At 42.6% G+C, this 144,179-nt stretch overlaps 7 protein-coding genes across 11 annotated transcripts in view; 1 reads left to right on the top strand and 6 right to left on the bottom strand.

The window, feature by feature from the left end:
• Positions 1–16,962, bottom strand: part of vaspa (vasodilator stimulated phosphoprotein a) — a 19,160-nt gene extending 2,198 nt beyond the window's left edge. Inside the window, exons 1-11 of the mRNA XM_063202374.1 lie at positions 16,858–16,962; positions 9,650–9,821; positions 7,776–7,950; positions 7,255–7,306; positions 5,980–6,295; positions 3,763–3,881; positions 3,225–3,273; positions 2,826–2,877; positions 2,436–2,478; positions 2,294–2,329; positions 1,173–1,242 (exon numbers count right to left, since the gene is read on the bottom strand). Coding sequence (XP_063058444.1) covers positions 1,173–1,242; positions 2,294–2,329; positions 2,436–2,478; positions 2,826–2,877; positions 3,225–3,273; positions 3,763–3,881; positions 5,980–6,295; positions 7,255–7,306; positions 7,776–7,950; positions 9,650–9,821; positions 16,858–16,862 — 1,089 coding nt within the window. The 5' untranslated portion in view covers positions 16,863–16,962. The remainder of the gene's footprint in view (positions 1–1,172; positions 1,243–2,293; positions 2,330–2,435; positions 2,479–2,825; positions 2,878–3,224; positions 3,274–3,762; positions 3,882–5,979; positions 6,296–7,254; positions 7,307–7,775; positions 7,951–9,649; positions 9,822–16,857) is intronic.
• A 7,627-nt stretch (positions 16,963–24,589) lies between these two features.
• zgc:171929 (uncharacterized protein LOC100124596 homolog) lies at positions 24,590–27,014 on the top strand. The gene is made up of 2 exons (XM_063204245.1): positions 24,590–24,758; positions 26,692–27,014. The coding sequence occupies exons 1-2, from the start codon at positions 24,644–24,646 to the stop codon at positions 27,012–27,014; spliced, it is 438 nt and encodes a 145-aa protein (XP_063060315.1). The 5' UTR covers positions 24,590–24,643.
• An 881-nt stretch (positions 27,015–27,895) lies between these two features.
• acat1 (acetyl-CoA acetyltransferase 1) lies at positions 27,896–36,777 on the bottom strand. Its single transcript, XM_063202901.1, has 12 exons — positions 36,597–36,777; positions 35,768–35,818; positions 35,320–35,437; positions 35,033–35,128; positions 34,146–34,246; positions 33,268–33,411; positions 32,066–32,216; positions 31,446–31,541; positions 30,878–30,991; positions 30,404–30,468; positions 29,253–29,410; positions 27,896–28,936 (listed from the first exon to the last, which is right to left on the bottom strand). Exons 1-12 carry the CDS (start codon positions 36,645–36,647, stop codon positions 28,816–28,818), a joined length of 1,266 nt encoding a protein of 421 aa, XP_063058971.1. The 5' UTR covers positions 36,648–36,777; the 3' UTR covers positions 27,896–28,815.
• A 13,194-nt stretch (positions 36,778–49,971) lies between these two features.
• zdhhc22 (zinc finger DHHC-type palmitoyltransferase 22) lies at positions 49,972–52,337 on the bottom strand. Its single transcript, XM_063204243.1, has 3 exons — positions 51,800–52,337; positions 50,262–50,536; positions 49,972–50,031 (listed from the first exon to the last, which is right to left on the bottom strand). Exons 1-3 carry the CDS (start codon positions 52,335–52,337, stop codon positions 49,972–49,974), a joined length of 873 nt encoding a protein of 290 aa, XP_063060313.1.
• A 3,857-nt stretch (positions 52,338–56,194) lies between these two features.
• LOC134452491 (60 kDa lysophospholipase-like) lies at positions 56,195–90,417 on the bottom strand. 2 transcript variants are annotated; one of them, XM_063202899.1, is made up of 17 exons: positions 90,083–90,417; positions 87,601–87,730; positions 79,981–80,092; positions 79,032–79,157; positions 78,228–78,311; positions 76,518–76,644; positions 75,768–75,880; positions 74,270–74,455; positions 71,338–71,451; positions 69,291–69,410; positions 65,548–65,643; positions 61,228–61,391; positions 59,923–60,009; positions 59,190–59,289; positions 58,189–58,254; positions 58,044–58,067; positions 56,195–57,127 (listed from the first exon to the last, which is right to left on the bottom strand). In XM_063202899.1, exons 1-17 carry the CDS (start codon positions 90,366–90,368, stop codon positions 57,083–57,085), a joined length of 1,980 nt encoding a protein of 659 aa, XP_063058969.1. In that variant the 5' UTR covers positions 90,369–90,417; the 3' UTR covers positions 56,195–57,082. The 2 variants fall into 2 exon arrangements, with proteins under 2 accessions (XP_063058969.1, XP_063058970.1); XM_063202900.1 differs by lacking the exon at positions 58,044–58,067.
• A 9,373-nt stretch (positions 90,418–99,790) lies between these two features.
• On the bottom strand, positions 99,791–121,346 carry LOC134451984 (60 kDa lysophospholipase-like). The gene is made up of 16 exons (XM_063202372.1): positions 121,165–121,346; positions 119,104–119,233; positions 115,405–115,516; positions 114,693–114,818; positions 113,041–113,124; positions 112,257–112,383; positions 111,910–112,022; positions 111,103–111,288; positions 110,478–110,588; positions 109,837–109,950; positions 109,159–109,254; positions 107,697–107,860; positions 105,737–105,823; positions 105,414–105,513; positions 100,732–100,797; positions 99,791–100,070 (listed from the first exon to the last, which is right to left on the bottom strand). Exons 1-15 carry the CDS (start codon positions 121,319–121,321, stop codon positions 100,732–100,734), a joined length of 1,773 nt encoding a protein of 590 aa, XP_063058442.1. The 5' UTR covers positions 121,322–121,346; the 3' UTR covers positions 99,791–100,070.
• A 13,158-nt stretch (positions 121,347–134,504) lies between these two features.
• The window catches only part of LOC134452490 (sodium/calcium exchanger 2-like), a 55,763-nt gene continuing 46,088 nt past the window's right edge, over positions 134,505–144,179 (bottom strand). For all 4 annotated transcript variants that reach the window (XM_063202897.1, XM_063202896.1, XM_063202895.1 and 1 more), the window contains 4 exons: positions 143,761–143,873; positions 142,197–142,296; positions 139,180–139,449; positions 134,505–135,002 (listed from right to left, as the gene is read on the bottom strand). In XM_063202897.1, the coding sequence (XP_063058967.1) occupies positions 134,626–135,002; positions 139,180–139,449; positions 142,197–142,296; positions 143,761–143,873 (860 nt within the window). In that variant the 3' untranslated portion in view covers positions 134,505–134,625. The remainder of the gene's footprint in view (positions 135,003–139,179; positions 139,450–142,196; positions 142,297–143,760; positions 143,874–144,179) is intronic.

Raw genomic sequence — 144,179 nt, 5'->3', positions numbered from 1 at the left:
TTGACATTAACTTTTCACCCACCAGCCACTGTGGCTAGTGGTTTTACCAAGTCACTAGCCATTCCGGTATTCATCTAGCCACAGATTTTATATATATTTTTTTGTCTTTGTCATGATAGTGTACGTCGAACCACAAAAGATGAGGTGCTAAAGCAGGATGATTGCATAGCTTTCTACATGGAAGAATATCAAGCAAATAGAAACTGAGTTCCTGAGCTTTTTCTTGAACTGAAATAAAAACAATTGATACACAACAGGCAAACAACAGAATATAGGCAAAGATGCGCATGTCATACCTAGGAGTAAGCTGGCAGCCAAATTGGCTAGTGACACTAAAAGTATTACTAGCCACAGCCAAGTTTTACCAGCATTTGGCCGGTTGGCAGGTGCCAGTGTCAAGCCCTGCTAGGGTAGTGAAGTAAAATGTTTGCGCGAGCATCAAAGAGATTGCCACAGAGCACAGCATTGAATGTGGCAGACCGGATGTGGCCCATTTGACTGGTTTCAACCACAGTGCACTGTAATGCAAGTATGTTGCATAAATGGCATGGGAAACAATCAATCAGGTTTAGTGTAGCAGGTGTTTTGAGTCATCAAATGTAAAGGTTTGTTCACTCCAGAAACAAACTGTAACTGTACAATTGTCAAAGAGTAAAGATTATTTGATCACAAATGTAGATCATCATCATGTTAGAAATGGAGACCAAAGATGAATACGAAAGTATGACATTGTAGTTATAGGATAAATTAAATGTTTAATTTTATAATTAATTATATTTAATTATATATAAATTAAATGTTTAATTTTATAAATGATAAAGTGTGCATGTACTGTATGTATACCATCATGTAATTAACCCATTGATGCCTGATGCAACATTCAGAATCAAAAGATTTGAGACAAATTTATTAAAAGTCTCTGTTTGTTTGAGATGAATGAACACATTCTAATGACAGACGAGGGTCTTGAAGTTTCAATGCAACTTAGTGCATATTTTTATGTGCTTCAGAAGCTGAGATATCTAGGTTTTTAATAGGCTGAGGGCAGCTTTTCTTAAAAAGGGCTCAGGTATTCAGCACCCTTTTTTGCAGGTGCCTTAGGCGTCAATGGGTTAAAGCCACAACATCGTCTCCAAATATAAAGTTGCACACAGTATATGCAAGTGACTCACCTCTTTAAACTTCTCCAATGATGCCTCGCTGCATGCGCTTGCTTCTTTAGTGCTGTTTGCAGGTTTGAGCCTGTGTTGGTGGAGGCACAGCCATGCATCAAAACACAAAGATGACTGTGGTCAGACAAGTGCAGATCCATGCACGACACATACCGCACAACCATGTGTGATGACATAGCAACATACTGCATGTACAACACCTGTTGTTCGGAAATATAGTACAACAAACGATACATTTTTGTCAGAAACAAGCTACTTCTGTTCATCTAAACAAACTCTCATATGCTTCAAATACAGCAGGGGTATTCAATTAAATGTCAATGAGGGCCAGTTTTGCAAATTCCTCACACTAAAGGGGGCGAATTTTCCATATGTATTGTGGTTGCCGACTGTCAATGAAACAAAATACGGGACACTTCATTGAGGTGGGGGGTCTGGGGGTCCTCTCCCAGAAAGTTTTGCATCCCTAGATGTAATTTCCTGCATTTTAATGTTCCGTGTGCCGTTTCAACTCGATACGGAACCCATACTTTTTATCTCTAAATTCTGAAAAACAATTCCATATTTCAAGGGACTTGTGGGGGGCCAGAGCCTTGCTGTCTAAGGGCCGCATCTGGCCCCAAGGCCGCCATTTGAATAGCCCTGAAATACAGTCTAATGATTAGGAGGTTAGGAGTTTGCTGTTCAGAAGTGCCCTTGAGAAAGGCCCCCATAACCTCACATGGCTCCAGGGCATGTAACCAATACCCTGTACCTAAATAATCGTAAGTTGCTTTGGATAAAAACATCACATACTGTAAGTGTAATGTAATAATTTCATTTAATAATTTAACTTAATTTAAACAATGCTAAGGTAATCAGAATCATGAGAGCCTGTTTATTCCACAGTGACAGTGGTGTAGTCTACTTTTTTATGGTGGGTATACTGTATATTTGAGCATTTTTTGAAGTGGGTATACTGTATATATTTGTGCTATTCAAAGCAATGGATCAATCAATTTTAAGTGGGTCTACTGAAATCCATGAAATTTAGAAGTGGGTATACTCCGTATACCCACGTTCTACGTAGACTACACCACTGCACAGTGAAGACTGCACATGTGGAGTCTGATGAACATTACCTGGATGCAGAGCTGGCCTGGGCGTTAGACATACTCCTGTGGGAGAAATAAAACGAGTTTACCAAGTTTACCAAAGCCACACTCCTCCTAGACAGCATCGCATGAATGTAGTGTCGCTAACATGGCTGCCTGGTGGTCTTACCTGGGCAAAGTGGAGGATTTGTCACCCCAAGACTTCTTGACTTCTAAAATTGGAAGTTGAAATTATTATTATCAGTTACTGCTAAACTGCACAAATGTTGTTTGTTTTTGTTAAACAAAAATCATAGTACAAAATGCTTGGAATGATAAAAACACAATAGGAAAAGAAGATAGAGTTTGCACAGGTTGTGGAAAGTTTTTGGTAAAACGCACGCAATATGGCAATATGGCAATATGGGAAAATCTCCCTTTCCATCCATCATACCTCACTTCCTGTTGACCAGTCTGATGAATTAAAGTTATTTAAAGTAACACCGAGTGCCCATGCATGCAAATGTTGCAGATGCAAATGTGTGTGAAGAAACACATGGGTGCTGCTCGCTGAACTCACCGGTTTGTGCAGGAAATTTGGGAGCAGGTGACTCCTTAGGGCTCTCACCCCCCTTTGGCAGCACAAATAGAAGATAACTTTATTATGGTGTTGCCTTTTGATCTTTTTTCATGAATGTTTACTAACTAGAAGCTAACCAAATAATCAGGTACCATACATTACAGATATTATTTATCATAACCAATAAAACAAATAAATCATAACCAATAAAAAAAACACTGGAACTCTTGAATCCCTACTGAGTTTTAAAACTATAAAGCCCACCCACTCTATGTTAGATTCTGGTTGTATGCTATGTACAGGTAGGCTTAGGCCTACCGTAGGCATACAACAAGGATACAGGTTATAAATGTCAAAGGCTGTAAATTATTAAAAGGCTATAAATGCTCTGCAGCTTACATTGTGAGATTCCTCTTTTGGGGGCGCAGGGTTATCAGCAACTTTTCTCCTTCAAAACACAACAGGAAGAGAGGAACACACAGGAAAAAACGGCAGGTGACATTTGTTGGAATTAATCAGTATATCAGCATCTCCCAAAGGAGATGTGTCAATAAAAGTATAGAGACATTCAACACACATTATGCTTTTCTCTCTTCTCTCGTTTACTTCTTCTACGGCATTGCGATTCAAGCAGAAGTTATAAAGGTGGTAGGCATTTATGTCAACACAGGCTTTGAGGAACTAATTCAACCAGAGAGAGTAGAGAGAGAGAGGTTCCATTGGCCCATTGTTTCCGGGTTCTACTATTGCAAGGGGGAGAGGGGGGGAATCCCCCTTTAGGCAGACCTAGGCAGACCTAAGGACTGTTCTATTCAATGCTAGGAGTATTATGACACGCCCCTTTAGGCAGACCGGAACCTGGTCATGTTAGGTGCCCATAGCAGCCTATTACATTGGCATATCTCTATATACTTAAAGAATCTCTGGTTCAACTTACCGCCGAGCCAGCATTGCACTCATCTCTCCCATCAGTCCTCCTCCTCCTCCTCCTCCTCCTCCACCTCCTCCTCCACCACCTCCTCCACTCGAGGGGGGCTCTTTGGGTGCACTGTCATCCTGTCAAAAAACCCCACATTTACCAGAATCAATTTTACTGGCCAGGTACACATACAGTACATGTACAAGAAATTTGACGTGGGCAGAAATTAGCTCCAGGTCTGACAGTAGAAGAAAATCTTAAGCCTGAACCTTTAACACCGTTTGAAATAAAATAAAAATAAAAACCCTGCTATATATATAGGACCACCCAATCTCCAACTACTTACAGGAAAAAATCCACAACTCAAGACATTACTCAAGTTCCATCCTACAAATATCTGGGGTGTCATGATTGATCAAAATCTGAACGGACATGGACTGACCACATAGACCAAAAAAATACAGCAGTGCATCTATTTTCAGCAAAAATGGGAATGGGTCTGGTTCTGCTCTAGCCTAGAAATCTAGACGCCCCTAGAGACCACAACTTCCAGAGCAACAAGCACGTGGAGCAAATAGGCAAAACTGCAAGTGCGAGTCAGTCAAGAAAAACCTTGAGTTCCAAGCCATTTAATGACTATGAAAAAATTGCATAGTATCTCTTAAATGGACATAATCCAGTAGCCCCTTAATGCACGCCGTACCTCCTGAGGCACGCTGTAATAGACATTGAAAGGTAACTACTATAGTACTACACCACTATGACAGTGCACGGGGCCTTTAGTAATACATTACAACTTGGTAATTGCCATTCTGGTAACAGCTAATTTATAATGCCGTGTCTTAAGGGGTTAAGGTCAATAAGAGCCCAAGCCTCACAAAGCTCTGTAAGCATGTTCATGAAGGGCTACAATCTTGATTAAACGCGCTCAGAAACCAAAAGAAGTTTTGGTTCCCTTGTGATACTCCCGGTCACGTCAGGCTGATGAAGAGGTTTTTTGTTTTTTTATAATCTAAACTAGAAATGCACTCAGAGAGTGCAGACCCCCACCAAGGAAACTGTTTGATTAATCATTTGACTATGTTACATCAGTTATGCCTTCTTTTTGTGGAGTTAGAAACTGGAATGTCAAAATTCGCCCTGTCCAATTCAATTTGTGGTCACCAGAGGCGGCTAGATTTCTAGTCTAGCAATGATGAAGAATCTTTTTAAAAATACTCGTTCCGGAACGTGATCCTGATCACCACCAAAATGTAATTGCTTGTTCCTTTGGTTATTTCCAACAACTCCAGGAAGTTTCATCCAAATCAGTCCATAAAACTTTTTGAGTTATCCTGCTGACAGACAGACAAACAAACAAACAGACAGACATACAGATAGACAAACAGACAAACCAACGTGACCGAACACATAACCTCCTTGGGGGAGTTAATAACTAATCCCCTATAACACACATCTTCACTCTCAAACTGAACACACCCCAGGCCGTGGCCGTGGCTTAAACAGATAAGGCACATTAAGAGTTCTAAACCTGCTCGTGGTAATTTCCAAGTCCTCCCCCATCTGTCTTTCCTTTTTTTTAGGGGCTTTATATATATATATATTTTAGGGGCTTTTATACCTTTATTTTGACAAGACAGTCGAAGATGGTGACAGGAAGCGAATGGGACAGAGAGACAGGGGAGGATTGGAAAATGACCCTGGCCGGACTCGAACCGGGGTCCCCGTGGGCATGCAAGCCCAAATGTGGGGGGCTTAGCGCGCTGCGCCACAGCGCCCCCCTTTTTAGGGGCGTTTTAATGCTTTTATTTGACAGGACAGTCTAAGATGGTGACAGAGACAGAGAGACAGAGATGGGACAGAGAGACAGGGGAGGATTGGGAAATGACCCCGGCCAGACTCAAACTGGGGTCCCCGTGGGTGGACATGCAAGCCCAAATGTGAAAGCCCAACTCTCTTTCCGAACCGTTTCCTGTCATCTCTTCACCGTCGCTGTCAACTTAATGCATAAAAGGCCCAAAAAGTACTGTTGCCCCTTAATGCACGCTGTACCTCCAGTGCCACACGCTGTAATAGTCATTTAAAAGTTAAGTACCTTAGTACTACACTACTATGACATAACACAGGGCCTTCAGTAATGCACCACGACTTGATCATTGCCATTCTGGTAATAGCAAATTTATAACGCCATGTCTTAACGGGTTAAAATACATATACAACAAAACACACACGCACCCTGTTTGTTTTGCGTAGCTTGGCACCAGCCAGGGCATCAGCTAGTCCACCACCAAGTCCACCACCACCACCACCACCACCTCCAGAGGGTGGAGGAGGTGGGGCTGGGGGCCCTCCTCCCGAGGGTGGTGGCGGGGGCCCAGGGGGAGGTGGTGGTGCCGGGGCCGGGGGAGGTGGAGGCCCGGGGGGTGGAGGAGGACCAGGAGCTCCTGATGGAGGGGTAGGAGGCGCAGCAGGTGCAGCAGGAGGTGCGGCAGGTGGTGCAGCAGCGGCCTGCTTCTCTCTCTGCTGCTGCTCCTCACGCTGCCTCTCCAGTCTGGTGGAGGAGAGAGAGTCAACAACATGCTTATAATAGAATGTTTGATTTCAGTTCAGTTTTATTGGGAGGTAAGGGTATTGTTGTGCTCTAGATGTTACGAAAATGAACTAGGTGCGTGGAACCAAAAGAAGTAAGATATAAGGTAGGAGCAGGTTCGCACACTAAACAAGACTTGTGTCTTGTTAAGTGTGCGAACCTGCTCCTACTTTATCATTCAGTTTTATTAAAAAACAAATTTAAAAAATCCTCCTCCCATCCACCCATCCCATCCATTTTATTAGTTTTCGTCAATTATCATACTTATTAGTAATTGTAATAATGTGGGATCACATCACAGCACAGTGTACACAATGGCATTCCACCACCAGTCCATGATTGTCCCACATGTCACAAAGAGGGACACATTAGTATTGCATTTATCATCATGAAATTCATGATGATTACATTCCTAACCATGTACTGACATAGCCAGGCTGCGCCCTCCTAGTGACGCAACACCTTCGGCGAATCGCAATTGCAAGTCTATGATAATCAGGCAAGTACTGACATGTATTTTATTTACTAGTGAAGTCTGTGTTTAACCGGATCACACCGCACTCTCGATTAAAAGGTGCCAAACATAAACAAAAACTGTGTAAAATTGAAATAAAAATGTCTGCACACTTAAATCCAATTTGTGTTCTTTGTGAACACAAAGGGGATTTAAGTGTGCAGATATTTTTCTTTCAATTTACTAGTGAAGTCACTGTAGCATGTAGCCATTTGGATGGGATCACCACCGATTCGACTCATTGTTGGCTCAAAAATCATCACCAAAGGTCTCGAGTAATAGATACTTATTGGTCATTACCATTTTCTTAACTAGAAGCTAGGAGGCTATTCATGAAAGGTTAACATCGTACATCTTGTCTAGCACATTTTTTGTGAGACAATAAAGAATGCTTAGTACTCCGCACCTCCTCTGTCCCTCCTGCTCCTGTTGTGTTGGCCCAGGTGGAGGTGGTGGTGCTTCAAATGAAAACAACAATGCACTTCAGAACGCACGATGAATATACAGTACGTGCATTTAAATACAATTAGAGGCAAACACTGACAAGCTACTGGTGTAAAAGTGGTGTACTCTGGTGTAAAACGACTTGGTTAAGTGTGTGTACGTATAGATGGACCATCTTAAATAGCAGAGTGGTAGAGATGACAGCACTGGTGTAAAACGACTTGGTTAAGTGTACGTATAGATGGACCATCTTAAATAGCAGAGTAGTAGAGATGACAGCAACATACTGTGATACAAAAATCCACATCTCACATATATGCATCGTCTCATACACACAGCACACATTTGAAATACCTACATGCATAATCTTCACTTAACTGTCAGGGGAAGCAGATAAAAAGAACAGAATAAAAGAGTAGAAGGAAAACAGGAAAGACATTTAGAACAACCCGAGTCAAAAAGGATAAGAATAATAATACTCACCCGCGTTTCCATTTATGACATCTAAGGCCTGTGTCATGCCCTCGGCGAAAAGGGCAGCATCCTCTTTAGTGCTGAAGTTCAGGCCCCACACTTGGCGTGCGTCTCGCCACTGGTGGAAATTGGGGGTCGCCTGGTTATACTTCTGGCCTTTCGACAGGGGCACGTTAATCACCACCTGAGAAGATCACAAGGAAGTGTCCAAAACATTTTCAATTATTATTAGTATTATTACTATTAGTACTATTATTATTATTATTATTATTATTATTATTGAGCCTCTGAATATGAATATAAGTCCGCACACTTAGAATCCTTTTTGTTGTATTTTATTATTTCATGGCAGGATAACGTTTCGACCTCAACAGTTTTCTTCAGATTCTCTACAAACACCAGAGATTCTTTATATAGAGATATGCCAACATAATAGGTTTCTATGGGCACCTAACGCGACCAGGTTCCGGTCTGCCTAAAGGGCCGTGTCATAATGCTCCTACAATGAATATAACAGTCCTTAGGTCTGCCTAGGTCTGCCTAAGGGGGGCCATAATAGAACCAGGAAACAATGGGCCAATGGAACCTCTCTCTCTCTACTCTCTCTGCAAACACAGTCTGAGTGGTGATTAGAATTTGTAAAATAGCTTTTTGTTGTATTTTATTATTTCATGGCAGGATTACGTTTCGACCTCAACAGTCTTCATCAGATCAAACAGCTTTATCTTCTTGAAAAGAAACTTGTGTCGGCCTTGAGAGAATTTGAGAGAAGACAGCGGAACAGCACAGATGCAGTTCTTTTCTATTTTTATGGGTGTTTTCAAACCTGGTCCATTTCAGCCTTTTACCTGTGACTCAGCATTTTCTGTGCATATGTGAATGCTCCAAAGTGTACCCAGTCCCCTTGAAAGTGAACCGTACTACGATCTTTATTGACGTGGTCTCAGTGCGGTTCGCTAATGAGTCTTGACAAGTTACGCTTGTGACTAGGTGTAATCACTTAGGTAGAGCTCTAGAGGACTGGGTGTTCATTTTGTAATACACTCAAAATTTGAACAAAAACAGAACTGAGTCCTTTTTTTAGTCCACTTAAGGAGAACTGCGTTTGGTTCACGTAAAGGGGACTAGGTGTGAAAATGCCCCAAGTGCACAACATGGGGACTAATGTTTTTCGATGGATGTACCATCTTCATCAGAGTCCATGAGTAGAATGGAGAGAAGAGCCTAATTATCTGAAGGCCTGATTACAGACAGGTGAAGGCCGATGTGGCATGACATCAAGCTACTGGCCCTTCTTTCACAATCTCATGCTCACATTGTCACCACCCTAAACTATTTAGAAAGACAAAAACAATGCATGTGTCAAAAAGGGAAAAAAGTATAATAATAACAATAATAATAATAATAATAATAATAAGTAAGGCCGTTCCGGTAACGCTTTAGAATAAGGTTCTTCTAATAAGCGTTTATAGTCACCAGTAAGCAGGTAGTAATACCCTTACAAGTGCAAAATAACATGCTTATTAACTTTGTTAACATGCTTATTAACGTTGTTAACATCTGATGAGTAACTTTATTTGAGTAAAAGCATGAAAATCGGTACACATGGCAGCCATCTTGAAAATTTAGTTTTTTTCGCGACGCCTCCATATCTAGTATTAGTCAGCATATCAAGATGGATATGTGTACCGATGTAAATAATAGGACTAGAAAAATAAACCACTATAAACACATAATAAGCAGCTTATACGATGTTAACAAAGTTAATAAGCATGTTATTGGCCACTTGTATGGGTATTACTACCTGCTTACTAGTGACTATAAACGCTTATTAGAAGAACCTTATTCTATCTAAAGCGTTACCGTTGTTCCTACAAGCGCACCTGTTGGTCAGCCTGCATCTTGCGTCCCACCACCCTGTAGGAGTTGTTGGAGGCGTTGTGGTATATCTGCACCCGGCTGACACTCTGGGGGCCGGTGCCGGCCGGGGCCCAGCGCTTGCCGGCGTCGTCATACACCATGACGGTGGCCCGCCCCTGGCAGACGCTGGATTCACTGTGGCATCACACAGAGAGAGAGAGAGAGTCAGACAGTCAGTCAGACAGACAGACAGACAGACAGACAGACAGAAGAGATATACAGTAGGTCAGGGGTATTCAATATATTTAAACGAGGGCCATTTTTTTCAAATTCCTCCCAGTGAAGGGGCCGAACTATACGTAGGCCTATGTATTATGGTTGTCGACTGTCAATGAAAAAAATATGAATTGTAGTGGAGGGTCTGGGGGTCCTCCCCAGAACATTTTGCATTTCTTAGATGTAATTTCCTGCATTTTAACGTCCCGTGTCCCGTTTCAGCATGATAACGGAGCCTAAACTTTTATCTCTAAATTCCAAAAAAACGATTCTGTATTTGAAGGGTCTTGTGGGGGGCCAGAACCTTGCTGTCCAAGGGCGCATCTGGCCCCAGGGCCGCCATTTGAATAGCCCTGCAGTAGGTCAACATGAACTGCTACTGCAGGGCCCTGCCGTGGCCAACCGGTAGGGCACTTGCCTGCCATGCAGCTGACCCGGGTTTGATTCCGGGCCTGGGTCCTTTGCAGACCCCTCCCCGTCTCTCTCCCAATTCGCTTCCTGTCCACCACATCAAATAAAGTCCTTTTTTATTTTTTTTTAAAAGAAGTGCTACTGCAGAGTAAACACGTTCAGTCAGGGTATGGCAGAAACACTTCTTTTTTTTACCTTAGTGCCTTGTTGTTAAATGACTGTAAAGAAGGGTATTAGAGTTCAAGTCTTGGCAAAGGACGCGCTCAACTTCTTGGAAAAACGAAAGTCTTTGGGCCTTTGGTACCACGCACTGATGAAGGCTTGATAGCCGAAACGCGTTTGCTTTTTGGACATGGTGGTAATATAAATAAATAATGAGACGCAGTTTGTGAGTGTGGATTTTTCTTCCTTAAGGGTATTAGAGTTGCCCTGCCAGGACTTGAATGTGGGCATTTTGGCGTACCAAAGGGCTCCTTTGACTGTGAGAGCAAAGAGGAAAGCTGGCATGGCAGTCAAAGCGCAGTCACAACTCTAGTGATGATCACTCCATCACAATGACATTTTTGGAGTTTTTGGTATACGAATGCAATTACCCAGTATTTCCTCAAATACTGTAATAGCGGGGGGTACCATCAACAAATCATGTGCACCAGGCTTCAAATTGAAGGAGGCTTTTAATACAAAAAGGAGGGAAAAGCACAGCCATAGGCTCAAAGACAGTGACTGTGACACCGGTCAATAAAAGAGAAGGACTTCTATTTACTATACATTGTTTTAGAACAGGTTACTAAAATAGACGGCCTACTATTAGGGCTCAGGCTATACATTGGGGAAATTCCTCTATTGTGCGTCTTCCAATCACCACACAGTCAGACTCTCTCTCTCTCTCTCTCTCTCTCTCTCTCTCTCTCACTCTCTCTCTCTCTCTCACTCATACACACAGCTCAAGTTCAAGCAACCATGCAATGTGAAGGCTATAGTAGGCCTTATCTCAGCGTTGCGCTGTGTTATTTTGGTGTTATTTTGATGTTTCAGTAAGCACACTCTGTATGGTCTTTACCGGAAACAGTCTGTTATTCTAACACATTATTATTAATAGACAGCGCGATATGGTGACTGAATGACTTGTAGACACACTCTCTATCAGGCAGACGAGTGGTTCTCAAACTTTTTGTGTGAAGTACCCCCTGAGAAAATATTGAGCTCTCCCAGTACCACCTTGACAACCAACATTAGAATATCGCAGTGAAGGCCTTCCATATTCACTTTTGCCAGTCAGTACAGGAGAGGTTCATAATGGCATTCCAAGTACCACCAGAGATGTCTCCAGTACCACCAGTGGTACGCGTACCACAGTTTGAGCACCACCGAGGCAGACAATTCAGTCAGTCAGGCAGGCAGTATGTCTAGGTGTCTGGGCCTGACACAGGATGTGCACGCTCCACTGGTGGTTTCCTCTTTCCTCTCCCGTGTAGTGTAGACCCTGATTCTCTATGCTGTGATACTTCCTGTGACACGGTAATGACACGCAGACCGCCATCGGTTTCAGTCTCTACAGTTTCTCACAGTTCAGGCCGCCCGAGCCAAATAAGGACTGAGAGAGACAGAGACATTCACTGAAATTTGGGCTCAGTTCAGCTCGCTTTCGTTGTGAAACGAAATGAAGGTAATGCGGCTTCACCAAACTCTGTTGATGTTTTCGGTGTATAGTGTGGGAGCCGGTGAGTCTCAGTGACTTAACAGAGCGCCAGATGTGTTTTTCTGCAACAGGAAGTAGTGGTGGTGGTGTATTGCTTCATGCTTCGCTTTTTCAGATCTCTGCAGTAGTTCTCTATCTACAGTATACTGCACTATAAAATCAACCTGTTCCGTTCTGATCTTCCACCTTCAGCTGACTTTCTAGTGTCATTTTCTTGAATGGGTGGGTAGATGACAAAATCAGGGAAGCCAGATTTGAACGTCGATGATAATCAGGCTAGACAGGAGGGAAGTAAGGGGTCCCTTGTCCCGAGCCCAGATTCAGGTCCCCATTACATTGTACCTGTATGCATTGAGTGGGGGGCTCTTTCAGACGACTGTCTCTGGCCCAGACAAAGCCGACAGCGACCCTGTGCGAAATTGTTGCTTTGATCTGGTTAGAAATGTACTGATAAGGCCCTGCTGTGGCGCTGACGGTAGAGCACCTGTCTGCTATAGGGCTGACCCAGGTTCGATTTCGGCCCGGGTCCTTTGTCGACCCTTCCCTGTCTCTCTCTCCCCGCTGATTTCCTGTCACTCTTCACTGTCTCTGTCATAATAAAGGCATAAAATATATTTTTAAAGAACTGATGTACTGATAACTACACACAGGTCTCTAAATTAACTTTTTTCATCACTAGCCAATATGGCTCGTAGATGTTAATCTTACAAGCCAAACACTGAAGTTTCACCAGCATTTGCCCGTTTGGCTGGTGTTAATTCAGAGCCCTGACTACACATGATCAGGGCTCTGAATTAACACCAGCCAAACGGGCAAATGCAGGTGAAACTTCAGTTTGGCTGGTAGAAAATACCAACTTAATAGCCACTTTGTCCCATTAGTGAGTACAGTATGTGTTTGGCTTGTAAGATTAACATCTACGAGCCATTTTGGCTAGTGATGAAAAAAGTTAATTTAGAGCCCTGCATGATGTATAGGCTAGTGAAAGCTAGCTTCAAGTCTGCCCCTTTGTCAGGTGTATGCAATAGCTCTCAATCTAGCCTGCTCCACAAATCAACATGTCGTCATCATCATCACTTAGCTACAGTAACAATTTGATACGTAGCTGCAGTTTTATGTCCACATTCACACCCACTAAGCTAACAAAGTCAAAGTCAAGTCTGAGTCACACCTAGTCAGTCCCATTTTCAATCCACCCCCTGTGCTGTGATTGTTGTGCTGTCTTCCATAGATTTCGTAGAAAGGGATAGGGATAGGCACACTCCAATTCCAGGATGAAAGGTGAATTTGATTTTGATTTTGAAAAACTATCAAATGAAAAAAGATTCCACACTCTAAAGCTTATTCTCATTATGCAGGGTTTCCCCCCGGCACTTTCTTTTTAAGCCGGCCACCCTTAATGCCTACCACCTTGACTTGACTAGGTTCCTTGAAAAGATAGTTTTTGTGCTGTGAATGTAATGTGTCTAAAGCTGCTTCCCCCCCAAAAAAAACTTATTTCATATGAAGCAGCACAGCATAGCCTTTCTAAGCATGATAGTTATGCGCCTCTGATACTGACTAACCCGCCACCGCCTTGATTAACAGAACTTCAGTGGGAAACAGTGTTATGTATTACTTCATCATGCCCATTGCCAGAGCTGGATTAACGCACAGGCTAGATACAGCTTGTATGGCTGCAGCCTAGGGGCTCCCACCTGCCAGGGGGGCCCTGCTTGGTCAAAAGGGAATTGTGACAGGGTGCAATATTGAAAAATTCAAGTGTCGTGTTGAGTACAGTTGGTAGACACGATATCCCTTATCCCTAGCTCGTAATTATGTCATTTTGGAGGGGGTTGGGCGCACATCAACCTGTAGCCTAGAGGCCCCAGGTGATCTTAATCCGGCCCTGCCCATTGCAGACACCTTTATGCCTAAGCCATCATCAGCGTGCCTCTGCCTGTCTCTGCTTCTTCTGAGTCTCACCTCATCAGCTGGTATTGGCACACCATTGCACACCATTGCACACCACCTGGTCTCCTACCTTGTGCAATAAACTGCTATCTCTCACAATACGAGTAAGTAGTCCACCGCGCTAGCTCATGTCTGTCATAATGCAGAAGTTCAAATGCAGTACATAGTTGCAGTCCACTGCGGTAATCTTTGCTGTCCATCAGAGTTTACTGACAGCACGCTACACTACCTGGTGTAAATATGATTGGTTCCTTATTTTCTGATGGAATGACTAAAACGTTGTCTGCTGCTGAACCAGGTTAATAAAAAAAGTGTTACAGTGTTACAATAAAAGGGATACAAGTGTTATAGTGATACACAGTCCATAAAACATCTTGCCCATGTAACGGAGGCCAACTAGCAGAGTGTGGCGTGGAACGTTAGTAAAAACCTCCCTCCTGAAGCCTCAATACAGTACGGCAGCGTTGGGCTATCCTATCGGACCGGCCCTTTAGCTCAGCACGCTCGTACTGTGACTCCCATTGCCTAATCATTCTAGTTAACGAGGTGGCAGGTTCGTGCCCCGAGGGGGACCAACTGTGCAGGAACACCTCTGTCACACCCAGAAATTTGGCTCAAAAAGTTGCATCATCATCTTCTTTAGTCTTTAAAACCCGTTTTATTATTATTATACTTATAATTATTATTATTGTTATTATTATTATTATTATTCCTCGCCATGATGCAAGAGTTATTTTTCAGGTCACCACATCTTCACATTGATCTAGCTGTATACATCGAAGCCTTACAGATGGGGTCACCGGCGGGCCTATTCACTATTTGCCGAAAATGCTCAACATCATAACAACATTGTTATGACATTACCGAGAGCCTTAAGTAACATATTATTAAGACATAGCCTTTACAATTTCGGTGACAGTAAGGTTATAACACAGGCTCTGCGCTAAGGGGTTAAAGAGGATCTAGTGAATTTAGGGCCTATGAGCTAGAGACAGTGCATCTAGTAAGAGACACTCCGTAACCTAAATGGTTAGCCATTGGCTAATTGGTCCCACCCTGCACACCTGAGAACACTCATGATGTCTTTTAATTATGTCTGTTTGTCACAGAAGAAACTGCACACTTCCTGACGAAGGCTTCATGCCGAAACGCGTCGAAGTATTTTAATCATGCTATGCCCAACAAAATAAAGGCATTTTAATTACAAAGAAGATGAGTGCCTTGGTATTTCTCAAACTTTTTTGAAAACACTCTGTAACCTATTGGTTCTCTCCCTGTCATGCAGTTCAAGACTCCCATCAAGTCCCACTCCAGCAGTCAACAGTATGCAGAGTAGAATAGAGTAGAGTATTAATCCCAAGGAAAATTAAGATGCCTGACACTTTACACAATTACACAGATACAAAACACAAAGACATAATACACATTATCACACATTAGTAAACATATAGCACACACAATCAGCTATCAGGCAGATTGCTGTACTCAAGTGTGTGCAATACTGTATGTTAACTGCAATGCGCAATAATGTGATCAATGTGGAGATGTGGGCAACAATACTACAAGATGGTTTATGCAACTGTATGGTGTGTACAGTGCTTGCACTCAAAGACGACTCAAGGCTCAAAGTGGGGCCCCAAGCGAAAACTCAAAGGAATGAACATTTGAAATGAAATTGCCACCACTAGTTAAGTGTGAGATTATTCACAACCAAGGGGCTTGGGGTCCCCAAGAGGCTGCCTGCATAGCCTGGTGACAAGATACAGCTCAGCCTGCAGACCCAGCCTCTATTACGGGCAGGGCCGATGACAGCTTTGGCTGGGCCCAGGACAAAGACATTTGAAAGAGCCCCAAACCCCAATGCATACAATGTAATGAGGGTCCAGTTCTGGGGCCCCTCTCTCCCTGGGCCCGGCGGGACAAGTGACCCCTTTGTCCCCTCCTGTTGGCTTCCCTGTTTACAGTCATACCTAGTTCCTCACAAACACTTGAAAAAGTTGGGGTTAATATATTACTAGGGAAGTCCATCAATTGAAATAAAAGAGCATTCATAATGAGTGTGTGCAAATATTAGGCCTACATTATAATAAACTTTGTGACTGGGATATAATGACTTCACCAGAAGGCAATGTTAACAGTTCCCTTTCGCAAGAAAAAATAGTTCCCTTTCGGAAGTTTGAAGAGGAACAAGCCAAGATATGCACAACAGTGACTCTTGCGTTTACAGTCTAACTGCAATGTTAATCTACAATTGAATACAAGCAGACTGGAGGATATGTCTGCACTTATACTGATGAATTGTATTCTAAGCAGCCAAACTGATCTTTATTTTTACATTTATTCTAAATTAAGATCTCACAATTCGCTATAATGTTGACAAGGATTTTTATCTTAAGAATGTTAAAGCCAAAGTGCACTTAAACGGGATATTATCTTTCTTTTACTGTTAAGACAAAGTTCATGTTTTCTGGTTTATCTATTCCATTCGTGTCATATAACTGCTAAACCTCCCAACTACTCCTAACCCACGAGAAGCTTCTCTTGGATTTCCACAGCACAGAAAACACCACAGCAAGGTGTTTGTGTGGCTGTCAGAAGTTAAAAGCAGAATACCGCCAGTAGAACAAGTGACTTGCCCATGAACAAAGACGAGTAAAACCTCAGGTTCACTGTAGCTTTGTGTCTTATTGGACAAGTAGCCCAATACAAAGTAGCCCAAGTATATCAATGCATGATGCTGAATCTTAAAGCCTTCAACAGCTAACCTGCAAATTCATGTGCAGTCTGAAATAACATCAAGTCAAAAGGGACCGCTCTTTGAGCTTCTTTTCAAGTTTTGAATCAGCATAAGGGAGGTAACCTGTAGAAGACAAATGTCTATCTCTTGCTTACCTCATTATAGCGCAGGCACAAATCAAATATTACGTTTTTCTTCGCCTTACACTTTTGAAGATAAAGCACAACGGCGGCACAGCGTTGAGGCATGCAATCCTCGCAACCGTGTGAGCGAAAACGAGGTTAAGGTTCCGCAACTTGTTTCCTGTTCAGGGAAACTTTTATGTAGGTAGACAACCCCTGCGTACGGCACTGACATGACAGTATCCTACTAGACATCTGTATCAACTAGGCTATTGATGGTGAGAATAGTGGGATATTTGACATGAACACCACTTTAGAAGGAGACTAATCGCCACCGCGTCTTACAAGTTAACAAGAATAAAAATAACAAACTGTTGTTTGTTTTCACAATTTGTTGGCAACGATATTACGCATCTGTCATATATATTGATTCATATATAATTACAATTGCCTGCCCAGCCTTAAATGTGTAGCCTACGCCAACCCTTTCCAAAAATCTATCCTGGCACCGTGGCATCATTCTGTGCGCCTTTTGCGTTGCGTTGGTGAGGTGGTGTCGCGCACCGGCGTCCCCTGGAGGGCAGTGTCGAGAACCAATTGGAGCGAGCCGGATAGCAGATCACTCACTGCGTCTATTATGAAAAAGTAAACTGTAGTAAGTAGGCCTACTGTACAGTAGTACTTGTACTGTACTAAAACCCGTTTGCTTCCGTCACTAAATAAGTCAGTAAGCCTTAGTTAAAAATGGATGCAGATTTTCATCAAGCAACCTATCAGGCTGGCCGATCCAAATTCAGTTCAAGTTCAGATGCTCAGTCCTCAGTCCGAGATCCTGGGCAGGAGCGGATCTAACCATTTTGGGGCCCTAGGCAAAATATAAGCTTAGGCATGCTTGGAAAATAATTGAGGATCCATCACATGTTCTGTACCCAGAATATGAGCTGCTACCCTCTGGCAGGCGATTCAGAGTACCAGTTAAAAACAAGAAAAGGTTTTTGAATAGGTGTAGGTTTTCTTTTGTCCCTGTTTCTGTTAACCTACTGAACGCAGGTCATTAACAACTACCATCCTGTAATGCCATGTATGTGGGTGGTGGGCTGTGGTGGATATGCACTTGAGTGTTTCTATGTATGTGTGTGTTTATTGTTGTTTTCGTTTTTTGGCGTGATGTGTATGTTGTGTGTATGTGGCAGCTATGTATGTCCAAGACAAATTTCCTTCGGGACTATTAAAAGAATCTTGAATCTTGAATCTTGAATAGGGCCCTCAAAAGCATACTAAACATACAATTCTATGTTTGGTTGATATCAAAGAGTTTTGCCTCATAAATGTGTATACATCTTTGATTACTTTACATAGGCTACTGTAAGTTAGCCTACTTTTTGTGTGTTTACTCTTACTCATCATTTTTTGTAATGAACGTTTTTTTATTTTCCAAATTCAAAAATAAAAAACACATGGTTAAACAAATACAATTATGGTGTACCATCCAGTACACATACTCTTACTCATCATTGTAATGTTTAGGCCTATTTCCAAAAAAGAAGAATACTCAGTAGATAAGAGACTAATGTGCATAATTATAAAGGTGAACAGGGGAGCCATGGCTCAGTGGGCAAAGGAGCCGTACCATTACACCAGGGACCTGGATTGCTTCTCATGCAAGGGCATAGCCAAATCCCCCCCCCTCTCACACACACACACACACACACACAGTCACACAGTCGGTCACACACACAAACACACACACACACACACACACACACACACACACACACACACACACACACACACACACACACACACACACACACACACACACACAGTCTCTCTCTCTCTCCCTCCCTCTCTCACACACACACACACGCGCACAGTCACGCGCACGCACACACACACATGCACACACACACACGCATGCACACACACGCATGCACACACACACGCATGCACACACACACATGCACACACACACACACACACACAGCCTGCTTAGTTAAGGTGCAAAAAAATTATATGGAGTGCAGAAAGGGACTGCTAGTCTTAGAAAGGTTGCAGGTTTGAATCCAATATCTTCCATGGCTGAAGTGCCTTTCACCTGGCCGATTTACCTCATATTGCTCTGGGGATGAAATATCCTGTATCAAATAACTGTAAGTCATTTTGGATAAAAACATCAGCTAAGTGTAATGTAATGTAATGTAATGTAATATAATGCAATGTAATGTAATATAATGTAATGTAATGCAAAAACATCATATTAAAGGAGCTCTCCTGCCATTTCAATATGCTATTGTATTGCTCACGCTACCCTTGACTTGTCAGTAGGCTACCCGGTGATGCTGCATTTTTTGGCTCAGCCCTTTCCGAGATATGAGCTATTCTAATGGTTAAAAAATCTTAACATAGGCCTTATCCAAATATTTTCCCAAAAGGTATCGCTGTTTACTAGTTGTCTGCTGATGTAACCTTTTGCATGTTTTTGGGAATAAATAAAAATGTTTTTTGAAATGTAAACAAACACCTGCCCCCATTACAATGACCAGGATCTCGGAAAAGGCTGAAAAAAAAAATCTCAGGTACTGACAAGTCCAGGGTAGTGTGAGCATTACCGCACAAATACATCTAGCACGACAAGAGCGAGGAGAGCGACGGAAGTAATTGACTTTGTATTGAGTCGCGCAACAAAAGCGATTCTGGAGACTAGAGGTGATTTGCACGCCGGGAGTGACAGTTTGAAGTTGAAATCCTTTCAACTTTCTAAGACGCGGTTCGGCGACCAGCTGCGACAGTCAATGACTGTATAGAGGTCAGTGACCACAGCCAATGGGAATGTTTGAATGCTTTGCCTTCTGCTTACGGACATACTGTAGTCGCTTCAATCGTTCGTATCGCTCTTGCTGCACAGAAGCGATTCTCTGTCGCTTCAATCGCGTCGCGCTAGGTGTATTTGTGTGGTTGCAACTGCAGGTTGAAATTGGCATGAATTATCCTTTAAATAAAGGAAAAGCCTACAGGTGAGAGCTGTCCCTTGATGTTGGTCTTGGTAGTGAGACATCATCTAGACCAGGGATGGGCAACTGGAGGCCCGGGGGCCACATGCGGCCCGCCTCCTTACTAAGTGCGGCCCATAGATAAACCATACTTATAAATTATAATGAACAAACTTTTTTTAAACCACTACTGAGTCAATCTGTTAAAATTACACTGTTGGCTGACAGAGAACACTCATTGCTTCCAAACTTTTTCGGCGGCCACTGAGCAACCAACTGCACCTTGAATCTGCAAGCTGCAGTCAGATCCGCAGTCATCTGGCCCTCCAATGTTCACAATGAAAAAAATGTGGCCCTCCTTATCATGAAAGTTGCCCACCCCTGATCTAGACATTGTTCATACCAAAAAAGGCATTTCTAATTCTTTTCAGATACAGTATATAAATATTGAACATTAACATTAATATTAAATATTACTGCCCAGAATGGAATAAAACAAAACAAATATGATTTCCATTCTTGAGAATGAGATGATACTGATAATGTAACAATATAACGTATGTGCTAAGCAGTGGTGTGCACAGACAGGTGCTCGAGGGGGTGCGGGGGGCATGTGGAATTTTCAGCTGCCTTACTGGGCATAAGAAAGTATATGTTATATCCGGGCATCATTCTGACATGCTTTATTTTCATTGTGACAATGGAAAAAAAGAGGCAAAGGGGCAGGTGCTTTAGCACCACCTCACCCCTATCTGTGCACGCCTATGGTGCTAAGTGTAGTAACAGTTGGCTCTTCCTATTTGTAACTCACATAGTAACCCCCATATTCTGGGTATTGCTGTTCTGTATGTGGGTGATACTGTGTGGGATATAAACCAGAATCACAATTAAAGCTGAAGGTCGTACGGCTAGGGGCTCACATTACACTCGGGAGCATTTAACAGTCAAACGCTGTGCCTTTAGCTGGTCATAGCTCAAGTTACTATGCAAATCACATAACAATGGTGCATGTCCAAAGAAAGTCTCCCTCCGACTTTGTCTAGTAGTAGTAGAAGTATACTAGTTACTTTATCATAAGGGGAATTAAAGTGTTCAATAGTCATTATTATAAAACACATCTACAAAATATAATGATTTTAGTGTCTTAGTTTAAAGGGGGGGGGGGACTTTAATGAGGGTGACACACCTTGGTCTCATTAGCCGCGCGGCCATTTTTTGCCTGATCGGACTCATAGCTTAGCTATGACATCCCAAGTTTAAGTGTAGTGGTGCCCATGATGCCCTGATAACAACAAAAAAGTTATGTTGGCTAAATAACTTTAAAAACACAAACAGAAGTGCCAAGGTTGCATCTTATGAAATTATGCCATAAGAAAGCCAAACACCCCAAACTAATGCTTAACCATAATTTGCCCAGAATTTAGCGATAAGTCCCCCATGCAGCCACATTATTACACAGAGGTTGACCCCGCCTCCGAGCCTCGGCGGTGCTTGATGGCCCCGGATGGCCCATCGAATTCGACGGGCCAGGGAAAGCGGCCCTTAGCCCCACAACCTGGCCCGGCGGCCATCTTTAGCACCTAGCCCCCTTTTGATGAGATCACCGTCAGCCCCCTTTTGTCCGGGCCAGCCCGGGGCTGGCCCTGCAATGAGACTAAGGCTAATGAGATACATAGGCTCATCAGTTTCTAATAATATTACTGTAATATACTCACATATTCACTCACTGAACTGAACTAATCTTCTCTTTCCAATCTTAGTGTTATCGATTGCTATTCTGATTCTTTGATACATAACCTCTCTAATCTCTCAATGCCTTAGTGCGGTTTGATCTTTTGATGTACAAATACCATGTTCTTATCTAAATTATTATATCTAATATTTTCACTACAAACATTTTGGATGCAAACCATGGCCCAACAACAATCTTGGATATAGTTGAACAAACAGTCGACAAAGCCATTAAAAACAAATAAAAAGGGCTCTGATGTGACCTTGAAGGCATTTGCATAGCGAGTGGTGTGGGCCCTGTGTCCCGGCAAAGTCATTTGCCTCTCAGCTGCACTGAAAGAAATTAGCCCCATGGTCTGTTTACAGAGGTGGCTTTGAATAGTTGTGTCATGGTTTAGCCGAGGAGGAGACTCCTGAAATGCCAGCTTTCGCTGCTGCAGTGCTCCTGAAACTCAATTAGTAAGCTGTAGACTTGGTAGCAGTGGCTTACCTGGCCGCTCGGCAAGAACAAAACAGTTACCGACCAACCCAAAAGGGCTTTTGGAAAAGCAAGTAATCCCCACATTTGTACAGAGTCAACAGTCACTAAACCCATTTGAATGGCCTTTGTTTGAGAACCATTGTGCCCCCAAATCCCATCAGACAATTGACTCAAAACAGATATAAACATGCTTTTACTTGCACAAGAAGCTGTGCAAGCATCTGTTACTGTCTTGGGCTGGTACAGGTAGGTTTGTGCTGGGCTATAGGCAGACGAGCATTTGCATCGGGCCTAGCTGAATGGGGAGTCCAGAGTGGTCTTACCTGGCATGCAAAACGCGCGGGGGAACCGGTGGAAGCTGTGCAAATGCATATTCACACAGGTGTGTGCGTGAGGCAGTCGCTGCAGCGTCTAGAAAGAGTTATGGAAATGAGGAGGACAGTGATTTTCTCTATGTCATCGATGAAGAGGGGAGCAGAAGAGGAGACGGGGACGTTGAGGAGAGCAGAAGAGGAGACAGGGGACGTTGAGATTCGAGCGGCAGAAGAGGAGACGGGGACGTTGAGATTCGAGCGGCAGAAGAGATCGAGGTCTTCGGCAGAGATTTTCGTTTTAGAAAAAGAGTTTAAAGTTGAGAGGAGAATCAAAATGCCAAGATCCTTCTTGGTTAAACGCAAACAAGAAATTGATTTTGGATGGAGGGATCCCAGAGAATCAGGTATATTTCAAAATTATTCAAAATTATTTCAAAATGTGTTACATATTTTATTATTTATATCATATAGAATATCAAATCTTATTTCTATTAGTAAATACTCCACTAAACTGTTTTTAAAACTTGTTTACTTTCATTTTTGACATACTCTGCAGTATTGGATTGGAATAAGGCTACATATTTTGTAAGAAATTGTGAAGAGAAGAGAAGCGAAGAGAAAAGTGATTATAACATATGTGTGTGGTAATGTGATATATTGGATTAATCTTTTCAAATGTTTTCTTGACATGTGTGTAACACCTGTTATTGGAAAATATCACTAATAGACATACACGTACACATTAACAAGCCAAATTCTGGTATTCATCTCTTGCTCAGTGTGAAATTCAATGAGGATGCATGCTCAAATGAGCCTGAAATGGGAAATATAGAGGTGTTGCAATGTCCTTATCATAAAAGGGAAAATTGAGTTAATTGCCCCCTCCCCACCCAAAAGTTTGACACCAATTAAAGTAATGACATATTTATTGATTTGTTGATCAGAACATGTGGAAGACAGCTGCAGTGTTCTGACGGAACACTTCATCCCAGAGAGTCCTGAGGCGACGGAACCATCACAACACTCTCATGAAATCAAGAAGACTCACAGCACTACTGAACACTCACATGAAATCAAGAAGACTCACAACACTGCTCAACACTCAGATGAAATCAAGAAGACTCACAGCACTTCCCAACAGATGATTCAGGAAATGCCTCCAGCGATGACTCAGGACATGATGGTCAGCCTTCAGAAGAGTTACACGCTGGCTGTCCGACACCACCACACCGCTCCAAACCCCTTTTACAACAACCACTCCTCAGTACTGCCATCTATAAAGGTAAAAAAAAAAACTGTCCATTTTTTTATTGTAATCTATCAGTTATTGTGGCATAATTATCATAATAAGACAAGTTGCTATTGTATTTCTCCTTCAAATATTGTGTTTTAAAACACGCTTTTAATAATAAAGTTACTGTTGAATTCTATGTGGCTTTGCAACACAAAATCAGTTAAGAAGCATGATCAACTCAGCCTTAGAAATCAGTTGGAAATCCCTTTTTTATTTTAGTGGAACACTGAAAGAAAAATGTTTGTGTGGAATACCTCACCAACAAACATCTTTATTTAAACCCTGGGCATCAAGACAAACCACCTTCACGGCCACCTACAGCTTTAACCATTTCCCAGGATCTCTTATTACATTACATTTCATTACATTGCATTTGGCAGACGCTTTATAACCAAAGCGACTTTCAAAAGGACATAATCATAGCCCACAGCTCTAGCAAATACAAAGTGCACAGGACATATACAGAACAACAAGTGCAGATGCAAAGAAGGTTTTTTTAAAAAGAGTACACACACAACACACACACGCACCATGTCTTATCCTACCTTTGTAACCTAAGTAAAAAAAATGGTTTTGAACACAAGTTTTAGTACGTTAGAGTATGCGATACATTTTGTAGTTAATTTCCCGAATTTATTAGGCCACAGTTCATCATCTTCTTCATTAATATTTAACACAACCATCAATTTTCAAGATCAGCTTTATGAATGGGCAGCATAGAAAAATTTCCTGTGCACTTTGTATTTGCTATTGATGTTGGCAATGATTATGTTCTCTTTTGAAAGTCGCTTTGGTCATAAAGCGTCTGCCAAATGCAATGTAATGAAATGCAATGCATAGACTGTGAAAATGAATGACTACAATTACACATAAGGCCTTTAAGCGTTCGCTTGCTTACTAGTTCATGGCCTCCTGTTGTTGTCACTGCCCCCCCCTGCAGGCTCACGTCTCGTCCAGCTCCAGTGACTTCCTGTGTCCCGTGTGCAACAAGCTGTTCCCTCTGCAGCGGATGCTGACGCGCCACCTCAAGTGCCACAGCGTGGTGAAGAGGCACCCCTGCCGCTACTGTGGCAAAGGCTTCAACGACACCTTCGACCTCAAGAGGCACATGCGCACTCACACAGGTGAGACACAAGCACACAACACACACCTGCACTCACACAGGTGAGACACACAAGGTACACAACACATGCGCACCCACACAGGTGAGACACAGGTACACAACACATGCACACTCACACAGGTGAGACAAAGGCACACAACACATGCGCACTCACACAGGTGAGACACAGGTACACAACACATGCGCACCCACACAGGTGAGACACAGGCCCACCTGAGACAATGAGTGGATTCCAATATGCGACCTTGCGTCCTCCAGTTGGGCTTGTGGCCTCGCGTTTTTAGCTGATGCCCCGCTTCCGTGGAGAAAACAATTAAGTTTCCCCGCTGTCAGCCTAGCCAAAACAATTTTTGGGGGACTATTCTTCATTTGCCATCCTGTTTAAAAATGGGAAAATGACTTTACAATTGAGCTTTTACAAAATATTGAAATATAATGCTGTTGTCAGTGATGTCATCACGACATATTACTCCTGGTACGAGGCCACAAGCACAAGTGGAGGACGCAAGGTTGCATATGGCAACGTACACACAGGCACACAACACACACCTGCTGGACAGAGGTGGACTGTACATTAGGCTATTGCCTAGGGCCACCACCAAATCTACCTTCCATAGGGGCCCTCAATTGTCACACCAGTTGCAATGGACACACAAAAAAGTAGGCCTGCTCTTAATTTGTCACTTCTGTAAAGTAATTGAAGATATATACAAGACAAAACACTAAAACAGCACCCTCGCTCTTTCCATGTCAATTGGTGACATGTATAAAGAATGGTTTTTGAAGACCCCTGTTTATATTTTGAGCGCGTCTTAATATGCGACCTTGCCTCCTCCACTTGCTTCTCGTCATGATGACATCACTGGCAACAGCATTATATTTCAATATCTTGCAAAAGCTCAATTGTAGAGTCTTTTTCTCGTTTGCAATTGTTATGGTGAATGAAAAACTTTATCGTTTTCTCCACGGAGGAGGGGCCAGGAGGCGGGGCCAGGAGCATTAAGACGCACTCTTTATCTAGTGTCCCAAAATGGATCCGCTCCTGCTGCTAGAATGCACAAGATGGCAACCATGACTTCTGATCATATTTAATAACGAAAAAAAACGGGCATATCTGCATATAATTATGGACAATTTTGAAATATACCTGATTCTCTGGGATGCCTCCATCCAAAATCAATTTCTTGTTTGCGTTTAACCAAGAAGGATCTTGGCATTTTAATTTTCACCAAGTGACAAATTTGACACAAGTGACAAATTTGTACAGTGCGCCCTCTACCACTTACGTAGGTATATCACCCCCAATGTTTATGTGTGTGATATAAATCATTAATATAAAATACAAGCACAGGTTGCTGACTTGTTTCACTCAGGGGTGAGCTGTATGAGAAGGCCTTCACACAACACAATGTACTGATGTTTATTGAAGTGCATATTAAAAATATTACGCTTGGAATCCTGACTTGTGTCATATTCCTGGCTCCATTTAGGCATTCTGCCGTACAGGTGTGAGCAGGGTTTGAGTTGTAAGGGGATGAGGGTGGATGCCACCCCCCTACAATGACGGTCAAAAATCATCCCCCTCTAAAACAGGCATCCCTTCTTCACATATTGTGTTAAAATTGCACTTTTAACAGCTACTTTTTCAAAAGTTTCTCGGGTGAGAAACCCCCAATAATCACAATCCATCTCTGACATCCACCCTGGTTTGATTCTACAACTCGACCACTGGGTGTGAGGTTCGTAATAATATTTATTGATGTGTATTAAACATGTTATGCCTGTGATCCCTCCTGACTTGCGTCATGTTCCTGGCTTCCCTCAGGCATTCGACCGTACAGGTGTAAGCTGTGTAATAGTATTAATTGATGTGTATTAAACATGTTATGCTTGGGATCCCTCCTGACCTGTGTCATGTTCCTGGCTTCCCTCAGGCATTCGACCGTACAGGTGCGAGTTGTGCGAGAAGGCCTTCACCCAGCGCTGTTCGCTGGAGTCGCACCTGAGGAAGATCCACGGCGTGCGGCAGCAGTACGCCTACCGCCAGCGCCGCTCCAAGATCTTCGTCTGCGAGGACTGCGGCTTCACCTCCGGGCGGCCTGACGAGTACTTCATCCACGTCCGCGAGCGCCACCCCGGCAGCCCGGCGCTACGCAGATACTACCGCAAACACATACCCGACAGAGCCGCCCCCTCGGGCACCGAGCCCAACATCCATCCCTTTTTACTGTACCAACCAGCTGGGTTCTATATATGAAGTGCTTCTTTCCAAAATATCCATTTTGTAGAATGTTGGGAAATTGACATTTTTGTATTGGGCATTCCATTGAATTGCATTGCAAAATGCATTTTTTATACAGGTTAAAAGAGTATGTTCACAAAACATTTGAATGGCATGAAGTCACATAGATGATAGGACTTCTTAACAGTCAATTCCAATATTAACATGCAAAAAGTCAAAATGGTGGAGATCTCATTTTGGAAAAGAGCTCTTCATATAAAAATGCATCAACTGGGTTCTTTATATAAAAATACAGACAGACTAGTCTGGGTAACTTGTTGGAGCCTATCCTTGGACTTGCATATGTTGTCTACAGATTTGCATATAGCTCTGCGTGTTGTTTTTCATTTGGTTAACTAAGTTGAATCAAACAAAACGTGTATTGCAGTAGTAAAATTGCCTTTGATGTAGTTTTCCGATTCTACTAATTCACCACGAACAATAGATTAAGTTGTATATGATATGAAGGAGCTATTATTTTTTTTTAAACTTTCTACATGTTGGTTGTCAGTGGATTGTCAGCAATGAAGAAGCCTAGTTTGAATAAAGGCACTACCTGGTGGTTGCAGTATGAAGGTTATTTTCTCATCTCATTCTCAATAAAATAAATGTTTTTGACATCAGTAAGCTGTACGGATTTGTTTTTATCACACTTGAAAAGGCAAACCAAGATTTGAAAGAGCTGCAAATTAGTATCGAATCTACAGTACCTCTTATGGCCAAGGTGTTGAATGAGGTTGTTGAAGTCTATCTGCGGTCAACAGCCCAACCGCCCTCAAACAACCTCTTTGACAGAATAGAGTCTCTGGCCTTTAACACCTACAATGCGGAAGTTCAAATAAAAAGGCACAAAAAAATATCAGACATCTCATATTTATTTTTGCACTACAGAAAACGGAGTGTTTAAAAACTCGCAAGGAGCAAATGAAGACAGTACAAACTTGTCAACAGAGAAAACCTCAACCAAAGCCCAACACTAGAAGGGACTAGCTTTGCCCCAGATATGTATAAGACTCCCTCATATTTATCCTTTTTTCCTCACAACTGTTTTCTCATTACTGAAGACAAACACATTACCAGCTTCCCAGTGTGCTTGCCTTTCAATATGAATTGCACATCCAGAACACTTACACAGGTTCTGTTATTCCAATGATCAGTAGAGTTATGTTACGATGACGTAACATGACGTCACACACAAGTGCAAGTAATCCAAGTCTACAAACTGTAAGGCCTCCTGACTGTATTCCTATGGCAGTCTGTTTGATTATAAAAGATGGCGGTGAGTTAAGTGTTAAATGTGATACATCTGTTTTGAAAAGGTGAAAAGCGGATGTAAGGCCTCCTCCAAGTTCATTATGTCAAGGTCACGTTTAAAGGACACTCCACTTCTATTGAAAAATAAACTCACTTTACAACTCATGTGGAGTTTTACCATTTCGGAAATCTGACACAAACACTTCAGATGTTAGCTTAGCATAAGACCGGTATGGCATTAGATCAATAACATACAACTAATTTGATTCAAATATTTACGCTAAGCTATCAGCTAAAGTGCTACTGACAGATCTGGAAATCAGTTGAATGGATTAAAAAATAATAATCTGCAGGAAGTTGTTAAACTAAAACAATTTCCTCCTCAAAATGGAGTGTTTCTTTAAGGCTTCCTTTTTTTTGTACACAGTCGGCATGAGTGAGCTGCAATATTGTTAACAGACTGTATGCCCAAACATTCAAGAAACTCCAGGTCGTCAACGTAAAATACAGCAAGATGTCCTTCCTAACATTTCTGGATGACGATAGCCGATGCCCCGCCACCACCGTTGCAGATACCTGCGAGTCCATACTGCCCTGATTGGAGATTGTGCACCATGTGACCGACAATTCTTGCTCCAGACATGCTAAACACAACACACAAATACAGATGAAAGTCAGTCAGTGGATGTGTTAAGAGTAATCAATCCAATGGCAAAGCAATGTGAAACAATCCTGCTGAATTTTGATGCATAACTCCCAAGGCCCATATTTAGATAAAACATGATGCTGGACAATCTAAATAAGGGCCTTTGTCTTTGAATATAAGCGCTCAAATTTTGGATACAAAAGAAAATCACACATTATCGACACTATGACCAGGTCGTTTGAAATGTGAAACATGGCAGACATGATGGCATTTCAACACTGCAAAGACACAGTTTGCCTGTGTTACCAACTTACCCAATGGGATGTCCGAGAGACACGGCTCCTCCGTTCACGTTGACCTTGTCTGGGTCGATGCCCAGCATCTTGATATTGGCCAAGACCACCACGCTGAACGCCTCATTGATCTCCCACATGGAGATATCCTCTTTCTTCAAGCCAGCCATCTCAAGCACCTGCAGGACACCACAGAGCATAGTCACCATCTCTCATAATCCATAACAATCTACAAAGTAAACATTAAAAAGCTTTTAATTGTACTGGGCTGTGGTTACATTTAAAAAAAGCCAACATGTTTCGACCTCACACACAGGTCTTCATCAGGGCATGGTTTTTTTTTGTGATTGTCTTTTTATTAATTTTTTCAAAAATTATACATCAAAGAGGTATCAAAGAGGTACCTTATGGATAAGAGTACAAAATAAAATAAAATAAAAATACATAACACTCTGAACTCGTGCTGGCAGCAAACTCAAAGAGACCGTCTTCACAGAAGGTCTTTAAGGGCAGCAGCTATGCCCATCCAAGTGGGCTTGTTTTTTTTAATGTAACCACAGTACAATTAAAGGCTTTTTAATGTAACTTCCCGTTTGGACACTGTGCTTGGAGTGCCTGGATGAACTTTTCTCTTTTGATTCAACTTTCCCCCAATATCCAAGAGCACCCAAAACCTTTATGAACATTCTGACGACTGCTCGAGCTACCAGCCACCTGTGTGCCTTTCAAATCTACAAAGTACTTCATACCACGTTTATAACATCAGATATTGTAGACATCAAATACGGCCCGTAGAATGTCTCGTCCAATCAGATCGCAACATGTATTGACCGGATCTAACTAGTGTATAACATCAGATATTCTATGTCTTTAAAAAAGAAGTAAAGCTAACCAAGTGCTAGTAATAGTACGTTCATAACCGAGCTAATACAGTAGCCAAACATTTGAAGGATGGGTCACCATATAATTGCTACACTCTGGGAAGCTGACAGGTGGGGGCAAAGGGGTAAGTTGTCCCGGGCCCAGGGAGAAAGGTGGCCCAGAATTGGATCCTAACTACATTATATATATATTGTGAGGGGGGGCTTTCAGTTGATTTTGTCCCAGGCCTGGCCAATGCTGTCAGTGGCCCTGAGTACACTACATGGTGAGGACAAGACAAGTCTGCTTACTTTTGGAACAGCATACGCTGGTGCAATAGGGAAATCAATGGGATGAGTCGCAGCATCAGCAAACGCTGAAAAAAATACATAGAGAGAAAAGGTTAGAAACTCACAATGTAAAGAATTAATGCAAACATCATGCAGCATGCAAAACACGTTTACACCATATGGCATTGGACATTGGATACATGGAATGACTATATTTAAAATATATGTTCTATGTATGTTTGCTGTTGCGCAGTCTTGCACTTTATATGTCTGTATGAGTAATGTATAGGTACTCTAGGTGTAATGTGTACTGTCTATGTCTAATTGTCTACCGGTATGTCCACACCTAAAGTCTACGTCTATGTCTGCATCGGAAAATAAGAAACGTAATTTCAATTCTTTGTATGACCAGTGCATGTAAAGAAATTGACAATAAAGCCGACTTGACTTCTGTGATATTAGGATATTCAGTGTAAAAGATACTGTATATCCTACCGACGATTCTGGCGAGGGGGGTGGCGTTGAGGCTCTTGGCAGCGTCAGCAGTCATCAGGACCAGGGCGGCAGCTCCGTCGTTCAGAGTGCTGGCGTTGGCCGCCGTCACTGTACCTGCATTGCAATACACAGTACCGTACACTACATTACACAAACAATCAGCACACACCATCATCCAAACGACTTGCTATACATGGGTTCACCGTGTTTGTAAACATGATATTGTGAGGAGGGGCAAGACACTGGCTGCCAACCAAGTGAGCTATTTTTTTTGACCGACGGTGGTTTCCAACAATCAGAGGTTGAGTTGTGCGCAGCTAGTTTTGCACAGTCAGGGGAAAACAAAAATGTAGAACCCATGTATAAAGTCCACAAGACAAGCAACAGATATGGGGCAGAAACGCTGGAGGAATGTATACATGGGGGTAATTAATATGTCATGGTGGTGACACAGTTATATGTGAATGTTACCGGTCAAAAACGGTCATAATAATATTTAAGTGAAATTGTCATGGTAAAACTATATTATTTTAAACTTTTACAGCAGAATAAAATAACTCTACATCACCATTCTCCTTCTGAAACACTGCTTTTAGCTTTGGAACTTTGCTGAAGTCGACTCTGCGGTACTCTTCATCCTCCTTCACTACCAGGTCTGGTTTGCCTGGACAAGAAGAAAAATGAATGATCGTCAGATTTACTGTCATGAACTTGAGGCTGCATCTTCATAGCTTTACATCTTTCCAACAACAACAACATAATACACATTGTGTAATGTTATGACAATGATGATTATTATGACTATTTTGGATTTGCAGGCAGAGGCAGAACAAATGCACACAGGGCCCCAGGGAAAGGTCACAATAGGGCCCCCTCCACCAGTACAGGAGGGCCCTTGTCCCTCCCCCCCCTTTATAGCTCCATCCCTGAGTAACTGAGTGAGGAGCAGACCTCTTTGTAGCCAGGCTGTGCCCTCCTAGTGACGGGCTGCGTTGCAACTAGTCAGGTCAAGAGCAATGCAAGTACTTCCTGAAAATACGGGAACTCCTCCCACTTTGTCGGGAAGCAAACAACCATAAGCAAACCAAGGGAGACGGGTCAACCATGCCGTTTGGGAAATGTCAATTGTTATGCTCTTGGTCAGACAAGTCTTGAAGAGATTTGAACGTCAATGATAATCAGGCTAACCTCTTTGTGGAATGCTGACAGGGACGATCTCCTTGGCGATGAGCCCAGCCTCCCAGGCCTTCTGGCTCTGGCTGTAGGACTTGATGGCGTAGGCGTCCTGCTCTGCTCTGGAGATGCTTGAGTTCTTTGCCGTGTTCTCAGCACAGTTGCCCTGTCAATGGAAAAAACATTCAGTCAAATGATGTCGCTAAGCTAGTGAAAGTCAATGGATCACACGGATCCATTGACTTTCACTAGCTTAGCGACATGCTCCCTCTTTTAACTTGTCTTAAAGCAAGACAGCGCTTAACATGAAAAATAAGACACTTTACCACCTTTATAAACCCCAGCCAACGATTTTAACTGTATTAAGCCCCAAAATAGTGGCATACCCCATTAAAGGGGCACAAGGCAGGATGACGTCGTTTGCGCAGTGCCCGTGGCATGCCTGTCTCAAAATCTACACCGTAATGAAAAAATGCTGTTTAAATAAAAACTCGCTGTGAGACTGTTTTTCATCACGGAATGCCAGCAGTTGATACAAATCTGAATACGGTATGTAAAGCGATGTTTTCAAATGAAAAGTGTTTCCCACAACACTCGCTCGGACCGCACTGTCAAAAGCTGCATGTGGGGTTTTCTGACAGCGGACCGTGGAAGTGGTCGCCAGAGCCATCGTTCACTTACTAATGACTCGCATAAGCATCGGCTGACTCGGGACCGACCTGGAGCCCCTTTAAAACCTGTCTGAGAAGGTTGTTATTCATGTAGGTCATCGTAAAATGAACTAAATTACTTAGAGAACTAAGTTTTAAAAAGTCAGAGCTTTTGTATTAGGTTATGTTATTGGCTGTGTTCTCTGTCCAATTTGTTTGCTGGGCAATTAGTATGAACAAAAAGAACAGGAGTCCCGTCCTTTCTAGTTTATATTTGACCACTTCTGACTCAAACCAAAGGACTACATTGGTCTGACGGCAACGTATCTGTGGCTTATAATTCTCGACCGTTCTTTACACTGGAACAAAAGACTGCATTGGACTTAATGGTATATGTCATTCAAATGCATCCATTGAAATGCAGCTTTCATAAAGATTTATTGAGATTTCATTTCATTTCATTTCAAAAACATTTCATTTCATTCTTTTCATCTTTACATTACATTTGCAATACAATAAAACACCAATATGGAATAGAGTTGATAGGAGGAGGTGCTGTGAAAATACCATGTGGAATTTGTTGTAGACGTCCGTGAGGCCGTCTTTCACGATGAGGTCCTCCACGTGCACTCCTCCGTACGCGGGCGCCTGGCGGACCATCGTGTAGGGCACGTTGGACATGCTCTCCATGCCACCCGCCACCATCACGTCCTACACATGGACAACGATCAACCAATGAAATCAATTCATTCATCAATCAATCAATCAATCAAGTGGGACATGCTTTCCACCCCAACTGCCACATCACATAAGGAAAGTCAACCAATCAATTGATTAGTCAACAATGTACAGTACTACTGTATACATGCGCTCTATACTACGAACTACATCACATGCAATAGATACACAGTAAGCTTACTACACAGTCAGTCACAGTCTCACACACACACAGCGAATGACTGATGATCTGCACATGTAGTGGCTATTTTTAAAAAGCTCGATCAGCAAATGGTCCGCCTCAGCCATATGAGCCTTTGTGGGGTCTTGGCTATTAGAGTCAAGCAGACATTGTGCTGTCAGTAAGACATGGCCCCTGCTATAAATGAGCTGTTACCAGAATGGCGATGACCAAGTCATAATATATTACTAAAGGTCCTGTTCACCTGTGTCATAGTGGTGTAGTACTATGGTAGTTAAGTTTTTTCAGTCATTATTACAGCGTTCCATACATGTAGTCTTGACATACATGCAGTCTTATTGGGCAGGTAGGCTGTCTGTCATATCTGTCTGTGTCTTGTGCCAACGTTTGTACTGCTAACTCAATTGCCCCATGGGGACTATTAAGTTCTACTAGACACACACACAATGTCACGAGGTAGTTACTGTAAGCCCTGCAGATGTTAGCTCTGTATGCATTCAACATAGCGACAAGTTTCAGACAGTACCTGGTGTCCGCACATCAGACTCTGTGCTGCCATCATGATGGATTTCATACCAGAGGCACAGACTTTATTGACAGTGGTTGCTGGAGTGGAAATAGGCAGACCTACAAAAACAGACAACACAAAATATTAAATACTGGTATACTAGATTAGCTGTAAAAAAATAAAATAAAATAATAATAATAATAAAAAAAGCCCTGCCAAATACAACAGTGTTCATATAAATGTTCAATCATATCAATGGCTTATCACAGTGGTTTTTTACCACAGATTTTGGTATTTCCTATAGTATGAGATGAAGTGAAAAGCATGAAAGACCTTTAGTTTCCTGGATGGCAGTTGGGAACAGCAACCATCTAGTAGTAGTGTGGGTTTGGATTATTCAAATTCCATGGTGTGTTAGCACCAACTACACCGGGTGTCAATCTTACTCTGTGCAAATTACAAGCTTTTTGTGACCGTGATTTCGCGTCATGTGCAAAGTTTCAGCACTTGTGTCACTGGTCCAGATAAGACTGTTAACCCTCGATCTCCAAACAAAGGCCTGTGGGCCAAATCTGGCCGAGGCATGGCAAACATTTGGCCTGCCATGAGGTCAGAACAAATAAAAACGTAAATGTGTGTGATTTTCGATCACTAAAACTTCAGTGGGTCATATATCTCCCAACTGCATTCACAGAGAGTTAGATCTTGCTATCAATCTCAAAACAGACATTGACAAGAAGGGAAAACAGAAAAGCAAAAATCTCAGCAAAAATTGTGTTCAGACATCCAATTTGCTTCTTGTAGGGTTGGGGCGTTGGTTTGGCCGGCCGCCTCACTTGCTCTACATAATGTGGCCCTTGGAGAAAAATAATTGGAGACCACTGCTGCAAATTCTCATGCCGTACCTGCCCCAAGGAGGGCTTGTCTGGTTGGTGCTTGCCCTTCTCCGGCCTGGAGGACGTTGCCCATGTACACCTCTTTAACGGCATCGGCTGGAATACCTGTTAGATATCAACGAACAACAAATTGGCATCACATGGGCACAATGTGTAAACAAATATTAGGTATAGTAGTGTGCATCATGCAACTGGTATGAATCTCCAAACGATGATGCTGCAATCTATTTAATCTGGTGAAAACTATTGCAAAGCTGTTAAACATTGTGCGAGTGAGTGACGTCCGTTCTCCTCACCTGCCTGTTCCACGGCTGCCTTGATGGCGATGGAGCCCAGCTTGGTGGCGGGGAGGGCGGACAGGCTCCCTCGGAAGGACCCCATGGGCGTACGCACTGCACTCACGATCACCACCTCCTGATTCAAGATTCAAGATTAGTTTATTACGTCTTATTATAGGTTTGAAGCCTATAAAGAGTAAAAATTGTTGTGTTTTTGTGTCCTCAAAAAAAAGAGTGCAAAGAAAGTGCCTTTTGATGGCCCGGACAGCACAAACATTACATTACAGTTCAATTATATTTATACAATAGTGATAGCCTCTCACTGAAGTCAGGCAGATAGTCAGTTTCAATGCAAAATGACCAATATATTGGGAAAAAGTTGAAGCTCTTTGGACTGAATTTTGTTTGACGTGTGTGAGTGACACATACTTTTTAAAGCCATTGTGAAAGGATTGCAGTTACTCACATTGAGAGTGCGTGATGTGTAGGTCCTTGACGCACACTGTTGTAAAGACAGCTGCAAGGGAAACATCAGCAAGTGACTTTACAGTACTGTATGTTAAACATCCAGGTATTCTTAGAACAAGGTTACTCTACAAAGTGTACTTTTATGCATTTCACTGGAGATCAAATATGTCTGCGTTTTGGACTGAGGACATAATGGCCAATACTGTTACAGTTCATTCTGTTTCCCAGGGGTGGCTATTACCTTACTGTTTCTGTCAAAAAATGAATGAATTAAATGCATGCCGTTAAAAAATAAACTACTTGATTGGCTCTCAAGGAACAGGTCTGATTTGTTTGCTGCAATTACTGCAAATGATCCATAAGCGTCAGCTCATATACTCAAATCGATACACACTAACATTGAATTTTATCCATGAATATTTTTCCAGATCTTTTGATGGCGGTGGTACATATCTTAAATCTTGAAACTGCTCTGGAAAACGGCAAGTTGTCAGGCAGAGGCTTGAAACACGCTTTTTTATTGTGAATATACATACATAGCAAAGTGGGTCCTTTGTGTAATGGTGCTTTAGAATTTGTTTACGTGCAATGGAGCAACACTGCTTTTGCGCATGATTTGCCGTTCCATACTTTTAATTAGACGGGGAGTTTAACTTCAAGAGGTTTGCAAACGACTACTCACGTGTGTTTACTGTAAACAAACATACCAATTAACTAGCCAAGTTAGCAATGCTACCTGTGAAGGGCTGTTACAGTACAAATCGTCTTGGCAAGCTTTTGCTGCACGCACTGCAAAAATAGACTTTTCACCCAACGTCACAACTTACCAGCCGTTTGCACAGCTGTGTGTGTGCAGCAAAAAGTCCACTGGATGACATAATTGTGATACAAGGTTCACTTTAACCTTTTCACAGAGTTGGATCCCTTTCACCTTCACACAATCCACCGCTGAGCTCACACAAACAGCGCAAGAGACAGCGCACCGACCATGTGCGTGATGTAATCACTGCGTAATAGGATCCTCCCCCTCTTCTTCGTCGTGTGGTGTCCATATCAGGCAGCTTTACCGCCACCTACCGTTCTACTGGTTGTACAGCACTGCTCGACAGTCCATCACAAAACTAAGCTGTCAACTGCCTTTTCTGTTTTTTTTTTTAATGGTGTGTGGGCGATGTTTAACATCCCCAAAACTTGGAAACTGTCTATCCATCTTCCTTAAGAAAGTTGGAAGAATATCATATTATGTGCATGGGATTTGGCACGAAGAGGTCAAAGCTTGGAATGAATCCAGCCTGCTGTTAAGAATCTTGGCATCCTGGGTGACCTCTTGACCTCCAGAGTCTATCAGCCATGACGATGGCATAACTTCTTTATTCTATCTCATTCTCTGGAAACTACTGGCAGCTGGGTCTATGGTTTGTCTGAGTTGAAGGAAAAAAAATGTAAGTACTGCATATTGATATAGGAACAAATATGTGTGTAAATGTAAATTAGGGTGTTAAAGTGTGGTGTTGAATAGAATATGTTCTGTTGTGTGTTATGTTGTCGTAGCCCCTTAATGCATGCATGCCGTTCCACCAGTGGAATGCTGTAAAGGTCACTGAAAAAAAACGTAACCCGTTAAGAGACACAGCGTACATTTGTTGTTACCAGAATGCCAATGACCAAGTCGTAGTGCATTACTGAAGGCCCTGTGTTATGTCATAGTATTGTAGTATGGTAGTTAACTTTTCAATGACTACAGCGTGCCACCGGAGGTACGGTGTGCATTAAGGGGCTACCATAGTGCTACACCACCATGACAGTGCACAGGGCCTTAAATAATCAGGGGTGATAGTGAAAAAAAAATCCTGAGCCTGAACTTTTTCCCCTGCTCTAAGAACGACGACAAGATAGCCTACTGCATAGTGACGTAACGTAGGCCTATTTTGACACATTATTCAATAGTGGTGTGGATCGGCACTGCCCTCACGATCCGATTCCATCACGATTCGGGAGGTAGATTCGATTCGACCCGATTCTATGCGATCCGATCAGATCCGATTCAATTTTACAATGCATTGCAATGCATTACATTTCTACTGAAAGCAAAGCAAATGTTTAATCAGTGAGGCAATACAAGTAGTCAGATACTGAGCAACAATTTATTGGCTGTTTTCTGTATCAGTCTGTATCAGTCTTGCAATGTTTTGAAGTGCTTTTATTTAATTTAACATTCATTTGCTCCCGAAATATCCATGGAAGTAATTGAAACTTTAAAAAATTGCCGGATCAATTCTCGGACTTGCCGGATCGATTCTGGATCGTCCATGCCCCGCATCGTGTATGGCCATTATTCAAGCCTGATAGTAGAAGAAAACCCTGAACCTGTAACACTTTCTGAGATAAGAATAACCTAATGGCTAATTATTATCAATGTTTTTATTTTTGCAAACTCTGTCAAGCCTGAAATCAGGCATGGAGCCTGAATACTATCAGCCCTGAATAATACACTATGACTTGGTCATCGCCATTCTGGTAACAGCTCATTTATACCAGGGGCCATGTCTTACTGAGTTACGTAAATGACAGCACAATGTCTGCTTGACTCTAATAGCCAACACCCCACAAAGGCTCATATGGCTGAGGCGGGCCATTTGCTGATCAAGCTTTTTAAAAATAGCCACTACATGTGCAGATCATCAGTCATTCGCTCTGTGTGTGTGTGTGTGTGTGTGTGTGTGTGTGTGTGTGTGTGTGTGTGTGTGTGTGTGTGTACGTGCGTGTGTGTGTGCGTGCGTGTGTGTGTGTGTGTGTGTGTGTGTGTGTGTGTGTGTGTGTGTGACATACGTGAGACCATGAACAATGGCACAATGTGAAATTGATTATCCGTTTGAATTTTTTTTCCTCGCCTGAAATTATATGAATTTACTTGTGACGCCAATGACTGCTCCACGTGTTTCATTCAATTCACATTCTCGTTGTAGGATTCACAAAGAACCTCTTCCCAAATAGACCAATTGAACTGAGCATGCATCAATTGTTTTGTCAAAGTAATGTTGGGGCAGTCATGGGTAAGTGATTCAGGGCACCCAAAGGTTTCCGGTTCAACTCCCGACCCGTCAAGGGGTGGGGGGAATAATTAACCAGTGCTCTCCCCCATCCCCCTCCATAACTGAGGTACCCTGAGCATGGTACTGTCCCGCCAATTTGCTCCCTTTCGGGCGCCATTTGAGACTGCCCCCGTGCACAGGTGAGACATAAATGCAATTTTGTTGTGTGCTGTGTCACAATGACAATGGGAGTTAGTTGGAGTTTCCCAGTTGGGCTTTCACTTCACATGGAGAAAGGCAATGTCAGTTCAAATGCTACATTGTCAAGCCTCGGTGCAGGACTCATTTACAACCCGGTGATGAAACCACCACCACAGATTTTGTGAATGTCTTCGCATTTATCTGCAGGCATGTGAGACCATCCTCGCAGTCTCTGACTCACAAAGGCATTTAGTTCAAAAATGAAAACCATCACGTCTCCAGCAATTGCAGCCAGCCACACAGACCTCAATGTGTTTTGAAGGTGATGACAGTGTTAGTATGAGCGCCTACTCCTCGGCAGAGAGCCACTGCACATCTTTGAGATACACTTAGGCACTCCTGTGTTAGTCACACTATACAATTCTGTACAATACTGTAGCTTTGGCTCGTTACTAGAAAACAATATTTGTACTCATGTCGGCTACTTGATGTTGTGTCTTGCTTTTATATCTAATTTTCTACTTGTCCACTTTGTACTTACATTACATTGCACTTAGCTGACACTTTCATTTATTTAAAGCGACTTACAGTTATTATTTCTCAGGGTATTGGTTACAGTCCCTGGAGCAATGTGGGGTTAGGTGCCTGGTTTAAGGGCACTTCAGTCATGGATGGAGATGTAGCGAGAGGTCAGGGGGGATTTGAACCTTGTATGTATGTACCAGACCTATTTAGACAAAAAGTAATTCTAAAACACATTGTTATGGGGGTGAGCTCACTACATGCCTTGAGCAAGGCACCTACATCCACACTGCTCCAGGGACTATAACCAATACCCTGTAAATAACTATAAGTTGCTTTGGATAAAAGTGTCAGCTAAATGTAATGTAATGTCATATCATGTAATAATGCCAGAATCGATGACATGAGCAGTTGGTGGTGTTTACTACATCACTCGCCTATTACAATGCTACAATATTACTAGAGGACAAAGTGCAGTTTTAAGTGAGTTACCCCAAAGCTGTGCTGTTCCAAGATATATCCTTCAGTTGATATATTACCCTTGACTTGTTGACCTATGTCTCTCTCTCTCTCTCTCTCTCTCTCTCTCTCTCTCTCTCTCTCTCTCTCTCTCTCTGTGTGTGTGTGTGTGTGTGTGTGTGTGTGTGTGTGTGTGTGTGTGTGTGTGTGTGTGTGTGTGTGTGTGTGTGTGTGTGTGTGTGTGTGTGTGTGTGGCCCTCCCTGATTGTGTTAGTGTTTATGTTTCTGAGTATGTTATGTGGGTTGGCCTATGCAGGTGTGTATGAAAGTCAGTCTCTGTGTGTGTGTGTGTGTGTGTGTGTGTGTGTGTGTGTGTGCGTGCGTGCGTGCGTGCGTGCGTGCGTGCGTGCGTGCGTGCGTGCGTGCGTGCGTGCGTGCGTGCGTGCGTGTGTGTGTGTGCGTGTGTGTGTGTGTGCATACGGCCCTGATGGAATGTGCTGATGACCTACGTACATGTACAGTGCCCTCCATAATTATTGGCACCCCTGGTTGAGATGTGTTAAAAGCCTTAAAATAAATTCAGTGTTTATTGCAGAAGAATACTGTCACACTGAAAATTGTAGGAAAATGTAGCCTTCAACTCAAATGAATTGTAAGAAAATAAAAAAATCCCTGACTAAAAAATAATTATTTTTCATTAAATCACCTGTTCCACAATTACTGGCACCCTTAACAATTCCCAGGAAATAAATATAATTGAAGCATTTCTGTCATTTCTACAGTAGTTTACAAAGTTTACCAGAGTATGTAGGAACATTTAATTAGTAATTCATCACTTCCTGTTTCCCTGGGGTATAAATATGACGTGACACCGAGGCCATTTCTCTTATCCACTCTTAAACATGGGAAAGACAAAGGAACGTAGCATACAAGTGAGGCAGATGTGCGTCGACCTTCACAGGTCAGGCAGAGGCTACAAGAAGATTGCCACTCAACTGCAGCTGCCCATATCCACTGTGAGAGGAATAATTAAGAAGTTCAAAACAACTGGAACAGTGGTAAACAAGCCTGGACGAGGACCCAAGTTTATTTTGCCACCACGCACAGTGAGGAGGATGGTAAGAGAAATCAAAAGATCTCCAAAGCTCACTGTTACAGAATTACAACAAATGGTAGCATCCTGGGGTCACAAAGTCTCCAAATCAACCATCAGGCGCTGTCTACACGCCAACAAGCTGTTTGGGAGGCATGCACGGAGAAAACCTTTCCTCACTCACAATCATAAACGCAAGCGTCTGGAGTTCGCCAAGCGGTATTGGGGCTTCAACTGGGACCGTGTGCTTTGGTCAGATGAGACCAAGATTGAGCTTTTTGGCAACAAACACTCTAAGTGGGTCTGGCGTACCACGAAAGATGCGCATGCTGAAAAGCACCTCATACCCACTGTGAAGTATGGGGGTGGGTCAGTGATGCTGTGGGGCTGTTTCGCTTCCAAAGGCCCTGGGAACCTTGTTAGGGTGCATGGCATCATGAATGCTTTGAAATACCAGGACATTTTAAATCAAAATCTGTTGCCCTCTGCCCGAAAGCTGAAGCTGGGTCGTCACTGGGTCTTTCAGCAAGACAATGACCCTAAACATATGGCCAAATCTACACAGAAATGGTTCACCAGACACAAAATCAAGCTCCTCCCATGGCCATCTCAGTCCCCTGACCTCAACCCCATTGAGAACCTGTGGGGTGAGCTGAAGAGGAGAGTACAGAGAAGAGGACCCAGGTCTCTGGATGATTTAGAGAGATTCTGCAAAGAGGAATGGCTGAAGATCCCTCTTTCTGTCTTTTCCCATCTTGTGAAACATTATAGGAGAAGATTAGGTGCTGTTTTGTTGGCAAAAGGGGGTTGTACAAAATATTAACACCAGGGGTGCTAATAATTGTGACACACATTATTTGATGTCAAATAATTATTTCTTTATGTGGGATTTTTTCCCCACTGAATAAATGCACTTGTATTGAAGGTTGGATTTTTCTCTTTTTTTCCATTAAGGTCCCATATTATTTAGAAAAAAATAATAATAATTGGAAGCTAAAAAACACATCTCAACCAGGGGTGCCAATAATTATGGAGGGCACTGTATGTGAGTGCAGCAGTTCATGATTAGGGTAAAGTGTTCAGAAGGGGATGATCTGCAAATTGAATTGGTCAGCTGTTGAGAAGAGGTTGATGCTACAAGCAGAACTTTACTTGGCTCATAGTAGGCCTAGTGTTTCTCAACGGGGGCTCTACAGGCACCCAGGTGGTGTTAGGAAGCCCTGTGGGGGCGTTGAGAGGGCTACAGCTGAGTGGGTGGAGGGGGTGGTGCTTATTTGCCATTGGAGGGTTATTATTATTATTATTATTGGAGGCTATTTTATTTTTTAATACGGGGGGGGGGGGGGGGGTATGATGAGGTCCAGGAGGCATTCGTTCAAAAAAGGTTGAGAACCACTGCCTTATCGTGACCCAGTTGGACAGAAGTAAGGTTAACTGACGACTTGAACTTGGTCCATTTGTTGAACTGCCATTGTTGAAGTAATTTGTTAAAGCCCATTGCGAAGGTCATTAACTCACCGTGATCAAGGCTCTATTGTTTACCTTGTTTTTTCCTTGTTTTGCTCAGTATTTGTGTGACCTTAATGCAGCAAATGACGACAAATGCTTCAAATCTGTGCCCAGATATTTATCCACCCTGTTAAAATATCTGTTGTGTTTGTATGTGTGTATGCAGTTCCTCTAATTTCAAAGCATGATCCGTAAAATACAGAGAAGTGTGGTAAGGAGAACTGGGGGGTGGAGCGGTGGTACTGTTGGTGGGTCCCAGATCTTGAAGACTATACATGGCCAATGATATTGGACCCACATGTACCTTATTATTTCAGGTAGCATGTGCACAATAGCAGTGCCTCATAGTTTTTTGAAATATGTCTTGCAAAACATTCTGTCTGAAGAATGATGATGGTCTTTGTTTACCGGCCAAAAAAAAAAAAAAACCCTAATGACCTGCAGCACCGTGCATCGCGTGATAGCCGTCTCCCGTGAATCCCTGCTTTTGCAGAGCGGGACGCATTCCAAGTCTGTCATGTGGCCGGGAACAACTTGAGTGCTTGTAAGGGGACCCATAATCACATTTCAAGCTCAGCATCTTTAATTGGGAGTGCAGTGCGCCCATCACATTTCCTCCTCCCTTGGCTTCTAACATTACAGCTTGAAAAATACATCTCGACTACACCACCTCAGTCAGACTCTGGAGACTCTCTGCCATCCTCGCCTTGTTTCCTTGCAGACTTTTTTCCCACTTTTTTCACAATGATGATGAAGACGGTGCTTTTGCTGTGTTTTGTTATGCTGGTGATGTTCTCGGTTCAAGGTCAGTCTTATTTTGCTGTGTTTGCTGTGCAATGTGTGATATAGCCAGATGAGCAAAGTTTTTTGTCAGTGCCGAGTGAATTTGACTTGAAGTTCGCATTGCATGTCTTGTTTTGACATTTTTGGCTTTCAATCTGTCGTAGTTTCCATTGACAAAGCACATTTCTGTAAACTTGAGTAGACTTGAATGTATGCTGTATTATTATATAAAACAATGCTTGTACACAGTAAATTCTGCAGTGCTCATTTAACACTTAGAGAGTTGATTTGACATAATTTGGACTCAAATGAACTCTCTAAGTGTTGAAGTAACACCGCAATATTTACTGTGTATATTTGTCTGGCAAAACCTCTTTAAAAGTGGAGCACTTTATCTAAAATGTTTAATGTTGCGGAATAGGTGAAGCTGGTCGATTTCCATTTACCTGCAACACTTTAAGTGGAGCGTGTCGCCAAGGGGTGTGCCTGCCACATGAAATGTACTTCGGGCCCTTGGGATGTGGCAAAGGATTTGTGTGAGTAGTGAAAACTTTACTTCTCCGAAGAGTCTACTGTAACAGTCCGTGGCTGTATACAGGGGTGCTGACAGGGAGGACAAAGGGGACAGTTGTCCCGGGCCCAGGGAGAGAGGGGCCCCAGAATTGGGTCCTCATTACATTATATATATATTGGGCTGAGGGGCCCTTTCAGATGACTTTGTCCCAGGCCCAGCCAAAGCTGTCAGTAGCCCTGGCTGTATACAGTCATTGGTCACAATGATGTGAATGTCATGTAGAGACGGAAAGTTCTAAAGAATGTTGGGCTGCATCATGTGGAAATTTAGAGTGTGACATTGTTGTAGAACACAATATTTTAGGATGTTAAATTATAACATGCTGGGGGGCACATTGTACTAATATCATCCATCAGGGAAGCTGACAAGGAGGGACAAAGGGGTCAGTTGTCCCAGGCCCATGGAGAAGGGGGGCCCAGAATTGGGCCGTGATTACGTTGTATAGATTGGTTGAGGGGTCTCTTTCAGATGGTTTTGTCCCGGGCCCAGCCAAAGCTGTCGGCGGCCCTGTGTACCATCCATAATTGGGCTGTAAACCCATGGGATTGGGAACCCAGATTCAAATCTAGTCTGGGTCATATCTCAATCCACAATTTAGAGGGGGCAGCCTATTGGGTCATCTTCAAAATAGACAGTAAACTCCAGATGCAATGCAGGGGTGAATTTCTCGAAACCAAAGTTGCTTACTACATTAGCTACTTCGTTGCTTCAATGCATTATGCATTTTCCCATTGGCAACTACCGAAGTTGCTAACAGGCTAATGACTTCCCTTTGGAGAAACTCACCCCAGATAAAGTATGAAAGCGACCTCTGTGTGTGTGAGGGGCCCATCCAGGCAAAAATGCCCAAGCCAGTTCTCGATCTGCCCCCAGCTCTATTTCCTTCTCATTTTCTGTCAGTGCTTCACTATTCTGTCTATCATAAAAAGGCATATAAAGTCTAAATATATCTTTAAAGGTACACTATGTAATGTTTTTAGTCGTTCATTTATAGAATTCATGCTGTCCATTCACAAATGTTACCGTTTTAAGAAATTCTACCACCACCATCAAATTCTACGTTTTATGACAGGGAAAATTGCACTTTTCATCCATGACAAGGGGGGGTCTTCTCCATCGTCCGCCATTTTGAATTTCGAGAAATAGACATTTTTGCACTGTACTTTGGTCATTCTAGTAAATATTGGTTTATTATTTTGTAAATATTCATGAAAATATCAAATTTGGTAATAGGCAGCAGCACTGTTTCAATGAAGGCAGCATAGTTGCAATATCTACTCTGACCACCATCCTACACAATGCACCTTGACAGTAAAAAACCCAACATGCAAGGTCAAATGCATTAGCAGCTAGTGTCGTATCGTATGGAAGCTAAATTAGCTTAGCCTAATGATGACCATTGTCGCACTGCCGCACTGCTCCCCATGGGGCGCCACTGAGAGCTGCCCCCTTGCACGGGTGAGGCATAAATGCAATTTCGTTGTGTGCAGTGTGCAGTGTTCACTTGTGTGCTGTGGAGTGCTGTGTCACAATGACAATGGGAGTTGGAGTTTGCCAATGGGCTTTCACTTTTTCACTTTTCTTTCATTGTCTTTGCAGGTGCTGTGTTTCACACTTCCTCTGAAGCCTGGACAGGAAATGGCTCCGTTGAGCGTGCACCCTCAGGCACCTGATTAAGAATGTCTTTTTATATTTAACAGTATGCCGCCTTGTTGCCCATTAATGTGTTATCTTCAAAGCAAAAAAAAAAAAAACGTTGGTTGTGAAAGAGCAGTTAAAAGATGGACTGTTTGTGGCATGATGAGTTATGCTTGTTAACAGTTGTAAAGACAAACATTTTTACTCTGTGTGTGTCTGCCTCTGTGTTTACAGCCATATAAAGTGGTGTGGAAATATAAGCTGAATAAAGATCATGGACACTGGTCAGAATGTGGCAGCTGTGCATTCATTTACTCTGATCCTATATGAGCAGACTCATAGCCCCTTAGTGCAGTGGTTCCCAACCTTTTTCTTCAGGGACCCATGTTTTTACTATTGTAAGCTTTGGTGACCCAACCACGCGAGTGACCGCACGAGACGGAGTCACAAGATGCCCTCTGATTCCTGGGAAAACTAATTTTAATTATTTTATTCCTAAATTCGTCTTTGGTCAAATATAGAATAAATGTTTAATGTAGCGCTTACAATTTGCTGCTTCTATGCATTTATTAGTTAAATGCTTTATCATTTATTCAACATGGGCTATATATATTTCAAATGAAACCCCTTAAAATCAAGAGGGCTCCGCGACCCCCTGTGGATCTTTGGCGACCCATAAGTTGGGTCCCGACCCATAGGTTGGAAACCACTGCCTTAGTGCACGCCGTACCTCCAGTGGCACGCTGTAATAGTCATTGAAAAGTTAACTACCACTACAATACTATGACATAACACAGGGTCTTTAGTAATGCACTACGACTTGGTCATTGCCATTCTGCCTGGTAACAGCAAATGTATAACGCCGTGTCTCAATGGGTTAAAGCGCCATGCATGCACACATACAAAACAAGCAAGGTTAAAAGGCTAATTGCATATCCATCAGGTTTATCATTTTATTCACAGGTGATGCACTTCACAGGTCAAGTGAGGTCTGAATAGAAAATGACAGTTTAGAGAGTTTAAAGGGGTATGCCACTATTTTGGGGCTTAATACAGTTAAACTCGTTGGCCAGGGTTTATATAGGTGGTAAAGTGTCTTATTTTTCATGTAAGCCTTTGTCTTGTTTTAAGAAAAGTTAAAAGAGGGAGCATGTCGCTAAGCTAGTGAAAGTCAATGGATCCGTGTAGCATGCAATGCTACACGGATCCATTGACTTTCACTAGCTTAGCGACATACTCCCTCTTTTAACTTGTCTTAAAGCAACACGAAAAATAAGACACTTTACCATCTTTATAAACCCCGGCCAACGATTTTAACTGTATTAAGCCCCAAAATAGTGGCATACCCCTTTAACCTCACTCTTTTTATGTAACCATCTGACTTGTTATGCGATTAATTTGCAATCTCCCAAACAAAACAAACAAAAACATTTAATTTTGAAAGGGAAGTTAAAGATGGATTTGTAGTCTCCTAAAAAAAAACCCTGTGAAACAGCAGTTAAATATGGATCTGTCATGAGATGATGAGCTACAGTGTGCTTATTAACGGCTACATTTCACTCGTCATGTCGCCCTCTGTGTCCACTGCCATAATGTGGAAATAAGCTAGGCCTACAATAAAGATTATGGACACTGGTCAAAAGAAACTATGGTGTCTACAGTATGCAGTGTCTTTGTGCAGATGGAACAGCCGGTGGGCCCGTCACTCTTTACTGAAGACTCAACTACACCATAACAACATTGCTATGGCTTCTATTGCCTCGAGTAACCACTTAGCAACTTAGTACAGTAGGAAGCCAATGGGACATTGCATTGCAATCAAGTAAGTTGCTAACTTACAGTAGCAATGAGACTATCAAGAAACGCACCTCTGTAACGTTGGGATTTTAAAACAACACCAGTTTAGTGTTTCTCAGCGGGGGTTTACAGCTCCCTAGGGCAGTGTCTCCCAACCTTGTCTGTATTGCGTACCCCCTGAGCCTTTTTGTCATACAATAAGTACCCCCTAACTCATACTATATCCTCTATCCCAATGTGACTACTGTATTTCCCATACATTTGTTATCATTACACTTTCCCCACGTACCCCCTGTACTGAGCCTGCGTACCCCTAGTGGTACTCGTACCCCTGGTTGGGAAACACTGCCCTAGGGGGTATTAGCAAGCCAGACAGTTGAAATGGGGCGGTGCTTACATGCAATTGGGGCACAGTCAATTGTAGGCCTATTTTCTTAATACTAAGGGGGCGTTGGCAGGCTTATGACGACATCAAGGGGGCATTGGAAGGCCCATGATGAGGTCAAGGGGGCATTTGTTCAGGTTGAGAACCACTGAGGTAGTTGGTACTTTAGTCAGTTTAGTGCCCCCCCCATTTTGTCTTTTGTGTTATTCCCTTATTCCCATCCCCTGTCTTTTTGTTGTCATGTTATGAGAGTTGTGTCTGATATTTTAGCTAAATGGTGCTGTTGCACTTTTTGACTAGTAGATGGCAGTGACCAGATTCAGATCTGAGTAGACAGTAACAGGGGTCACAGGAGGGACCAACACGGAACCTATGAGACTGTAGAGGAAGTTAAGGCAAAAGTTGCAATGTGAAGCTGTATTTTGAGGAATGTAAATAGCCTAAACAACGAAGCCTTGACAGTCAGAACACTCGAGGACATTTTTCCTTTAAGTGTGCAAAATCAGCCTACAGGTTGGGAGGGATATTGTCTGAACTATGCCTACAGAAGAGAAGACGAGAGACAGCCCTCTTACAACTCAGTTCACAGAAAGGATTTTGCAAACATCACTTTATGGTTGTAGTACTTATGTTGCTTTTTTTTTTAAATACTAAAATCAGCCAACCCCTACAGGATGAGAAGCAGGGTGATTGCTTTTCTTCCACATTTTTATTCTTATGCAAATACTTTGTATTTTCTTTGTCACCGGAAATCAATACACACAGGAAAAAAAATGTAAAGAGAATTGCTTACAGACAAACTCTTACAAAAGTCTTGCTAACAAGATACTGTATAAATAGTTGTCAACTGAATGTGTTTTAAAAGGCAAAACAGATAAGTTGCAATACGGTGACAAAAGCTCATAATGTATTTGTAGAATTTAAAAAAAAAATTGTCTGCATTAAATTGGCGCAGGTAACAACTCTAGAAACTATGGGCCCCAATCTAAACAATATTACAGACTTCTGGGCCATGGAAGCTCAAGGAACCCCACACCTGTTCTGACCCCTGTTCCATCCTGCTTAACAAATGAAAAGTTTTGTTGCAAAATGGCATATCCACTTTTGCATTTTAGTATTGGAAATGACTGTTCAGTAGCCCCATCATCTAGGCTAGGTGTGAATTCAAATATTTTTATAACATACTTTTAAAAACCTATACAAAATGTATTTTGCGATGGAATGCCTAATTCAAAAATTTCAATTTCCCCAAAATGTTCCAAAATGGATATATGCCATTTTGCAACAAAGCTCCTCAAATATTGTTCAGATTGCTGATGAATTCTACAGGCCTACATGTATGTGAAAGAACAGTCAGTCTGAATGACTTAAGAGTGGCATGTCCATGGGCTAATTGAGCTGAGACGCCATAGCATTACGATCGCGACCAGGGTTCAAGGTCCTTTGACGATCCGTACCTTTTCTCTCTCTCTCCCACTCGCTTCTTGTCACACTCTAGCACTGTTCTATCCTAAACTAAAGGCATGAAAGGCCCAAAACTATCGTAATAAAAAGTGCCGTGTTCAATGTATAGACGTACTGCCATTGGGCCTGCTTCTACTGTAAGCCAAAGGAAAGAGTGGTGATTTATTGGTGATTTATTGTACCATCGACCTAGCCTGGTTATCACCAGCCTACACCACAGGAGAGATGGGGACCATCTATTCATTTTCTCGTAGGGTAGGTCAATCTAAACTAATCAAAATACAATCTATAGCTTGATGGAAAGTTAGGTTCACATTGACTGTCAACATGGTGGTTCTGTAAACAAAATATAAACCTGCCCTTGTTTAATAATATGTCTTGTCCTACCTCCCTGTTCAGTGGCTGGGATCCAGGATTTCTATTCTGTCCTTCTGAATGAGTACACAAGGCAGCATGGGAATTTTCCCAGGCTAGCTTCGACCAGTAGCACACCACACTGTACATAGAGCACTTGATAAACGCTACGACCAGTAGCATACAATACAGAGAGCACTTGATAAACGCAGGTAGCAAGAATGCCCTCTAAGAAGAATGACATATGACTGAAGCGTGGCCAGACTAGACGTTCGAATAAACTTCATAATCAGAATAGCCAGGGCCCTGCCGTGTCTCTAAGGGCACTGGGCTGCTATGCCGGCGACCCGGGTTTGAGTTCGGCTCAGGTCCTTTGCCGACCATTTCCCTATTATCTCACACAGTCAATCTTCTGGTTTTTGTCGTCTCCCGTGTTGATAGCAGCGCTGCCCTACAAAGGAACAGAGCAGTAACTACACATTTTGTCAAAATTTTGTTAAGACTCACTGCAAATGGTCTTCATACCACCTCTTTTATCTTTTGACAAGGATCTAGGGTCCAAATGTGTCTAGTTTTAGAGATACTGCTTTGTCAAACTTTGGTATTAACTACAATATCCAACCAAATACCAAGGCTCTGAAGGCATTTTTTCCAGTTTCATTGTTGCCGTAGTTACTGCACTTTGCCTTTGTCGGGCAGAGCAGCATCAGCAGCCTTGACCGTGTGCACGGGCAGCAACAGCCCCAGGGCCCACTGGGAGCCGAACACGTCTCTCAGGTTGTCGCGCCACTCGCCGCGGCTCTTGCCCAGGCGTCCCCTCTTCTGCAGGTGGCACCATGTCTGGCCGCGCGCCACCAGCAGAACCTGCTGGCAGCAGAAGCCGGCGCACACCAGCCCGATGCCCAGCCACACGTACAGCATCAGCACCAGCAGGAACTGCAGCCCGGGGATCAGGCCTAACCAGCACACGTATGGGGAAAAAAAGACAAAGCCAGCAGTATTTATTAGATCAGGCCTAACCAGCACACGTATGGGAAAAAAGACAAAGCCAGCAGTATTTATTACTAGAGATGCCCCGGATCCTGATTTTTAGGATCCTGCCGGATACCGGATCCACTGCTTAAGATCCTGCCGGATCCGGAACCGGATACCGGATCCTACGAAAGGGTTGAAACACATAGCTTACTCACACACGTGGGCCCTTTTTATCACGTTGTCTCAAACTATTTTGACTGAAAAGCCTCGGCTACCGGATCCTGGAACCGGATCCGGATCCTGTGAAAAATATATTATCCTGCCGGAACCGGATCTTGGATCCTGTGCATCTCTAGTTATTAGATCAGGCCTAACCAGCACACGTATGGGAAAAGAAGATAAAGTCAGCAGTATTTATTAAATCAGGCCTAACCAGTGAGCACATGTGGAGAAAAAGACAAAGCCAGGAGTATTTATAATTCATTCAGAGAGTCGTGTTCATGAGAAATTAATGACAAATATATTCGTGCACAGCTTTGTAAAAGGACCAGGTCACAAAATGTGCTTTGCCTGGAAGTATGATATATAAGTCAGGAACTGCAGGCTGGGGATCAGGCCTAACACGTGGGGGAAAAAGACAAAGCCAGGAATAGTTCTGTTAGGGACTCTACGTGTCTCAGCTTGCAGGTGCACCACAGTGGGACGAACATCAGTTCTTCTCAGTAGAGAATGGAGCACACTGCCACTTTGTTTTTCTAAGTTTTTATTATGTGCAAATACCCGACTAACGTTTCAGTGTTGCTACTGTACGTCTTCTTTGGACTCTGAAGAAGGTGTAGCAACACCAAAACGTTAGTCAGTGTTTGCACATAATAAAAACTTCAAAGCAATGCTGCCGTGAGCTCCAGCCTCTACTTTCAAAACCAGGAGTATTTATAATTAATTCAGAGAGTTGCGTTCATGAGAAATTAATGACATATATTCGTGCACAGCATTGTAAAAGGACCAGGCCACAAAATGTGCCTTGTCTGGAAGTATGATATATAAGCACTGTATACTGTATATAGGGACATATATAAGCAGAACATAAGTCAATATACGCACTGGAATTAGGTTTTGCCTGCACATCAGTTAACACTTAAGTGTTATTTAGCTAGCAACTGGTAAGATTACAGTTAGACTTCAGAAGGGAAAGCTGAAAGAGATTATTCCTGATAGAATGCCGCAAGCTCTCTCCAACTCACCTACGAAGAAGTATCCAGTGTAGAGGGGGAGCAGCGTAAGGAACGTCAGCGGGTTCTCAAAGGAGAGCGAGTACTCCATCGTGAGGTACGCCACCCCCAGAACCAGCGAGTACAAGCAGATGGAGGAGGTGTAAACGCAGAACATGATGAAGTAACGCATGTTGCTGTTGCCTATACAGTTCCCCGTGAAGAAACAGTGGTGATCCCGCCTCAGAATCACCTTCTTGCACAGCTTGCAGAAGTGGTGGTTGTTGTGGAGGTAGTAGGCGTCCATGCAGTCAAAGGTGCACAGTGTCTGCTGCACAGTTGTTTCGTCGTCGGTGGTCTCCGACGGGTACCATATAGTCATGACGTAGTTGCCCAGGGCGTTGAGCATCATGAAGAGGAAGAGGCATGTGTGTATGAGGACGCCGGGGGTGTGGAAGATGGCGGGGATGAATAGGGCCAGGTGAAGGCCGATAGTGATGGCGGTGGCTGCGTAGAAGTAGGCCGGAGCCACCACGTTCAGCAGCCGCAGCTGCAGCATACGCATCACCATACCTGCAGCATTCACAAACAAACAAACACATAATCATAATAATAATAAAACAAAGGAGATACGCACTTCACGCTTCTAAACTAAATTAACAATCCGGTGCAACCAGAGCAGGACTAAATTACATGTACAAAGGAAAAAGAATCTGGTGCCACAAGGATGTCTATTTTCTGTTTATTTTTTCAGTGCAGTAAGACTAACGTTTCAATATGCGTCTTCATCAGAGTCCTAATAATAATAATAATAATAATAATAATAATAATAATAATAATTTTGCACATTTTACACTACTGCTGTACTCTGTATTCAACCACACTTTGTATCTTTGTATGTGCGAATGTACGTACATACTGTATGCCCTCTTACAGCGTCGCTTTCAATAGATGTCACGGAATGTATAACGTAATATTACGTGTAAAGTGTGTGAAGGCAAAAACTTCAGATTACACTTAAGGCTCATATGTTAACTCCTAATACACGCCTAACTGTACGTATGTATGAGTGACATATAAGACATGTGTAAAGCAAATTTCACAAATTTCTTGTTCACAGTCAATCAAGTCATTATTAGTGATACAATCATAACAAGGACCTAGTAGACCCTTAACACATGTCTTATAAGTCACTTATAAAGGCAGTCATTAGGCATCTATTAGTGAACAAAGATGGCAGCTCACTGAGCCTTTGACACACAGATCGCCATTGACATAGTTCCAAAATAGTTCCAGGAAGTGACTGCAAAGTAAGGTAAAGGTAAATGTAATTCATTTCAATTAAAACCATCTTTGCTTGTTCCGTAGTGGTTTTCTGGTAGTCTCTAGCAAAGAGAAAGCCACCGCCTCGAATTATTTGAATCTACGTGAATCACCAACCGACTTCCTGTAGGCCTACCCCGGTTGTCACAACTCTGGGGTGAGTTTCTCAAAAGGGAAGTTGTTAGCCTGTTAGCAACTTCGGTAGTTGCCAATGGGAAAATGCATTGAAAGCAACGAAGTAGCTAATGTAGTAAGCAACTTTGGTTTTGAGAAATTCACCCCTGAATTCCATGGCTCTGGTGTGCCCTATAAGCCTGCTCCTGACCATCCCATAATACTACCATTTCATTTCGTATTCATGGTCTGGGGGTTGTTTCATCTGAAGCGATTACAGGAAGCAGGAAGTTGGCACTCAGTTCTGGTTTGAAATGATTGGATAGCTCTGACCTAATCGGCGACAGTTACTCAACAACAACATAGCGCAGGCGTTTACTGTATCGTCACGAGTGTCCTCCCCCTTTCGACCCCACCACCCTGTCTCTTCGCTTATTGGCTGTTTCCTGGGGAGGGTTGGCCGGCCAAATCCTAGTGCTCAACATCGCTCCACAGAAAACAGGGGCCAGACTAGTAGTGGAGCCAATCCTTTGGCGGAAGTATGTAGGATGGCGCGCAAGCCTAGTGCCCTATTGACCCCTTTAGAAGTTACGACATCACTGACTGCGCGCACATTGTTGACTCAAACACACACACACAAAAAAACACAGAAAAAAGTAAACTTGTTACGCTATTGAGAGGGGCAATAGGCTGTTCCAGAAGCATAGGAGATGGTTTGTGGTTACAAGAAATTAAACATACAGAGTGAACTGAGGACACCATCAGGAATGCCCGTGCCCGTGTCTTCATATCTTCAGTTATGGTGACCATCTATTTTCTTATTTCAGAAAAAAACACCTCGCTTGCTTCTTTACAAACATGCGGTACATGAAACAGTACAGGGGTCTACTGTATATGCTGCCATTGGAACAAGAAAGGCCTCAAGGCCAGAAGCTGAGGATGCTGCCATCTAGTGTGCCATTCAGTGTACTTCGGTTGGTGAGTAAGTACAGTAGGTCTACTCACCTGCAATATAAGAGGTTGGTCTAACTTCTCATGTGGGTATCCTCTGTGATCCATGTGTGTCCATTTGGTCTTCGTGCTGTCATTGGATACATGTTGTGTGTCATTCAAAGCTGTAGTTATGTCCGGAAAGTTCTGGAATGCCAGAACTTTTAGTTTTTCAATTATTTTTTTTTCAGCAGCGTCAATATGTACTGTATACAGGGCTCTAAATCAACATCACCAGCCAATATGGCTGCTAGATGTTACTCACTCTCACTAACCAAACACATACTCACAAATGGGTCAACAGAAATTCCATCAGCATTTGGCTGGTTGGCAGCTGATAATTTAGAGCCCTGACACTCTTTCTCTCTCTCTCTCTCTCTCTCTCTCTCTCTCTCTCTCTCTCTCTCTCTATATATATATATATAGAGAGAGAGAGAGAGAGAGAGAGAGAGAGAGAGAGAGATAGATATTTGTTCACATGAACTGTAATTATGTTTATCTTTTTTTATTTATCCATTGCTTGTCATCAATATCATTACCTGTAGCAATGCAGACCTTCCACTCCACATTATTTGTTCTCCGAGTTGTGAAATTTCACCTGGAGATGGCAGGTCCTCTGATTGGTTTAAACTCCTTCACAAATAAAAACACAAATCGTGAGCCCAGTTAAAGCTAATTACACTTTGCACACATGAGATCTGCCTCTCACTTCTACTGAGATCTGCCCATGGGGCTTGTCAAAAGATTTTTTTTTAAAAGAACCTTTGCTCATGAAAAATGGATAATACTAACATAGATGCATAAATACATGTGCAGGCCATTAATGTTTTAAACTCTGCTGAGCTTACTTTATTGGCTGGCATGCATAGAAAGTAGGCAATATGAAAGATACACATCTGGCAGTAGAACTCTAGGCTATTTAAAAGCAGAGCCTAAAACACTGGCTTTATGCACATGGCAGGTAATGAATTGACGTCTCAAAATCTCTAGACTTGCGTTAATAAGAATAATTTGGTTAACTGCACAAATAGGATTTTCTTCTGAAAGCCGATTGGTCGCCTGTAGACGCTCCAATCAATTAGTCTGGATATTTCCCTACCACTCATGATGAGACACCCTCGGTAAGCATCATAAGGCTGCCGTTCAAAATTTCATGAAAACACGAGTTTTCTTCTATTTCTTTTAACTTTGCTTGAAAAAGGTGACCTGCCTCAGTATGAAATGGGTCATTATGTTAGATCTGAGGTAACCTCAGACCAACAATAGAATCGTAATCTAATAGCCTGTTGATGCTGCCGACATTAGCATTAGAAACTGATAGTAACATAACCTTGCATAAGCCCGCTGTACCCTCTGAAACACATACCGCTCGTGGTGTCGCTCCGTCGACGTCCATCGCCGCATTGAAATCAGTTATTTGGAGCCCAAACGCAGGTCTTCGGCACGAGCGCACGGATGCTTTCTACATCAGCCGTCCACAATGGTACCCATACGTGTCATTGCATCTGCCTCCTCCTCCTCGCTCCTAGCACCCGTTGCTAAGAGACGGTGTGCTGAGAGTAGGCTACCGGCGCGCACCACCAGTGATGTGTAGGCCTACAGTTAGAGAGCTTTGCAAAGTCTAGTACTGAACATGGGACAGACTGAGATATTCCACTATTCGTGGACTATTTTTGACTCTGGGCGATAGGGAGCCCTTGGGGGGCATTGAGAAGAACATAGCTGGGTGGGGGTGGGGAGTCAGTTAGTTACAAATTATGTTTAAATACCAAGGGTGACCTTGGCAGGCTCATGAGGAGGCTCATCAAGGGGGTGTTGGGGTGCTTATGATGAGATCCAAGGGAGGTGTGTAATCTGAGGTCACGTCACAGTTTAAATGCCTTACCTTTTCCCTGCTTGATCACCCATGATGTAATACAGTTCAATGGGGTCATGTCACAGTTTTTAAAGTATAAGGTTAGGTATTGTATAAAAATTAGTTTCCACACACATTTATTTCCAAATATTTAACATTTTATTTATTTAGACTTTACTCAACCCCTCAGACAGGCTGTATTGCCTCACTGATGAAGAAAATGTTCTACAAATATACTAATACTGAACAAAAAAACGTTTGTTTTAAAACCAGTGTTTTTTTTGTTTTTTTTAACATAAAACCAATGTGGGTATGATACCCGCAAGTCACCAAAAAAAAAAAAAAACAGCATCCTAACACACCGACATCATATGTAACACAGCATCAATGGTTCCTACACAACAGATGGATACTTAAAAAGGTAAATCAAGTGCAGCAAGAGATGGATACATTTCACATTCAACCAAGAACCAAACTTGGCAGCTTCTCTGAGCATCAGATACGACGATTAAAAAACAATAACACTTTTGATAATTTAAATTTGCATTTCTGAAATATAATCAAGTCAGTGGCAAACATGACATCAACAAATGTTTGTGCAGAGCCACTAAGCATAGGACATGGAACATCATACCACCACCACATCTTTGAACCATTTTTGGACATACAAAAAACATAATGCAGGACGGCTGTTTTACATTTGTAGAATGATTATGTTTGACTGTTATGTACACACACACTTGCACACACAGCAAGTTGGTTGCTTATGCATACATATTTAGTGTTGCTACATTCATGTAACATCTTGTATTGAATGACCATAGCTGCTCACATTCTGCCTGCCTTTTGGATGGAGTAGAGTAGGATGACTTGGTGTAGATAACTAACATTGATCTCTAATATGGCAACATACTGTTTTAGACAATAAAGCTTTTTAAATCGGATTGTGCGGACAGCAGGCATTGGGACGGGAGGAAGACACCAGTGCTTTTGGACGGGGCGGTGAGAAGAGGACCAGAAGAGAGAAGGAGACCTCATGACCTGTCGGTCCTGGCGGTGAACTCAAGGCAGTCTTCATCCTGTGAATGCCAGAAACCACACCTTAATTCCATTGTCATTTGTCGACCAACACTGAATGCAACAATACCTGAATTCCCTGGAGCTTGTTGTGTGTGTGAGAGAGAGAGCACATGTGTAGTGGTACTCAAGAGTGTGCTATACTTTTACTGTAATGTTCATTTATGTGTATAATGTCTTTGTGTATGTTTTGTATTTGTGTATTTATGTAAACTGACAGACACCTTAATTTCCTTCGGGGTTAATAAAAGTACTCTACTCTACTCTACTCTACATTTTGAAAAGAACAGACAGGCAGGCAGACAGCACAGAAAGACAGACAAACAGACAGATAGACAGCATGAAACAGTCATTTCATCAATCCAAAGGCTGGTAAATTGAACATGTACAGTAACATGTAATGTGCCCTTTATTTAACATTCCACTTTCTGCTGTGGTGGGAAGTGGGACTGAACCAGAGATTCTTTAATTATATAGATATATGCCAATGTAATAGGTTACGGGCACCTAACATGACCAGGTTCCGGTCTGCCTAAAGGGACGTGTCATAATAGTCCTAGCATTGAATAGAACAGTCCTTAGGTCTGCCTAGGTCTGCCTAAAGGGGGATTTCACCCCCCTCCCCCTTGCAATAATAGAACCCGGAAACAATGGGCCAATGGAACCTCTCTCTCTCTACTCTCTCTGACTGAACTCTTGTGCCATCAATAAAGATGAAGGCAGCAGGCATGCGTTGCAGGCAACATAACATCCGACTGGAAAAAAGCTCTGACGCAGACACTGGCATCATCAGTACATTGGTACAACTGTTATGTTAGTCATGTGTCCAGGATACAGGGTTATTTCCCCATTGTCTTACAGGTTAATTTATCAAACTCATGTTAGTATAGCATTCAACCGTTTGCATGTCCATGTTACCTGATACTTGAGGTACTCAAGTAGCTGAAAAAGAAGCTCACAGTTACTTGTTGTCAAATGTTAACTTGGCATACTTTTGTTAGTGTAATGTGTATTAAATTAAAAAGGTAGTTATGATGTCTGCCTCAGTGCCTGGCCGTCTTACCTGAGGCGTGAGGTATTCAAGTTGACTGAAAAAATCAACGACTTCCTGGTTCCCAGCTGCTAATGCCTGACGAGAGAGAACATATGGAAAACAAAATGTTACTCTCTAGTGCGGCCCCCCCTTTTGTATGTTGTTTTATGTTGCAATGTCTTATTTTATTTATTTATTTTTATTAGCTTTACTCTTGTTGTTTTTATTATTATTATTACTGTATCATTTTGTCTTTGTCTGTTTGAGAATGTGTGCTGTTTTATGTAATTGTGTACCTTGTATGTTTTACAAAATTGAAATGAATAAAAATGTTAATCACAAAAAAGAAAACAAAATGTTACATCCATTTAGCCTAGTAAACCAGCGCAACCCGCTGGTCGCCAATTTTTTTTTTTTGCTCGAGTGGGTCTGGCCTCGTATCGTTTTAGTGGTCTGCCAGGCTTGCCAAGAATCTGGCAAACCAATCACAACGCAGAGATTTCTTTTGAATCAAAGCGGGCAGGGTTTTGAGGGAATGATGATGAAGCTCGCAACGTTGGGAAAGCACATCAACGAGAAAGATTGTGCTGATTGGTTAGAGCGCCGGCCTATAGGCACAGGTACGGTTTGAAAGACAACGAGTTGTTCTCATCAACAATCGGATGTACTATTCATTGGGGCCAGACTAAATTACACATCCAATCTCACATTTAGGCTGGCTTATCAGGGTAACATCCATTACTATTCTCAATGTCATCCCGAAAAAGCTGTGAGATCTGTAGCAGGAACAGGCTTCATTTCTTACTGCTCCTACAGAGGACTGCATGGTAAGAGATTTTATCTCAGAAGGCGGTATGGCGACTGACTTAGCAAATTGGACGAAAACAGGGATTTCTTTGGTGGGTCGGGAGTCGAACAGGCAACCCTCAAGGTACAAACCTGACACCCTAACCCACCACTGACCCATGACTGAAATGTCCCTCAAGGCTTTGATTAAATTATTCTTTTTAATCAAAGTCTGATAAACGTACCACTTCAAGAGGGGTCTTATCATCGTAGCCTGGCAGGTTGAGGTCCACACCAGCCAGAGCCCATATCTCCAGCCCCTCAATGTCCGATTGGGCTGCATAACTGTAGAGGGAAAAACACAGACGGAAAGGTACAGTAATAAGCCATTCGTGTCTACTGTGTTATTATATTGCATTACACATTACAAATGTATGTGTGCAAATGGTCCCACTTTGGTCCCACACACAGCACCTATGGAGCTGCACCATGTGACTGCACCTTACCTGCAACTGGGAGCATTAAAGGGGTATGCCACTATTTTGATAAGCCGTTGTCTTGCTTTAAGACAAGTTAAAAGAGGGAGTATGTAGCTAAGCTAGTGAAAGTCAATGGCTCACTGTAGCATGTAGCATGCTACACGGATGCATTGACTTTCACTAGCTTAGCGACATGCTCCCTCTTAACTTGTCTTAAAGCAAGAGAACGGCTTACATGAAAAATAAAACACTTTACCACTTTATAAACCCTGGCCAACGATTTTAACTGTATTAAGCCCCAAAATAGTGGCATACCCCTTTAACAGTGTTGCGGACATGTATCATTTACTTCAGTTATTTTGTTTTGTCCAGGACCTGTGCCACTGATGTACCGTATGCATTCTCTGCTTTCTTCTAACACACAACTTCCCCTGAAATAAAATAGGGTCAATAGTTTTTGAGTATCATTGCATTATATATGGTTTAATGCTTTACAAACCTGCACATCTCTGTTCCTGCGTCCTCAATCTCACTAGGGGACAGATGCGCGCCAGTTTTCCTCAGAAGTTTCACAACATCTTTGCGTCTGAGGAGTACAGAAGAGAGGATGGGAGTGGCTGTTAATTAGTAGCCTGACACACCAGGCCACACCATTTAACATTACCATACAACAATTAAACTATAATTCACCACAACACACACAGAAATGGGAGAATTCAACTAGCTATCCCAACTAGCTGTCTTGTTGGTCTCCTCAGGTGAGCAACCAGCTCATGTAAGATAGCTCGACAGTTCAGTTCAGAAATGACCGTCATTAAAAGTCCCAATGTCCCTGGGTGAGGCAGGCTGCTCCAGTGGGGGTCCGAGGGGTCGAGAGCACCCTGGCTGCACTACGCAAGTCAATAAGGAGGGGGCATTTCTCAAAACTCTACTGCGCACACTTCCAAGTGTATCAGCCTAATTAGTCACGCCCAGTGATTGGATACTCTTTACTAGTCACGCCCAGTGATTGGATACTCCGCAGATTTCACCAAAGAGTATTCAAACACAAATTAGACTGATACACTTGGAGGTGCGCGCACTAGAGTTTTGAGAAATGCCCAGGCTCTCAACTGTATCAGTCTCCCCAACGAGAACCCGCTGCTCCCAGCTCGCTCAAGAGTCAGCAGGCTGACAATGTCACACCTCTCTGTAAAACCTCAACAGCTCCACGGGCCTTCAAAGTAAGAGTCCCTATCAGCAGGGTCCCAATAACTTTGAAGAAACCTTATTAAGATGGTTGAGTGAAATGAAATTGACCGGAGCCAGTAGATGGCACCAGTCGACTCGCCAGGCTAATTATAAGTAAGTAGGTACAAATCGTACCACTGTACTGACTGTACCACTTGGTTTTATTATGGCCCTTCTTTAATTGTAAAGCCTACAGCATACGTCAAGTGAATGTTGGCAGATGCCCAAATGGCAACTAATTTACAAAACTAAAGAAGGTTTAACCAAAGAAGGTGGATCTAACAAGAAGCGTCATTTTGTTTCTTTTCCGGTATCCACTTTATGTTGGGTGAACGCCCCTTTAGGAGACCTTCGGTTAGGAGACCTTCGGAGTCCTGAGGTTGAGAATCAATGAAGTCCCCTTAGCACTGTAGATGGCGGTAGCATACGTCTTGCGCAAACACCTCAAGAAGAGAAGAAGTAGGGGACAACGCCCCCTTAGGAGACCCAACTCACGCTTTTGCATTGAGTGGCCGTGTTTTGCGATATCTTGCTCGGATTCAGTATTTTTGGTTTAACTGTGTCGAAAAATTACCTGAAGCGCACAGCATTGCGCAATGGCGTGTCGCCATAGCGGTCTTTGGCGTAGACGGTGGCCCCTTGACTCAGCAGATACTCCACCACCTTCAGGTGACCCTCGCACGAGGCGATGTGCAGCGGGGTCCGCCCGTCATAGTCCTCCATGCTCAAACTGCTGCCCTGTAACAGGCAGGCAAACACAAAGCAAAATCTGATGATACAAAAGGAAGATAGTAGAGAGAGTAGAGTTGAGTGTCTTTTATTGATCCCAGGGGGAAATTAAGGTATCAAGTAGCATACATACGTACATACATAAATACAGAAGACATTACACACAGGTATTACACACATCCTTAAACATACGCATATTAACCATATATAGCACACTCTTACATACATTCAGCCCAAGGCAGGCATCTTACTCTCTCTCGCTCACACCCCACCCAACCCAACCCAACCCAAATATCCCAAGAGGTTAAAAAAAGGTCTGTTAGGGGTCAAAGGTCAAGGTCATTTTAAAATGTACAGCTCCTCATTTTATTACAAATATTACATGTGAATATGGGAATGACAAAAATAAACAAATTAAGAAGATGAAGGCCTAAAAAGAAGTGCACCCATCTCTCTCAAACTGCAAAACCAGTTTACCTACGGGCACTAATCAAGTAAATGTAACTGAACTGAACTTTAACACAAAATGCTTATTTCATTTCGTGCACAAATGCAATACATTGAATTGAAAACTTTATTACAGACTCCATAAAACACATAAAAAACACATGAAATGCTGAACAGCTCCACAAGAAACATCTAATAATAATAATAATAATTAGGGCTGGGACATTAACGCGTTGATTTCGATTAATTAATCACACGATTAAAAAAAACAATCGCAGTATAATATAGCTACATAGTTCTGGATTAGGCTAGTGGAGGGCAGTATTACGCTTGATGGTGAACAGCCAACTGAAATTGAGAAGAGTTCTCCCTTCTTTTAAAAATGAATAATATTTTTAGAGGAAGCTTATTTATTGTAATTATTCAAAATCCATGTTAAAAAATATATTTTTCACTGTTCTCAAGTCAGATATTTAAATGAGATTTCAGTTTTTCTCGATTGCTCACACACAATTCTCAAATTCTCAAAACTCTACACACAAATCTCCATCATCAGTTCTCAAATTCTCAAAACTCTACACACAAATCTCCATACCTCACACACAGTGGGCAAAACTTCTCACTACAGTACCTCTGAAAAATGCACGTCTTGTCTCAAAACAATGTACTCTCTTCTAATTAATTTCGTTCTCAAATGAAACACACAAGCAGTCATTTTAATACACTCTTATGTGAACCATTGAACACTAATATGCACAAGGTAAAACTCTATACTCAACTTGACACACAGTAGAAACTTATTTTCTTCACGGTTCTACTTACTAAAGAGGGTATTTTTCTGTAGTAAAATACTGAAATATTGTTTTTAGACTCAGAGTACACAGATGTGTGGCAAAAAATATATTTTACATATTTTTCTGACATTTAAAAAAAATGCACTAATTTATTGTAAAATATTGGGCAACCACATAAAAGTGATCTCTTGTATAACAAATGTGTTTTCTCACTGCATCACATGCAATGCGTGTCCTTATGGGGTGATGATTTCAGATTGTAAACCGGTATGAAGAGAGTTTGCCCATGTGATGAGGAAGTGAACATAGTATGGCAGTTGATTTTAGTATTTTGAATGGCAGTGTGTTCCATGCGACAAGCAGGGATTTTCTTCATGAAAATTGTGTGTAATCCAGAGAATTGTGTGTAGTGGTTTGAAAAGAGTGTGTTTTAAAACTGAAACGTGAGTGTAAAGAAGGAATTGTGCTTAGTGTTCAGAGACATTGGTTAGGGGAGTTGGGAAATTGGTGAGATGTTCCGAGAATTGTGTGTGAAGTACCAGAACTTGTGTGGAGGCAAATCGAGAAAAACTGTAATTCGATTAACTAATTCCAAAGCCTATAGATTAATTTGATTAAAAATTTGAATCGAGTCCCAGTCCAATAATAATAATGTAATGGAAACTAAACATGCATTTGCATTCTCTGAGCATGAGGGAGATGTTGATGAAGTGAACAGAAAATCTGAAGTGCTCAGGGAATTGTTGAGAAAAAATCTTGAAGGTGCTCTTTGGTGTTGGGGAAAAAACAATATCTTTTTAAATAGGGAGTCCGAGCCACTTTTCTTGTGCAAAAATATTAAAAAGCCTTTATTGATTATTTGGCTATTAGGTTATTATTCCAATATGCAATATGCGACCTTGCGTCCTCCACTTGAGCTTGTGGCCTCGTATCAGGAAGTAATACATCATGATGACATCACTGACAACAGCATTATATTTCAATATCTCGCAAAAGCTCAATTCTAAAGCCATTTTCTCATTTGCAAACGGTGATGGTGAATGAAAAACAGTCCCCCAAAAGTTGTTGTGGCTAGGCTGACAGCTGGGAAACATTATTGTTTTCTCCACGGAGGAGGGGCCGGGAGGCGGGGCGAGGACACAAACACAAGTGGCGGACGCAAGGCTGCATATTGGAATGCAAACAAGGTCTCTGTTAGGGGTCAAAGGTCAAGGTCATTTCAAAATATAACAGCTACTCATTTTATTTAAAACACATAACACATGCACATAAGACATATAACACATGTGAATGACAAAAAAATAATATGTCAATGAACATGGATCAACAAGAAGGCCAGTTTCAACTTGGACACCTCAGAAGCAACAATAGTACACATCTTAGTTGAGGGCATCAAGAAGAAAAAATTCTGAAAGCTTTATGCTTCTTTCATTTTGTGCACAAAAGCTTATGCTTAACACAGCTCCACTAGAAATGTGTAACAATAATAATAATTACATAATGCGGTACATAGATTTTGTGTAGTGCTTTTCTAGACACCCAAAGACACTTGACAGCATAATAACAAAACAGACACATTTTACAAAGACATCCTAGTTCACCCACAGCGAGGCATTAGTGACAAGTTGTTCATCCATCAAGAAAGGTGAAAAATAGTCAGAAGTTATAGTGGGTTTAAGCAAGTGGAAGAGAGTGAGCAGCAGCAGCCAAAATGCGCCAGCGTCCGTCCACACGCCCTCATTCCGGAACTTAATTGTGCAAATACAACACACGACCTGTGTCTCAAGTAAATACAAAGATTTAGACCTTTGTTTTTTCAACCCTATAAACCCTTTGACCTTGAAATAGAATTTGCCCAAAAGTACTAAGGCAACATGCATGCATGTGTATGTGTTGGAATGCATCAGAGGTTAAAACATTGCCCCTTAAAAACAATTCACTTAAAACAACATTGTAAGATTTTAGTTCTCTGGTGGTATTTGAAGAGGCATTGGCACTATCATTTCCCTGATGGCCAGTGTATTACAGGAAAGGTGTCAAATCAAAATCTTCATTCAATTCACTTACACCAGGGGTCCCCAAACATTTTTCTCTGGGGGCCACATTATTGTTCCTGGCTGTGATCAGGGGCCGGGATCAATCATGTGGGCTGTATACTATGCCACTGCCTGTTATAGCCATAATCTCTAGCACAAAATAGTTCATCATTACAAGTGATTTGCAAAAGAAGAGAGTACTTCACATGTTTGAAATACCACCGGTATTGCTTTTCATTTCTAATAATCATGTAAAAATAGCAAGGAAAGGTTAGAAAAATATGGTGATTGACAGTTTATGAGTGATCCAATAGAAATGGCAGGCCTGTTTACAGTGAGATGAGAAACTATCAAGACAAGAAACTTCTCGTTATTCACACTAGGTTAGTGAAAAATAAACTCTAGGAAGGCCTGTCGATAAACAGAATAAAATATTTTATCTTTTTTTCTCTGTGAGGATTGCTTCTTTGGGCCAGTTCAAATGGTGAGGTGCAGAGAGATGGAGGGCCGGTCGAAGGGGCATGGCGGGCCGCATCCGGCCCCCCGGCCTTAGTTTGGGGACCCCTGACTTACACCAATATTGTAAGATTCACTTACCCCATTTTAGCCTAAGCCCTTTTTGGGAAAGGGTGCTCTCTGTCTATTAAATCCTTAATATCTCAACCTCAAAAGCACATACAAACATGAAATAAGTTGCATTTAAAAGCTAGGACACTCATTGTGCAGTAGAATGGGTTCATTCTCAAGCATACCCCCATTTTTTAACAGAAAACCCTCAAATCTCAAGAAACTGAATGCAGCGTTTATGTGTTTCCAGGCTACAATGGGTTAAACCAACATTCTAAGATGGTAGTCATCTGGTGATATTTGAGGATAGGAGGCACTAACCATTTCCCGGATAGCGTCCAGGGCCTCGGTATCACCGATCTTAGCAGCAGCACAGGCCAACGTCGGGGTCAGAGCATCCCGGATAGCCTCCAGCTCCTGTGGTGATGGACACAACAAAAATCAGAACAGACACTGTGGAGAAGACGATCATTTCAAACTGGGTGTTCAGAGTGGAGAGAGAGGCTTAGAGGGCTGGGCAGGTGAAGTTAAACATGAAACAATCTATAGCTCTAAGTCCAGAATTTTGAAGAACGAGAGATAGGAGAGCAATGCCTTGGGTCTCAAACAAATGTACTGCGGGTGCTCTCCAAGGGAAAAGGGCATCAAAACTTCAAGGGAGTAAAGGAGGGTCCCGAGGTAACATTATATTTGCTTTTTACTTTTTCCACAGGCACATTTCCACACGCGCATTTCAACTTGTGCATTCTCAACTTGTCTTTTTCAAGGTGAAAAAGGTATTTCATAACCCCCACGCAATCCCACAGGCTAATATCCACAATGCCACAGTACATTGAGCCAATGATTAAGGCAAAGGGATTCCCTCCTGACCCAGTATTCAATATTGACATGTCGTTTCAAAAGTACCACATTGAGTGATTTGATGGGATCCTAATTTTTCTCTTTCTTTTTCCTTTAAAAACTTAAAAGTAAATGGTGATGTATTCACGGTATTCAAATATTTTGAATTCATATTTCCATATTTTTTTCAGATGCGCCCCCCTATAAATATATGTAAAAAGGAATAAGCAAATACAGTAAATACCTGAAAATCACTTAAATTGTGGGCCCTGAATCTTTAATCTATGAAAGACTATGACTACGAAAGACTTCAACAGAATGATGGAAATTAATAAACTTTACCATGATAATAGTTTCTTTGTAAATGGCCTGTATGTGCAGGGCCCCTGGCCAAGACAATGTGTGTGCAGGGTGGGTGAATGGGCTGGAGTAGTGTGGAGTGTGGAGTAGAGGTGTTGAAGGCCACAGCTGAGAGGGGGGGTGCTCAATTGCCATTAGGGGGCATTAACCCATTTTATGTTTTAAAGTACTAAGGGGGGCACTCTTATGATGAGGTCAAAAGGTAGGGAACCGCTGGGCTAGAGGTATGAGGCATGACTGACCAGTGCCCTCTGCCCAGCAGTAGGGGTGGGTATCGCCAACCACCTCCCAATACGAAGCACATCCCGATTCAAGGGTCACGATACAATACAATGTGTATCCTGATACAGTGATGCGTATCGCAATATTTAGACCTACACTTTAAAAAAAAAAAAAATCTTTTTAAACCTTTTTAAGATAGACATGAATGACCAAATATTACTTTTTTCTGTAGAGCAGCAGTTACACTGTAGTGAATGTCAAAGGCATGACTGACCAGTGCCCTCTGCTCAGAACAGCAGTGAACCTGACACTGGTGCCACACTACACTACATGCCAACTGTGCCATCGTGAGCCCCATCACTCATCGGCTATTTCCGGAGTCGTTTAGATTGCAGATATGGCAAATAAACATCCTCCCAGATCTCAGTCATTACTGAAAAGGGATTGAAGCAATGTGGAGAACTTACATTTGAAAAAAAAATATATATGACCAGTGTTTCCCATATATTGAGGAAACTATGGCGGCCCGCCATAGTTTAAATTTGGCCGCCATAGTTTCCGAAAATGTAAAAAAAAAAAAAAAAAAAATTTTTTTTTTTTTTTTTACGATTTCCGTTTTTGTTAAACACGATTTGAATTACGATTTCCTTCGCATTTTCCTCCTGGAGTAAATACATCCAATAGAGAAAACTACAAGTTCTTGAAAGACAGAGGGATCAAAAGCCTAGTCAAGTTGTTGTAGTTAACTTGGGTTTGGGAGCAATAAAAAAAAACCTTCAGAGAAGGGACAGTTGGGATGAGTTTACTAACACTCCCCAGGCTTTGTTTTACAGTTGTAATGAGTTAGGTGACAGGCCTTCATTGACACGGCAGAGGAGACATTGAGCTGTATATAGAAATGAATGTGAATATAGACATAAATGTGTAATATGTTGTTCAGCCCTCTCAATGGGAGGAATTTTGAAAAACTGGCCCTGTGACCAGCACCCCTCATGTAGAATGTGTACGCCTGTGTGTGTGTGGGGAAAAGGCATAGCCTACCCTCTTAGACCCTTTTTGTCTATGTGTTAACAATTTCACAGTACTCTTAAATTCTTATCTCTGCTCCTATTTTGTTTTATTATTTTTTTCATTACATAGACCCCTGCATGAGGGACGAATGAAACTGTGTTGTAAACAGAAATTATTCACTGTACTGCATTTAAAAAAAAATATATATAAATGTACTACACCCCCCCGCACACACCCCCCCCCCCCGTGAAAAAAAGGCCCGCGTGAAAAGACCCCCCCCCCCGCGAAAAAAAAAAAACCCCGGCTGCCCCCATAGTTTCCAAAATTTCTGTGGGAAACACTGATGACCATCAATTTTATTTCTCATTATTTCTACATTTACATGTTGTTATCTTAATATAATGTATGTGTTGTAGTAGGGGCTGGTTTGGTGTATTGTGAATATCAGTGAGCTGACTTGTAAGTTATATACAGTAGAGTACAGTAGAGTACAGTCGGTGTACCACAGTGACAAACCCAGAGGAGCTTTCAATTCAAATACATGGTTAACCTCTCAGCTGTTGAACCTGCCATTTATATCTACCAGCGCTCCTCTGTGGCATAATCAATGGGCTGAAACCATGGAGGTAGTATAAGAACTGGAGAGATGAATAAGTCCCGCCTCTAATCATTTCAATGGGAAATGCTAGGCTAGTGAATTCAGTCAAAATTGAACGAATTTTTCAGCTTCAAAGATGGAGTCGTTTCCGCCGCCAGTTTACTCAGCCATTTACGTGCCACGTTAATGACACTTACGATTGACTAGAAAGATATATGGAAGATGGGCATTGGATGCATGGAGGTGCCCAATCACACACCTGTATAGGTATGTGTGCCCAACACTAAACTCGCGCACCCACCAATCGTGTCATCCCTCTTTGAGCGAAGTGGCGGCGGAATTGCGTCGAGGAAGTGCCTTGCTAATCGCCGAAGCTAATCAGCCAAATCCTGACCCCCTGGCTGAAATGGCCTTATAAAGGCATCCAACCCCTCATTGTTTTAGGGGGACTACCCAGGGGTAAGGGGGAAGTGGAGAGCAGTCGGGAGGAGGAGAAGAGCGTGGAGGAATGAAGAGAGGAAAGTGAGGGGAAGGAGTGGGAGAGCAGACGGAGTGATGAGGGAGGGATGGGCGGAAAAAGAAGAGGAGTGCATCAGACAAGACAGAAGGGGTGCCACTGTGAACAGGAGAGGATTTGGGAGGAGAGGAGAAGAGTGTGGAGTGTAGAGGAAGGAAGGAGAGAGGAAAATAGTGCAACGCCACACAAGAGTGGATTTAGGAGAGGAAGGGGCAGAGAGAAAGGGATAGGAGCAGGAGTGGAGAGGAAGCGAGGAGACAGGTGTGGAAGAGAGAAGAAGTGATGTAAATGGAGGTCTGTCAAGTCAAGGATGAGAGAGAGAGAGAGAGAGAGAGAGAGAGAGAGAGAGAGAGAGAGAGAGAGAGAGAGAGAGAGAGAGAGAGAGATTGTAACATCCAAAGTGAGCTAGAACTGGATCGGCCCAAAGAAGACACAAGAAGCTTGTTTAGCCACAGCGACTGTATTTAGTGTCGTCGAAGGTGTTGGGATGGGAAAACATAAGGCGTCTCTCCCTACCTCCTTGCAGCTGATGTTGAGGGACTTGGCGATGACCTGTATGAAGCGGCTGTCACTCAGGGTCAGCTTGGCTCCCTGGATGTCAGCGGTCAGCTCACCGCGCAGATTACGACTCAGCAGCTGCACACACACAATTACAATCAGATCATCATTATATTACATTACATTACACCTAGCCCAGTGGTTCCCAACCTATGGGTCGGGACCCACCTTATGGGTCGCCAAAGATCATCAGATAGCCCATTTTGACTAAATGACAAAGCATTTAACTAATATATGCATAGAAGCAACACATCAAACATTTGCTACATCAAATATGTTTTCTATATTTGACCAAAGACAAATTGAGGAATAAAATAAATAAAATGAGGGCATATTGTGTCATTCCTTCTCGTGTGGGCGCTCGCGTGGTTGGGTCACCAAAGCTTACAATGGTAAAAACATGGGTGCCTGACTAAAAAGGTTGGGAACCACTGACCTAGCTGACGTTTTCATTTATTCAAAGCGACTTAGTTATTATTTTTCAGGGTATTGATTACAGTCCCTGGAGCAATGTGGGGGTTAGGTGCCTTGCTCAAGGGCACTTCAGCCATGGATGAAGATGTAGGGAGAGGTCAGGGGAGATTCGAACCGGCAACCCCTAGATTGAAAGATCAACTCTACAACCACTAGGCCACGGCTGCCCCAGTACACGTAATCATCATCATAGTCATCATCATCATCATCCATGTTATTCGTTATAGGGTGCCTTTCAAGACACCCAAGGTGACCTTGCAACCAAAAAATAAATTCAAATATTCACTGGATTTTAAATTATTAACCTATGTAATAATTCTGTAATAATTATGTTGATTATTCAGTTTACAGTCAAGAATTAAGACACAGTTTGGAGTGAATGTGGAAAAAGTGCAAAACATAATGCAGCAAAGAAAGTCAACAGAATAAATACGTCGTGCATAGAATACACATAAGCTACATAATGGATTCTCATTAATTTCGCATGGACCGTTTCCAACTTTGGGAATTCCCACCAGGGTTTTCGATAGCCTGGTTCACACCAGACGGTGGGTGTGTAGCTTCGGTGCCCCCTGGCTGAGCAGAGCTACACACACCACCGTCTGGTACACCATAGAGCACATTCCATCTCCAGCCAGAAAATAGACGGAGCATTAATTGCTCCTGCGCGGCCTCATCAACAACAAATTCCTTCAAAAACCTTCCTGTTAATCTCTGAAGAGTCGATATAGTCTATAATCTTTTTTTTTTCTGATAATCTTTTTTTTAAAAATTTTTTTTACAATTTTTTACAGCCCTGAAGAAGGCCATTGTCGGCCAAAACATGTTGGCAATTTTTAACCGTTCCACTATGAACTAGCTGTTTATTAAAAGCTTTTTAACCAAGAAGAAGAGTGCCTTGGATATTTTTCATTGACAGCGATAGTCTATAATCTGTCCTGTGACTCCTCAATGCGAGCTACCGTTGACATTGAAGCAATAAATGCTCCATCTATATTCTGGCTGGAGACGGAGCATGCTCTATGGTACCAGACGGTAGTGTGTGTAGCTCTGCTCTGCCAGGGGGCACCGAAGCTTCTCACCCACCGTCTGGTGTGAACCAGGCTAGGTTTTGGAGGTCCAGGGCAGGACTAGCCTGGTCCTGACCATCCCATAATACTACCATTTCATTTCCTATTCATGGTCTGGCATTTGTTTGCTCTGAAGCGTTTGTAGGAAGCAGGAAGTTTGCACTCAGTTATAGTTTGAAATTATTGGACACCTCTCACCCAATCGCTGGCAGTTACTCAACAACAACATAGCGCAGACCAATGGCTCTGCGCAGATGTGTACGTCATTGTCACGAGCATTCTCCGCCTTTCGTCCCCACGTGGGGGGCGTATTCGATTATTGGCTGTTTTCTGGGGGGGGCGTTGCAATCAAAATTCTACTGCTCCAAGCACTCCACAGAGAAGCACGGCCAGACTACAGTAGTGGAGCCAATCCTTTGGCGGAAGTACGTAGGATGGCTCGCGAGGCTAGGACAGCTCACCTTCTTCTTGTCCTGTAGGGAAAGGTCCTTCCTAGCTAACACATACGACAGCTTAGACAGCGCCGCCTCGGGAGTCATATCACTGCCGGGGATGAGACCAGCATCACAGAGGGCCTGCGGAAAGACATTCATTAATTAGTAAGTACATTAGTGAACATGTGCTGAATATTAAAACAAAAACATTTCAAATGCTTAAAGTGATACTGTCCTATTTTTGGAAAGAAGCTCCTATTACACCTCCCCTTGAGTTACATAATGAAGGTAAAATTTGCACTGCCATACACAGAGAACGGTTGAACGTACAGGAGAAAGGTGAAACTCACAACATTTCACTCAAGGGGAGGTGTAATATGAGCTTGTTTCAAAATGGGACAATATCCCTTTAAGACTGGTCAAAATGTCAGAACTCAAGAACTTAGTCCAGTTATTTTTAACTGGTTGGCCTCATTATTCTCCCTGTGTTGCATCAGATTTTCCATCCCTTTTCCATTTCCTCACAGTCACTTCCCTTTTTAAGTGAACTCCATGAGCTTGACCTTGGGTTATAGTAATTCATTCACACGTCAAACGGCTCTGGCTACACAGGGCCGGTTCTAGTCAATTTGGAGCCCTAGGCAAACATCCCCTTCCCTGTTTGTGCATTTGGAAATTGTCAACTGTAAACATGCAAAGCTTAGCCCATCTGATCGAGCACAGCTGATCTAATACCTACGTACAGTATATACTGAGTGCCCATGAATAATCATTGTCGATGTGAAGTTTAAGGTTTTAAATAGATAGTTGTAATCCTGTGGGTCTTTCCGGCATTACTGGTGCCCCCAAGACATTTGGCACCCTAGGAAACCACTTTGTCTACCTACAGTTGAGGACGATATTATTAGCCCCCCTCCTGAAATTAGACATTTGTCTTGATTTCTCAGTGAGAATGACCATTATTTACCATTTCTGTTATTCTGGACACAAATACACTGATGGAGATAATGTCGAATGAGTTGAATTTAGATTTTTCTATTGTTACAATGAGTTTAAACAAAAAAGGCCAAAAAAGACAAGGACAAAATTATTAGCCCCCTGATCATTAATAGTCAATATGGCGCCATTTATGAACCAAAACTGACAACAGGCTCTGATAAGTTGTTACCTAGGTTGACACATGCCCCACTAGGGATTTTGGCCCATTTCGTCACTGCAAAGTCTTTCTAGCTGGTTCAAATTGCATGGATGCTGAGCATAGACATTTGCCATAGACTCTCAGTGGGATAGAGGACTGGACTATGAGCGGGTCATTCCAGTATCATGGTTTTATTGTCCTTGAAGAACCTTTGAAGTAATTGAAATGTAAGTCTTATGCTTTGGGTTACAATGTTGGTGGAAGACCCTGCATTCCAGAACTAGACCAAGACTCCCTGTGTCTGAGGCTGAATAACAGACTAAATACTTGATGCCCCCTCCACTATGTGTAACTGTGAAAACTGCTTAGTCTCATTAGACCAAGGAAGCATTGGACACCTGCCTAGATGATTGTTATTGACCTGGCCTCACCTGGAGTTTTATTTCAAGAATGACAGCTGTTAGGGCTTGTCATCATATTGGGCTTTGGGGCCATCATCACAGAAGAACCTCTTTGCTAAAGGCGGTGCATATCAGAGTGTTATTGAGCTTTGTCTGTGAACATCTGAAAGTCAAAAATTAGTTTTGAAAGTCTCTGCTTTCATCTGATGAGATTCAATTGCACCTGCTTTGATGCATGAATTCTGCTTCTGTAAGGCGAAGAAAGGGATAGGCCTTAAACCTTTATAACATGGTTTCCACAATTAAACTTGGTGGTGGAAGCATCATTCTGTGGCAGTCTCAGCCAAAGAAAACCTTGTTTGGGTGTACGGCACCATAAAAACACAAGATTATGATGGAATGTGGAAGGTGACCATGCACAAATATGCTCATAGAGGAAGCTCAGCTCTTCACTGGATCTTTCAATAAGATAATAACCCAAATCTTACATCAAAAATAGTTCAAAAGTTATTCAAGGATACTAAAACCATGGTCAAGGAGTGGTTCAGACCTTAATCCTTTAGGTAGTCCTAGAGGAGTGCTAAAAATGAATGTCCATCCTCAACATCCATGCAATTTGGACCGGCTTAACTATTTGCAATGGAAAAAATGGGCAAACATCCATGGTAGGACATGTGCCAACGTAGTTAACAACTAGTCAAAGTGCCTGGTGTCAATTTTGGTAAATAAAAGGCACTGTATTGACTATTAATGATAAGGGGGGTAATAATTTTGTCCTTGCCATTTTTACCCTTTTTTGTTTAAATTGTAAAAATGGAAAAGTCCAAATTCAACTTATTGGATACCATCTCCATGGTGTATTAGTTTCCAGGATGACATAGATTCATTAATAATAGTCATTCTCACACAGAAATCGAGAAATGTCTAATTTCAGGAGGGAGGCTAATAATATCGTCCTCAGCTGTATGCCCTGCTACTGCACAACACACAGTACACATTAGTGGTGTCAACAATGATCGATTCGGCGATCCAATCCAATGCGGGGCATGGACGATCCAGAATCGATCCGGCAATTTCCAGAATCGATCCTGCAATTTTTTTCAGTTTCAATTACTTCCATGTATATTTCGGGAGCAAATGAATGTTAAATTAAATAAAAGCACTTCAAAACATTGCAAGACTGATACAGACTGATACAGAAAACAGCCAATAAATTGTTGCTCAGTATCTGACTACTTGTATTGCCTCATCATGACTGATTAAACATTTGCTTAGCTTTCAGTAGAAATGTAATGCATTGCAATGCATTGTAGAATTGAATCGGATCGGATCGCATAGAATCGAATCGAAACTTCCTGAATCGTGATTGAATCGGATCGTGAGGGCAGTGCCGATCCACACCACTGGTACAGGTACACACCTTCCCAGTGGCATATGACATGACCACAGAGCCCCTGAGACACTGAGTGCAGTTGATGATGACGACGCCCCTGTCCGTGGCTTTCTTAATCTCTGCCAGGAGGTCGGTGCGACAGTCTGGCGCGTTACCGCTACCATAGGTCTCCAAAACGATCCCCTCCATTGGTGGTTGCAGGAAAGCCCTCACCTGTGGAATACAAAGACAGGACAGAGGTCATGCCAGTCTGTAGAATACGGGATGCAATAAAATGACCTGGGTGAAATTTTAGGCCCGTAGCTTTTGCGTCAGGTTACGAACGTATGCCTAGTACTCATTAATTGCATTTATTTTATAATGTGTTAATTACCGGTGTAATTAATTAATCTAATTAACGTGTTACAGTGACAGCCAATGATACCACATAATGATATAACAAAAAGCAAACTTACAATAATACAGAGAACAATAAACTGACAAAATTATTAAGTATTTGGGAGCTAGATTCAGACACCTGAATCCATTTACATTACAGAGAATGTGGACAAAACTGTTAATGCTCCCAAGTGAAATGTATATAAAATATTGAACATTACACACATGGTCATTGTATGACACCCACCTACCGAAGTGGTACAGTGACTTTTGGACTAGTTTATCCAAAAAAATGATAATCTGAGAATGCTGTAGTTTACAGCATCCAGTCATTTTTAAAACAACATTCCATAAATGCGCACAAGATTCCATGCATTAGGGCCTCCGCACATCGATTCCGCCAAAGAGCGGAACACTGCTCTGCCAACGTTCCATTACACTGCTTTCAATACAACCCCGCACACCACCGCAGATGTCCCAGGATGTCCACAGGTGTCGGCTCTCAATTACGGCCGAGTTCTATTTTGTATGTCCACCCATTGACTATCCATGCTCTACTGCAGGGGTCAGGAACCTATGGCTCTAGAGCCACATGTGGCTCTTTTGGGAACTGTATCTGGCTCTTATTTATCTACGGTTGCCAACCATCCCTTGAAATACGGAATCGTCCTGTATTTAAAGATAAAAGTACAGGTTCCATATTGAGTTGAAACAGAACATGGGAGGTTTAAAATGCGTTAAATGTAGAAAATCTAAGAAATAATTTTTTTTCAGGGGGAAGACCCCCAGACCCTTGCCATAATGAAGTCGACAGTTGGCAACCCCATACTTACCTGTTATCAATAAAACTAATAACTTGACAGTACACTCTAAAAGCATGTTTTTCAATTGAGCCCAACAATTTTAATTGTATTCAGTGTTTTTAAAATGGTATGGCTCTCATGAAAATTATATTTTTCAAAATTGGCGTTTATGGCTCTCTCCACCAAAAAGGTTCCTGACCCCTGCTCTACTGTGATGAAATTGCCCATTCCTTGTTATATCACGTCCGTCTGCACCACAGTGCGGGGGTAACAGAAGCTGTTGGAACAGAGAGTGATCCGCTGTGCTGTCGGAACCGGTGTGTGGAGGCTCTTACTCTATGTACCGTCTCTGTGGTGATGCCAGGAAACAATCGCAGGAGGCCGACGTTGCGGTTCATCTCAGTGTTCACTCTAAACTTGGCAGTGGTGTTAGCTCTCCACACAGTGTCCCAGTTGACTGGAGTTGTGGAGGGGGAGAAAAAGAAAACTCAGTGTTAAATGAATACATTGTATAAAGATTATGCTTCAGAACAGAACTGCAGTTCGATAAATAGCTCTGGATCATTGAATGAGATTAGTGTGATAAATACACACACACACACCATTAGATACACAGTAAACAACAAAAATAACAGCAAGCAGCACTGTGTTTAGTAGTGGTGTCAACAATGATCGATCTGGCGATCCAATCCAATGCGGGGCATGGACGATCCAGAATCGATCCGGCAAGTTCCAGAATCGATTCAGTAATTTTTTTAAGTTTCAATTACTTCCATGGATATTTCGGGAGAAAATGAATGTTACATTAAATAAAAGCACTTCAAAACATTGCGAGACTGATACAGACTGATACAGAAAACAGCCAATAAATTGTTGCTCAGTATCTGACTACTTGTATTGCCTCATCATGACTGATGAAACATTTGCTTTGCTTTCAGTAGAAATGTAATGCATTGCAATGCATTGTAGAATTGAATCGGATCGGATCGGATCGCATAGAATCGAATCGAAACCTCCTGAATCGTGATTGAATCGGATCGTGAGGGCAGTGCCAATCCACACCACTAGTGTTTAGTGTTGCTTCAAATTATTACTTTTGATGTCCACTTCAGCGTTGGCCAATGGGTCAAGGTTTGGGGAGTTAAAGGCGTTAAAACTTCCTGCATCCACTTTCGTGACCCGGTTCCCTCGGTACAGCTTGTAATGGAAGTATAAACAAACCTGACAAACAGAGAAGAACATGTTAATAGAGGAGAACATGTTAGTAAGTACACAGTGTGCCCTCCAAAATAATCAAATAGTCAACTTCCACCTGCAATAAATACACAAAATCTGGAGGCATGAGTTTCTCAGAAAAGGAATTTTCAATGGCGCCCTTTCCAAATGTTGTTTGCCCAACATGTCTAGCACACCAAATCACAGGACACTCAGTACACCCATGTTTCCCAACCAGGCGTAGGAGTACACCTGCGTGAAGCTGGCCCCCCCTCAGACCAAAAATGCTGAAATAACACTGCAGATTGTTTGTGCCGGATTGTGCTATAAAATTGTTCATTTGTGCTATTGAGGCTTTTGAGTAATTTACATAGTAATTTACAAAGATTTCCTCGTCTTGGGCGACGTTCTAAGATAGAACTTTAGCAGCTCAAAGAGTCGCCGATCGCAAGTCATAGATATCAGTGATGCGCGGGCTGACCCGAAAGCAGCGGGCGCTTGCAATTAACTGCGGTCGACCGCAGGCACGGGTTATGAAATATTATTTTTAATGAAATTCGGGTCGGGTGCGGTCGGTCAGGACCTTTGAAATGATGCCGAATTTTAAAGTAGGCTATAGGCTAGCCAATAGGCTATAGTTTACTTTAGCAGACAGGGACATTTTTTGCGAAATAGATCAAAGTTTATATGGCTGAATACCTACGATGGTGCCACGCGCTCTGCAGGAAACTTAATGAGGCTCCTGCGTCGGCCGAATATCTTCTGCGCGCAACTGGTGCAGCAGGTGCAACCATTGAGTGCATTTTGAAGAACACAGAGGGTGCTCTCTAAACAGTGCAGTGATGGATATAGCCTACATATTTTCTTATACAATTGTAATGGTTTCGCGCTCATGGGTTGCTTACAGAGTTTGTTTTCATTTCCTGTGTCGTAGCCTACCATGACTATGAGGCAATCGACGGCTGGCTCCGTCTGCTCACCAACCTACAGATTAATTTTCTCCATGTAGGCTATCCAAACGACGATGTTACCGAAATAAACAGGTGACAGTCGGCAGTCCTCATTGCATGGCCTGGGTTCAAAAATCCAACATGTCCTGTTGAAATGCACAGCTGTCTTGTTCTTGACGCAAATTCCTTTTTTAAGACCTTTATTGACGTGATTGTGCTTTGCCAATGACGCTAGGGTGTTCATAAAGACGCACGGCTACTATTTTCAAAGGCGGGTCGGGAAGCGGGCCGGGTCAATATTTTTTCATGAATATTTCTTGCGGGCAGGGCAAGCGGGCGGACTAGTGAAAAAAGCGGTCGGGTGTGTCTTGTTTTTTCGTCGACCCGCGCATCACTGATAGATATCAAACACTGACAGGAAATAGAACGTCGGGCATTGTCTCGGGGGCTGCGAGCAGCTATAAGATTGACAGTTGCGATTCTCTTCTAGTGTGCGGTGCACCCCACCGCCAAAATCGGACACACAATTGCTAGTCGTGTAGTTTGAGCCTGGCTTTAGGGGGTACACAAGATGTTGGGAAACAAAACACTACACTACAGGCACTCACCTCTGGGAAACACTACACTACAGGGACTCACCTCTGGGATCACAAATTGTCCAGCAACTAGAAGGGCTCCAAGCAGGTTGGCTCTGCCATCGTTTCTCATCTCATAGATGGGGACCTAAAATGACAAAATGTTACAGATCACAATTAATAATAATTATAGAACCAATAATAAAAGATATGAATGACATTTTGCTGTAGATTGCTTGTTTATTTGCAACATATTGTAGACATGGAAAGCATAATTTAAATGTGTTTGCATTCCTTTTGCAACAGAAATAAAAATCGCTTTTTAGAAATGTAAACACAAAGTGATTTAAAAATTGGGTATCAAAGCGAAAGTTGGGTATCAAAGCATGAAACACTGTCCACAGCCTCTCAAGTGATGAAGAGAAGCTGATAAAAGAATGCTTTAAAATTATGCTAATCTAAATAAAGCACTCGAGAATAATAACACCTCTTTCTGTGTTTTCAGGAACCACTCTAGAGCAGGAGTGGCTCAAAACGAGATTAGATTGAGATGAGTTGAACACCCCTGTTCTAGAATGAAAATATAATGCCTCGTTCAGACCAAGAGCCAACTACGCTGCCTGGTTAGCGGAGGTAACAGAAGAAGTATCGCCTTGAATTCGCTGTATTCACTCAGTCTGGACGCGGCTGACTTTTTATCGTTAAAATTCGCTCTGGCCACTCAGGAAGCTTCGGTCGCGCACCCTCAATAGAGAAATAATGACTTCCGTCGCTCCGTTTGCGTTGGTCGCTCCTGGTCTGAACAAGGCATAACACTGTATAAATCAACCGGTATGGTTTGTAGGATGGAGGCATAACACGAGCTCACCTGTGATCCAGTGAGGATGACTGGCTTTCCCAGGTGCTCACACATGAAGGAGAGAGCGGAGGCCGTGTAGGCCATAGTGTCCGTGCCGTGCAGGATCACAAAGCCATCGTACTTCTCATAGTATTTCTGTCATTCAGAGCACAAGTTCAAGTTCGGAGTTCAAGTGAGGTCGAAACGTTTTATGTGACACTTGTCAAGTTAAGTGGAAAATTATCAGAAAATGAGTACTTAAAAAATAGCTTCTAGGATGGTGGTGTGATGACACAAATGACTACAGGTAATACGCAGTGTTTCTACATATGATCCAGAGAAACCAACATAGTCACAAAACACACACAGTAGTCACCAACAAAGTTGCAAAACAGCCATTCTAAAACTGCATTCTGCGAATTGCAACACTATGACATTTCTCTGCCTAAAGTATCAATTTTCGAAGTTGGGAAAAAAGATTTGTTGTATTGTGAAAAATGAACAAATCACAATGTGCACATCACTCCACAAACAGGACTCATTGCTTTACGTTACATTACATTTCTACACAAATACTTTTACATTCCTGTTACACATTGTACCTCTGTTTAGAAACGTCTAGTCACTGAGAAGTAGCCCAGTTTGCCTTCACTATTAAATTTCTGATACACATTGTACCTCTGTTTTGAAACAGTGTAACCTTATGTAACCCAATGTTAAGCGTTGTCTTGCTTTAAGACAAGTTAAAAGAGGGAATATGTCGCTAAGCTAGTGAAAGTCAATGTATCCGTGTAGCATGCTACAATGCTACACGGATACATTGACTTTCACTAGCTTAGCGACATATTCCCTCTTTTAACTTGTCTTAAAGCAAGACAACGGCTTACATGAAAAATAAGACACTTTACCACCTTTATAAACCCCAGCCAACGATTTTAACTGTATTAAGCCCCAAAATAGTGGCATACCCCTTTAATACCTCAATGTCTTTGGCTATGGTTGCCCAGTCCTCAGTCGTCATGTTGCAGGAATCCAGTAAGGGGGAGTACTCATTCACAGTGTATACGATCCTCTTTTTCTGCTTGGAGAGCCTATGGACAACAGTGGACATTATAGCATTACATCATTACATTACACTACACTACACTTAGCTGACGCTTTTTTCCCCAAAGCGACTTACACTTATTTTAAGCACACGGCATTGGTTACAGTCCCTGGAGCAGTGTGGGGTTAGGTGCCTTGCTTAAGGGCACCTCAGACAAGAGTCTTATTTTACTAGGTATTTATCAAGCTAATTACTTCTCATCATGTGTTCTGTACTCCTTTTTATCATATATTTAACAATCTATTCTTATTTAGTACCCCTGTCACTTAGGTGACACCATGTCTCTTTGATAAGATGCACTAGGTCACTTTTGGTATTATCCATATGTTCATTGTGGGTTGCTTGTATGTTATGTGTGTCCTATGTCCTGAATGCTTTGTATGAGCGAAGCTCACTTTACTGCAAATCAAATCTACCCTTGGGTACCAATAAAGTAATCTAATCTAATCTAATCAGCCAAGGAGTGTGGTGGTGGGGAGTGATAAGGGTGGGATTTGAACCTGCATTTGACAAGTTAAAAGAGGGAATATGTCGCTAAGCTAGTGAAAGTCAATGGATCCGTGTACAATGCTACAATGCTACATGGATCCATTGACTTTCACTAGCTTAGCGACATGCTCCCTCTTTTAACTTGTCTTAAAGCAAGACAACGCTTAACATGAAAAATAAGACACTTTACCACCTTTATAAACCCCAGCCAACGATTTTAACTGCATTAAGCCCCAAAATAGTGGCATACCCCTTTAACCACTAGGCCACAGTTACCCTATATACTGTAGCCCCTATAGCACTATACAGACAGCATGGTTATAAATCACACAACAGCACAAAAATGTGGGTGGGAACATGCTTGCTGTGTGCAGATTGCTACACAAAATACTCATTCATATTTTCCATCATTGTTTGACTCTACCGTGACTTCAACATAGAAGATCGGCCCTTCCAGTTCTGTCAATATTGCTCTGTACTAGGGCTGTGGAATATGTTGAATTTTTATTGTGATATCAATACTGCTGTCAAACAATATAAAATTTCATAATATCGATTTGAAACAATATTTTTGTTATTGTCTATAATGCCAAAAGGTAAGTTTAAGTTATGCTAAGCACAATACATTCCCCTCCACTTCAGTCATTGTGAGCACAGAGTAGACTTGAAAAATGCTGGAAAAATCATAAGGCGACCCAAAAAGCAACTGGACAAGCTGTATTGGACTGCGGTTGATAGGAAAATCACGAACATTTTGGATGACAACACCCACCCCCTTAACCCTGAATTTGAGCTGCTCCCCTCAGGGAGGCGCTACAGAACACACATTACAAGGAAAAACATCTACAAGCATTCATTCATACCCAACGCAATCTCCATGGTTAATAAGCAATGGAAAAGCTAGGCTGGTGTAACAAAAACAAGGGACTGGATCTGTTTCCTGACCTGTACTGTATGTGGTGTGTGTGCTGGGAGTGGTGGCAGGAGGGAGGGGATATGTGCAATGTTTTTATGTGTATTTATGGTTTTTTGGGGGTTTTTTTTTAGAGTGCGAGTTTTTTTTAATGGAGTGAATGTACATTTATGTTTTTATGGTGAGACAAAAGATAAATGTCATGCTTGCATGACAAATAAAGTATATACAGTCCCAGGAAAAAGTTTGTACACCCTTTGACATTTCTTACATTTCTGTCAAAATTGATCATAAAACATGGTCTGATCTTCCCGGAAATCTCAAGAAGGAACAATCAGAGTCTGCTTTAATTAATTCCACCCAAACATTTACATGTTATCATATTTTTATTGGTCATAAGGCCTTAACATTCACATGAGAGCAGGGCATAAGTAAGTACACCCTTGCATTAAGTAGGTTTTAACCCTCAGTTAGTTGCAATATCATCAACCAGACTTGTCCTGTAGTTGCAGATCAGATTAACAAAACAATCTGTTTGCATCTTGTCTCCCTCTTCTTTAGAGAACTGCCTCTCGTCAGCAAGGTTTGTGGGATGTCTGGAGTGCACAGCTTTCTTGACTTCATGCTAGTGGTGTGGATCGGCACTGCCCTCACGATCCGATTCGATCACGATTCGGGAGGTAGTAGATCCGATTCGATTCGATTCTATTAGATCCAATCCGATTCGATTCAATTCTACAATGCATTGCAATGCATTACATTTCTACTGAACGCAAAGCAAATGTTCAGCCATGATGAGGAAATACAAGTAGTCAGATACTGAGCAACAATTTATTGGCTGTTTTCTGTATCAGTCTGTATCAGTCTTTCTATGTTTTGAAGTGTTTTTATTTAATTTAACATTCATTTGCTCCCGAAATATCCATGGAAGTAATTGAAACTTAAAAAAATTGCCGGATTGATTCTGGAACTTGCCGGATCTGGATCTGGATCGTCCATGCCCCGGATCGATTCGGATCGCCGAATCGATCATTGTTGACACCACTACTTCATGCCATATAATCTCAATTGTTTTTTGTCAGGGCTTTGACTGGGCTATTTCAGAATGTGTATTTCATTATTATGAAGCCATTCTAAAGTCGATTTGCTTCTTAAGTATGGGTTGTTGTCACATTTCAGGACCCATACTCTTGTGTGCTTCAACTGTGTGACAGACTTCTTCACGTTTTTTCTGTAAAATATCACAATAAAGTTGAGTTCATTGTTCCATTGATAATAGCAAACTGTCAAGGGCCTGAGGCAGCAAGGTAGCCGCATATAATGATGCTCCCGCCCCCATACTCAGAAGAGGAGATGTAAACAAGAATAGCTAAAAAGGGGATTCATTCTGCCAATCTAAAATTAATGGAGTTTCTGTCCAAAAAAATATTGCTGCACCTTTGAGGTTTGCGAAAAAGCATTTATATGCTTCATAGAATTACTGCAAAATATTCTGTAGACCAACGTTGAAACCAAAGTTGAATCGTTCAGGGGAACACACAATGTCATGTTTGGAGGAGAACTGGAGAACCACACCTTCACCAAAACATCATCTCCACCTTTGAGTATGGTGGCGGGAGCATCATTATATGCGCCTACCTTGCTGCCTCAGTTTGCTATTATCAGTGGAACAATGAACTCAGAAGTTTATCGAGATATTTTACAGGAAAAAAGTGAGGTAGTCTGTCACACAGTTGAAGCACACAAGAGGATGGGTGCTGAAATGTGACAACAACCCATACTTTAGAAGCAAATCGACTTTAGAATGGATTCATAATAATGAAATACACATTCTGGAATAGCCCAGTCAAAGCCCTGACAAAAAACAATTGAGATATGGCATGAAGTCAAGAAAGCTATGCACTCCAGACATCCCACAAACCTTGCTGACGAGAGGCAGTTTTCTAAAGAAGAGGGAGACCAGGTACATCCAGATTGTTTTGTTAATCTGATCTGCAACTACAGGAAACATCTGGTTGAGGTTATTGCGACTAACTGAGGGTTAAAATCTGTTGAATGCAAGGGTGTACTTACTTATGCCTTGCTGTCCTGAGAATGTTTACATCTTATGGCCAATGAAAATATGAAAACTTGTAAATGTTTGGGTTGAATTAGTTAAAGCAGACTCTGGTTGTTCCTTCTTGTGATTTCCGGGAAGATCAGACCATGTTTTATCACCAATTTTGACAGAAAGGTAAGAAATTTCAAAGGGTGTACAAACTTTTTCCTGGGACTGTATTCTATTCTATTCTTGCTACCCAACACTCATGCAAAACACCACTGTGTTCTCCATGGCCCTCCACTCACACCGCTGAAGGGAGGGAAGATAGTGAATTGTTTCGAACAATTATTTGTCTTTAAAATGAATATCGTCAAAAAAAATGTGGCATCAATATTAACTCAACGAATCGTGATATTGTTTTTTCTCATAATCGAGCAGCCCTACACTATACGCACACGTCTGCATACCTTGTGTCTGGTGCTCTAACTAACACTTGCAAAACGGACATACCGGTACTGTAAAATACTCATGTCAACATGTTTGAGCATGAAAACTGGATGTGCACGCATATCCTGCAGCAAGCAAGCATGTCCCCAGCCTTTTCATAAAGTAATACAGAGAACAACAAAGTTCTAGGGCAGACGTGGGCAAACTCAGGCGGGCCCGGGGGGGCACATGTGGCCCGTTGAGCCATTTCGTGCAGCCAGCTGAGCCTTTTCAATCCAAATTCATACGGTCACTCAACATTCTTAAAATGGCTACCTAAAACAGGGCTCTTGCCAATTAAAGATTAACTAAGTACTACATAGGCTACATCTAAATACACGTAATTACAATGGGCAGGAATGGCATAGCTGACATGTTTGCATGTACGCAATTTCTTATTATCGACACGGGCAAGTCTCCGACATCTCGGTCAATATTCTAAACCTTATGTGGCCCTCAGGCCAAAATAATTGCCCACCCCGTTCTAGGGCCACATTGAAGGCAAGCCCTAACTTGCACAGACATGTATAAAATGGGTCAGACTACAGCAGCAACTATTCAGCACATCACTGCCTGTGGGCTGTCACAAGGTGGCAAAGCAATACCAAGCACTACAATACCATACAATTATGGGCAGTCATGGGTAAGCGGTTAGAGGGTCGGACTTAAGGTTGCCAGTTCGACTCCCGACCCGCCAGGTTGATGGGGGGAGTAATTAACCAGTCTTCTCCCCCATCCTCCTCCATGACTGAGCTACCCTGAACATGGTACCGTACCGCCGCACTGCTCCCTTGGGGTGCAATTGGGGGCTGCCCCCCAGTTGAGGCATAAATGCAATTTAATTGTGTGCAGTGTGCACTTGTGTGCTGTGGAGTGCTGTCACATTGACAATGAGATTGGAGTTTCCCAGGTGGGCTTTCACAATACAATACAACATGTATATATTAGCGCAGTACAACAACTATGAAGTTGACTGAAAGCGCTTTCAAAATACACATACACATTCCCACACCAGCTCTGGAGGCTGATGTATGGTGCCAATTGTCACACTTCTCTAAGCTGTGCACACTACAGCTAGTACTGCTAATTCCAATGACACAACGTGCTCTGAGCACACTTGTGGGTCACTGAATCGAACAGCAAGTCAAGGAGCACAGAAGTTTCGGCAGTTTAAATCACACTCATGACCCGAAACATCAGAACTTTTGATCCAACTTTTTAACTTAGAGGTCAGTAATTCTACACATTCTCATAGGTTGAGGCTAAATTGCATCATAGGTCGTCGTTATCGTTAGGTTAACTGGATTTGACTTCTGCTCTGGTCACCCTATATACATTGAGGGACAGCCTGGCAGCTCTGCAAGAGGTTCAGTCACACCATGGAGGAGCTTCTGAAATACCTAATAGGCGACAGCAGTCCCATTTTGTAGAATTTGGCAAGACATGGAAAAAATGAGAAATTTCAGCAGTAGATCTCCGTAACATATGCATGCTTGAGGCTCATTTTTCACAGCACAAGTAACATTTTACATGTTCTATATGGCAGGGGTATTCAATTAAATGTCACCGAGGGTAAGTTTTTCAAATTCCTCCCAGTAAAGGATGCCGAACATAGAATACATTTGTATTGTGTAACCGCATGCAGCACGATGTCCAAGGTGAGGGTGCGAAACAAGCGGATAACTTTACAGACAGAACAGATATTCGCTTCTCTATTTCTTAGTAGCCTTGTGATGGCCTATTATGAGACTATTTCAGATGAGATTACACTTTCATGTGAATGCATAGGAGAAACATCCCTAACCTGAACTGCTGGTGATCGCAAATTACACACGAACAGTGGTAGCGCACATATTTGTTTTCATTTTGTTCTGACCACGTGGGGGGCCAGAACCTTGCCTTCCAAGGGCCGCATCTGGCCCCAGGGCCGCCATTTGAATAGCCATGTTCTATAGTACAGCCTACTGCCTTGGTCTCCAAACAAAAGCCCAGTGGCCAAATCCGGCCCGGGCATGGCAAACATTTGGCCCACCATGAGGTCAGAACAAATGAACACATAAATGTGTGTGATTTTCCATCACTATAAATTCAGTGGGTCGTATCGCTCCAAAGCATTCACAGACAGTTAGATCTTATGCCAACAGTCTCATAACAGACATCGACAAGAAGGGCAAACGGTAAAGCGAAAATCTGTTCTCTGTCCAGACATCTAACTTCTCATTGGGTTAGCGCATTGGTTTGGCCCACAGCTTCACTCACTCTACATAATTTTGCCCTTGGAGAAGAATAATTGGAGACCACTGGCCTGCTGTATGTACAGGTATTGTATACACAGTGAAGAAGTGAACTAGGCTGTGGGGCTGCACGATTATGGAAAAAATCATAATCACGATTATTTTGGTCAAAATCATAATCACGATTATTAATCACGATTATTGATTTTTGCAGATTTTTTTGAAAATTATAACAAGATGAAATATAACCAAGAATGAATTACATACAGGATGAGCAAAATAAAATGAATTGTAATAATTATGTAAAGGCAATAGCATGAAACTTTTTGGCCAGATTTCTGGCCAGAAACACCAGCCTGTCAGTATGTTCTGGCTTCAAGGATGCTCTGAAAAGTAGGTCACTATTGCCACGATTAAATCACGATTAAAATCATGAGTTCGATTTCAATATTTTATCACGATTTTGATTATTTTTCGATTAATTGTGCAGCCCTACTAGGCTGTACTATTTACTGTATCTTCCTGGGTCATTGAAGGTTTTTTTTAGTAGCAGACGTTAGGTGGTACAAGTTAACCACAGCTAATGCTCATAAATGTATTATAAATCACGATCTTGTCATATCATGCGATTGCTTTTTCTGGACTGAGGGTAACAGAACTTTAAAAGGGCACGTCACGGTACTGCCTTCTTGCACCGCACCTCAGTATTATCACTTGTATCGCGATTTCTTTATTTGATGCAATATAGTTACAGCCCTAATAATTACTAATTATTATGTAAGCAATGAGTATGCTTCTTCTTTTGCCTTTATTTGCTAGGACAGTGAAGACGTTGACAGGAAGCGAGTGGGGAGAGGGAGACGGGGACGGGTCGGCAAAGGACCCAGACCGGAATCGAACCCGGGTCAGCCGCGTATCAGACAAGTGCCCTGCCATTAGCACCACGGCAGGGCCATAATTATGCTTCTTAGATAATCCAGTAAAACCAAAACACATCACTTAATCCATATAATAGTAGCATTAGCTGCACTACCCTGAAACCATTTACTAAAAAAAGAGTCAATGACCCACATATTGACATCAATAATTAAACAAGCATGCGCGCACACACACACACACGCACGCACGCACGCACGCACACACGCGCACACGCGCACACACACACACGCACACACACACACGCACACACGCACACGCACACACGCACACGCACACACGCACACGCACACACGCACACACACACACGCACACGCACACGCACACACGCACACACACACGCACACACACACACACACACACACACACGCACACACACACACGCACACACTTACGGGAGCACCAGAGTGTTCTCCTCGGGGCCGTAGAAGTCGTAGAGCTTGGTGTTCTGTGCGTATTGCTCGTCGTGCATGATGGGCAGGGCCTTCAGGGCCTTCACAAGGGCATTGGGCTCTGGACTCAACACTGCAGAGGAACGACAGTGGGAGAAGGGCAGAGAATGTCAGTCCTGTGTATGTTGATGTCTTGGCATGGTATAGAGCAGGGGTCCCCAAACTAAGGCCTGGGGGCCGGATGCGGCCCGCCATGCCCCTTTGACCGGCCCTCCATCTCTCTGCACCTCACCATTTGAACTGGCCCAAAGAAGCAATCCTCACAGAGAAAAAAAAGATAAAATATATTTTTTTAAATATTCTATTTTGTTTATCGACAGGCCTTCCTAGAGTTTATTTTTCACTAACCTAGTGTGAATAACGAGAAGTTTCTTGTCTTGATACTTTGTAGTTTCTCATCTCACTGTAAACAGGCCTACCATTTCTACTCATAAACTGCCAATCACCATATCTTTCTAACCTTTCCTTGCTATTTTTACATGATTATTAGAAATAAAAAGCAATACCGGTGGCATTTCAAACATGTGAAGTACTCACTTCTTTTGAAAATCACTTGTAATGATGAACTATTTTGTGCTAGAGATTATTGCTATAACAGGCAGTGGCCTAGTATACAGCCCACATGATTGATCCCGGCCCCTAATCACAGCCAGGAACAATAATGTGGCCCCCAGAGAAAAAAAGTTTGGGGACCCCTGGTATAGAGAGAAACGTAATTTAATTTTCCTTGCATGACTTGCATATGCATATGCATATGAAGAAAGTGACAATAAAAGATGACTTGACTTGAGAAAGAGAGACAGGTTGATGAGGGGTAAAGACAGAGAAAAGGGAGAAACAAAGAGAGAGGGGGATGGATAGGGAACAGAGAGAAAGACAGACAGAAAGGGAGACATAGAGAGAGATGGTTACAGAGAGGGAGGGATATGGTGCAGAGAGAAAGAGGGTGGCGTTCAAACATACTGCACAGCACTCACAGCTTACAGGTGCACAATGACTGAGATCCTGCATGACATCACCTCTCTTGACATTCTACATGAATACCAACAAAACATTGCAAGCTCTGGCAACTTGCCAGGCCTCCTTGGATACAAATGGGGATAATAGACAGACAAACATGAAATCGCACAGAACCTCACACTGGACCAATGCATTATTCTATTTGTGCACAATATTTGGCGTTTCCCGCAGTACAGTACGTTCTTGGTGGTGTCCTTCACACTTCACCATTTATCACTTTGGCATAATATTCTATGTAAAAACATCAAAATTCTTGTGTGACATAACAATAAAGCAAGAAGGTTTGTAACATCTATGACCATCTCCTTCAGAAAAATGTAAACAACACAAGCTGTACACATGCCCTCATCATAAAATTATGCAATGGACACATGGCTTGAAAAATAATCAACTGCTCAGTAAATATTAACTTACTTTGTTAAACATATGAAATACAGACTAAAGTGTTATGGGGGTGGGGGCTTCCCTGAGTAAAATTGCACAAGTGGGAAGAGAGGAATATGTCAATAATAGCAAACAATCCCATTTCCCATGCCCTCTGTGATCACCTACCCGTCCTACAGTATAATGTTCTCGATACTCAAGGTCATACGCAAATGACAATACAAAATGACCCAAGTGGTTTGTTGAGGTCTCCTGGTGTTTTGACAGACTGGTGAATGTACCTCGCAAAGTGTATTCAAAAGTCAATCAAACAAAACGCCATCAATATAGTCTCGCTATCAAGTGTAGGCCTACTGTCTGTCAAAAAGGATGAAAATGAAATCCCTCCTTGGTTGGAAATTCAACAGCAGTCGGTGTCCGTGCGTCAAGCCTTTTCCTTTGCGCCCATCCCTGTTTTTATAGGCCCTCCGTTATGAAATTAAGTTGCATTGCATTCAAGCTGCACCACTGTGTCAAGCAATTAAATACCGGTAATGCGAAAAATATCTATCAGTTGAAAGCGAAGACTAACCCACCTGCCCAGCCCAGCTATTGGGTGAAACATCTGCCAAACATGCAAAAGCTGAGTTGCAGAGCGGCTGAACACCTCGCTCAAGCACTCAACAATTACGCAACACTTGTGACAGGTGGTGTACGGCGTTGAGTACCCCAGGCAGCTTCTGCTTACCTCGGGACATTTCTGACTAGAACTAAATTTCACTCCAATCTGCAAATTAGGGAGTCCACGTGAGTGCAAGTGGAACTTGTTTACAATATTATGAGCGCGTGTCTATAAAAAGGAGGTGGTGGCTAAGATCCATAGGCTACTGCAATCAAATCCACATGACATGCATGACCTTTTGTGCCTGGTAGACATGACATTTAGTGGCATCATTTTTATAGAAGACTCACAAATTCAAAATTCAGTACGTGTGCCATACTGCCTTGATTAAACTGTAATCATTCTCTGCTTGCATCTTACCATTATCATGGTACCTCATGCCAATTGTGCCCCCGGTGTTGATAACTAGGACCCTTGCTTCAGCGCTTGGAGTTGTTGCTGCCTCTGGAGAGTCAAAACTGGTGGAACTTGACATGCGTCTCCTGCGAGACAGGCCCAAGCTGGTCCGATTTAAAGACGTCTGGGAAGGGGAACTAAAAAGATCATGGTCGAGCGAATTTAACCGAGTCGTTGATAGAGCTCTAGCAAGGGACTTCATTTCGGCTGAAGACAAACAAGACACTGAGCGCTTGCACTCTGCTTCCATGGTTGCTGTCGATGCGATGGTGCTGGTGGTCAGTGGTGTTTATTTATATTTTCCGTTACTTCTTCCCTATGACCTAAGGAGGATTGTGTAAAAAACGGAATGGAGCGTTACCGCCCCCAACTGGAGTGGAGTTCTCTGGCCTGTGGCAATGGACTTGCTGCCTATCTGGTGGTATGGTGAACCAAGGAGGCAATTGAATATTGATTGGGATGGGGCTGCTTATTGCCAACAAGAGTGTTACAAGTTCTTAAAATCCAATATCTAATATTGTATTATCTAATATCTAATATAAGTATCACACTTTCTGTTGTTCGCCCTGTCATGAAGTGATATGGAATATTATAATTCAAAAATGTAAAGAAGAGAAAAAAGACACCCAACAGCAAACAAAACACTATTGATGTATTTCAGCGTTCAACCTTGAATGATCAAACAGGAAGGCAGGCTTGAGCCAAGGGTGGCTGACCGGCAGGTTGCTTTGTAATATACTGGCATAGGCCTATAAGGTGTAATGAACTCGAAAAGAAAACAAAAACAAAGCTGACGTCTGTGGGTCACTAGTGCCAAAAGGGCTACTGCATATTATCCTTAACTCTTCCTATCGGGGAGCAGGCCACTTTTTCGTGCCAGTGTTGCAGGGTTGTTGGTTCTCCCTATACGTAGTCGGGGGACAGATTAGACCAATCATGAGAAAGCTTTCAGGGTCACCCTCCCCTCTACAATAAACAAACCTAGGGTGCGTTCCAATATGCGACCTTGCTTCCTCCACTTGTGCTTGTGGCCTCGTACCAGGAATATGTCATGTTGACATCATTATCATAATATTTCAATGGCCTATCTTGCAAAAGCTCAATTGTAAAGTCTTCTTCTCATTTGCAATTGGGTTGGTGAATGAAAAACAGTCCCCCAAAAGTTGTTGTGGCAAGGCTGACAGCTGGGAAACTTTTTTGTTTTCTCCACGGAGCAGGAGCCAGGAGGCGGGGCAAGGCCACAAGCACAAGTGGAGGAAGCAAGGTCGCATATTGGAACACACCCCTACTCTAACTTAATCTTTATCCGAAATATATCTGTGGGCCTGCCTTACGTAACCACCATCACTGCAGCTTAAAAGGTGGATAATAAGTAAACCGAAGTGCCGTGACTTTCAGATAACAAGTCAGTATTTTAATCACAAAATATTGTAAATTGATGAGTACTGGAACTGAAAAATGTTTCCCTTTTTTATGAAGAAATTACATTATTTTAGAATTAATGGGGTTGTCAAACTACTTTGCAACCCACTGATGTTTGTCCAGAAAAGCCTCAAAGGTTAATATATTAGTGAGTGTGTTGCTACCCGAGGTTAAGTGTTTTTAATTTGACACATTATTATACATTGTACATTATATCAAATAATGTATTGCCAGTTCACACAATTGTAGTTTTCAGAGTGAGAAGTCCGAACACTTAGAATCCTTTTTTTTTGTATTTTATTTTTTCATGGCAGGATAATGTTTCGACCTCAACAGTCTTCGTTATCCTGCCATGACAAAATAAAATACAACAAAAAGGATTCTTAGTGTGCGGACTTCTCACTCTGAAAACGTTACAGTTGGCCTTCATCCTGCACCTTTGGGATGTGCACAATCCTCTCGTTCAACAGTTCACACAATTTCCATTAATATTTACCACAAAAATCAATTCCCATATTGGCTTGAAATGATACATTTCTGATTGCAGGGTTGAATCTGCCATAGCAGTAGTGTCACTGAGCATGGTCAACTGTCCTCCCCACATACTGCTCCCCTGGCTCCCTCGTTGTCATGGTTGCACCTTGCTTACAGCGCCGCTGACAGCCTTGACTGGGTCCGGGACAAAACCATCTGTAAGGGCCCCCCTTGCATAGGCATATACATACAGTGCTATGAGAACCCATTTCTCGCCCCCCTCTCCTCCTGGGCCCGGGACAACTGGCCCCTTTGCCCCTTGTCGACTTCCCTGCCTGCTCATGTGTATGATGGCTTAAATGAGGAGTCCATTCTGATGTGTACAGTGTGCACTGTGGCACATAATCGCCATGACAAATGGGTAGGCTACTGTTTGTTTGCTCAGTTGACTGTCGCACCTACACTGTCCACCACTCACCAGGACACTGGGGGAGTAAGAGGGGAGGCTGCCAGCCTGTTGTGCACCTATACCAGAGAGAGTAGAGAGAGAGAGGTTCCATTGGCCCATTGTTTCCGGGTTCTATTATTGCAAGGGAAAGGGGGGGAAATCCCCCTTTAGGCAGACCTAGGCAGACCTAAGGACTGTTCTATTCATTGTAGGAGTATTATGACACGCCCCTTTAGGCAGACCGGAACCTGGTCATGTTAGGTGCCCATAGCAACCTATTACATTGGCATATCTCTATATACTTAAAGAATCTCTGCCTATACTGTCCATTTACCAGGACACTGGGGGAGTAATGTCCATTTACCAGGACACTGGGACAGTAGGGGAGGCTGCCAGCCTGTTGTGCTAGTGCTGTAAGAGCACCCCCAGCAGGCTTCTGTTTTAGGCCAACGTTTCCTGTTCCTTGTGAATGAACATTTCTACAGGCTACTCCCAATGTTCACACATGCAGCACGTACAGCACAACCAAACTACCTCCTCCTCCTTTACCATGAGGCCACAGCTTCCCGGGACTCACTAATTCGACGCCCTTTCGGTACTTACCGCTTACGTCATACGACCCTAAACCTAACCTTAACCCGAACCTTAACCCTAACCTTAAATCGCTTGTTTGAAATGTTTGATTACCATGTGACGTACCACGTAAGTACCGAGAGGGCGTCAAACTAGTGGGTCCCACAGCTTCCCTGATGCCAATATGGTCAAAAGGTGCTGAAGGGACTAGAAAGAACAGCCAGTTATTTTCGTAATACAGTCACAATATGAACAAAAACAGAACCACAAGTCCTTTTACAGTCGGTTCACTTTTTGGTTTGTTTCACTTTGGTTTGTTTCAAGTTTGGCTCACTGATGTTTAAACACCTGCTCCCCTTTCAGCCATTTAAGTGAACTCAGACCTGTGACTCAGCATTTTCTGTATTATGTGAATGGTCCAAAGTGTACCCAGAACCCTCGGAAGTGACCCGTACTGACACCTTTATTGATGTGGTCTCAGTGGTGTCTGCTTATGAGTCCTGAGCTCTAGAGGGCCGGGAAGAATCAAAGAGAGGACTGACTGCACCATAAAAGACTAACAGAAGCAGAAAGAGCATTCCAGTTCTTTTCGTATTACACTCCCAACATGAACAAAAACAGAACTGAGTCCTTTTGCTGTCTGTTCACTTTTTGGTCCCCGTAGCCCCTTAAAGGGGTATGCCACTATTTTGGGGCTTAATACAGTTAAAATTGTTGGCTGGGGTTTATAAAGGTGGTAAAGTGTCTTATTTTCCATGTTAAGCGTTGTCTTGCTTTAAGACAAGTTAAAGAGGGAATATGTCGCTTAAAGCTAGTGAAAGTCAATGTATCCGTGTAGCATTGTAGCATGCTACACAGATCCATTGACTTTCACTAGCTTAGCAACATATTCCCTCTTTTAACTTGTCTTAAAGCAAGACAACGGCTTACATGAAAAATAAGACGCTTTACCACCTTTATAAACCCCAGCCAATGATTCTAACTGTATTAAGCCCCAAAATAGTGGCATACCCCTTTAATGCGCGCCATACCTCCAGTGGCACGCTGTAATAGTCATTGAAATGTAACTACCATAGCACTACAATACTATGACACAACACAGGCCCTTAAGTAATGCACCACGACTTGGTCATTACCATACTGGTAACAACAAATGTATAAAGCCGCGTCTTAAGGGGTTAAAGCGGACTGAGTTTGGTTCACTTAAAGGGGAAAAGGTGTGAAAATGCCCATACGTATATGCTTTGTAAATTAATTTATATTGTATCACTCCAATCACACGTGAGCAAAACGTTTAGGTGACCGACGGCAACTTCCAAACTATCAGAGGCTTCCTCCGATCCTGAAACACTGCCTTGTCAGCAGTGGATAACACTTTGCAACACAATAGCGTTATTTAGGAAGCATACCAAAGAATTCAGAGCGACATGACAATATGTTCTCCTAAACGGTGTCTTCGAGAGTACAAAGTGTGAACAAGTGGATAAAACTGTCAGCCAACAAGATAACAGGCTCTTGACAGTCTTATGCAGGCTCTTGTGCAGGGCTCCAATGCTGCCCTACAAAGCAAAAAGGCAGTAACTGCACAGAGCTCAAAACTGAGTCAGTTGACTTTAAAATGATGCTGCAATCCAGTATAAGTGGTTTTTACTGAAATGTGACAGTTTTGTTACTTTATATTTCCAGCCTTTTTTCCAAATCAATAATTTTATTTATCTGTAGACTTTGATATATATGGCATTACAGTTATAGTTTGTCATTTTAAACAGCAATGCAGTTACTGCCTTTTTGCTTTGTAGGGCAGAATGGTACTCCCAGTGATAAACACCTAGGTGCATAGCATTTTGGAATCCCTGTGCGCACGCAGTCACCTTTTGTAAACATTTGGAATCCATGTGTACAACTATTGTAGCTCTGGCACTGGCATGGCCAACCGGTAGGGCACTCGCCTGCCATGCGGCTGACCCGAGTTTGAGTTTCGGCCCTGGTCCTTTGCCGACCCCTCCCCGTTTGGGATTCCTGTCTGCGTGCGCATTCGGGTGTATTTGATAGCATTGGAAACCAATGTATACATGGGCGGTATGACAGGGAGGTCACACCTCCACACCAGAACATCACGTTATCAGCCCTGTGTTCAGCCTGCCAATGACCAAGGAATGACCGGTGGGATTCGGCCAATCAGATTTGTGAGAAAGTCAACTGAGGTTCAATAGGTCATGACTTTACCTAGTAGGCAGGGCCGGATTAAGATAGCCTGGGGCCCTTAGGCTACAGGTTGCTGTGGGGGCCCCTGGAAAGCAAATTTCATTACGAATTTACATAGACAGTGTCATAATTTCGAGCTAGGAATTAAGGATATAATTTCTACTAACTCGTAAGGTACTTGTTCAGTAAGGTATCTTATCATAATTCTGCAATTTTTCACTTTTTACCAATCTGGAGCCCCCTGGTAGGTGGGGGCCCCTAGGCTGCAGCCATATCTAGCCTGTGGGGGTCCCCTGGTAGGTGGGGGCCCCTAGGCTGCAGCCATATCTAGCCTGTGGGGGTCCCCTGGTAGGTGGGGGCCCTAGGCTGCAGCCATATCTAGCCTGTGCATTGATCCGGCCCTGCTAATAGGCTAGTAATTCCAGCAGTAGTAGAGTATGTGTATAATTTTCTGGGCTCAAACAGACTGAGGGCAGTTTCTTTGTATTACTATGAAGCACTGCACAGTGGAATAGCTTGATAGCCCAGTGCCACAGTACTTATATAAACTTCACTTTAAGAAAATACATAGGCCTACAGTAGGCCTATACCAAGTGTGGTTTTATCTTCAGTCTTTATGAAGGTTAGAAACAACATGGTCTCTTAGAGAGATACTTCACTCTTTCAAATGTCCTTTACGTTGTAATAACCAATGGAGAGTTGATGAAAAATCAGAAGTGAACTTTCAGTCACGGTAGGCCTACAACTGTTACTCAACAGTGGAGTAGCCAGACACTGAAGACAATGACAATCATTAACTGCCTTTCCATTGTGTCCATCTGATACAAACGAATTGTAACTCATCAACCAGTTTATGGCGATACATTGAGTTGAAGGTGAAGATTGTGTGCATCCCAGGAAAAGGTGCTGGAAAAAGGCTGACTCATTTTTGGAGTGAGAGGTCTGCATAGGCTACTTAATTCTGAAGGAATTTAAGGTGTCTATCAGCATACATAAATACACAAATACAAAACATACACAGAGACCTAATACACATTATTCAAAATGTCTGAAATTGAAAATTATTTAGTTAGCTATATCAGTGTTTCTCAACCTTTTTTTAGGCGAGGCACCCTTTCAATTCATGAAAAATATCAAGGCACCCCGAACCAATAAGCCGTAACATGGCATCGCATCCGATACCACACAGCTTAGAAAAGTAACACCTTTGGAGACGTCACACAACCTATGTTCGAAGTTGCAGCTGACTGGGGCGACCTATATTTACTTTATTGTGCGTAAATGGCAGATGAAAGGTTCCACTGACTAGCATGAACTTTTGAATTTAGACAAATATGTTTTCTATTACATACTTTATTTATCAGCCACGTCTCCGCGGCACCCCTGAGGGGGGCACGCGGCACCCCAGGGTGCCCCGGCACCCCTGTTGAGAAACACTGAGCTATATCATAATGGTCTTCCATAGCAGTTCCTGGGATATTCTGTGTTATGGCTATTACTACTGTACTCCGTATTCCACTTTGTATTTTTGTATGTGCGAATGTATGCATGCCTTCTTACTGCATCGCTTCAATACAGCTAAATGTAATTTAATGTAATTTGCTAATTGTAATGTAATGCATAGTGTAATAATACACGAGGAGTGTGTGAGGCAAGCAATTGAGGTCATGCTTTATTTCAAATGTCTCAAGGCAAGAAGCTGGGGGTGCTGCCTCCTAGTGTACCATTTAGTGTACTTCAGTTAGTGAGTAAGTACAGTAGGGATGTGTTCCAATATGCGACCTTGCTTCCTCCACTTGTGTTTGTAGCCCCGTACCAGGAAGTAATATGTCATGATGACATCACTGACAACAGCATTTTATTTCAATATCTTGCAAAAGCTCAATTGTAAAGTCTTCTTCTCATTTGCAATTGGGATAGTGAATGAAAAACAGACCCAAAAAGTTGTTGTGGTTAGGCTGACAGCTGGGAAACTTTATTGTTTTCTCCACGGAGGAAGGGCCAGGAGGCCGGGGCGAGGCCACTAGCACAAGTGGAGGAAGCAAGGTTGCATATTGGAACGAACACTAGGTCTACTCACCTGCAATATGATTAGAGGAAGGTATAACTTCTCATGAGGGGATCCCTTATGAATTAAAGAAAAAGCAGGACAGCACTCCAAGTTTATGTGGTTTATTGCCCGTCAGACGTTTCGGGGTCAACCTTCTTCAGTGTTGGGCAAAACCCGACAGTCTTTATTTCATATATTCTCGAGGAATGAGCACCCAGTTGTTTACTTTGTTTGAGTTGAACGCGTTGCAGTCCTTAGTTTAAGGGATCCCTTATGATCCATGTGTGTCCATGTGGTCTTCGTGCTGTCATTGGCAGGCCCACCAATAGGGGGGGACAAAGGGTTATGTTGTCCCGGGCCCAGGGAAATATGGGGCCGAAAATTGGGTCCCCATTACATTGCATGTATTGTATAGGGGGACCTTTCAGATGACTTTGTCCTGGGCCCAGCAAAAGCTGTCAGCGGCCCTGGTCATTGGTTACATGTTGTGTGTCATTTGAAGCTGTAGATTTTCCGGAAGTTTTTTTGGTTTTTTTTTAGCAGCGTCAATATTTTTTTTTGTTCACATGAACTCCTGTAATTTCAAGATTCAAGATTCTTTTTAATGGTCCCATACACACAACACATGACGCCAAATATTGCTTGGAGGGTGGGGTAGTCCCTCACCCCCACTACCTTCAGTGCAGAGCGGGTCAGTCAGTCTGTCTATTTGAGACTTCACTTTCACTGTCAGGTTTCCAAACCATACAGTGATTGCATAGCGTATTACACTCTCAACAACAGCACGGTAAAAAAGTAACATTATCCTCTGTTGAACACCAAACACCCTGAGTCTATGCAAAAAAATGTAGTCTCTGTTGGATCCTAGTACACACATTGTTAACATGAGCATTCCAGGACAGATTATTATCAAAGTACACTCCCAAATATTCGTAAGAGTCCACCTGAGTAATATTGGCATCACCAATGACTAATGGGGTGTGGTCCCCTATATTAGGGTCAAAGACCATTTCCTCGTTTTTCTTGGTGTTTATCTATGCACCTCCTGCCTATAAACGTAAGTGTTCAGGTCCGCATCCAACAGACAAAGGATGGCCGTGTCATCAGACAATTTAACAAATGAGACCGTAGGATGTGTGCTAGTACAGTCATTTGTATATACTGTGAACAAAGGGGGGGGGGGGGTCACAAATCCTTGGGGGACTCCGGTACCTATTGTTTTTAACTGAGATGTTGTTTGGTTGACTCTGACCTGTTGTGTTCTATTTGTCAAAAAGGAGTGGTACCATCTGATGATATATGGGTTAACAGACGTGTTGTAATTTGGTGAGAAGGATGTGTGGTTGCACGGTGTTGAAGGCCGAACTGAAATCAACAAACAGTAGTCTGGCATACGCCTTTTCAAGATGCTGTAGGATTGAGTATGTTATTGTTAATATTGCATCATCAGTGCCCCTGCTGTCTCTATAGGCAAACTGATATAGATCAAATTGACCAAATTGATGAAATTGGCTTAATTTCAGCTCCCACACCATCAACTTCTCCAAACATTTGACTACAATAGAGGTCAAGGCTACTGGTCTGTAATCGTTGTTCTCCAAAGGGACAGGTTTTTTGGGGAGGGGGATGACCGTCGCCCTCTTCCACAGAGATTAAACTGTATGTGAGTCCACTGACCTTTGGTAAACAGGAACCCAAGCTGGTGTCAGTTATTCTGCGCATGTCTTTAGTAGGAATGGCAAGACACCATCTGCTGCTTTGTTTGTCTTTTTAAACAGTTTTATCACAGCCAAGCAGTCGATGTCAATTATTGGAACACCCTCTATTGGTATAGTGCTGATGGCTTTATCACACTCTGAAGTATGGTCCTGCGTATCAAATCTAAGGTAGAAGTTATTCAAGTCATTTGCCATAGCACTTTCATCACTAGTGTACAATGGTTTCCTGGAAGGTGTCATATTAGTGATAGATTTCATTGTGTCCCACATTTTTTGGTGTTGTTTTCCTTAAAGTCCTTCTCAATGGTCTCCTTATAATGTTGCTTTGCTGTGGTTATTTTCTGGTTAAGTTCCTTTTGAATTATTCTTCGTTGTAGTAAGTCCTTGTTTTTGAAGGTAATCCTCTTTCATTTATCTTTTTCTTAGGCTTAGTTTTTAATTTCATCATTGTTTTTCAGTAATACAGTATCGTTACGCATAGCAATGTGTACCTTCCACTCCACACTTCACTTCCACATTATTTGTTCTCCGAGTAGTAATATTTCACCTGGAGATGGCAGGCCGATGATTGGTTTAAACGCTTTCACAAATAAAAACACAAAGTGTTTTTTTTTGTAGTATTGTGGACGTTAAATGTGTACAAATCAAACTTTCTAAATACAAGATTTTGGTTGTTGCTGCACGACTTCGCCACTGGGGGAATTGCACCTCCAGAATATTGATTAGTAACTAGGGCAACACAAGTTTGTACACTCAGAAGGCAGGAAACGTGAGTTACACATATGATTTATTTTCTCAGATCACAATATTTTCAAAAAGGATTCACTTTGCATTAAAACAATCCTTTTGACCGTTGTTCTGCCTGCCTTTTGGATGGAGTAGGATGACTTGTAGATAACTGATTGCGCTGACAGCAGGCATTGGGACGGGAGGAAGACACCTGCGCTTTTGGACGGGGCGGTGAGAAGAGGACCAGAAGAGAGACAGAGACATTATGGACTGTCTGTCTTGGCAGGGAACTCAATGAAGTCTCTAGTGACCCGAAATGGGGTCTCTCGCATCCTGTGAACGACAGAGACCACACCTTATAGTCATTACTGGAAGGCCAGCTCTGAACATAGCAATAGTGGAATTCTCCAGAGCTTGTTGCAATGATGAAGAATTTTAAAAAGGACACTTCAGCAGTCTGCGTTTTGTCAGACAGACAGACAGAAAGGCAGGCAACATAAAACATTTCATTAATCCTAAGATGGTAAATTTAACATGTTTTATGTGTTGTGTACTTTATTTCATATTTCCCTTTCTGCTGTGGTAGGAAGTGGGACTGTACTTTTGTGCTACCAATAAAGATTGAGGCATACATTGCAGAAAACACAACATCTGACTGGAAAAAAGCTCTGATGCAGACACTGGAATCATCAGTACAGGTACATTGGTACAATTGTGATGTCACATGTTCAGGATACAGGGTTATTTCCCCATAATTGTCTTACAGGTTCATTTATCAAACTCATGTTAGTACTGTATACAGTAGCATTCAACCGTTTTATTTTTTAATAACAACCGCCTGCATGTCCATGTTACCTGAGCCCTATGGTAATAAAGTAGCTGAAAAAGGAGCTCACAGTTACTTTTTGTCACATGTTAACTTGGCACACCTTTGTCAGCATGTATTACATTAAAAAGGCACTATGAATGTGTGAGTAGTACATGGCTGTCTTACCTAAACCACAAGGTCTTTAAGGTTCTGGAAAAAATCCATGACCCGCTGGTTCCCAGCTGCTGAAGCCTGACGAGAGAGAACACATGGAAAACAAAATGTTACGTCCATTACTATTCTCAATGTCATCCCGAAAAAGCTGTGAGATACTGTATGTAGCAGAGGCAGTCTTAGAGGTGCACTGTGTAATAGTTTTAGGACTTTATTTCCAGAATTCACGTTGCCCATTCACAAATGTTTCCTTTTCACTTACCACCGCCATCACATTCTAAGTATTCATTATGACTGGGAAAATTACACTTTTCATACATGAAAAGGGGGATCTGTCCGCCATTTTGAATTTCCAGAGATAGACATTTTTAGCTGCAAAACTTATTGAACTTTGGTTATTATTTAGTAAATATTCATGAAAAGATCAAATTTGGCAGTATACAGACAGCACAGTTTCAATGAGCAGCATAGTTGCAATACCTACTCTGGCCACCATCCTACACAGTGCACATTTATTTTCTTACTGCCCCTACAGAAGTCTGCATTGTGAGACATTTTTTTCTGAGAAGATGGTATGTGACTGATTTGGCACAATGAAAGCGGAAACAGGGATTTATTTTGCAGGTCAGGAGTTGAACAGGTGAACATCCTAACTACTGACCCATGACTGAAATAACCCTCAAGACTTTGATTAAAGCAGGGGTGGGGAACCTTTTTCATTCGAAGGGCCTCTTCAAATTCATCCGAGGGCCGTAAAAAGTCCTCCGAGGGTCGTACTATGAACACGAACTAGGATTTCCTCCTTCACTTTAGGCCTATATTGAAGGCAGCCACCTTATAAACAAACACCACCGTCTCTAGGTTCCCCGGATATAACTTACTTGTATTGCAAATGCATTTTCTAAGATTCCTTTACAAAATATGTCATATTTCATGTGAAGCTGAATAACATTAAAATTATATCGGGGACCGGATAAAACCTCGAGACATTGAGACATTGGTCCTCGAGACATAGGTTCCCCACCAGGGCTTGACATCAGGCTTGTACGAAATTCAGAATTTCTGAATTAAATTCAATTCAGGAAGTGGAATTGAATTTGAATTGAATTGACTCCACCCCTACAGGATGTTGAATTGAACTGAATTTGAATTACAGGAAACGGAATTCAAAATGGAATTGAAACTCACTGCAATTCAGGAAGTGGATGAACATGCAACTTTTGTGTTTTCAAAATAGTAAAATACAACAATAACAGTGTAACTAAGTACAATAGCATTAACAACTAGAAAAGTGCTCCGAGATCACATACCTCCGCCAGGGCATGGCATAATTAGATAATGGACAAAAATAATCACTTTGCCAATATGACCAACTATATTCCTGTCAGAACGTTCAAAATGATACACTCATGTCAGTTCAGTCATTTGCAAAATCTACCTGCTTTGAAAGCTTGTGATCACGCGCTGATAGAACTGTAGCCTAATTAATGAAGGGAATGTAGCCTAATGATTTTGACCAACAGAACTGAAACAACTACAGAAGGGTAAGGCCTTTTTTGCCTACGATGGTATAGGCTATGCATCATTCTCATGGGCCACTGGTTATTCTTGGCGCTGTCGGTTGAAGCGACATTTGCTTCCCCGCATTCCTCAAATCACTAGGCCTATTCACCGTTTCTATCTCGCAACTGGGCTTGGTTTTAAATTTAGTGAAGGGGGTGTTTGACCAGCATTGTGAACTTACACAGCCACAAATTCCATATTTTTGGCGATGGTATGGTACCCAATTAATTCATTCATTGTCAACCAAAATGATCTGCGGTGGTCACTGTCCATCTCGCAACAATTCACTTCCACGTCACACATATTTCAGGCAGCGGTAATTAATTAATTTACATGATTGTTTGTTAACTGCAATGAGGGTGTAGCCTAGGGCTAGGCTGCCCACTGATGAGCAACTTTTTAGGTTTATAGCACTCGTGTGGGAGCTGGCGTCAAAGGAGAAAGTCCCACCCTGTTCCTTACTGTTTAGAATGGCGCAGGCTCACCCGTGTGGAATATATGCCGGTGCTCGACCATTATGCATACTGTCGGGCTTTCTGATCCCTGTCCATCTCGCAAACAACTTGGGGTTATCTTTAAATGTAGCGAAGGGGATGTAATGAATTTTACCAGCACTGTGAACGTAGGTCTAGAGTCATAAATTATTTTGGCAACGGTAGCGTAATTAATTCGACAGGATTGTGAACGTAAGTCATAGTCCACAACAACATTGTGAACTTACACAATCACTTCCATGTTTTTTGACAACGTAATTAATTCGACAGCATTGTGAACCTAAACGATCTGCGGGGATGGTCAACTGTCCTTCTCGCACCAGCAATGATAACATAGCCTAGGCCACACATAACAAATTGAATATTTTTGGTAGCGGTGGTAATTCATTTGACAGGACTGGTTAGCCTACTGCCTGCGGATGAAGGCTGCCTGCAGATGAACAACTTTTTAGTTGAAATGCACTTGGTGTTGGAGCTGGCGGCGAAGGAGAGAGTCTCTCCCTGTTCCTTGCTGAGACACGCGCAGGCACGCCTCTGCTCAGTGCTCACCGTGCGCACCTTGTGGCAGGCAGTGGAATAGCAGCGAACTAACAAACAAACACAGACAACAAACACAGACAACAAACACAGAACACACACAAACCCAGGCGATCACATAACCTCCTGGCGGAGGTAAATATATATATTAAACCCAACAGGTGACCTAAGGGGGCTATAATTCACTCTTCCCACACACCTTGCAGTGCCGGGAATAGACACATGCTTATAAATATACAGCACCATCTAGTGTTCTTATTTTGTCATTACTTTGAGTTTCTTTTAATTTTACACCACCACCCAGGGATGGGCAAAGACACAACTAAATGTATTTCAAAATGCAATGCAAAATACCCAGCTCTAAGATGTTACAAATACGTTACAAAATACATAACAGTAAATATATCAATAATCAAAATACTGTATTTTGCATTTTCAAATACACAAAATACAACAGAAACTAGGTAGGCTATGTGGGTCTGCCCTGACTCAAGCTAATGAGTCCGGCTATTTGGTGTAGCGGCTAGAGCCCCAGTTTTGCATGCCAGAAGTTCAAGGTTCGAGTCTCAGCAAGGAAACTCAACTTCCCTTCGCTACTTAATGGCTTGTATGGCATAACAAAAAATAACAATTCAATTCACTTACAGTACACAATAAAAGGTAGGCCTACTTTAAACCACACAAACTCCTGTGTAGCCATCATTTCCAGTCATTGAACAAACAATAAAGTTCTTGTAATTATGGAGAAGGCAATATAAACAATGGGCTACTTGGCACAACTAGCATTTAAAAAAATGGTAAAGATATGTCAAGGTCGGTATGTGAGTTCAATAAACAAGAAAGTGTATCTTGTAAATTATGTCCACGCATCTTGCAAAGTAAAGCGTCACTAATGCACCATTTGTGGCCTTAGAGCGCCATCCTGTTGTGATGCATGGTGCAGCATTAGTAAGGATCACGGTTGCACCCTTGGTGCTTAGCATGGCAATTTCAATTATTGATATTTTATCAAGAGTGGTGTTTTTTGATCCAACAGTATATATTCAATAATTCAGAATTTTGAGGCTGGGTATTCGTTAGTAACTCGTGGTCAGGTAGTACATGTTACCTGGGAATTGAACTGTCAGTCTTTGGAGTCCTTCACCCCTTTCCCAGACAAACACTTTTACATTCCAAAATAGCTACTAGCATCACTTACATACTATTTGATCCGTGTTCCTACTATGTAATTGCATTGTTCAGGAGAAAGTAGGCTATTGTATTTTATCTTATTTTGAAAATTCAAAATACAGGGGAGAAAGTATTTTGATACAAACTTCAAATACTTGACTGACTTACTGACATGAAATACAAAATTCAAAATACTATGTTCTATTTCGAAATGTATTTTAATTATTTTAATTATTTAAGTATTCGAGATACTGACCATCCCTTCCACCACCTAATGTCAGTATTATGTCATTGCTTTGAATTTCTTAGAATTTTAATTCTGTGAAATTCAGTTTCCTGCCATTCCAATTCGAATTGCAATTCCATTTCCTGTTTGGAATTTCAATTCAATTCATATTGAAATTCAAGAATTGAATTTGAATTTTGGGGTCATTCTCAATTCATTTTGGAATTTCGTAAAAGCCTGCTTGACATTAACTTTTTTCATCCACTGGCCACTGTGGCTAGTGGTTTTCCCGAGTCACTAGTCATTCAGGTATTCAACTAGCCATTGATTTTCTATCGTTTTTTTTTCTTTATCATGATATGTGTACGTCTAATCTCAGAAGATGAGGTGCTAAAGCAAGATGAGTGTATACCTTTCTACATTGAAGTATATCAAGCAAATAGAAACTGAGTTACTTAGCTTTTTCTTTAACTGAAATACAAACAATTGATACACAATGGGCAAACAGCAGCGTAAAGGCTATGATGCGTATGTTACCAAGGAATAAGCTGCCAGCCAAATTGGCAAGTGACACTGAAAGTACTACTAGCCACAGCCAAATTTTACCAGCATTTGGCCGGTTGGCTAGTGCCAGTGTCAAGCCCTGTTCCCCACCCCTGGATTAAAGTAATATTTTTAATCAAAGTGTGATAAACGTAGGCTACCACTTCGAGAGGGGTCTTCCCATCATAGCCGGGCAGGTTGGGGTCCATACCAGCTAGAGCCCATATCTCCAGCCCCTCAATGTCCGATTGGGCTGCATAACTGTAGAGGGAGACACACACACATGCTGAAAGGTACAGTAGAAGACATTCATGTACACTGTGTAGTATTACATTACACATCATCACACAAGTGTATTGTGCTTTATAACACAACTGAAGTCTTTGGCTTGGAAAGTGAATTCCTGAATGTGAATGTATGGATTTAGGAGCAGATAAAACAGTAAAAGATGTTTGCGCACTATATGGTGTAATGCTATTCAAACCTGCACATCTCTGTTCCTACGCCCTGCACCTCAGATGGGGAGAGATGTGCACCAGTCTTCCTCAGAAGTCTCACAACATCTTTGCGCCTGAGGAGTACAGGAAGACAGGATGGGAGTGGGTGCTTAGTATTACATTACATTACATTACATTGCATTTGGCAGACGCTTTATAACCAAAGCGACTTACAGTACAAATAATCATAGCCAACATCATTTGATTACATTAGATTAGATTAGATGAGATTAGATTAGATAAAAATGTATTGTCTGTTACACATGGAACAGAAAATTGTCTCTGGCGTGGCTTCAGTGATTCTCACAGACATTAGACAAGACTTGACACAACAGGACAAAGACATGACAACACATGCATGCTGAGACTGGACAGCTCATCTTTTGTTCAGTATGGCCACAGCTGATGGGATGAAAGATTTCTTGAATCTGTTATTGTGCGCCAGTGAAACACTGAACCGTCGACCCGATGGCAGCAGTTGGAAGGAGTGGTGGAGGGGGTGAGAGGGGTCCTCTATGATCACCTCCATCCTGATCACTGCACTACTGTACAGCTCAGATAGGGAGGGTTGAGGTGAGCCAGTAATTTTGATAGCCTGGTTCACTATATGTGACAGTTAGTTCTTTTGTCTAATTCCAATTAAATTGTACCAGGAGGATATATTGAAGGTGAGGACTGATTCAATGAGGGAAAGGTATACTAGAATCATAATGTACTTGTAGATACAGATAGTAGTAGCCTGACACATCAGCCACTTCATTTCACCATTACCATAAATCCCTACACTATCATTTACCAAAACACACGCAGAGAAATTTGTGAATTCATCCAGCAGTCTAACAATTTTTTTTTCTTTCGTCTCCTCTGATGTCGAACGATCAGCTCATGTCCGATAGTTCGACAGTTCAGTTCGGTGATGACCAGAGCTCTAAATTAACACCCAACAACTGGCCAAATGCTGGTGAAATTTCAAATACAAATCTAAACATTAAATAGGTATACAAACATACAATTGTTTAAAATCTTGTGATTATTTAATTTGTTAAGAGACAAATGTGAGTTACAGTATATTTCACAGCTGCCCAAGTCTGTCTTACATCAGACCTTTCAAATCAAGAGATCATTTTAATAGAACCGGTTTGACAATGTGTGGTAGGTCATATCGAACCCATGAGGCTGTTCCAATCTTCGTACTTTTCTGTGTTTGGGTACGCAGTGCGTTCCATTTCTGATCGCGGCGGTGAAGTGTACTGTAAACTACCCGGATAACGCCCTCAACCCGGCCCTTTTTGAAGTGTGTAGTTACTGTAGGCTACAGTTTTCGCACTCAACGACCGTCATGTTTGTTACGTAGTTTCCTCTCTGGTTGAGTGTCAGATTGGTCAAACTGCAGAATCTCTGTGATGACAGCATAGCTTTGATTCCAAAGACAATAGCCATGTGTATAAGAGAAAGGGGTAACTTTTAAAAATTGTCAACATAAGGAACAGTGTCTTCCGTGATGAATTGTATATTGGCGGTTGGTAAACTCTGATGACACGCGACAACCGTCATTTCCGTGAAGTGTATCAGACAGAACGTGAATTGGACCTGCACTTCACCCTCAAATTTAGCCGTTAAGTTGAGGGTGGAAAGTGCACTGCATCACAGTACACAGTGCAGAGTGTGAAGAATGGAACATGCTACATGACATCACATTGCGATCCATGAACATTCAGGAGCAGATGATAATAAAAAATAAATTACATGTCTTGATTGTAAAATGTTACAAAGCCATTTCTAAATCACTGAAATGTCTGGAAACCATGGTGAGAGTCATTATCCACAAATGGAGAACACATGGTTTAGTGGTGAACATTTCTAAAAGTGGCTGTCACACTAAAGTGACTCCTACATGGTGGATCCAAAAATTCAGAAAGGAACAAAGAACATCTTGCACACAATTACCTGAAGCGCACAGCGCAACGCAATGGCGTGTCGCCGTAGCTGTCTTTGGCGTAGACGTTGGCCCCCTGACTCAGCAGATACTCCACCACCTTCAGGTGACCCTCGCACGTGGCGATGTGCAGCGGGGTCCGCCCGTCATTGCCCTCCATGCTCAAATTGCCGCCCTGAAACAGGCAAGCAAGCACAAAGCAAAATCTGATGATACAAAAGGAAGAATGTGAAAAAGCCTAGATCTATATTGGCGCGTGACCAACGTAGTCTTCCATACTCAGGCTGCTGCCCTGAAGCATACAGGCAAAAACCTAAAATAATCTGATAATACGAAGTGCGATAACACATTGTCAGCAATGTCGTGTCAGTCACTGTGCAGTTGTTGGGGTTGTTAGCGCTGACCATCATAAGAATAGTGCACAAAATGAAGGACGCATGACACTATCAGGGTTTGATGTTGAGGACATTAACAATGAGGAGGCGCTCTACGTTTGACCTCTGGGGTCAATTTGAGGTCACAAGCTCTGGAATATGACATTTGTGTGAAATGGCATTAGAAATGAATGCATAATTGGGTCAGAATATTATAAACATGGAAACTAAACATGCATTTGCATTCTATGAGCATGAGATAATTGTTGATGATTTCAATACCTCCAGAGGTCAATAGAGGTCACTGTTAGGGTTCAAAGGTCAAGATGATTTAAAAATGTACAACCCCTCAATTATTTTAAAATTATTACATGTGAATATGGGAATACCAAAAATAACATTAATATGAATAAACAAGAAGAAGGCCTAAAAAGAAGTACACCCATCTCTCTCAAACTGCAAAACCAGTTTAGCTATGGGTAGGCCTACTAATAAAGTAAACTGAACTGAACAGAACTCAAACTCATCAGAAACAACAGACCTGCATTAATCAAAAACACCAATAGCTGGATTAAATCCTGAGGGTTTCATGCTTCTTTCATTTTGTGCACAAATGCAATGCTTAACAGCTCCACTAGAAACATGAACGGTAATAATATTAATGCATACAGTAGGTTTTGTGAAGCGTTTTTCTAGACACTCCAAGACTCCAGCATAAAAACTAAAAACAAACATATACAAAGGCAGTGAGTGAGTAAATGGGTTTGAGTAAGTGGAGGAGAGCGAGCAGCGGCTGCTAAAACACACCAGCATCCACCCTCCCTCATTCCTGAAATAGAATTGTACACATAACACACAACCTGTGTCTCAAATAAAGACAAACATTAAGGCAAACATTTCCTTTTATCAACCGTATAACCCCCTGACCCTTTTTGGGCCATTTCAATTTCAAGGTCTAGGACTTCATAAAGGCAACATGCATGCATGTGTGTTGGGCAGCATGAAAGGTTAAAACATAGCCTCTTAAACACAATTCCTAATTTCACAATTCAATATTGTACGATTGCAGTCATCTGGTGGCATATGAAGAGGCACTAACCATTTCCCTGATGGCCTCCAAGGCCTTGATATCGCCGATCTTAGCGGCAGCGCAGGCCAACGTCGGGGTCAGAGCATTTCGGATAGCCTCCAGCTCCTGTGTGGATAAACATTACAACAATCAGAACAGACACTGTGGAGAAGACGATAATTTCAAACTAGGTGTTCAGATTGGCCCATACATCCCTGGAGAGGGGCATGGTGGTGGGCCAGGCGGATTAAAGGTGGGCTTGCAGGTATGACATCACGTTGGGGGAACTCCCCTAAGATTCTAAGGTTCTACATAGACTCATAGAGCCTGGGGAGACCCCAACGTGATGTCATAATAGTACATAATCTTAAAATGGTTAACCTGCAACCCCATCTTTAACCCCTTAGTGCAGAGCCTATGTTACGTACAACCTTACTGTCACCAAAATTGTAATGGCGATGTCTTAATCTGTTACTTAAGGCTCTGTGTAATGCCATGGCAATGTTTTTTTATGAGTTAGTTGAGTAATTTCAGCAAATAGAGAATAGGTCCGCCGGCGACCCCATCTGCACTAAGAGGCTACGTTTAGCATGAAACAATCCATAGCTCTGTTTGCTAGCTGTGTTTTAGCACAGACTATTGGAAGTATCAGACTGGAAATGCTGTGAGAGTTCGGAAAATGTTAAAGAGGGTAATAAAAGTTCCCACCTCCTTGCAGCTGATGCTGAGGAACTGGGCGATGAGTTGTATGAAGCGGCTGTCGCTCAGGCAGGCTCCCTGGATGTTAGCGGTCAGCTCACCGCGCAGATTAGATTTCAGCAGCTGAACACACAATTACAAACAGATCAGTAAGTAAGTTACACATACTCATCATCAACATACAGTACATTTCATTTGTTACATTGTGCTTTTTAGGACAACCGAGGTCACCTTGCAAACAAAAAATAAATAAAAATATATAATATACGTAAATATATTTTAAATATTACACATACATTATGTTCATTCTTTAGTTTGCATTCAAGAATTAGACACAAAGTGTGAACTATGGAAATACCCAAGCCCAGGGCCGGCTTAAGATGGCCCGGTGCCCCTAGGCTAAAGGTGTCTATGGCCACCTCCGGCAGGCAAATTTTGCTAAGTCAGTGCCATACTTACGAGCAAGAATAAAGGATAACATGTCTATTAACTGTACTCAACACAACAGATGAAATTTTCAATTTTGCATCTTGTCACAATGCTGCAATTTCTCACTTTTGGCCAATCAGCGGCACCTTGGCAGGTGTGGGCCCAAGGCTGCAGCCATATCTAGCCTGTGCATTAACCTGGCCCTGCCTAAGCCAGCTCACCTCTTTCTTGTCCTGTAGGGAAATGTCCTTGGCCAACACATATGACAGCTTAGACAGAGCCGCCTCGGGAGTCATATCACCGCCGGAAATTAGACCAGCGTCAACAAGGGCCTACAGACACACAAAGGGACATTCATTATTATACGTAAATATGCAATGATTTATTCTTTATAACCTATAAGCAAATTATCATTCAATAATAGTGTGATTTGAGAATGATGCCAAGACATCAGTAGAGGATTTTGAACAAAAGTAGCCCTCGGGTAGCCCTCAGTAGCCCTTGGGTAGCCCTTGGTAGCCCTCAGTAGCCCTGAGTAGCCCTCAGTAGCCCTCGGTAGCCCTCAGTAGCCCTTGGGTAGCCCTGAGTAGCCCTCAGTAGCCCTCGGTAGCCCTCGGTAGCCCTCGGTAGCCCTCAGTAGCCCTTGGTAGCCCTCAGTAGCCCTCGGGTAGCCCTCAGTAGCCCTTGGGTAGCCCTTGGTAGCCCTCAGTAGCCCTTGGGTAGCCCTCAGTAGTCCTCAGTAGCCCTTGGGTAGCCCTTGGTAGCCAGCCCTCAGTAGCCCTTGGGTAGCCCTTGGTAGCCCTCAGACCCAGAAAGGTTGGGGACCCCTGCAGTACAGGTACACACCTTCCCAGTGGCATATGTCATGACCACAGTCCCCGTGAGACACTGAGTGCAGTTGATGATGATGACGCCCCTGTCCGTGGCTTTCGTAAGCTCTGCCAGGAGGTCCGTGCGACTGTCTGGCGCGTTACCGCTACCATAGGTCTCCAAAACAACCCCTGCCATTGGTGGTTGCAGGAAAGCTCTCACCTGTGGAATACAAAGACATAAAATGACCACGACCAATATATAATACCCAAGAAAAGGAATGAAATGTCACTTCTGCCATAGTTCTTAACCGCATTAAGCACTATTGTCACTCCACTGCATCTTCGTATCTTGTGTGTATAAATGTTATATATGTTATTTATTTGTCAGCACTGTCCCTGTATTATTTATTTTTGTGAATAGCCTACCACAGTATACGTATGTACTCTTAGATTCCATGTTTGTATGTGTCATGTGTCTGGTACCCACCCTATATGTAAGGACACCCATCTTTCTTTTAAACTGAAAAAACAGTTTACCTACGGGTACTAATAAAGTAAACTGAACTGAACTGACTGAAGAATGATACCATACAGGGCTCTAAATTAACTTTTTTCCATCACCAGCCAAAATGGCTAGTAGATGATAATCTTACTAGTCAAACACACACTCACTAATGGGCCAAAGTGGCTAGTAAGTTGATCTTTTCTACCAGCCAAACTAAAGTTTCACCAGCATTTGATTTTAATTTAGAGCCCTAATACCATATAATAATATAACAAAAGGCGAGACCTCAAGCGTACTCGTCAGGAGAAGCAAGTGTGCTGGTGCTACTCTATGTACCGTCTCTGTGGTGATGCCAGGGAACAGTCGCAGGAGGCCGACATTGCGATTCAACTCCGAGTTCACTCTAAACTTGGCACAGGTGTCGGCTTTCAATACAGTATCCCAGTTGACTGGAGCAGTGGGAGGGAGAGAATAAGAAAACTCAGTGCCAATACATAATATAAAGATTATGTTTCAGAACAGAAATGCAGGTTGATAAATAGCTTTGGATCATTGAATGTGTAGTATATATATATACAGTATATACTGTATATACACACACACACACACAAAGTTAACAGAAATAACAGCAAGCAGTTAGAAATTAAGAGGGGTAGGCCCCTCCTTGTGAGTCAAATAATTACTTTTGATGTCCCCTTCAGCGTTGGCCAACGGTTCGAGGTTTGGGGAGGTGAAGGCGTTAAAACTTTCTGCATCCACTTTAGTGACCCTGTTCCCTCGGTACAGCTTGAAATGGAAGTATAAACAAACCTGACAAACAGAGAAGAGAGCAAAAACAACATGTTATAATGACCACAGTGTGCTGTGGCATGACTTCCTCAGAAAAGGAGATTTGAATTGTGCCCTTTCCAAAACTAGTTTGCCCAACATGTCTAGCACACTAATGTACAATACATTACACCAGTCTTTCCCAACCAGGGGTATGTGACCCAATAGGGGTGCACGAGCACAAACCCCCTGTACGTGGAACAAATGAATAATAAGAAATGTATGGAGCATATTCACATTGAGATAGAGCAGTGTTTCTCAAACTTTTTCAGATCGAGGACCACCTTGTCCCCCCAAAAATGTTCAGGGACCACCTGTCTACTGAATTGACAGTTGACGGGTGCTAATTTAGATGCTAATCACTTACTTCTTATTCACATTTACAAGCCTGGCTTATTGTGGTGAAAAGGAGACTATTACAAATATATCTGCTAGCTTGTCTTGGAAATTTAGAAATCCCCTTGCGGACCACCTGAGCTCTGTCGCGGACCACTAGTGGTCCCCGGACCATACTTTGAGAATTACTGAGATAGAGGGAAAGGGAGAGACATGGAACAGGGACAAGACAAGACAAAAAAGTTTGGGAGACAACACTTTACTACACAAAACTTCAACTACACTACAGGTACAGGGACTCACCTCTGGGATCATGTACTGTCCAGCAATGAGAAGGGCTCCAAGCAGGTTGGCTCTGCCATCGTTTCTCATCTCAAAGATCGGGATCTAAAACAAAAAGATGATTCAGATTTATAATTATTTCATAATTCAGAATAGTTAATTAATAAAACAAATTATGGTCAATTAATTGTTAGACAAATTATTAACTAATTACCAATTGTTACCAAATATTAAGTATAATTAATTAATAAATGCATTCATTCATTCATTCATTCATTCATTAGTTAAACCAATAATAAAGATCTGCCCAGATATTTTATTTCTTAGCTAAATGAAACACTAAGTAACTTAAAAATTGGGTATCAAAGCCAAAAGAAAGCACACAGCACAGACCACAGCCTCTCTCCTATGATGAAAAGAAGCTGATAAAAGAATGCTTTAAAATGATGTTAATGGTACCCCCCACACTTGGGCTTGCATGCCCATGGGGACCCCGGTTCGAGTCCGGACGGGGTCATTTCCCAGCCCTTCCCCATCTCTCTCCACACTCACTTCCTGTTGCACCTTCACAGTCCTATCTAAATTAAAGGCCCAAAAAGCCCATAAAAATATCTTTAAAAAAAAAAAGATGTTAATGGTAATAAAACACGCCAGCCAGATATCTGCCCCCAGACTTTGAGAGGAAAAAATAAGATTGTCAAAAAAGAAGTAAATCTCTAGCTCATTACAAAGCTGCTGCAGGTGTCTGAGATTTCCACCAATGCTTCTTAAACCACAGCCATGCACCTTGAGCAATTGGAATCCGCTATGAACATTGAGAGTAAATAGAATGGAGGCCAACATTCTATTTCATTGTTGAAGCCAAGTTGGAGCCAAGGTTGGACCCAAAAAGACCAAAAAATGGCCAAATCCCATTCATTCCTATGAGAGACATAAAACCCTGTATCTCCCTTAAATGCCACTCCAGGGGGATAATTTTTCGCTCAACTAGTAGGTCCCCTTGCTCTCCAACTTACCAGGGTGGTGATTTTTTGTGGTGATGTTTTGTTTTAGAGAGATATTAAAAGTTAAATTGACCAATGAGCACCAGAACATGGTTTGATTGACCGTTAGAAGTCTTGTTGTTGTCCAATCAGCACCTGCGTTTGGCGTTGCTAAGGTGGAATGTAAGTTGGAATGTTCCCAAATCTGGCTTCAAAGCGTTGAATGGCAAATAGCGTTGATTTGGCGTCCATTCTATTTACTGTCAATGGTTATGAAGCAGAAATCATTCATCTGGCCCTGCCCACGTAAGATCAAATTGTGGTCCCTGAACCGAACTGATTTTGACACCCCCCTGTTCTAGAATGAAAATATACTGTAACACCAGAGAGAGTAGAGAGAGAGAGGTTCCATTGGCCCATTGTTTCCGGGTTCTATTATTGCAAGGGGGAGGGGGGGGAAATCCCCCTTTAGGCAGACCTAAGCAGACCTAAGGACTGTTCTATTCAATGCTAGGAGTATTATGACACGCCCCTTTAGGCAGACCGGAACCTGGTCATGTTAGGTGCCCATAGCAACCTATTACATTGGCATATCTCTATATACTTAAAGAATCTCTGGTAACACTGTCCAAATCAACCTGTTGACTCGATTGGTATGGTTTGTAGGATGGAGGCATAACACAAGCTCACCTGAGATCCAGTGAGGATGACTGGCTTTCCCAGGTGCTCACACAAGAAGGAGAGAGCAGAGGCCGTGTAGGCCATAGTGTCCGTGCCGTGCAGGATCACAAAGCCATCGTACTCCTCATAGTATTCCTGTCATTCAGAGCACAAGTTCAGGTTTATGTACATGTAAGTTCGAGATCAAAACCTTGCATACGACACGTGCAGTCAAGTTCAGTAGAAAATGATCACAAAATGAGTCTAAAAACAATTAAGTCTTCTGTTCTGTTAGTCAAAGTTCTAAGATTAACAGAAAACCAAAAAACGCTTCACAAAAAAGCTGAAACATTAAAAAGATTTCATATAACATTCTGTTCAGTTTTGCCTTTCCAAAGTACATTTAAACTTGATGTGATTCTTTCATTTACAGCCTTATGTGTCTGTAAAGTACTAAACTCAGCTGACACAACCTAACTCCCAGATCTGATGAAAATTTGAAAATTCTATGGTAGTGGAGCTCATGAAGCTGCGCGGCCTATAGGTTGGGAAAGAGCCGGGCAAGAAATCTAGTACATCATCAATAACAAGTTTCAGTGCTTTACGTACACGGCATCTCATTTTTACACTAACACTTTTACATTTCTGTTTTGAAACAGTTCATCATAGTAACATTTTGGAAATTAATAGCCATTGTAAAATTTGTCAATATTTCACCAAGGTTATACTACCCTAATAATACCTCAATGTCTTCGGCTATTTTTGCCCAGTCCTTGGTGCTCATGTTGCTGGAGTCCAGCAAGGGGGAGTACTCAATCACAGTGTAAACAACCCGCTGTTCCTGCTTGGAGAGCCTATATGGACAACAGTGGACATATAGTAACAGACAGAGGGTATGGGTATAAATCAAAGATCACAAAGATTTGAGGCTGAGGATATGCTTCCTGTGTGACTTAACCCATTTTAACCTAAGCCCTTTTTGGGATAAGGTGCCTACAAAGCACATAAAAACCTCAAATAAGTTGCATTTAAAAGCTAGAACCTTAATTTTGTTTTTCCGCTCTAACTTACCCACATTTTTAATAAAACAGCTCAAATGTCAAGAACCTGAATGCAGCGTATATGTGTTTCCAGGACACAATGGGTTAAATTACGCATGCAACATAGTGGGTGGATGGCTGGGGCAGATGAGTGCAGGACTGTAGCTCTCCGTGGGACTGTAGCACTAACATGGCCGTAGCCACATATGAGGTAAGGGAGGTCCGGACCTCCCTTATTTTTAGAGAAAATAATGTTTTTCATACATGAAAAAGGGGATCTTCTCCATTGTCCGCCATTTTGAATTTCCAGAAATCTTTTCAGCTGCAAAACATACTGTAAACTGTGGTCATACTAGTAAACATTAGTTCATTATTTAGCGAATATTCATGAAAAGACCAAAATTGGCAAAAGACAGCATAGTTTCAATGAGCAACATAGTTACAATAGATACTCCGGGCAACATCCTACACAGTGCACCTTTAAAGAAATTCTGGCGCGCTGCGAGTGCACTATGGACCTCCCTTATTTCAAATTCCTGGCTACGGCCATGAGCACTAATGCATATAGTATGCATGGCCGTAGTCAGGAGTTTGAAATAAGGGAGGTCCACAATGCGTGCGCAGTGCGCTGAAATTTTTTAAAGGTGCACTGTGTAGGATGGCTGAAAATATCTATTTCTGGAAATTCAATCGAGAAGATCGCCTTTTTCATGTATGAAAAGTGCAATTTTCCCAGTCATAATGAACACTTAAAATGTGATGGTGGTGGTAAGTATTCATGAAAAAATAACTTTTGTGAATGGGCAACATCAATTCTGGAAATAAACTACTAAATACATGCAAAAACATATGTATGCAAAAATTGAGATTAAAAAAATATTTCATTTTCTCTAAAAATTAGGGAGGTCCGGACCTCCCTTACCTCATATGTGGCTACGGCCATGATAGTATGCTGGCCATACAGCTCATGATGCACTGTTTACGGGTCATTGAGGTTTTTATTTTAGTAGCAGACGTTAGGTGGTACAACCACAGCTAATGCCCGTACAGGGCCGGTTCTGGCTTATTTGGTGCCCTAGGCGAGTTTGAGTTCTGGCGCCCAACGCGCGCCCCCCCCCCCCCCAAAACTTTGAAAGAAAAACAAAACAATTTTTTATACCTTACAGAACACAAGAGTAATACCAGTAGTAAGCTTAACTAAATGGCATCAAGAACAATAACTGTCTTGCATCAAATGGATTTCTGGTTCTTTTAGACAGGCGACCAACACATCAGATTGAGTCGCATGAAAGTAGCTTCACCCCAGATGAGAGGGAGGTTATCAATGTGTTTGAATTGTAATATGGAATTGAAATGCCAGGAGAGTGATACAGTACATTTGCATGTAAAATGCATGTGTAGACAATAGGCCTCCCAAGGAGGTCTGCATTGATAGCCTATCTACACTACCTACAGCATCACAAAGCATGGCAGCATAACAATTTTAATAAGCTACACATTTGTGCTGTCTATGATTCCAAACCAATTTCATTTCTGGACTGGAAATAGTGGTGCATTTGTGAGTAGGAGAATGAGAAGGGGGCTATCTATGTGTTTGAACTGGAGGGACAGGGTGAGAGAAAGGGAGAAGAGCTGTCACGCTTTTGAATTTCATAATAAATTTCCCCTCTAATTCCAAATAGTAGCCTCATAACTATTAGGCTTTCCATAATCACAAACGGTTGCTGATTAAATCACATAGTTCCAAAACACCCTCTGCAACTCCTGCATCATGCAATGAGTGGTTTAATGAGAACATAACAATTTTCCACCCAGCAGAGCAACACTGCTGTTTGCGCTTGCCTTCTCTGTCTGGAGTGAATCTCCAAAATTCAAAACAGATTGCACGCTGTCACTCGTCCCGCCCCCTTTCTCAGAACTGTCTGTTTATTGGTTCACAGACTTCCCTGAGACAGTTGAAAGCGATATTACTATTGGCTGAGGGGCGTTTTGCCGTGAGGAGCGCTTTCGCCACGCTTTGTTGATTGCGACTTCATAAAAAAAATCTCCATATCGCAAAATTACGCATCGGAGAGCGCCATTTCGGCGCTCCTTCTTCACATTGCGCCCTAGGCGACCGCCTAGCCGGCCTATGCTTAAAACCGGCCCTGCCCGTACACTCAATAATTGGAGCTACACTCAACTCAGGATTCGATTAGCATCACGATTTTTGAACAACGGTTCGGTATACAACATGATTGTTTAAATGTATCGTTGTATCGTCATATCATGTGTTGTTTTCTGGACTGAAGAGTAACAGAACTTTGAAAGGAGTATCACTGCCCGTACAAAAACCGACCATGGTAATTTCATGGGTTTTTTCATGGTTTGACTAGGTTTAACTAAAATGAACCATGATTTTACTCTGAAAATGAACCATGGTTTTACCACGGTTGATAATTATTCATTAAATTACACTTAGCTGCCGCTTTTTTATCCAACGCACATATTGGTGACAGACAGTCCTTGGAGCAATATGGAGTTAATTAGGTGCCTTGCTCAAAGGCACTTCAGTCATGTATGGAGGAGTAGGGACAACTCTGTGATCTTCAGGCCAACTCCCTAACCATTACACCATAGCTGCGAACAAGTTATCACGTTTTTTTTGGGTGACCATGAAACCAACAATTAACCATGTTTTTTTGAGCATGGTTTGTGACCATGGTTACACCAACAGTCAACAGTCGGCTTTCGCCCCAAACTACTGTAGGCCTACTGCCTACATATACTGTATCACGACTCCGCATACCCCGATTTATTGGTTCGATACAATGTCGTGACAGCCCTAATAATTGGTGATTAATGTGCAAGCAATGAAGATGCTTCTTAGTTAATCCAGTAACAACAAAAACAAATCGCTTTATAATCCATAGCAGCTGTGGTTGCACTGCCCTGAAACCTACCTTACTAAAAAATTACCCACCGGGGCCGCTGACAGCTTTGGCTGGGCCCAGAACGAAGTCATCTGAAAGGGCTCCCACTCAATACATTCAATGTAATGTGGGACCAATTATGCCCCCCCACATCTCCCTGGGCCCGGGACAACTGACCCCTTTGTCTCCCCTTGTCGGCTTCCCTGTGGCCCACATATTGATGTAAATAATCAAACACATGCACACGCACCGACACAAATTCACATACAACTTACTCGAGCACCGGAGGCGCTGTGGCGCAGCGCGCAAAGCCCCCCACACTTGGGCTTGCATGCCCACGGAGACCCCGGTTCGAGTCCGGCCGGGGTCATTTCCCGATCCCACCCCATCTCTCTGTCCCACTCGCTTCCTGTCACCATCTCATCTCATCAAATAAAGGCATAAAAGCCCCTAAAAATATTTTTAAATTAAAAAATAAAAAAAACTTACGGGAGCACCATGGTGTTGTCAGCGGGGGCATACCGCTCATAGAGCTTGGTGTCCTGGGCATACTGCTCATCATGCATGATGGGCAGGGACTTCAAGAAGTTCACAAGGGCATTGGCCTCTGGACTCAACACTGCGGAGGAATGATGACAGTGGGAGAAGGGCAGAGAGAGAGAGAGAGAGAGAGAGGTCAGGAGAGAGACAGGTTGATGAGGGGTAAAGAAAACGAAAGGGAGAGACAAAGAGAGAGAGGGATGGATAGGGAACAGAGAGAAAGACCGACAGAAAGGGAGACATAGAGAGAGATGGTTACAGAGAGGGAGGGATAGGGTGCAGAGAGAAAGACAGACATGGATTACAGAAAGGGAGAGTAGGGTGCAGAGAAAGAGGGTGGTGTTCTAACATACAGCACTCACAGCTTACAGGTGCACAATGAGATTCTGCATGACATCACCTCCTTAGATTCAAATTGGGTTAATACATAGGTTTTCCATTTACAAGCATTGGCGATGTGAGGTCGGAGTGACAAGATGCTAAGCAGCCAACCACATGAGCGCATTTTTGAGTGACAGCAGTTTCCAACAATCAGAGTTTGAACAGGGCGCAGCCATGGTCGCGCTGCCGGGGATTGTTTACAAACTGTAAACCCATGTATAGGCCTACTGTGTAGAGCCCTACGCCATGAAAAGTGTATACAAAAGTCAATAAAAAGGCTGCAATTTAATTTTGCCATTAAACCTGAATTGAAGTGAAAGCCTATGTTTGGAGTCATGTCTGAAGTGAAATCCCTCCTCTATGAATTCAACAACCACCCGTGTACACAGTAAATTCTGCAGTGCTCATTTAACACTTAGAGAGTTGATTTGACATCAATTTTGGACTTTAACAAACTCTTTAAGTGTTGAATTAACACTGCAACATTTACTGTGTAGTCTTCGTGCATCCTGTCTTTTTCCCATCCAACTGTTAGACATGCAATTGAGTAACATCTCTAAGATGCACCAATGCATCAAACATTAAAATAAGGCGAAAAAGATGTATCAGTGAAAGGTAAAGGTTAGCCCACTAGCCCAACTATTGCTGAATTTGAAACATCTGCCAAAAATGCAAAAACTGAATTGCGGAGCCGGCTGAACACGCGCGAGCCTACACCTAAACGGTGTGCCCGGAGCTGTCCACGTGTGTGGTGCTGAAATATGCGTTTGCTCCGAGTGACGCAAGCTTACTAGCCTCGCGAGCCATCCTACGTACTTCCGCCAAATGTTTGGCTCCACCACTGTAGTCTGGCCGTGCTTCTCTGTGGAGTGCCTGGAGCAGTAGAATTTTGATCGCAACGCCCTCCCCAGAAAACAGCCAATAATCGAATACACCCCCCACGTGGGGACGAAAGGGGGAGGACGCTCGTGACAATGACGTACACATCTGCGCCAGAGCCATTGGTCTGCGCTATGTTGTTGTTGAGTAACTGCCAACGATTGGGTGAGAGGTGACCAATAATTTCAAACCATAACTGAGTGCTAACTTCCTGCTTCCTACAATCGCTTCAGAGCAAACAAATGCCAGACCATAAATACGAAACGAAATGGTAGTATTATGGGATGGTCAGGACCAGGCTACAAGCTTACACCTTCAACGGTGTGTCAGAACTGAAGCTGTCCACGTGCGTGGTGCTGAAATCTGCGTTTGCTCCGAGTGACGCACGGAGATTGTTGGAAACCGTTGTCGGTCCAAAAGTTAGCTCAAGTGGCTGGCTACCATGCGCCGTATCTTGACCCTCCTCACAATATCGTGTTTACAAACACCGCGAACCCATGTATAAACAAGTAGGGATGCTCGTGGTGGATCCAATTAGCGCATGCAAATAGGTTACACACTTTCGAAACATGACCTTTTGTGTTGCCTGGTAGACCGCATGGCATAGCCTACAGTTCTATGTACAGTTCTCATAATATAATAGGATTTCACTTCACACTGCTTGTGCCATTACCTGACTCCCGCCATCTGGTTGTGCCACTGTAACCTGTAACCTGTAAACTGTAAACGGCAAGATTATCTGTATCTTACCACCATCATGGATTTTCATTCCAATTGTGCCCCCGGTGTTGATAACCAGGACCCTTGCTTCTTTCCAAGCGCAACCTTTGCTGCTAGGAGTTGAAGGCGTTGGTAGAGTCGCTGAAAGAGCCCTCGCAAGGCAAGTTTTTTCAGACATTTCGGTCATTTCAAGACAAACAGGAGACTGAATGTTTGCACTCCGCTTCCATGGTGGCTGTTCGGTTGTCGTCTTTATTTATATTTTCCGTTACTTCCTCATTTGGTTAGGTATGAGTGCGTAAAAAGACTAACTTTACTTAATCTTTCTCAGAAATGTATTCGTAGGGCGTTTTCGGCCAACGTTTCCCGTTTCCTAAAAATGCAATGCTGACCACGGAGAAGATAGCCTTTCCGCCAGTCATGATGAACACTTCCAGAATCAGAATTTGTTGATGGTGGTAAGTAGGCCTATTCATGAAAAAGGTAACATTTGTGAATGGGATGGATGGTTTCTGGAAACAAACTACTAAACACTTTACACAGTGCACCTTTAAGATCACACAACAGAATAATATTTTTCTTGAAATCACATACACTCTAAATCCCATCGAAGAATAAACTTTCAACATCATGGCTAGTTTAATGGTAAATGATAACCTGCCTTTCACAAAGGGACTGGAAATAAGAAATAAGGAAAATAAGACAGTGTACGGTAAGCTTTTAATAAAGCCCATACATTTTTCCATACTGTAGGCCTACATGTGAGACTGTCATACTTCACATGACATAAGAAGTCCTCAGGCCTCTAAGCCTGATAAATATACATGACAACTACTTCAGCACTACAATCACGAAACATATGCGATGGGAACATTTAGAATTTGATGCAAAAGACTTTCTAACAATCTACAATTTTTGGAATAACATTCATGGTTCATCCTCATGGAGATTGCCTTGGTGACTAGACCTTAGTAATTGTATTTCTAATCTACAATCTTTGCATAGCTGTGTTACACCATTTAGTCTATTGTTCCTAATGGGATAGATAGACTGTGTTACGGAAAAACACCAAAAGCCTAACAAGGACCCACCACAAATTTGATCCAACCACTGCAGAGGTAGCTGATCACAAGACAAGTACAGAAGTCTACTGGTTACTCAACAAAGTTAGCCGTGTTGGAAGGAAAAACCTGTTTCTTTTTTTATTTTTCACTTTTTCCACCTCTGATAATGTCATGATTCATCATTCATCATGAACTTTTCTTGCCCTGAGTGCTTGTATTTCCAGTAGATCAGATCTATCATCCTTATGGTTGCCTTTGCTCAAATTTCCAGTAAACAAAAAAGGAAGTTGGCCATCTTGCACTTGAACAAATTATACAGCGTTCACAGTCTATTGCAGTTTTTGTTGCTGCATTGCCATATAGTAAAAGTACCAAAGAATGAAACTTGCATGAAACTTGAAAATGTGACTTGTTGTACCCCTTGATGATTAAACACACCACCAGCGCAGCAGCAGCCTGCGCGAGTAAATTGGGTGTAACGTGGGAGAGCGACAGCGCAATCAACACTGAGTTGGGACCACATTCTTTTTCACAGGCTATTCAAATGTGCCTGCTTGATCAAACCGTCTTCCAGCACCTGAATACAAAACCTATTGCATTTTTAAACCGAGTTACTCTCTACAAGCTTAAAACATGCTCACTGTTGGATTTTCTGCATTAGGCAGAGGCTTGTCAAATCCTATGTTAGATGAGATTGGACTTTATTGACTCTGTCGTTAGCCTTTAAGTACACCTGACAAAGACCGCATGAGGTTGAAACATTTTGTTAATTTATCGGTGAGAAGCAATGGTGTAGGCCTACTTTCTTCTTTTCCACACACAACACAATGCAAACAGTGCTTTAGGACAGCTTTTTCAAACCAGCGGTACGACTAACAATGTAGAATAGAATAGAATAGAATAGAAAGCCTTTATTGTCAGTATACAAAGTATACTGAGATTTTAGCTTCCCTACGAAGTGCACAGTCCTTTATAGATGAGTATTGTCCAGTAAGTGTTGTTGTAACAGCTTTGGGGAAGAAGCTGTTCTTCATCCTATTGGTTCTGGCTGGCAATGCCTTGTAGCGCCTGCCAGAGGGCAACAGTGTGAAGAGATGAAAGCCAGGATGTGTGGGATCTTTAATGATACTCCTGGCTCTACTTACGCAGCGTGAGTTGTAGATGGTGGGTATGGGAGGCAGGGGGCAGCCTATGATTTTTTGTGCTGTTTTGGTCACCCTCTGCAGTCTCTTCCTGTCAGCCTCAGTGCAACTTGAGTGCCACACTGACACTGCGTAGGTCAGCAGGCTCTCTATGGTGGAACGGTAAAAGGTCACCAGCAAGCTTGAGTCTAACTGTTCTTTCTTAAGTACTCTGAGGAAGTGCAATCGCTGCTGGGCCTTTTTTACCAGAGCCGAGGTGTTAGTCGACCAGGAGAGATCAGCGGAGATGTGTACACCTAGGAATTTAAATGAGCTCACTTGCTCTACACGTTCTCCATTGATGTAATGGGGGGCAGGAGCATCTTTGTTCCGCCGGAAGTCCAGGATGAGCTCCTTCGTCTTGGAGATGTTCAGGGCCAGGTTGTTGGATGCACACCACTCTCCAAGTTTCAGGACCTCATCCCTGTAGGCCTCCTCCTTTCCCTCGGTTATCAGCCCCACCACTGTTGTGTCATCTGCAAATTTGACAATGATGTTCTCTGGGTGGATGGGGCTACAGTCAAATGTGTAGAGGGAGTAGAGAAGTGGGCTCAACACACATCCTTGGGGCGAGCCGGTGCTGAGGGTGCGGGTGGTTGAGAGATGGTGACCTAGTTTCACCTGTTGGGGACGATTAACAAGGAAGTCTTTGATCCAGGAGCATGTGGATGGTGGAAGTCCTAGATGTCTCAGCTTGGGGATTAGGATGTCAGGAATGATGGTGTTAAAAGCTGAGCTATAATCGATGAAGAGCATCCTGACGTAGCTCCCTTGTCTTTCCAGGTGACTCAGTGCAGAGTGGAGAGCAATGGCTATTGCATCCTCAGTGGATCTATTTGCCCGGTATGCAAACTGATGAGGGTCTAGGGTTGGGGGGAGACAGGCTTTTATATGCCTCAGCACCAGTTTTTCAAAGCACTTGGTGATGACTGGAGTGAGTGCAACAGGGCGAAAGTCATTGAGGGTGGAAGTAGATGCCTTCTTTGGAACAGGCATGATGGTGGCAGATTTCAAGCAGGCTGGGATGGTGGCTTGTTTCAGTGACAGGTTGAAAATGTCAGTGAAGACTGGTGCTAGTTGGGCCGCACATGCCTTGAGCACCTTTCCTGGTACGCCATCCGGGCCTGTTGCTTTCCTCGGGTTCACAGCACGAAGCACTCGCTTCACGTCATCAGCCGCAACCTCCAGAGTGGGTGGGGGGGTGCTAAGGTGTGGAGTGGGTTGTTGCAGAGGCTGGAGTGGTACGCCTGAATGCTGCGCCTGAGCTTCAAAGCGGGCAAAGAAGCTGTTCAGCTCCTCCGCTAGTGCTGCATCTCCATCTCCATGAGACACAGACTGTCCCCTATAATTAGTGATGGACTGAATACTCTGCCACATCTGCCGGGGGTTGTTCAGCTGCTCCTCAATCCGCCTTTTGTGGTCAGCTTTGGCTGCCTTGATGCCTCTTCTTAGGTCGGCGCGAGCACTGCTGTATTGCACTCTGTCACCAGACCTGAAAGCTACATCACGGGCCCTAAGGAGTGTGCGCACTTGGCTGGTCATCCATGGTTTTTGGTTTGGGTAAACCTGGATAGTCTTTTCCACAGTGACCATGCCAATACAGTACTTGATGTAAGACAGTACAGTGTCGGTATATGTGCTCAGATCCTCATGATGGAAGGCTTCCCAGTGTGTCTGCTCAAAGCAGTCCTGCAGACGGGGGAGAGCATCGTCAGGCCAGGTGGTAATTGTACGGCGTGTGGGCCTTGATTGGCGGCTGAGGGGGGTGTATGCGGGGGTTAGGAATAGGGAGAGATGATCAGACTGGCCGAGGTGGGGTAGGGGTGTGGCTTTGTATGCATGCTTGATGTTAGAGTATACATGGTCCAAAGTTTTTTCTCCTCTTGTTGGGCATTTAACATGCTGATGGAATTTAGGCAATACCGTTTTTAAATTGGCCTTGTTAAAGTCGCCAGCCAGTAGATGTACTGCGTTTGGGTAGGTTCTCTGATGGTCATTAATGATGTTATGGAGCAGAGAGAGCGCTATTTTAACATTAGCGTCTGGGGGAATGTAAACAGCAGTGATCACAACAGCGGCTATCTCTCTTGGCAGATAGAATGGTCTACATCTCACTGACATGCACTCTAGGTCGGGAGAACAATGGCTATCCAAAACAGCACTGCTATTGCACCAACCTTCATGCACGTAGATGCAGAGCCCTCCTCCTCTTTTTTTTCCAGAGTTGTTATTCCGGTCCCACCTGTGTAGCGTGCGTCCTTCAAGCTGCACCGAAGCGTCGGGGATTTCTGCGTGAAGCCACGTCTCTGTGATGATAAGTGCACAACTATCTCGAACGCAGCGATTCCCAGCGAGCAGTAATTCCAACTCATCCGTTTTGTGTACCATGGACCTGACATTTGAGAGATAAAGGCTTGGTAGCGGAGGTTTGAGTGGCCGTTTCCTTAGTTTAGTCAAGAGTCCAGCCCTGCACCCCCTCTTTTGCTTCCTCTCTCTTCTCCGCCTGCGACGCTTGAAAGATGCGCAAACAATCCACGGTGATCCAAGCGGTCTCGCTATTTCGTCCGGAATGTTATGGAAGTTTTGAAACTCACGGCAGATCATCCTCTTTTGTTGAAAACCAATGTCAATTAATTCCACACGATTGTAGGTCACCTCCCAAATCGTAATCGAATCGAATCGTGAGGGCAGTGCCAATGCGCACCACTAGAAAATACCTCACCGCGTAAAGTAAAGTAATGTAATAAGTAACGAGTTCCTTTTTAAATTTTCAAACACACATGATATGGGCAAATTCAAACCTAAGCATAAAAAAGGAACTATCTACCTACATTTATAATATTAAATATTCATGAAAAGATCATATTTAGCAATAGGCAGCACAATTTCAATGAACAGCATAGTTGCAATATCTACTCTGGTCACCATCATAGGCTACAGTACACAGTGCACCTTTAAAGTGATCCCTCTGTACCCTGGCGGACCAACCAGTTCAACAAAAGGAAGTAAAACAGTTCATGATGAAATAACTTCTAAGAAAATTATCATAATCTTTCATAATCTTTCATAAGGCCCAACATTTCTGTGCCCCTGCTCAAGGACCAACCAGTTCAACAAAAGGAAGTAAAACAGTTCATGATGAAATAACTTCTAAGAAAATTTATATTTTTTTCACAGTGAAGAAAAAACAGCAGGGCCTCAGTGGAATGGCAGAGGTGACTATGGAATGGCGGAGGTGACTTATTTGCAAAGATTATGTTTTTATTTGTGAAGCACATTGAATTGCCCTGAATGTGTATGAAATGGGCTATTCTGTAAACAAACTTGCCTTGCCATTGAGATGTTGGAGATTCTCAAAATTGATTGGTCCTGTATCTCATTAATTATTGAAATGTTCTAGATAATGACAATGGCCTGACTAAATGAGAAGTGAAAGTTTGGGCAGCATCACAGTTAGTAATATGGATGGGCCCAGGCTGTACTGTACACATACAGGGTGGCCTGAAAAAAAGTGTTTATTAACATTCGTGTCATTTTCAAATCGTAATAAATAATTTTCATTGTTTTTTCACATCCTGTTCTCAAGCTGACAATCACTCTCTAGGTGTAATGGAGGCTAACTAGCAGAGTTGGGGTGGAACGTTAATAAACCTCCCTCCTGATAGCCTCATACAGTGTTGATGCCGTTGGGCTGGGGACTGTCCTTTAGTCCAGCAGTAGTCCTATCGTACTGTGCCTCCCATTGCCGGACCGATGTAGTTGACGAGGTTGCAGGTCCTTGAATGAAGTTTATAGGTTAAACAGTTCAGTCACAAATGGACCTCTTGTGGAACATGAACTGACCTCTTAAAAAAGGCACTTCAAGTCTCAATGGGAAAACCAGTGTAAAAGCCCTGTCGTTTTTACACACCTGCCATTTAAAAAGTAATGGGAGTTGGGAGATAAAACTTTGACGATTTGGAGACATCCCATGGAGCTCTCTAAAAACGTGTCAACTACACTTCTAGGTGAAAGTGTTGATGTTTTATGACCGAAAAAGCCTCCTACACTCTAATCTCTAGAGTGGCGGAACCTTGGTTCATGAAGGTTCTACCATTGTTTTCTGTGGGGACCCAAACTTGCACAAAATCGCCAAAAACGGGAAAACGACAAGAGACACGGACACGCTATAGCAGTACAAATGATCTCCAAGCCGAGCCGGTCGTTTTAGTGTTTGAACGGTGTCTCTATCTCGAAAGGCCTAGGAGGAGATCCATTTTCTATTTTTACTGCCTGCACAAGAGCAATATTAAACAGGACTTAGAGATTGCCCGCTTAATTAGAGGTGACAACCTGGTCCCCTAGCCAAAGCTGTGGGCAATGTTTTTATTTGTTTATTTTTTTAGGAGGATTTTTTAGAAATTTATTTAGGAGGAGTTTTATTTGTCGTATGTATAGGCTTACTAAAAGTAAAACATGCTGTGAAATAGAGTAGCCTCCCTGTACCGTGCATAGGTGTGTGTGTGTGTATGTGTGTGTGTGTGTGTGTGTGTGTGTGTGCGTGCGTGCGTGCGTGAAAGTACAGTATGTGAATGTATGGGTGAAAGTAACTCTATTGACATTTGCAACAATGTTGCGACATGAGCGGAAAGTGGAGAGAGTGACAGAGCAATTACAGGATCAGTGTATCATTTTGTCACGGTCCAAATGCCCTTAAAGGTAGGGTCTGAGATCTTTGAAAAACGGTTCCTGCAAGCTGGAAAAATGGTTCCTGCAATAAAACGTCAATGTCAGAATGGCGGTGGGTCGGAATGTCGGGGTGTAACCGTTACAATTCTAACTTACTGCTAGCTTGTCATGGTGAAATAGAAATCCCCTTGCGGACCACCTGCTCTGTCAGGGACCACTAGAGGTCCCCGGACCACTCTTTGAGAATCACTGCATTAAAGAAAGTTGTCTTGCTTTCTTTGTTTGCATTGATTTACAGTCAATCATTGCACCAAAACATGGTTGATTTCACTCACACCCGGGTGCAAATAGCAACAATGGCTATTCACACCCGGGTGCAAATAGCTACAATGGCTATTCACACCCGGGTGCAAATAGCTACAATGGCTATTAGCAAAAATGGGTACTCACACCCGGGTGCAAATAGCAACAATGGCTGTTCACATCCGGGTGCAAAAAGCAACAATGACTTTTCAGACCCGGGTGCAAATAGCAACAATGGGCTATTAGCAACAATGGCTATTCACACCCAGGGGCAAATAGCAACAATGGCTTTTCACATCCGGGTGCAAATATCCACAATGGCTATTCACACCCAGGTGCAAATAGCAACAATTTCTATTCACACCCGGGTGCAAATAGCAACAATGGCTATTAGCAACAATGGCTATTCACATCTGTGTACAAATATCAACAATGACTATTCACACCCGGGTGCAAATAGCAACAAAGGCTATTAGCAACAATGGCTATTCACACCCGGATGCAAATAGCAACAATGGCTATTCACACCCGGGTGCAAATAGCAATGGCTATTAACACCCATGGGGCAAATAGCAACAATGGCTTTTCACATCCGGGTGCAAATAGCCACAATGGCTATTCACACCCAGGTGCAAATAACAACAATTTCTATTCACAGCCGGGTGCAAATAGCAACAATGGCTATTAGCAACAATGGCTATTCACATATGGGTGCAAATAGCAGCAATGGCTATTCACACCCGGGTGCAAATAGCAATGGCTATTCACACCCATGGGGGGCAAATAGCAACAATGGCTTTTCACATCTGGGTGCAAATAGCAGCAATGGCTATTCACACCCAGGTGCAAATAGCAACAGTTTCTATTCACAGCCGGGTGCAAATAGCAACAATGGCTATTCACACCCAGGTGCAAACATCAACAATGACTATTCACCCCAGGGTGCAGGGTGCAGGTGCAAATAGCAATTGGTATTCACACAAAAGGGGGAAACAGCAAAAATGGCTATTCACATTCGGGTGCAAATTGCAACAATGGCTATTCACATCCGGTTGCAAATTGCAACGATGGCTATTGACACCCAGGTGCAAATAGAAACAATGGCTATTCACACCCGGGGCCAAATAGCAACAATGGCTATTCACGCCCAGGGGCAAATAGCGACAATGGCATTTCACATCCGGGTGATAATAGCAACAATGGCTATTAGCAAAAATGGCTATTCACACCAGGGTGCAAATAGCAACAATGGCTATTCACACACACACACACACACACACACACACACACACACACACACACACACACACACACGTCCTGCGCACCCTGAACAAGCAAACAGACAGACGAACAGACAGAGACAAGCCTACATACTGCTTGTTCACTCTGCCCCACACACTCACATAAATATCACATCAAAATATCATCATGCGAACACGCATACATACAGTGCCCTCCATAATTATTGGCACCCCTGGTTGAGATGTGTTTTTTAGCTTCCAATTATTTTATTTTTTTTCTAAATAATATGGGACCTTATTGGAAAAAAAGAGAAAAATCCAACCTTCAATACAAGTGCATTTATTCAGTGGGGAAAAAATCCCACATAAAGAAATATATATTTGGCATCAAATAATGTGTGTCACAATTATTAGCACCCCTGGTGTTAATATTTTGTACAACCCCCTTTTGCCAACAAAACAGCACCTAATCTTCTCATATAATGTTTCACAAGATGGGAAAAGACAGAAAGAGGGATCTTCAGCCATTCCTCTTTGCAGAATCTCTCTAAATCATCCAGAGCCCTGGGTCCTCTCCTTGGTACTCTCCTCTTCAGCTCACCCCACAGGTTCTCAATGGGGTTGAGGTCAGGGGACTGAGATGACCATGGGAGGAGCTTGATTTTGTGTCTGGTGAACCATTTCTGTGTAGATTTGGCCATATGTTTAGGGTCATTGTCTTGCTGAAAGACCCAGTGACGACCCAGCTTCAGCTTTCGGGCAGAGGGCAACAGATTTTGATTTAAAATGTCCTGGTATTTCAAAGCATTCATGATGCCATGCACCCTAACAAGGTTCCCAGGGCCTTTGGAAGCGAAACAGCCCCACAGCATCACTGACCCACCCCCATACTTCACAGTGGGTATGAGGTGCTTTTCAGCATCCGCATCTTCCGTGGTACGCCAGACCCACTTAGAGTGTTTGTTGCCAATAAGCTCAATCTTGGTCTCATCTGACCAAAGCACACGGTCCCAGTTGAAGCCCCAATACCCCCAATACGCTTGGCGAACTCCAGACGCTTGCGTTTATGATTGTGAGTGAGGAAAGGTTTTCTCCGTGCATGCCTCCCAAACAGCTTGTTGGCGTGTAGACAGCGCCTGATGGTTGATTTGGAGACTTTGTGACCCCAGGATGCTACCATTTGTTGTAATTCTGTAACAGTGAGCTTTGGAGATCTTTTGATTTCTCTTACCATCCTCCTCACTGTGCGTGGTGGCAAAATAAACTTGGGTCCTCGTCCAGGCTTGTTTACCACTGTTCCAGTTGTTTTGAACTTCTTAATTATTCCTCTCACAGTGGATATGGGCAGCTGCAGTTGAGTGGCAATCTTCTTGTAGCCTCTGCCTGACCTGTGAAGGTCGACGCACATCTGCCTCACTTGTATGCTGTGTTCCTTTGTATTTCCCATGTTTAAGAGTGGATAAGAGAAATGGCCTCGGTGTCACGTCATATTTATACCCCAGGGAAACAGGAAGTGATGAATTACTAATTAAATGTTCCTACATACTCTGGTAAACTTTGTAAACTACTGTAGAAATGACAGAAATGCTTCAATTATATTTATTTCCTGGGAATTGTTAAGGGTGCCAATAATTGTGGAACAGGTGATTTAATGAAAAATAATTATTTTTCAGTCAGGGATTTTTTTATTTTCTTAAAATTCATTTGAGTTGAAGGCTACATTTTCCTACAATTTTCAGTGTGACAGTATTCTTCTGCAATAAACACTGCATTTATTTTAAGGCTTTTAACACATCTCAACCAGGGGTGCCAATAATTATGGAGGGCACTGTATACATCACATAGCCTACTGTATAAAGACATACATGCTCATAACACAAACATACCTACATCAAACCTGCCCAAGTACATATGACAAAAGCCTGGTTCTAGCACAAAGTATTGGGATTTATCACACATTTAACACAGTTCTACCCATGTACACACAAAGACGTATGCAGACGTGGTTTATTTCATTTATTTTTTAAATATTTATAGTACAGGTATGTATTGTCCTCCAGGTGAAGTCTCACTAAGGTATGGAATCTGCCTTACAAAGGAGCCCTTGGATTACAATATCCAATAATATTTTCTAACTAATACATACATTCATACATACAGTGCATATCCATATACATATTCATACAGTCCATGCAGTACATCACATGAAACCTTATAATGCCTTCTGACCAAACAAATATACAGTAGTTATGTGTGTGAACATTGATTGATAGTGTGTTTATAATCCTCACAAATATGCAAAATATACATAGGGGCACACGCACAGGAGGTAGGTAACAGAAGGGTGAGACTACAATTGTTAATGTTTCTAATGTTTCTATTTGACCTCTACAGAGGATGTCTGAAGTGAGCAGCACATTACTCTGCCATGTTATCAGTGCTCAGCCTGCAATGATGAATTCTCCAACAGGAATGGCCAGTGGGATTCGGCAGTGATTCGGTCAGATTTGTGAGAAAGTCAACTGAGGTTCAGTAGATAATGGCAGTTACTTTGTATTACTATTAAGCACTGCACAGTGGAAAAACTTGATGCTTTAGTGATTCGTATACAAACTTCACTTGAAGAAAATGCATATACCAAGTGTGGTTTTATCTTTGGTCTTCATGAAGGTTAGAAAAAACATTGTCTCTCAAATAGATGCCCCTCTCTTCCAAATGTCCTTTGCGTTGCAATAACCAATGGAGAGTTGACGAAAAATCAGAAGTGAACTTTCAGTCAGTCACGATACAACTCTTACTCAACAGACACCTCTGGTCAGGTTGCCAGATACTGAAGACAATGACAATCATTAACTGCCTTTCCATTGTGTCGGTCTGATACAACCAATTGTAACTCATCAACCAGTTTATGGCGATACATTGGCCAGTATTATGCAAAGTTATTCTTTATGAAAATAAAGACACTTACTCAAAAGCCATTTGTTGACAGGTTGGTCATCTTCCATCATTCAATAATATCTGGTGGTCTAGATAGAGTTCCACAGCTCAAAGGCATAACTGGTGCATACAGATTAAGTATGTTGGCTAGAAAAAAATATCATTCATCATACTGTCCAATGTAAGACTGTGTACAGGTAAAGAGCAAAACATTTGAAATCGAAAATTATTTCTTCCTTTCAAATAAATTTGGATGGATGGATTGATTGATTGATTGATTGATAGATAGATACATGTAACCAAGTCAGCTGTTTCATAATGGTTTTCCATAGCAGTTTCTGCAATATTGTGTGTTATGACAACTTGAGCCGAGTGGTCAAACGATGTACTGAGAGATAAGGTCTGTACATGTAGTACATGTCTACTACGACTGCGTGTTTTAGCTGTCAGCTTTAGCATTAACTAGGCGTCATAAAGTGTGAAGTTTCACAGGTTTTTTTGCAGCCCTGCCTGACCTCTGGCCATGTCTTTAGAACCAAAGGGTTGTTGGGTCAGTACCCAACCCATGGAACATGCGGTATTAGCTGAAGGCAGATAGCCCACAGACCACTCTAGATTAGTACAGTGTGTGTTTCAGCAGCTTATCGTGGGCAGTGCACGCAACTAAATCAGGAATCATATTCAGATATTAGCATGCATAGTATAGAACCAGATTCCCTCAAGCAATCGAAGTATACGTTTAAACAAGGTGGATGCTTGAAACTCTACGTGTACTTCTACTCTGTGAGGCTGGTGTATTTTGTTATTGTGAAACCATGCTAGCCTTTGTGTGCACCATGTAAAGCAATCTGTTCATGTGTGATCGCTGTTCAAACGGTCGTTGTCCACTTCATTGAGAATCACAGGCTTTCGTTGATTTCCATTCCTCAACCATGTGATCCTCACTCATCTGTGGTAAAGCATTTGAGATCAGCTCGCAGTGGTCACTAGGGCGATGGACGCATCAGAAGTACACACACTTGCATACCCATGGATGTTTTCTTTTTTTGGTGGTCTTTTTCGACTTTTATTGAGGACAGTAGAGTAGGAGAGTTCGACACAGGAAGTGAATGAGGAGAGAGACAAGTAGGAGTCGGCAAATGACCCGGGCCGGAATCAAACCAGGGTTGGCGGCCTAGCAGCCCAATGCCCTACGGCAGAGCCACGGTAGGACCAGAGATTCTTTAAGTATATAGAGATATGCCAATGTAATAGGTTGCTATGGGCACCTAACATGAACAGGTTCCGGAAGAGATTCTTTAAGTATATAGAGATATGCCAATGTAATAGGTTGCTATGGGCACCTAACATGACCAGGTTGCGGTCTGCCTAAAGGGGCGTGTCATAATACTCCTAACATTGAATAGAACAGTCCTTAGGTCTGCCTAAAGGGGGATTCCCCCCCCTCCCCCTTGCAATAATAGAACCCAGAAACAATGGGCCAATGGAACCGCTCTCTCTCTACTCTCTCTGGTAGGACCTCCTGGATGCATCCTGAACGAAACGTACGGTATGACATAAAGCCTAGTCATAGTCAAGTGTGGAGAGCAGAGAAGTGTTTACATTAGCCATTAGCACACATACTCATTGTGTGTACTGTGGGTATATGTTTCCATTAGTTTGTCTTTCATATTCATGACAAATACACATAACTGTGCGTTAAGTGTAGGTAAGGGTCTATATTCGTTTGCCTTTTTTGCCTTTATGACAGCCACCCATAACTGTGCGTAGAGTGTAGATGCTGTATGTGTATGGGCAGCCGTGGCCTATGGGCCTTAGATCAGAGGGTTGCAGGTTTCAATCCCACCCTTCCACTCCCTAGCACACTCCTTGGCTGAGATGCTCTTGAGGCAAGGCACCTTACCCCACATTGCTGTAGAGCAATCTGTACCTAAATAATGGAAAAGTCGCTTTGAATAAGCAATATCTTTTTTTTTTCAATGTGTGCACATTAAGTTCATCTTTTGGTACCCTTCCTTCCGCTGTTTTTTTTTTGTCTTTGTCTTACTGCACCTCTTTCCCAAAAGCAACCCAGTTAGCAAGCAGCAGCTGAGAAGCTCAGAAGCCCTTGATGTGGCAGTACACCTCCAGGGAGCTGAAGAGGATGTAGAGGAACCACAGGCCGAAGAAGAGCATGGAGGTGAAGATCTTCCACCCCTTGGGACCGCCCAGCTCCCCGCCGATGGACGGCCTGCGGCGGAACATGAGCATGGCCACGCACACCAGGGCGAAGATGGTGTAGAGGGTGACGGAGAAGGCCAGGGAGCCCGGGTCCACGCGGAACACCTCGCCCTTCACCTCCCAGTAGACGGCGGCCACCGACCAGGCCACGCCGATGCCCAGGAAGACGTTGACGGCATTGCTGCCCGTCACGTTGCCCACCGACGCGTCCGCGTACTCGTCCTGCACCGCCGCCACCTTGCTGGCAAACGTGTCTGAGGGAGGGAGAGAGGGAGGGAGAGAGAGATGAAGAGGGAGAGATTAAACCAAAAACAAGTCGCTCATTTCTTGTATATGTTTTTGGGGCTTTTTGGCCTTTATTATGACAGGGCAATATGAGAGGAGACAGGAAACGGTTGTGAGAGAGAGATGGGGTAGGGCTGGGAAATGACCCCGGCCGGACTCGTCCCTTAACGTCTCTGAGGAGGGAGGGAGGGAGAGAGGGAGAGAGGGAGAGATGAAATTAACAAAAATAAGTTGCTCATTTTTTATATATATATACTGTATAGTCTTTTATGACTTTATTATATGACAGGACAGTGAAGGAGTGACAGGAAACGAATGGGAGATGTGTGGCAAGGACCAGCGTAGCACTCTATCCTATCGTTAGAACCACGGTAGGGCCAGGTACTAATTTCTTATCTTTTTTTGTTGTAGTAGGAAATGGATTGCAATTTTCTTCTTTCTTGTTGTTTTCTTTTTATCTTAACATTGCAGGGACTAACATAACAGACGTTTCGGCTGCACAGAGCCTTCTTCAGTGTCAGAGACAGTCTTCAGAGACGCACCAACAAGAAGGAAGAGCGTGGTGTGTGGAAGAATGTCTTTTTTTGTTAAAAATATCTTTAGGGCTTTTTTTGTCTTTACTTCTGACAGGATAGTGGAGGACTGAAGCACATTTTTACCGGCAGTGGCAAAACTGCATGAGTTTTGGTTTAGGCACAGTTCGACATCGACATGCAGAAGTGGCATCTGGCATGCTATTATTAAACACATTTTTCCACTGACAGGTTAGGTTTAGGAATGAGGTTTGGTTTAGGCACAGTTCTGTTGGTTTACACACATTTTTTCACTGACAGGTTAGGTTTAGGAAAAGTTTAGGGTTAGGCACAGTTTGACATGGTAGTAGACACTGTAACCATAGTAACCAACCGTGACGGCGCTTGACATGCCCTTTATCTGTTGTAATTACAGACCTAGAAAACATAAATAATGAAAAATAATACTTATTATCAATAAATATGATTACATTTATTAATAATAATTAGTATAGGTCTGTGATTAATATAAAATCAATGGACATGCCACTGCAGCACTTCCACATGTCACTGGCACATGCCACATGCGCCTTGCTCAAGAACACTTGGGCGAAACCTGCCAAATCACTGCCATCTGAATAGCAATGAGGTTGCTTTTACTGTAAATGAAAGCCTAACTACTACGAAGTATGAGGGAAGTAGTTTGAAGAAATAGTTGACTCATCCTTCCTGAAGCCGGAATGTTAGCGTCTGGTCAGAAATATGTGAAGAGTTCAGATGCAAAACCCCCTAACTCCATTTCTGAAGACCTGCACTTCTATATTTTTAGAGAACCCTGTTGTTGGTTTGGTTTACATTCATGTACTTGATAATGGATATAGTTATATTACATAAATAAATACAAAAAGTGCAATTTTGACAGCTTTGTATTAAATAACAATTAATTAAGATTATTTTCTGAAAAGGCACTTAGGGGGTTTTGCATCTGAACTCTTTATGTACAGTACTCCCTCTGGTATGGAGATGTTCACAACCAGGACTGTTGTTGTGTTTGTGGTGTAGTACTACTGCAGTGTTTCCAACCTATTTTGTCTTGTGTACCCCCTAAGCCTTTTTGTCATACCATGAGTACACCCTCACTCATGCTCTATATCCCACTGTGACTATGCTCCATCATTTTTTTCAGTTTTCCAAGTACCCCCTGCAGTGTGCTCGCGCCGCGTACCCTAGTGGTACACGTACCCCTGGTTGGGAAACACTGGTGTACTGTACTGTACTGTACTGTACTGTACTGGGTTGTGTTTCCCAAAAACCCTAAGTAGTGCTTAAGGCCGCCTAGGCAATATAGCACATCACTAAAAGCTTATGCATACAATGATTGTATATAGGTCTACATACAATGTTTTTTCTCGTACATGGAAATAAAATGGTTGCGCCAACCAAGTGGATGTGCAAGGTAAAATAGTGTGTGTATAAACTTTTAGTGATAATGTGAGACCTATTTCTGATATATTGCTAAAGGGGCACCTCATAATTAAGTACTACTTGGGCTTCAGTAGGCCTACTACATAAGAGTTTTTGGGACACACAGCCATGTACTGTGCCTACCTGGAAGTGTACTGTAGTGTACTGTGCCTACCTGGTAGCCTATGGAAGTGTAAGGTCAGATTAGACTTCTGCAACTGCGCTCGTCAAAACTCGCGTGGGAGTGGCCACGAACCAACATTGTATTCATGCATCTGCGAGTTCTGCGAGGTCCGAGGTCTCGTCGCGAGCCACATTTGAAATTGCGCGATTAGGCTACTTTCACTACATTGTAAGCACTGCGGTCATTATTAAGCAATGTTGCTTTCTTTCCCGGTGAGCTAGGTATTTTCACACAAATTGCAAAGGCAATGCACTGGTATCATTATTTGACATACCCAGTCTGTTTTCACGAGCAGAAAATGCAAGCATGTAAAGACAGTTGATTCTGCCGATGTGTGTTTACATTCGGTGGAGGAACGGTAGTAAAACCGCAGGCTTGTGCCACGAGTGTTCAACTGATGCATTGTTTGTTACTTAGCTTGTAGCTTCGTGTATTTACACAAATTTACACACAAGGCATTAATAACGTTTTTAACAGAATACAGCTCTGCTCTCGCAAACTACTGGCATTGCGCTGCCACAAGAACAGAACAAGGAAGTAGCGAGACGACCAATCATAGTGCCTTTTTGTCTGCGTACTCCGCGTCCGTCCGACGGATAGTTAGTATTTTTTCGAGGCGCTCGACGACGGGCGCAGAGCCTCTGAGAGGGGGGCGTGGACTCGCATAGACAGAAAACGGACGGACGCAGATTCTATGCGTCCGAAGCATAAATCTAGCTGTACCCTACTGTACTGTACTGTGCCTGCCTGGTATGGAAGTGTACTGTACTGTACTGTACTGTGCTGTACCTACCTGGTATGGAACTTTGTACTGTAGTGTAGTGTGCCTGCCTACTGTGGAAGTGTACTGTAGTGTACTGTACTGTAGTGTAGTGTACTGTGCCTATCTGGTATGGAAGTGTACTGTAGTGTAGTGTACTGTACTGTACTGTACTGTACTGTACTGTACTGTACTGTACTGTAGTGTACTGTAGTGTAGTGTAGTGTAGTGTAGTGTAGTGTAGTGTAGTGTAGTGTACTGTACTGTACTGTACTGTGCCTACCTGGTATGGAAGTGTACTGTACTGTACTGTAGTGTAGTGTACTGTACTGTACTGTACTGTAGTGTAGTGTAGTGTACTGTACTGTGCCAACCTGGTATGGAAGTGTACTGTACTGTACTGTAGTGTAGTGTAGTGTAGTGTAGTGTACTGTACTGTACTGTAGTGTATTGTACTGTGCCTACCTGGTATGGAAGTGTAGTGTAGTGTAGTGTAGTGTAGTGTAGTGTAGTGTAGTGTAGTGTACTGTACTGTACTGTACTGTACTGTGCCTACCTGGTATGGAAGTGTACTGTACTGTAGTGTAGTGTAGTGTAGTGTAGTGTAGTGTAGTGTAGTGTAGTGTAGTGTAGTGTACTGTACTGTACTGTACTGTACTGTAGTGTAGTGTAGTGTACTGCACTGTAGTGTAGTGTAGTGTAGTGTAGTGTAGTGTGCCTACCTGGTATGGAAGTGTACTGTACTGTACTGTACTGTACTGTAGTGTAGTGTAGTGTACTGCACTGTAGTGTAGTGTAGTGTAGTGTACTGCACTGTAGTGTAGTGTACTGCACTGTAGTGTAGTGTAGTGTACTGTACTGTGCCTACCTGGTATGGAAGTGTACTGTACTGTACTGTGCTTGCCTGGTATGGAAGTGTACTGTACTGTACTGTACTGTACTACAGTAGTGTAGTGTAGTGTACTGTACTGTACAGTAGTGTAGTGTACTGTACTGAATTGTAGTGTAGTGTACTGTGCCAACCTGGTATGGAAGTGTACTGTACTGTACTGTACTGTAGTGTAGTGTACTTAACTGTAGTGTAGTGTAGTGTAGTGTAGTGTAGTGTAGTGTAGTGTGCCAACCTGGTATGGAAGTGTACTGTACTGTACTGTGCTTGCCTGGTATGGAAGTGTACTGTACTGTACTGTACTGTACAGTAGTGTAGTGTAGTGTACTGTGCCTACCTGGTATGGAGGTGCCGAGAGCCACAAACACCAGAGCGGTGACGGAGTCCCTGAGGCCCACGGTGCAGCCGAAGTGGGAGGCCAAGTCTCCGATGACGGCCGTGAGCACGCCGATCAGGCTGATGGACACCACGAAGCAGGCCCAGCCGCTGCAGTAGCCCGTCGGCGGCACGAAGGCGAAGAGAACCTTCCAGAAGACCGTGAGGATGTGCATGCAGTAGTCACAGCCCGACGGCTGCCGCTGCTCGCCGTTCTCCTCGTCTTCGTCACCTGGACATAATAATAATAAAAAAAAAAATTGGTCTTTTTCGACTTTATTTGACAGGACAGTGCGAGATGCGGACAGGAAGCGAATTGGGAGAGAGACAGGCAGGGGTCGGCAAAGGACCCGGGCTAGGAATCGAACCCGGGTCAACCACGTGGCAGGCAAGTGCCCTACCGTTTGGCCACGTCAGGGCCGGAGATAAAAATTATAATAATAATTTACGGTACGTAACTAGAAATGCACTCAGAGAAGATAGATATAAGGAAGATAGGAAGACTTTCATTGCAAAATGGTGTACATCCATTTTGGAACATTTTGGCAAAGAATTCACAAATAGATGATACACCATTTTGCAACAAAACTCTTTATAGAGAACATTTGACAATGTTACACCCTAAAGTCTTTTTGCCTTGTTTTTTGTTAGAAACTGGAATGTCAAAATCCGCCCTATCTCGCAATGGTGAATCTTTTAACAAATTCCTGGATCCGGATCACCACAAAAATTTAACCACTTGTTCATTTTGTCATTTCCAACAACTCCACCAGGTTTCATAAAAATCAGTCCATACCTTTTTGAGCTACCCTGCTGACAGACAGACAGACAGGCAAACAGAAAGACAGACAAACCAACGAGACCAAAAACATAACCTCCTTGGCAAAGGTAACAAATGAACAGAGCAAGGGCGGAACAGAGGGGGGGTTGGGTGTGGTTGCATAGGGGCCAGGAACCCCCAGCCTCACCACTTGGGGGGGGGGGTGGCGGGGGGGGGGGGGGGGGGGTGGGCGCCTGCCAGTGGCTTTCGATTGCCAAACATCTTGTAGGGGCCCCATTCTAAGAAATTTCGTGGGCCCAATGCCTCTGACACCTCTCCTGCCCCCCCGTCCCAATACCAGTGCTCCGCCCCTGGAACAAAGAGATAATGAAGCGTTCTTCTGATTCCTTACAGCAAAGCTATTTTGATTGTTACACAGCAATTTCACTGTATCAATCAACCCAGTATAATAGCTATGCGTATGACAGTGAAAAATCCTTGTTCTGTGTCATTGAAACAGACAAAAACAAAAACTGCTCAATTAATAGTTTTAATAAAAATGTATGGACACATTCAGGCGAATAAAGAGATGTAAGGTGAATAGGGCAATTAAATTGTATTATTCTTTAGCTGACTTTGTGCTGTTAATTCATGAAAACTCAAGTCCGGTCTCAAGTCCGTTTTTTTATGGACTTGGACTTGTCTCGGACTCGGTATTGTTTGGACTCGGACTTGTCTTGGACTCGGACAATGGTCTTGCCCAATTAGGCTTTTGGACTCGCCGGATCTGTCATTAAGTTTTGCTTAGAACACTGGCCATCATAGATTGTAAAGTGGAGCTTGAAATCCAATAACAAACAAGTTTGTCTTCACATCCATGCCATATAGGTTATCTTCTAAGGTTCACACTATTGACATTCATCCTTTTCATTGTCAAACACTGACCGACATGTGACTCGGACTTGACTTGGACTCGAATCTTTTTGGACTCGGTCTTGTCTCGGACTCGAACCTCTTTGGACTCGGACTCGTCTCGGACTTGACTAGTACTGGTCTTGGACTTGTCTTGGACTCTACAAAGGTGGACTTGACTACAGCCCTGATTCATGATTTTATGAGCAATTGCTAGCTACAATGAAATAATAATAATAAAAAAGTATCCAAAGGAATTTTTGGTTAGGAACTTGGTTGTGGTTACAAGTACAACATTGACAAATTTGGACATCTACAATGACCAGTAGGACTATGGGCTGATACACTACATGTGCACAATACTGCCCTGCAGTGGCAAAGAGGAGTAGCTACATGAACACTGAAATAGACCATGCAGACAAGTCATATTGCAGGCATGCGTAAGTCTGAACGCAATTCAGTCTGAACGCATTTTTTGTCTTTTTTGTTGTTGTTGTTGTTGTTGTTGTTGTTGTCTTTTATGACTTTTTATGACTATTATATGACAGGACAGTGAAGGAGTGACAGGAAAAGAATGGGAGAGAGAAATGGGGAAGAATCAGCATAGGACCTAGCCTCGCGAGCCATCCTACGTACTTCCGCCAAAGGATTGGCTCCACTACTGTAGTCTGGCCGTGCTTCTCTGTGGAGTGCTTGCAGCAGTAGAATTTTGATTGCAACGCCCCCCCAGAAAAAAGCCAATAATCGAATACGCCCCCCACGTGGGGACGAAAGGGGGAGAACGCTCGTGACAATGACGTACACATCTGCGCCAGAGCCATTGGTCTGCGCTATGTTGTTGTTGAGTAACTGCCAGCGATTGGGTGAGAGGTGTCCAATAATTTCAAACTATAACTGAGTGCAAACTTCCTGCTTTCTACAATGCTTCAGAGCAAACAAATGCCAGACCATAAATACGAAATGAAATGGTAGTATTATGGGATGGTCAGGACCAGGCTACATAGGACCCGGCCTGGAATCGAACCCGGGTTACTGGCACAGACGGCAGCCCAGTGCCCTAACGTTAGAGCCACGGTAGTAGGGCCGTCTGAATGCAATTCTGACAATATCGGTAGGCTACCATACTTTGCACGGGTTCGAGTTCCACTTTGCCTGACCTCATCGATATGTCCTTGATCATGATACTTCAGCACAAATTATACCAGTTAATAATGAACTACTGATTAACAAAATTTCTGAACATTGTTTGAGGGTTGTCAAAAAATCTCTGTGCGGCTTATCAAGTGTATCCTTTGTGGTGGGCTGACCTGCGCTGACGGTGACTGCCTCGATGAACTGCTCCTTCCACGAGGTTGTGCCAATCACCTGCGCCATGTCTGTGTCCCTCAACAGCTCATCCACTGTGGACTGAGCACAGCAAATGAATTAAAAAACCATTAATTACGTACACTGCATTCTATTACACTGCATACAGTAGATACCATAGATTAACACAAAACTTAGGTTTTTATTGTACTTCAGACATGTAAAAGTTGTATCTTTTATCTGACATGTTTCGACGTCAGGTAAAAGATCAAACTTAAACATGTCTGAAGTTTTACTGTAACAGTTGGACATAAATAATGAACGTCATACATCGATACCACAGATTGCATTGAATTACATCACATTACATACAGAGCATAGGTTGCGTTGCATTACATCTAATAGTAGAGTTACATCAGAGATTCTTTAAGTATATAGAGATATGCCAACATAATAGGTTTCTATGGACACCTAACGCGACCAGGTTCCGGTCTGCCTAAAGGGGCGTGTCATAATGCTCCTACAATGAATAGAACAGTCCTTAGGTCTGCCTAGGTCTGCCTAAGGGGGGCCATAATAGAACCAGGAAACAATGGGCCAATGGAACCTCTCTCTCTCTACTTTCTCTGGTTACATTGTGTTACCTAACAACAACTGCAGTGTCTACAACATATTACTATAAAGGTCTTGGAAGTGGAATGCTAACGCCTGTGATGGCGGTGTGTCATTAGGTGCTGTTTCCACCTAGCAGGATATTTTTATATGTGGGTATACTATTTCTTTCTCCTGGTTAGGTGGAAACGCAACATGGGGATAAAAATAAATACTCCATTGTAACAAATGCGTTTTAGCCCCCTAAATAGGATATTTTTAAAGCCTGCTTTTTTATATCTGGATTTTTAAAAATCTTCTACGTGGAAACGGAAGGCCAAAACCAATGTAACCAGGAGAAAAAAAATGGCTCCTCATCAGCACATTGCATGTATTGGGTGAGGGGGCCCTTTCTGATGACTTTGTCCTGGGCCCAGCCAAAGCTGTCGGTGGCCCTAACCATGGCCGTAACTACCATTGAGGACACAGAGGTCGTGTCCTCTGTATTTTTCTCAGTAATGTAAAATGTATCTATGATGAAAATCGATTTATGATCAACAATGATAAATTCAGTCTGTATACGCCACCCTCATTTATCCTCAAGGCAGTGATTAATAAAAACAAACTTAAGAGTTTCACTGTTTGTTTGTTTGACACATTCTAAATGTACAGTATGCAGTACAGCGCGCAGTATTTGACCTCAGTATTTGAAAATGTCTGGTTACGGCCCTGGCCCTGACAGCGACCCACCAGTGTTGCCATGTGTCTGGCCAAATCCCGCCCAAAATGCTCTCAAAAACCGCCAAAATGCGCTAAATTCCGCCCAAATTCAACAAATTACATTGACTTCTATGGGCCCAAAACGGCTGAAAAAAACGCCAAATGGCCAATTTTTCCCGTTTTTACCCGCAGACGCTTGTCAAAAATAGCCCAATTGGGCGGGCACCCGCCCAATCTGGCAACACTGCGACCCACCTTGAGCTCCGTTGAGTCCTCGATGACCACCTTGAGGTGGCTATGCTCCCCCAGCACCGGCTTCCCCATCTCGGCTATCCTCCTGGCCTCCTCCTCCTCTGGACTAGGAGCGTCTAGGTGGAGCAGATGCACATCTTATCACACTTGGTGTCATGATACAATACAGTTCACCTGTTCTTTTTAGATTGGTTTAAAGTTAACTACACATACAGTGTGTACACATACACATTTCATGTTTCGTGGCTCAATGGTTAGAGCAGTGTTTCCCAACCAGGGGTACGTGTACCACTAGGGGTACGCGAGCACACTGCAGGGGGTACTTGGAAACATGTAATTTTAACAAATGCATGGAGCATAGTCACACTGCAATAGAAAAAGGGATGTAAAACATGAGTTAGGGGGTACTCATGGCACAATGA

Source organism: Engraulis encrasicolus, chromosome 7 (assembly GCF_034702125.1).
Source record: "Engraulis encrasicolus isolate BLACKSEA-1 chromosome 7, IST_EnEncr_1.0, whole genome shotgun sequence".
In the NCBI taxonomy this organism is placed as follows: domain Eukaryota; kingdom Metazoa; phylum Chordata; class Actinopteri; order Clupeiformes; family Engraulidae; genus Engraulis; species Engraulis encrasicolus.
This window is presented reverse-complemented; position numbering and strand designations above follow the sequence as displayed.

Coding starts and splice junctions, on each gene's coding strand:
- zgc:171929 (XM_063204245.1), top strand. CDS start 24,644: ATGCTGACGCGCCACCTCAAGTGCCACAGCGTGGTGAAGAGGCACCCC. Junction 24,759..26,691: donor GCACATGCGCACTCACACAG/GTGAGACACAAG, acceptor GGCTTCCCTCAG/GCATTCGACCGTACAGGTGC.
- acat1 (XM_063202901.1), bottom strand. CDS start 36,647: ATGTCATCCAGTGGACTTTTTGCTGCACACACACAGCTGTGCAAACGG. Junction 34,247..35,032: donor ACAAGCCCTCCTTGGGGCAG/GTACGGCATGAG, acceptor CTGTTTTTGTAG/GTCTGCCTATTTCCACTCCA. Junction 30,469..30,877: donor CCCCCTCGCCAGAATCGTCG/GTAGGATATACA, acceptor TATTTTTTTCAG/CGTTTGCTGATGCTGCGACT.
- zdhhc22 (XM_063204243.1), bottom strand. CDS start 52,337: ATGGTGATGCGTATGCTGCAGCTGCGGCTGCTGAACGTGGTGGCTCCG. Junction 50,537..51,799: donor CACTGGATACTTCTTCGTAG/GTGAGTTGGAGA, acceptor TGTGCTGGTTAG/GCCTGATCCCCGGGCTGCAG. Junction 50,032..50,261: donor CTCTGCCCGACAAAGGCAAA/GTGCAGTAACTA, acceptor GTTCCTTTGTAG/GGCAGCGCTGCTATCAACAC.
- LOC134452491 (XM_063202899.1), bottom strand. CDS start 90,368: ATGGAAGCAGAGTGCAAGCGCTCAGTGTCTTGTTTGTCTTCAGCCGAA. Junction 59,290..59,922: donor GCAGGAACAGAGATGTGCAG/GTTTGTAAAGCA, acceptor TTCCCTCTACAG/TTATGCAGCCCAATCGGACA. Junction 58,068..58,188: donor TTGAATACCTCACGCCTCAG/GTAAGACGGCCA, acceptor CTTCTTTTTCAG/CTACTTGAGTACCTCAAGTA.
- LOC134451984 (XM_063202372.1), bottom strand. CDS start 121,321: ATGACCGAAATGTCTGAAAAAACTTGCCTTGCGAGGGCTCTTTCAGCG. Junction 109,951..110,477: donor CCCTACAGGACAAGAAAGAG/GTGAGCTGGCTT, acceptor TTGTGTGTTCAG/CTGCTGAAATCTAATCTGCG. Junction 105,514..105,736: donor GTAGGAACAGAGATGTGCAG/GTTTGAATAGCA, acceptor CTCCCTCTACAG/TTATGCAGCCCAATCGGACA.